The sequence below is a fragment of the Urocitellus parryii genome, chromosome 8, assembly GCF_045843805.1.
Source record: "Urocitellus parryii isolate mUroPar1 chromosome 8, mUroPar1.hap1, whole genome shotgun sequence".
Lineage (NCBI taxonomy): Eukaryota > Metazoa > Chordata > Mammalia > Rodentia > Sciuridae > Urocitellus > Urocitellus parryii.
The window spans coordinates 116,556,900-116,670,517 of record NC_135538.1 but is presented as its reverse complement, the minus strand read 5'-3'; the positions used below and the strand labels follow the sequence as shown (position 1 = coordinate 116,670,517).

At 46.7% G+C, this 113,618-nt stretch overlaps 6 protein-coding genes across 12 annotated transcripts; 4 read left to right on the top strand and 2 right to left on the bottom strand.

Annotated features, from left to right (window-relative positions):
• Nucleotides 1-2,472: 2,472 nt before the first annotated feature.
• Kifc1 (kinesin family member C1) lies at nucleotides 2,473-18,178 on the top strand. Its single transcript, XM_026383644.2, has 11 exons — nucleotides 2,473-2,566; nucleotides 9,545-9,682; nucleotides 9,847-9,946; nucleotides 10,458-10,511; nucleotides 10,627-10,677; nucleotides 10,884-11,284; nucleotides 12,344-13,123; nucleotides 13,860-14,150; nucleotides 14,263-14,336; nucleotides 14,475-14,550; nucleotides 18,068-18,178. The coding sequence occupies exons 1-11, from the start codon at nucleotides 2,555-2,557 to the stop codon at nucleotides 18,110-18,112; spliced, it is 2,022 nt and encodes a 673-aa protein (XP_026239429.2). The 5' UTR covers nucleotides 2,473-2,554; the 3' UTR covers nucleotides 18,113-18,178.
• A 1,460-nt stretch (nucleotides 18,179-19,638) lies between these two features.
• On the top strand, nucleotides 19,639-24,716 carry Phf1 (PHD finger protein 1). Of its 2 annotated transcripts, XM_026383485.2 has the most exons (15): nucleotides 19,639-19,864; nucleotides 20,560-20,734; nucleotides 20,821-20,902; nucleotides 21,004-21,099; nucleotides 21,491-21,591; nucleotides 21,703-21,851; nucleotides 22,030-22,125; nucleotides 22,327-22,395; nucleotides 22,540-22,663; nucleotides 22,758-22,825; nucleotides 22,993-23,097; nucleotides 23,222-23,411; nucleotides 23,502-23,596; nucleotides 23,856-23,936; nucleotides 24,100-24,716. In XM_026383485.2, exons 2-15 carry the CDS (start codon nucleotides 20,576-20,578, stop codon nucleotides 24,386-24,388), a joined length of 1,704 nt encoding a protein of 567 aa, XP_026239270.1. In that variant the 5' UTR covers nucleotides 19,639-19,864; nucleotides 20,560-20,575; the 3' UTR covers nucleotides 24,389-24,716. The 2 variants fall into 2 exon arrangements, with proteins under 2 accessions (XP_026239270.1, XP_077657910.1); XM_077801784.1 differs by lacking the exon at nucleotides 23,502-23,596 and having other exon boundaries at nucleotides 23,233-23,411; nucleotides 24,100-24,260.
• Nucleotides 24,717-24,825: 109 nt separating this feature from the next.
• Nucleotides 24,826-26,468, bottom strand: Cuta (cutA divalent cation tolerance homolog). Of its 3 annotated transcripts, none has more exons than XM_026383586.2 (7): nucleotides 26,400-26,468; nucleotides 26,266-26,317; nucleotides 25,805-26,013; nucleotides 25,580-25,639; nucleotides 25,420-25,465; nucleotides 25,285-25,334; nucleotides 24,826-25,149 (listed from the first exon to the last, which is right to left on the bottom strand). In XM_026383586.2, exons 2-7 carry the CDS (start codon nucleotides 26,305-26,307, stop codon nucleotides 25,023-25,025), a joined length of 534 nt encoding a protein of 177 aa, XP_026239371.2. In that variant the 5' UTR covers nucleotides 26,308-26,317; nucleotides 26,400-26,468; the 3' UTR covers nucleotides 24,826-25,022. The 3 variants fall into 3 exon arrangements, with proteins under 3 accessions (XP_026239371.2, XP_026239372.2, XP_026239373.2); XM_026383587.2 differs by having other exon boundaries at nucleotides 26,266-26,312; nucleotides 26,400-26,457; XM_026383588.2 differs by lacking the exons at nucleotides 26,266-26,317; nucleotides 26,400-26,468 and adding an exon at nucleotides 26,179-26,261.
• A 2,071-nt stretch (nucleotides 26,469-28,539) lies between these two features.
• On the top strand, nucleotides 28,540-58,191 carry Syngap1 (synaptic Ras GTPase activating protein 1). Of its 4 annotated transcripts, none has more exons than XM_077801848.1 (19): nucleotides 28,540-28,606; nucleotides 31,857-31,978; nucleotides 34,141-34,246; nucleotides 40,389-40,480; nucleotides 40,909-41,030; nucleotides 42,874-43,027; nucleotides 43,243-43,341; nucleotides 45,270-45,893; nucleotides 46,021-46,165; nucleotides 46,366-46,510; nucleotides 47,996-48,232; nucleotides 48,367-48,568; nucleotides 48,765-48,943; nucleotides 49,633-49,674; nucleotides 50,058-51,129; nucleotides 51,494-51,667; nucleotides 53,005-53,210; nucleotides 54,353-54,443; nucleotides 58,045-58,191. In XM_077801848.1, exons 1-19 carry the CDS (start codon nucleotides 28,540-28,542, stop codon nucleotides 58,189-58,191), a joined length of 4,026 nt encoding a protein of 1,341 aa, XP_077657974.1. The 4 variants fall into 4 exon arrangements, with proteins under 4 accessions (XP_077657974.1, XP_026239407.1, XP_026239410.1 ...); XM_026383622.2 differs by having other exon boundaries at nucleotides 52,999-53,210; XM_026383625.1 differs by lacking the exon at nucleotides 49,633-49,674 and having other exon boundaries at nucleotides 54,353-54,457; nucleotides 58,045-58,087.
• Nucleotides 58,192-60,829: 2,638 nt separating this feature from the next.
• Nucleotides 60,830-63,813, top strand: Zbtb9 (zinc finger and BTB domain containing 9). Its single transcript, XM_026383611.2, has 2 exons — nucleotides 60,830-61,079; nucleotides 61,254-63,813. Exon 2 carries the CDS (start codon nucleotides 61,315-61,317, stop codon nucleotides 62,752-62,754), a length of 1,440 nt encoding a protein of 479 aa, XP_026239396.2. The 5' UTR covers nucleotides 60,830-61,079; nucleotides 61,254-61,314; the 3' UTR covers nucleotides 62,755-63,813.
• Nucleotides 63,814-64,621: 808 nt separating this feature from the next.
• On the bottom strand, nucleotides 64,622-65,743 carry LOC144256564 (histone H2A.V). The gene has a single exon (XM_077801756.1). The coding sequence runs from the start codon at nucleotides 65,710-65,712 to the stop codon at nucleotides 65,326-65,328; it is 387 nt and encodes a 128-aa protein (XP_077657882.1). The 5' UTR covers nucleotides 65,713-65,743; the 3' UTR covers nucleotides 64,622-65,325.
• Nucleotides 65,744-113,618: the final 47,875 nt, after the last annotated feature.

Here is a 113,618-nt window from a genome sequence, read left to right as displayed (position 1 = left end):
ACAAGCTAGTGTTATCTGTAGACAGGTGCTTTTTGCACCTACATCAGGACAGTTACTCCCTGGGATGCTGGTCTTATAAACAAACCAAGCAAGTTAATGCTGATGATGGCACTACTTCTGCAGCTTAACATATACAACCCCTCTCTCAGTGGCGACTGGAATGGAACTGAAAAGGATACATGTTATTTATGCAGCAGGCTACCACTGGACGAAAGGAAGAGAAGGCACTGCTTAGCAGAGAATAGTGACAGAGATGCTATCGGTTCAGCCTGTTGCCACTGAACCTTTTCTGTAAGCATTTCTCCACAAAGCATAAAGCCTAATGCCCCATATACTATTTCTGAGTATTTTCTTTGGCCTCTCCACAATCTATCCACCACCCTGGTACAACTGAGTGGTGGACACACATGGCCTTTTGACGCAATCAAGAGATGCAGTTAAATACAAGATATATGAGGCTGCTGCTGTCATAACACAGAATACTATTTTGCAACTTTCATGTGTGTGTGTGTGTGTGTGTGTGAGAGAGACAGAGAGAGACAGAGAGATACATACTTGGGATTGAGCCCAGGGACACTTACCACTGAACTACATCCCTAGCCCTCTCTTTTTATTTTTGAGACAGGGTCTCACTAAGTTGCTACACACACACACACACACACACACACACAAGACTCAAGAATAGAATATTCTATCCTTGTTCCTCATTTTAAGAGATATGCTTTCAAACATTTACCATTATTGGGATGTATGCTGTAGGAATTTTTTTTTTTCTTGTCATCGCTGCTGAGAATCAAACCTAGGGTCTCACACATGCTATGCAAGGCTCTTTGTGTGTGTGTGTGTGTGTGTGTGTGTGTGTGTGTCTGTGTGTGTGTGTGTATCAGGGATTGAACCCAGGGGCACTTAACCACTGAGCTACACCCCTAGCTCCTTTTTATTTTTTAAGTTTTGAGATTGGGTCATGCTAAATTGCTTAGGGCCTTGCGAAATTGTTGAGGCTGGCTTTGAACTTGCAATCCTTCTGCCTCAGCCTTGTGAGTTGCTGGGATTACAGGCCTGGGCCACCATGACTGACCCTATGCAAGACTTCATCACTGAGCTATACTCGCAGCTCAAGTCCCCTGGCTTTCAGTCTCATAAATAAAACCCCTGTCCTGCCTACCCTCAGGATTGGATGAAAACTCAAACGAATAAATTTGGTAGAACCACTTGGCAAAGTAGTGCATTATTCACACATTAAAGGGGTTGTTGTTTATTGCTACTAAGATTGGTAGAGGCAATGTGGGATGACGGAAATTGTTAGTAATTTGAAGATAATGGAATTTAGATCCACTCCCAGCCATCGGCAACACCTTGTACTTGTTACTCTAATCTTCAAGTAAGACAGGCAAAGTACTTGGCATATACGGAGAGCTCAGAAAAATTTTGCCATTACTAAAAGAGATGTGGTTTGAAAAGCATTAATTACTCCGTAAAAGGAAGCGGTAAATCTCCCTTGGGTTCGAGACTTCGAGGTTCCCAAAGCAGCATACTACCCAAGTTCGCACAGGTGGGTAAGAAAGGGGGCTGCATAGAAACAATCCTTGAGGGGCTGGGGATGTGGCTTAAGCGGTAGCGCGCTCGCCTGGCATGCATGCGGCCAGGTTAGATCCTCAGCACCACATACAAACAAAGATGTTGTGTCTGCCGAAAACTAAAAAATGAATATTAAAAAAAAAAAATCTGTCTTGTCTCTCTCTCTCCTCTCTCTTAAAAAGAATGAAACAATCCTTGAATTAGCACCGTCAGGCTTCCATGGAGCGCCAAGGTGCACCCAACATCCTTAAAGTTGGTAAGAAATGGCAAAATGACTGGGAATGGGCAGACCTGGCCATTAACATTCTCTTGAGGGCTCCAGCTCCCGAACCCGACCGGGAGAATCGGTGCTGGAGCTCCCGTCTCATCGACCTGGTTGGGGGTAACGTGTGCGTTCCCCGCTGCAGTCGCGAGGAGGCGCTTGTTCCACTTCTTGCCCTGCACGAGTCCAGTTTCGCGCACGCGCGATTCCTTTTCTTTAGTCCCTCCCGCTCCCTCCCAGCCAGTTACGTTTGACCAGTTACGTTTGTGCGGCGTTCTCCACGCATTCTCTGACGTAGGGAGCGGCGGTGGGGAGCGGAGAGGAAGTCTAGCACGCTTAGTGTTGGAGGAGGGAGGGGTGAGAGGAAAAACCGGGGCCGGAAGTGGAATCATTTCGCTTAACTCCTGGGCGCCCGTGATACGCAAAGGAGAAGGCGCCGGTCTGGCGGGTGTGGCCTCTGGAGGCGGAGGGCCCTGTGATTGGTCCTGGGCTGTGGCGACGGCGACGATTGGCCCCTGAGTGTGGAGCTAGGTGAGAATGGATGGTTGCCGTTAAAATTCAAAAGTGGCGGGCGTGGCGCGGGGCTGCTAGCCGCCGAGATCCGTGGCGCGCGTGCTCTGTGTGTCGAGCTGGCGCGAGAACGCGGGTCCCGGGAATCCCGGCGCCCTGTCCTCTTCCATTGTACTCAGTGGAGTGCGTGAGGCCGAGGTGGACATGGAGTCGCAGGTTAGTAGAGTGGCGCGCTTCTCCGGCTGGGATGAAAAATAACTGCCGGCCACCTGATGCTGCCGAGTCCGCGGCACCCGGCCGGCCTGGGTCATGCCTGCCTGGAGGGCGGAGATCCGTGTGGCCCTGCGACCGTGGAACGGGCCAAGGGGGCTGTGGAGACCGCAGGGAGCAGTTCCAGGAAATCGGAGGCGACGGCTGTCTAGCGGTCTCCAGCTTCAAGTCTTGGCGGCCGGGACTCCCATTCATACCTCCAGGATTTCCCATTTCGAATTCTCAGTCTGGTCTGGTGCGTTTCGCCTCTCGATTCTTAGGATTGTAGTGTGTGAGAAGGGAGAGTTCTGAGATGACCTCTGCCTCTGGGGAAATGGTGTCTGAGGCCCACATCCCTGTCGTTGAACTTTTGTGTTGTCTTTCTGCTTCGAGGTGTTTAGAAAGGAGAGAGAAGGAATGGGGTAATATGGACTGAAGGATTCCATCTTCCCTCTTTACCTAAATTTTGTCGAGATTTCAGCCCAGTGGGGCTGGTTAACTTTAACTCTTTCTCTTATCAATGCTACAACCTCTCAGTGGCAATATGTGTATGTATATGACAGTGTGTACTGACCTCTGGTGCCAGGAAATGTCTCCTGCCTGAATCCTTTGTTTACTATACTTTCACGTTTGTATTTACCCAAAGTCAGGATTCACCCTGAAGAGGTTCTTTGTACTCTGACAACCAAAGAGCAGTACAGTGTAATGTGATTGAAAAATAGTAACAACTCCTCAGTTCTGTTCTCCAAATACTTACTGAGCACCTAGTATATGCTGGACACAGTTGTTGGGACTTAGGATGTAGCAGTGAATAGGACACATCAGTCTTCTTGCCATGCAAGAGGCCCTGAGTTCAGTCTGCAGCAGCAACAGAAAAGAGATTCCAGCATCATGGAGCTGCCATTCTGTGAGAAGACATACAGAAACTGTAATAGAGTATTAAATAGAGTGGTCTCAGTAAGTCCCACTGAAAGTTTAAGAGTTGATTGAAGGCCTGAAGAAAATAAAGGAGTTAAACAAGTTGATATTGAGAGAATCCATCAGAGCAGAGTCCCTAAAGAGTTGCACAGCAAGTGAGCAAGTGGGAAAGTTGTGGGCCTGTGAGATAATGAGGATTAGGGTTGCTGATCAAGTTTGTTTCTGCAGGAACTAATGTAAGGACTTTGGGTTTTGCTCTTAGTAAGATGGAGATTCATTGGATGTAAGTTTTAGGCAAAGAGAGATAAGGTATTAGATTTAAGAGGATCCCACTGCTGCATGGAGATTATACTGTAAAGGGGACAAGGAAGGAAACAAGGAGATCTGTTAGGACATCGCCTTGTAACAGAGTCTCTCAGCCTTGATTTATTGTAGGTTTACTGTGTGTGGGGGGGGGCTGTCCTGTTCATTTTTGATGCTTAGCACCCTTGGACTCTACCCACTAGCTGCTAATAGCAACTCCTGCCTAGTCATAATAGTCTAAATGTCTTCAGATATTGTTAAATGTCATCTGGGGGGTAAAACTACCCCCAGTTGAGAACCACTGGAGTATGATAATCCAGAGTGTTAGCCGTGGAAAAAGTAATAACAAGTGGTTGGGTTCTGGGTGTGTGTAAAAATTTTATTTTGGTGGCAGGGTACCAGGGATTGAACCTAGGGGCACTTAACCACTGAGCCATATCCCCAGCAGTTCTTATTTTTTATTTTGAGACAGGGTCTCGCTAAGTTGCTTAGGGCCTAGCTAAGTTGTTGATGCTGGCATTAAACTTGCAATCCTTCAGACTCCTGAGCCACTGGGGTTACAGGCATGCACCACTACACCTGGCTCATAAAATATATGTATGTATGTATGTGTGTATGTATTTAAAACAATTTTTTTTAATTGTAGATGGACACAATACCTTTATTTATTTATTTTTTATGTGATACTGAGGATTGAACTCAGTGCCTCACATATGTGGGGAAAGTGTTCCACCACTGAGCTATAACCCCAGCCCCTAGGTATATTTTGAGGACGTAAGACAATGAAAGGACTCTGGGCTTTTTGGCTTGATCAACTTAATGATGGAGTTATGTCAACTGATATGGAGAAAATTGCAAGAGGAACAAGTTTGAATGGGTGATGTATAGCTAAAGGTTAGGTATGAACTTTTTTTTTTTTTTTCCTATTTGGTACTTGGGATTGAATCAGGGGGCACCTTACCACTGAGCTACAGCCCTTTTTGTTTTTTGAGTCAGGGTCTCTCTAAGTTGCTAAGGCTGGCCTCAAACTGCCCTAGCCTCCTGAGTCATTGGAATTATAGGTGTGTGCCTCCACACCTGGCTAGTTATTAGACATCTAAGTGAAGTTGAAGAGTCAGTTTGATGTTAAGTTCAGAAGTGAGGTCTGGGTTAAAGATATAAATTTGGGAACTCTCAGCATATCAGTGGTATTTGAAGCTATGGGAGTGGATTATAATGAGAGACAGAGCATAGACGATTATTAATGTTTAGAAAGTTACTGGTGTATTTGCGGACAACAGTTTTGGTGGAATGGTAGGAATGAGAACCTGATTGAAATGGATTTAGAACAGAACTTGGACACAGTGACTTTTTTTTTTTCTTTTTTAGTTGTAGATGTACATAATACCTTTATTTTATTTATTTATTTTTATGTAGTGCTGAGGATCAAACCCAGTGCCTCACACATGCCAGGCAAGCGCTCTACCACTAAGCTATAACCCCAGCCCCAACAGTGAATACTTTAAACAGTACTTTTTAGTTTTTGTAGTTATAGATGGACAGCATGCCTTTATTTGTTTATTTTTATGTGGTGCTAGGATTCAAACCCAGTGCCACATATGTGCTAGACAAGTGTTCTACCACTGAGCTACAGCCTCAGCCCTAGACAATACTTTTGAGGAATTTTACAGCAAAGAGCAGCAAGGAAAAGGGTAGTAGCTGGCTAGGAAAGCATGGTCAAGAGACTTTTTTAGGTTGGAAAGCATGTTTGTGTTTTATACGACTGGATTGCTCTATTAGAGTGTGAGAAGCTGATGATGTAGAGGGGAGAAGGGAGGGTTGCTGGAGCCACGTTCCTGAGCTGGCAAGGAGGGTGGGATCTGCATGGGGAAAAGGGGTTGCCTTAGGAGCAGTCATCCATCTGTGATCTTGTGGCAAAGTGGATTTAAGAGGGGTTGGATGAATATCTGTTCTTATCCTTCTCATTCTGGAAAGTTGAGGATCGTAGCTTTTTTTTTTTTTTTAATACTCTTATTTGTTTATTTTTATGTGGTGCTGAGGATTAAACCCTGTGCCTCACATATGCGAGGCAAGCACTCCGCCACTGAGCCACAATCCCAGCCCAGAGGATCATAGCTTTATAGATGGGAGAAAAATAAAAAACTGAATTATGAATAAACAAATCTTTAAACATCTTTCCTTTCTTCATCCACCTTCCCTTCTTTCTTCCTTTTGGTTCTGGGGATCAAACCCAGCGCCTCACACCTGCTAGACTAGTGCTGTACTACTCTTCAGCTCCAGAATACGTTTTCTGCATCCAAGGGCATAGTTCTGCAGGAGATCTAAAATAGTAGTATATAGAGGAAGAAGGGCACACATAGTGCTTGATGTTGAAATATTTAAAAAGAAAAATTGGTTTTCATACTATATTTGGTTACACTAAATTAAAATAAGCATTTGTGGGCTGGGGTTGTGGCTCAGTGGCAGAGCACTTGCCTTGCACATGTGAAGCACTGGGTTTGATCCTCAGCATCACATAAAAATAAACAAAATAAAGATATTGTGTCCATCTATAACCAAAAAAAAAACTTTTTTAAAATAAGCATTTTTTTGTGCATGAATGGGAAAAAAATCCACCTCCTTTTTATTTGTATGGTTTGGCTGTTTCACCGTTTAAATATTCCTTCACTGGTAGACATTTAGTTCCTTCAAAAATCATAGAGTATTGGCTGGGGTTGTGGCTCAGCCGTAGAGCACTTGCCTCGCACATGCGAGACCCTGGGTTAAATCCTCAGCACCAAATAAAAATAAATGAATAAAATAAAGGTATTGTGTCCAAGTATAACTAAAAAATAAATATTTTTTAAAAATCATAGAGTCTTAACCATGTAGCAGACATTGTAGTAGAGCCTGTGGTTAGTTATGAACAAAATAGACAAGTTCTTATGGTGCTCATAATCTAATGTAGGGAAAGACAATAAATAAACTACAACTAAAACAAAACCAAGATATCAGGTTGTTTCAAATTTTATAGTGATACTCAATGACTTTTTTTCCTCTTTCTCTTATGATACTGGGAATTGAACCCAGGGTGCTCTACCACTCAGCTACATCTCCAGCCCTTTTAAGTTTTATATTTTAGACAGGGTCTCACTAAAGTTCCTGAGGTTGACCTTGAGCTTGGAATCCTCCTACCTCTGCCTCAGCTGGAATTACAGGTATGCTACCACCATGACCAGCTTGAACATTCTTGAATATACCTCGCTGTATCACATGTAGCTCAAGCTCCCTTTCCCAAAACTGAATGTAGCATCTTTTAAAACACAACCCTATCACCAGAGGTGGTGGTGTGCATGCCTGTGGTCCTAGTGATACAGAAGACAAAAGGAAAGAGAATCGGAAGTTCAAGGTCAGCCTTGGCAACTTAGTGAGACCCTGTCTCAAAATAAAAAATGAAAAGGACTGGGGATGTAGCTCAGTGGTAGAGTTCCCTTGGGCTTAATCTCCAGTACCACAAAAATGGAAAGGGGAAAAAATAAATAAGTAAACCCAGCCCTTCTGGTACTCTTGGATTTCTCTGTATCCAAATGTAATTGTACATTACAATAGTATATGAATCTACAATGATCTTTTTTTTTCCAGCGTTGGGAATATAACACATGCTAGACAAGTGCTTTGCCACTGAGTTATATCCCAACCCTACAATGACTTTAGAATTTAAAAACAACATAACCAGCCCTTTCTCCTGTGATATGGATAATGGAACTGTAGTAGACCCCTGGGAGTCAGCCTGAACTCCTCACCTTCCTCCCTGCCTGTGTTCTTTTCCAAGTCAGTTCCTAGTTAGATCAGTAATTCATTTCTCGTGTTTTGGCCCCTATTCTTCATCCCCACTGCCCAACTTTACATCTGGTACGTTAAATTCTCTCATGTGTCCAGAATGTAAGAATCATCTATGTCCTTGGGAGAATTGAGAAAATAGTATTCTGTAATTTTAATTCTTGTTGAGCCCCAGTTGGGAACGTCTGCCTGAGAGAGTAAGCTCTGGAAAGGCAGAGACTTGCTGTTCATTACTCCATCCAGCACCTAGAGCAACATCTGGACATCAGCAATGCAGATGTCCAGCAGATCTGTGGATGAATGATATAGTTTCTAATATTATACCCTTCTTCACATTGCTCACAGTTCACTTTTGTTGTTATTGTTGCAGATGGGACAGAATACCTTTATTTATTTTTATGTGGTGCTGAGGATTGAACCCAGTAGCTCATACATGCTAGGCAAGCACTCCACCACTGAGCCACAACCCCAGCCCCACAGTTCACTTTTTTAATACCAATGTCGTCATTCTCTTCTAACTAAAAATCATCAGGCTCCCTCCTGCCTTCAGGGTCCAGATCCTTTACATGCCAGATTGACCAGCACAATTCCCTTCTGTTGTTATCTGCTCACTCTCTATGTACAGCCTATGCGTTCAACTGAGTAGAAGAGATTGTCATTTATTACATACACCCTCCTCACTCTCTACCTGGAATGTTTGTCCTTGACTTAAACTCATTAGGCCAACTCTTCCTTATCCTTAAGACTACCTAAAGATACTCTTCTCTATCCAAATGGGATGCCCACCCCTTTCTCTGGTCTGGTTTTAGTACTGAAATTTCTCTGTCCCAAGAACCCCTTAGTTCCCAGGAAACCAAAATGATTGGTTACTCTGGATGTGAGCAGCCATGGAGTGAGCATAACCCCCAGGTACTGAATTAAGCTACTTTAAGGAGAGGATCTCTCTTTTCCCATGCCAACGTTATGACTCTAAATTGGTCTTTCTACTTACTTGACTTCCCCATGCAACTCAGTATATTTACAACTGAAACATTTAATTATTTATTTGGTACCAGGAATTGAACCCAGCAGTACTTATCCACTGAGCCACACCCCCAACACTTTTTTTTTTTTTTAATTTTTAGGCAGAGTCTCACTAAGTTGCTGAGGTTGGCTTTTAAAAACTAGCTGGCTTTTCACAGTATGCAGAGATAAAGTTTAAACTTCTTAGACTGGTATCACAGTCTTATAGGGCAGCATGGTCCAACCAGGCTGGATTCTAAATCTGTTTTACCTCTCAGTGCCTTCCTTCCATCATCTGTAAAACTAATAATTGGCACTAATAACTAATTAGTGTTATTAACTAATAATATTCCCTCAGTGGGCTGCTATGAAGATAAAGTGAGTTGATGCAGATAAAGCATTTAAAACATTGCTCAATAAATTCTGCCTGCTCATTTCAACCAGTCTTCAGTCTTCTCTGTCTTCCATTTTCTGTCCAACATCTGTCTAGCTTTTCTCTTAGGTTGCTCCCACTTTTATGTCATGCCCCTCTTCTGTCCATTGCTATTTTGCTGGCACAAAATCTGAGTCTAGCATTTGGGACAGGTGGTACTCAGTTAGTGCTTACTAATGGTGACACTGGGAATTAAGGTTGGGGGGTTAAAATGGGGAGTTCACAGGGAATTTGTGCTCCTGGATATTATCTTTTGGGGGGAAGTACCAGGGATTGAACTCAGGGGCAACCACTCAGCCATACCCCCAGCCCTATTTTGGGTCTTACTGAGTTACTTAGTGTCCTGCTTTTGCTGAGGCTGGCTTTGAACTCACAATCTTCCTGCCTCAGCCTTCTGACCTGGTGGGATTACAGGCGTGTGCCACCATGCCTGGCCTGGATATTATCTTAAAGGTCACTTTTCCCAGCAGAGGTGCCCCTTATTGGAAGTGAAAAAGAATATAGAGTTGAAGACACCGCTGGTCAAGGGTCCTTCCCAACTGCCTCTCTCAAGAAGTAGGCTCAAGAGGGGGCCTAACCAGATGGAAGATGCATTGGAGCCTGCAAAGGTGAGCTGGGTGTGGAGAGCTGTGCATGTATATATGTGTGAGTGAGGTGTGTGTGTGTGTGTGTGTGTGTGTGTGTGTGTGAGAGAGAGAGAGAGAGAGAGAGAGAGAGAGAGAGAGAACCAATAAGGGAAGTGACTGTGGACCCTGTCTTTACCTTTCTCCAGAAACGGACACGAGGTGTGGGCGCAGCAACCAAAATCAACACGTCCCGCTCCAGAGTACCACCCCTCACCACAGTACCACAGACACAAGGCCATACTGCAGGTGGGTTCTAGGGGTGGACAGGAACCACGGGCATGGGTGTGCAGTGCTTGTCTACTCATGCTTTTCTTTTTCAATTTCAATCTGTTTTGAATAGGTAATAACATTTTACTTGGTTCAGAATTCCAAAGGCAGGAAGAGGTTATACAGTAAAGCTTCTTTCACACCTTTGTCCTCTAGGTACCAAGTTTACTTTCCCTGGGGCAACTCCATGTCCTAGGGATATTCTTTGGGTATATAAGCAAATATGGACATCATCTCCCACTTTTTTTCACATGAATAATAGTATACTTTACATATGGTTTTATCACTCTATTCTTTTTCACTTGTCTCACTCCACCTTGCTTCTTGGCATGGTGAGTAATTTCTGTCCTAGGAGGGGTGCCATCAGGAGCTGGTCATATGTAAGGGATGAGAGAAATTATCTCTGATCTTTAGGAAAAAGTGTGCTCCGTGCTTCTGGCTCAGACAGTACATGATTGTTACGCATTTCCTCTCTCCCTTCTCTGGATAGTTCAAAAAGTTCCCAAGAAGACAGCACCCCGTTGTTCCACAGCTATTACTGCAGGTAATTGTGCTTAAGAGCTGGGGCTGAGAGGGAATTGGGGTATGTGTTAAGGGAAAATGGTGGAGGTAGAAGGACGTTGGTTCTACAATTCTTTTGTCAACTTCCAATTCTCTAGTGTTGAAGAACCAGAAGCCAGTCCCTGCTGTTCCTGCCCAGAAACCTGGCCGTAGGTGACAAACATAATCATTGGGTGAAAGGCTGGGATAGGGAAGAGAAGGTGGTGAGTGCCCAGAAAAATCCATTGGTCTCTCCCCTATTTAGAGGGGAAAGAGATAGGTATGGCATCGGGTGTGGAGGCCCTGAAGGCCAGAAGGGAGGAAGGATAGAGAGCCAAGATTCCATTGACTTTTGTCTTTTTTGTGTCCATGTTAGCAACAGCTGTTCCTCCCATAGCGGGAGTAAAGAAACCCAGCAAACGTCCTGCCTGGGATTTAAAGGGTCAGTTATGTGACCTAAATGCAGAGTTGAAACGCTGCCGTGAAAAGACTCAAACATTGGACCAAGAGAACCAGCAGCTACGGGAACAACTTAAAGAGGCCCAACAGCAGGCCAAGGACTTGGGGACAGAACGCAGTACCCTAGAAGGGGAGTTGGCCAGGGTACGCACCCAGGCTGAGCAGGGCCAACAGCAGCTTGGGAATCTGAGTGCCCGTGTCCTAGAGCTGGAAGAAAGGCTGGGCACACAGGAAGGTTTAGTGCAAGTCCTCCAGAAAGAACAGTTGGAATTACAGGAGGAACGGAGGGGGCTGAAAACCCGATTGGAGGAGCAAGAGGTAAAGGCAGGATTCTCCAAGTGCAAGCCCCCTTTCCTTGCAGAGGTCATGCCCTCTTTCCTTTCCAGCCTCCCTTGAAGTCTCTTTGGGCCAAGAACTCCTGAACCCACCTATCTTTAGCACTATGCTTCTCTCCTCTACCCCAGTCCTTTATTTTTTTAATTTTATTTATTTTTTAGATTAGATGGACAGCATGCCTTTATTTATTTATTTTTAATGTGGTGCTAAGGATCAAATCCAGTGTCTTGCACATGCTAGGCAGGTGCTCTATCACTGAGCTACAGCCCCAGCCTCCCAGTTCACTTCTGACTATTGCTTTCTGCCCCAACTTCTCCCTATGCCTCCTGTGTATCTCTCACATGGATCTGGGTCTTGCCCTAGTCATCTACTTTCCTATTTTTTTTCAGTTCTCCAGCTTGAATACAAATCTCTGTAGAAATCTTCCCTTGTGCTTTGAACTCCTTGGTGAACTCCAACTAGACTGAATTACTCGCAGTTTCCCAAATGACTCATTCTCACTTCTGGCACTTTGCATGTACACTTTTCTCTCTTTTATTTATTTATTTATTTATTTAATATGGGGGATTGAACCCAGGGACACTTAATTTCTGGGTTACATCCCCACCCTAACACTTTCACTTTCCTCTTTCTGGAAAATTCTTTCTGTATTCCATCTTTCCCTTGGTTCACTCCTATAGTTTTGGGTATCAGCCTAGATATCTTCCTCATGCCCCTCCTTGATATTCCCATAGCACTTTCTATCCTAGTACTATGATTCCTTCTTTTTCTCTTCTTTCCTTGTACTATAATTTCCCTCTTTTCTTTTCCCATTTTCTTTTCTTCTTTTCATCCTTCTCACATGGTAGAAAATCATTCTATCACAGAGCTACATCCCCAACCCCTGATTCCCTATTTTCTTATCTCTTTCTCTACCAGACTAACACCTCGGGGGCCAAGGAGCCCACCTCCACACCTCTCCCCACCATTTCATTTTTGTTACATGACTTTTTTTTATTTTTGGTTGCATATCACCCTGTGTGTGTGTTCTGTTTTGGGCAGAGGAGGCTACAGGCATCAGAAGCAGCTCTGTCAAGCAGCCAAGCAAAGGTGGCATCTCTGCAGCAGGAGGCTGCAACCCAGGCAGCCTTACTGGCTGAGCGAGGAGACCGTCTCCATGGGCTAGAGATGGAGCGCCGGCGACTGCATAACCAGCTGCAGGAATTGAAGGGCAATATCCGGGTATTCTGCCGGGTTCGTCCTGTCCTTGAAGGGGAATCCACCCCATCCCCTGGCTTCCTCTTGTTTCCTCCTGGCCCCAGTGGGCCCACTGATCCTCCAACTCGCCTTAGCCTGGCCCGATCTGATGATCGGCGTGCAACCCTGAGTGGGGCACCAGCCCCCACTACCCGCCACGATTTTTCCTTCGACCGGGTATTCCCACCAGGAAGTAGGCAGGATGAAGTATTTGAGGAGATCTCCATGCTTGTCCAGTCCGCCCTGGATGGCTACCCAGTATGCATCTTTGCCTATGGTCAGACAGGCAGTGGCAAGACCTTCACAATGGAGGGTGGGCCTGGGGGAGATCCCCAGTTGGAGGGACTGATCCCTCGGGCCCTGCGGCACCTCTTCTCTGTGGCCCAGGAGCTGAATGGCCAGGGCTGGACTTACAGCTTTGTGGCAAGCTACGTAGAGATCTATAATGAGACTGTTCGAGACTTGCTAGCCACTGGGACCCGAAAGGGCCCAGGGGGCGAATGTGAGATTCGTCGTGCAGGACCAGGAAGTGAAGAGCTTACTATCACCAATGCCAGATATGTCCCTGTCTCCTGTGAGAAAGAGGTGTGTACCTATGGGGACTGGAACAGGAGAATGGGGAAGAGAGGGCAGGGAGTTACAGATGGAGCAGGAAAAAATTGAAAGATAAAAGATGAGTTATGGGGGCTGGGGATGTGGCTCAAGCGGTAGTGCACTCGCCTAGCGTGCGTGTGGCCCGGGTTTGATCCTCAGCACCACATACAAACGAAGATGTTGTGTCCCCTGAGAACTAAGAAAAAATAAATAAATGTTAAAAAAAAAAAAGATGAGTTATGGGGTGGGTTATCACATCAGTTCTGACTAGTCAGCTGTAAGGTGACAGACCTGCCTTAGCAATCAGGGAGTAGAGAGGAAGGGATAAGAGTCACTCAGCTCCTGCTGGTTGCATCATAGGTCTCTTCCTGCTGTGTGTCTTGTTAAGTTCACTGTAGCCAAGCTGGCCTTTTGGCTGTTCTTCAAACCACGTCATAATCTTGGTTCAGAATCTTTTCTTGAACACTCCTCCCCTGGAGATCTCAAGGCAGTAGGCCATCTGCACTCTCCTCTCTAAACTGCACACTCTACCCACCTTCACAAAACTTGTTCTCTGGTTTCGCTCCTTAGCATTCTCAGACATATGGTATATTTTATTTATTTTGTCCTTTCATTGATTAAAAAAGAAAGCTTCAGGGTATTAGGGGCTGGCATTCATTGCCACACCTGACAGTATCCTCTCTGACTTCATGAATGCCTTTGCCTCTTGGCTGTTCCCCATTCCCAGGTGGAGACACTGCTTCATCTGGCCCGCCAGAATCGGGCTGTGGCCCGAACAGCCCAGAATGAGCGATCATCACGCAGCCACAGTGTGTTCCAGCTGCAGATCTCTGGAGAGCATGCTGCCCGAGGTTTACAGTGTATAGCCCCCCTTAATCTTGTGGACTTGGCTGGAAGTGAGCGGCTAGACCCTGGCTTAGCCCTTGGCCCAGGGGAACGGGATCGTCTTCGGGAAACACAGGCCATTAACAGTAGCCTGTCCACACTGGGGCTGGTCATCATGGCCCTGAGCAATAAGGTGGGAATGGGAACAAGGGCAAGTGAGACTTGGGGAGCCACTGGGGATGGCGCATGCAGAATACTGCTCTATCCTAACAGCCAGTCCCTTCTTTCCACTACCAACCCTCTAGGAGTCTTATGTGCCTTACCGGAATAGCAAGCTCACCTATCTGCTACAGAATTCTCTGGGTGGCAGCGCTAAGATGTGAGTGAAAAGGGCAGCTGGAAGGGATCTGGTAGGAACTATGATGATATTGAGGTGACGGGTAGGAAGGGGGAACAGTGGTGGCCTGTCAGCCTCTGCTTACCACTAATGCTGGTTGGACCTTTTATCTTTCCACAGGCTCATGTTTGTGAATATTTCCCCTCTAGAAGAGAATGTCTCGGAGTCCCTCAACTCTCTCCGCTTTGCCTCCAAGGTGCGATTACTACCAAGCCCAGTCCTTATCAGAACCCCTGGCTAGATGTAAGGCATCTCCATCCCAACCTCCTCTTCTCTCTGCTTGAGAGGTAGAGGCATTTATAAAAAAAAGGATTTACTTTTTTTTTGGTACTGTGGATTGAACCCAGGGGTGCTTAATCATTGAGCCACATCCCAGCCCTTTTTATTTATTTTGAGATAGGGTCTCACTAGTTGTTTAGGGCCTCCCTAAGTTGCTGAGGCTGTCTGAACTTGCAGATCTCCTGCCTCAGCCTCCTGAGTCGCTGGGATTACAGGCATGTGCCACCCTGCCCTGTTTGCATTAAGTTTTTAAAAATAGGTGACTAGGGGCTGGGGGTGTGGCTTAGTGGTAGAGTGCTTGCTTGGTATATGTGAAGCCTGGGTTCAATCCTTGTCACTGCAGAAAACAAAAACCAAATAGGTGACTAAATGGTCAAAACTATATGTTTCAAAAAGAAGCTATATGCATATGCATTTCTTATTGCCTTATGTGTGTATATAGTTTTGTGCCTTGTTTGTAATATTATTCCTCATCAGCACTCAGGGATCATAGAATTATTTTTAGGTCTGCCTAGCATTCCACTGTGAGGATAATACCAAAATTTATCCACCAGTTCCCTCTACTGGACACTTGGATTGTTTCCACTCACTTTCTATTATGAACAAAGCCACATTGACTAACCTTGAAAACATGTCACTTTGTCTTCTTTTAGTTACATCTGACTAGGGAAATATTGTTTGAAATGGAATTGCTAGAACAAAAAAGATAGGCTGGTTTTTCAAAGCATTCCAAATAGTGTGAAGTCAGCCTCCAAATCCCACAAGGGTCAATCAGCCTAGTGGCCATGAACTCTCAAGGACACTTAGTGTTCCTATTAGAGTTACACAAGTCAAGGGAGTTTCTGTTTCAGGGAATAAAAATATATATATATATTTTTCCCCTGAACCTAGAGCCTTTCAGTGAGTTTCTGGCATTATTTGTGGTCTGATTGTGTCTGCCCTTCTGGTGTGCTTAAGCTTCTGCCATGCAGTACTGGCTTGCTACCATGGAAGCTGTCTCAGCACCTGCATTGGCTGTGCTCAGGTTTACCCCTGATATTTGGCAAGTTCAATTAAAAGGGCATTGGCGTTTGTTTCCAACTATTTATATATGTATTTTTTAAAATATTTATTTTTTAGTTGTAGATGGACACAATACATTTATTTATTTTTATGTGGTGCTAAGGATTGAACCTAGGGCCTCAAATGTACTAGGCAAGCGCTCTACTGCTGAGCCACAACCCCCAGCCCTTATGTATGTGTTTTTATTTTGGCATTGGAGATTGAAGCTAGGGCCTCCTGCATACTAAACACATGCTCTACCACTGAGTTATATGCCCAGTCTTTTAATTATATCAACATGCAGCCATATGAACCTTTTTTTTTTTTTTTTTTTTTTTTTGGATAAGAGAGATTGAACCCATGGGCACTTAACCATCAAGCCACAACCCCAGACCTTTTTGTTTTCTATTTTGAGATGTAGTGTCTTGCCTAGTTGCTTAGGACCTAGCTAAGTTCCCGAGGCTGGCTTTGAACTTGCCATCTTCCTGCCTCAGCCTCCTGAGTCACTGGGATTATAGGCATGCACCATTATGCCTGGCCAACCTGAATTTCTTTTTTCTTTTTTCTTTTTCTTTTTCTTTTTTTTTTTTTGAGAGAAATTTTTTGGTATTTATTTTTTAGTTTTCGGTGGACACATCATCTTTTTTTTATTTTTATGTGGTGCTGAGGATCGAACCCAGCGCCCCGCGCATGCCAGGCGAGCACACTACTGCTTGAGCCACATCCCCAGCCCCTGAATTTCTTAATATCCCCTAATAACCAGTTAAGTTCATCTAGTTGCCTTAGTTAAGTTTTACTTAATTAAATTAAGTTTGTTAAATCAGGATCCAAGCAAGGGTTGCTCATTTCATTTGGTGGAATATTATTATAGTCTGCATCAAGCCCTCTACTCCCTTTTATGCCATTTGTTAAAGAAGTAGAACAATTTGTTCTACTTAATGTGCCATATTCTGGATTTGGGCTGGTTGCTTCCCTTGCCATCTACAGGCATTACTTCAGATATTGTAGGTTTGGCTCCAAAATACTAAAAATACAAAATATTAAAATAAATCAAATGTTGCAATAATGTAAGTCATGTGAAATTTTTGTTTCCTAGTGTATATAAAAGGTATGTTTACTTTATACTATAGTTTATTAAGTCTGTAATAGCATTAGGTCTTAAAAGTACATACCTTGGGGCTGGGGTTGTGGCTCAGTGGTAGAGCGCTTGCTTGGCACTGGGTTTGATCCTTAACACCACATAAAATAAATAAAGGTATTGTGTCCATCTACAGCTAAAATATATATATATTTTAAAGTGTACGTACCTTAACTGAAAAATGGTAAACAGTACTAATGATCATCTGAACTGTTAGGAAAAATGGCAGCAATAGAATTGCTCAATGCAGAGTTGCCACAAAACTTCAATTTGTTTGGAAAAAAAAACAAAAAAACCCATTATCTGCAAAAGTGCAATAAACTGAAGTGCAATCAAATGAGATATTCCTGTATTTGGCTGCTCAGGAAATCAGTTCTTAATAGAAAAAAAAGATGCTGAATTCTGATTGATTTCTCAGTATTTAATTGATATCTAGCAACTCCAAAGATGGTTGTTAAGGTTTTTATTGGGGTGGGAGGCAGACAGTAATTTTCTACGTACTTATGTATTTGAAGTCTGTTCTTTGTAGTTATTATTCTTTCTGATGCTCAAATTACCCCATCTTTGGCAATATGAGCCCCTGCAAGTGGGCTCCTGTGTTCTTTATTTTAGGGGCAGTGCTGGGGATGGAACCCAGAGCCTTGCACATGTGGGGCAAATGCTCTACCGCTGAGTTATATCCCTTAGTCCTCCTGTCCTTTAAAAGGAATCGCAGCAATCTTTTTATTTTATTTTATTTTTTTAGTTGTAGATGGACAAATGCCTTTATTTTATGTGGTGCTGAGGATTGAACCCAGTGCCTCACATGTGCTAGGCAAGCGCTCTACCACTGAGCCACAACCCCAGCCCAGTTATCTTTGTTTCAGATTCACCTTGTATATTTCCTCCTCCCGTGTTAGGATGATCCATTTTCTAAGGAACCCTAGTTCTTAAGTGTTTTTAATATTTTGTCTAGGTTGTTTTATAGTAGAAGGATTAGGATGTCTCTAGTCCAGGGTGTTGCTGGAAATGAAAGTATTCTGTCTGCTCCTATGTCTTCATGTGAAACTTCCATCACTTCTTTGGCCTTTTCACCTTCAAACCTCAGTGGTAATAGAAGGAACCTTAAGTGGGACCAGCATGAACCTGTCTTCAGAGCCCTTTATTTCAGTATTCCCTAAGGGCAGCCTTAGCATGGGGTGGGGGGTAGTAGAAGAAATTGTTCTTCTGGTTGCTCTGTAATTTGTTTTTATCCTGTCTAACCTTTCATCTCCAGGTGAACCAGTGTGTGATTGGTACTGCTCAGGCCAACAAGAAATGAAGATGGATCCAGATCTTATTTGTGTATGCGCACTCATATGTTTTTGTGTGTATGTGTTGGGGAGTGGGGAATGCCTTATTGGGTGGAGGGCACTATGTACCCCAGCTTATCAAATAAAGAACAGTTCTTGATTTTTATTTTTTTAAATTATTTATTTATATGTGGTGCTGAGGATCGAACCCAGGGCCTTGCACGTGCGAGGCAAGCCCTCTACAGCCGTGCCATAACCCCAGTCCCCAGTTCTTGCTTTTTAAATAAACGTTTTAGCGGTTGGCAGAGGAAGCAATTTTTCACATCTGTAAAGATAGAGCTGTGAATTGTCCACTCTGCTGTTTGTGTGTTGGTTTTGTTGTGCAGTACTAGAGACTGTACATAGGGCTCCTTCATTGGTAGGCAAGCTCTACCACTGAGCTATATCCTCATCCCTTTTTATTTTGACAGTGTCTCACTAAATTGCCCAGGCTGGCCTCAAACTTGCAATCTCCTGCCTCAGCTTTTCAAATATGCTCTTGTGCTCTTACGCCCAGCGCGATTGTGTTTTGCAGAGCCATGACTGGCTTTTCTCCCATTTCTTTCCTGGTCTGGAACATTCTCCACTCTGTAATACCCCCTCCGTGTCGTTCGCAACTGGAGGCTGTGCCCATAGCTACCACCCTTACCTTCTAAGTTTCCCCTTCTCGCAGGTCATCCCACCCCCAAGCAGGAACGCTCTGTGGGTAGGTGTGGAAAGGTGGGGATCTGAGGCTAGAGGCGTGGCCGGAGTGTGCTACCACAAACTGCTGGCTTTTTCCTCCCGCCCTTTTCCTTCTTCGTGTTCGAACGTCCCGGGCCCTGCCCGCCCGCTGCCCATTGGCTGGCTCTAGTGGGCGTCACCACCTTGGGTACTATATCTCTACGTCCTTGCACCGCCCTGAAACCGCGGGTTGGGCCGAGCATGCGAAGAGGGCGCACACACCCGCCTACTGCCTCGCGCCAACCGCGATGGGCCGCCGCCCCATAAAGGAGGGGCTCAGTCTTCCCAGGTGCCGTACGCGGGAGGAGCCACGCGTGCGCACGAGAGCAGCGGAGGGGGGGGAAACTTGCCACGGAGAGGGCGGGGCCAGGGCAAAGGCGGGAGGAGGGCGGGGCGCTAGGGAGGAGGGCGTGGCAGGGGCAATGGGAAGGGTGAATGGAGGGCGGGATTGTGAACTGGGGCTGGGGGCGGGACTTGGAATGACCATGGGGGTGGGGCAGTTAACGGATGTGGCATGGGGCGGGGGGCCAATCTGGAGGCAGGCGGCCGAGGAGGGGGATTCCCTCTTGCCCCAAGGGCGCGTCTCCCATTGGAGGAAGGGGCTGCGGGGATTCCCTCTCCCTCTGGATCCGGCTATCCGCGCCCCCCTCCGCGGAGGGGCAGCCTCTTGCTCGGCGCCCTCCAGGCCGGTTGGAGGTGAGGGAGGTGGGGTGAGGTGGTACCCGCCCCCCACTTCGGCTCCTCCTTCCCCCACCTCGTCCTCCCCTCCCATCACCCTCCCCCCCAGTCGGTCCGTCCCTCCCCTCTCTCCCCCCGCCGCCTCCTCCTGCCGCTGCCGCTGCTTTGGCTGCTGCGTCATACGCCCCAGAGCTGCCGGGACCAAGGGGCTGGGCCTGGGGACCCCCCGGCCTCCACCTGCACGCCCCCTGACGCCAGGACTTGCCCTCCCCGCGCGGGGGGCTAGCCCAGGTCTTCTGCGTCGGCCCCTGCCCAGCTCTCGGCGGCCCCAGCTGTCACTGGTAAGAAGGCGGCATGAGGCGCCAGTGGGGGGGCAGGGAACCGGGGGTCGGCGCGCAGGGCGCGGGCGGGAGAGCCCCGCCACCCTGGCCTCGGGTCCGGGCTGGGCCGACTCAAGTCCCTTCTTGGACTTGCGGTCGTGGGGAGTAGAGACCGGGACTGGGACACGCCCCCCTCCCGGGGCACTCAGGGAAGTTATCTAACCCAGGGGCGGGGAGCCCCGAATTTGAGGGTGACCTGACATAACCTGGCACAAGGATGATTGTTCTGAATGAGACATGCAGGCCTAGGGGGAAAGTGGTGTTTCTACTCTGAAAAGCGTCTCTGAGCAACCGAGTAGCCCAATTATCATACCTCTAAACAGCTGGGGAAGGTGAAACTGAGTGGTAACCTCTGGTTCTGCAGCCGTCATTTCTCCTAGGAGCTCAAGGCTAGGAGCTAAATATCCCAGGAGAGCTCTGGAGGCTGGGAAACTAGAGAACTGGGTTGGGGGGTTGGGGTTAGGAAGAGGAGAGCCAGCCACTAGAGTTGGAAGAGCTAGTGAGTGGTGCCCAGTGGTGTCCTATTCAAGTATGTGAGGGATCCGGTGACTGGCTTGAAGATGCTTGCTTGGTCCGTGGTAGGAGAAAAAGGCAAGGAAAATGGGGAAGCTTTCTCAGCATTTATAACCTTTTTTCCATCTCTTGTTTCGGTTTAGGTCACCCCAGGATGCAATGGCGCAGCCCCCCCGGCTGAGCCGCTCTGGTGCCCCCTCTCTCTGGGACCCAGCTTCCCCTGCTCCCACCTCAGGCCCCAGGCCTCGACTTTGGGAGGGTCAAGATGTGCTGGCTAGATGGACTGATGGGCTGCTATACTTGGGCACTATCAAGAAGGTAAGACCTTTAATCTCTGACCTCTCACCTTTTCTCTATTCCCTTTATGTGTTTCCTATTTCATCTTTTGTGCTCACCCATTCCAGGTGGACAGTGCTCGAGAGGTGTGTCTGGTCCAGTTTGAGGATGATTCCCAGTTTCTGGTTCTTTGGAAAGACATTAGCCCTGGTGAGACCCTAAAGACCTGCATCCAATGGAAAACAGAAACTTGGCTTGGTGGGCACAACAGGACTTGAGGGCTGGCCTCCTGACATTATGTTCCCTCACAGCTGCTCTCCCTGGGGAGGAACTCCTCTGTTGTGTCTGCCGCTCTGAGACTGTGGTCCCTGGGAACCGGCTGGTCAGCTGTGAGAAGTGTCGCCACGGTGAGAGGACAGACCACCTGAATGGTCTAATTTGCCCTGCACCTTCTAGATTGCCACCAGCCCTTTCCTCTAGCACTGGTGCTTATGTCCCCTGTCCTGGTTTAAGTTCCCAGGCCACCACTCTGGCCAGTCTCAACCCTGTAACCTCATCCCCTTCCAGCACTGGGAGAGGTAGCTAGAGAGAGGATGCTATGAAGTTCTATAGGCAGAGGGTAGCTCACATCCTTTTTTTTAGTCATATGACTTTGGGCAAGACCCCAAACATCTAGGAGCATTAGTTGACTCATTTATAAAATCAGAATAATATACCCACCCCAGATTATTCTGTCTCCGTATCAACCACACACAGGCATTTAATATAATAACAACAATAAACGTTGTCGTTTTTCAGCTTATCACCAGGACTGCCACATTCCCAGGGCCCCAGCCCCTGGAGAAGGAGAGGGCGCTTCCTGGGTCTGCCGCCAGTGTGTCTTTGCAATTGCCACCAAGGTAATGGCATCTCTTTGTTGCCCCTTACTGTGGGAGCTTCCCACCTACAGCCTCTCCTAAGCCATTCATCTCCTACCCTTCTGAGGCCTCCTACCTGTTCTTTCTCTACAGCGGGGGGGTGCACTGAAGAAGGGTCCCTATGCCCGGGCCATGCTGGGTATGAAGCTGTCTCTGCCATATGGACTAAAGGGGCTGGACTGGGACGCTGGACATCTGAGCAACCGACAGCAAAGCTACTGTTACTGTGGTGGCCCTGGGGAGTGAGTAATGAGGGGTGACAAGTTATGGAATGATTGATATGGTTGGTAGATTGTGAGAAATGAAAGAACAGGGTGAAGGAAACACTGCAGGGGAGGGGAAGTAGGTGACAAGGAGAGTTTGGGGGCAGTTAAACAGGTACAGGAAGTATTTGGAGGCCACAGTTCTGTTCCCCAACAGGTGGAATCTGAAAATGCTGCAGTGCCGGAGCTGCCTACAGTGGTTCCATGAGGCCTGCACCCAGTGTCTGAGCAAACCCCTCCTCTATGGGGACAGGTGAGGCCAGCACAGACTCTCCAAGAGCCTAGGACCCCCTCTGGCTCTGCTCCACCCTGTTCCCCCACACCCTCTGCATTCCAGGCTTTTCTATTGCAACCTTTCCTCACCTGCTTACCTCTCTCTTGCCTGGGAGTTTTGCATTGTCTGTATGAAATTTACCCAAATAAGGTGTGTGTTCTCCCTTTTGCTGACATCCAGGTTCTATGAGTTTGAATGCTGTGTGTGCAGGGGGGGCCCTGAGAAGGTCCGGAGGCTACAGCTTCGCTGGTAAGCTGGACTGGGCATGTCCTCAGCATAACTCCTTCCTCAACACCCCCAGTTCTTCACCCTACATGCCCTCAACCACTTACCTCAGAACTCCCCTAACTTGTGTAATTATTTCATGGCCTTAACAACTGGATGTTTCTCTAGGGTGGATGTGGCCCATCTTGTTCTCTATCACCTCAGTGTTTGCTGTAAGAAGAAATACTTTGATTTTGACCGTGAGATCCTCCCTTTCACCTCTGAGAACTGGGACAGTCTGCTCCTGGGGGAGGTAGGAAATAGTGGAATTTGGGGGATTGGGGTGGGACAGAGAATAAAGAGAAAGGGGGAATCACTGCTCTCCTAACCTTTTTCTCTTCCCCCAGCTTTCAGATACCCCCAAAGGAGAACGTTCTTCCAAGCTTCTCTCTGCTCTTAACAGCCACAAGGACCGGTGAGTTGGAAGGAGCAGGGAGGCAAGAGGGAGGCCCAGAGAGATGAAGATCTGGATGTCTGGGAGGGGAAAGGCTGCAAGCACCTGGGGACCATCTCTGAAAGGGACTAAAGAATAGTATGGGGGAGTCTTGCAGCACAACTCATACCATTTCTCTCCTCGCCCAGTTTCATTTCAGGAAGGGAGATTAAGAAGAGGAAATGTTTGTTTGGTCTCCATGCTCGGACTCCTCCTCCTGTGGAGCCCCCTGCTGGAGATGGAGCCCCCACCAGGTCACTGGTCCAGGGAGGATGGGGGAAATTCTCAGGAATTAGTCTAGGGGGGTACATGTATAAAGTTGGGGAGGTCTTTGGGGTGTCCGGGAGGGGGCTGGGGGGATAAGGAGGCCTCTTACAGCTTCCCTTCAGGGCAGGGCCCTGGGGGAGGGGTCTCACGTCCCCTGGGGAAGCGCCGGAGGCCGGAGCCAGAGCCCCTGAGGAGGAGGCAGAAGGGAAAAGTGGAGGAGCTGGGGCCACCCTCAACAGTGCACAATCAGCCCGAGTCCCAGGAGCAGAGGGAGCGGGCTCGTCTGCAGAGGGCACTGCAGGTACAGGGGCATGGGGAACCCCATGGGTCAAAAGATGGGGTGTGGGAAGGAATCAAAGATTCTCTCTCAGTCCTCTGCCCCTTCTTGTAGGCCTCAGTGTCTCCACCACCCCCCAGCCCTAACCAGAGTTACCAGGGCAGCAGCGGCTACAACTTCCGGCCCACCGATGCCCGCTGCTTGCCCAGGTTAGTGCTCCTCTGCCCCCCAACCAGATATATGCTCCCAGTTCTTTACATCCTCCAGACTTGTCACTTAGAATTCTTTCCCTTCTCCCTTGGTTACTCACTACTTGTCCTAGTGAGATGTCTAGAACCAATGTCTGGTACCCAATATTATTCTGGGGATGGGGATATTCTGGGAGTAGTGTTTAAAGTCTATTTCCCTGGGGGGAGAAGATCTTGTTTCCTTGCTTCAGGTCTTGACTTTCTTCCTCTCCAACCCCAGCAGCCCCATCCGGATGTTCGCTTCCTTTCACCCTTCTGCCAGCACCGCAGGGACCTCTGGGGACAGTGAACCCCCAGACAGGTGAGATTCTATCCCTTATTACCAGCAATACCTCTTCCCCTCTGTGGTCACAGGTCTTTTATTCTCAAACCATTTCTTTGCTCCTCTGATCCACAAGTGGCCCCCATTTCTGGTGAGTCTTTGTCTACACCTGTCTCAACTTAGAATTACATTCTCTCCCTAGGTCACCCCTGGAACTTCATATTGGCTTCCCCACAGACATCCCTAAAAGTGCTCCCCACTCAATGACTGCCTCATCTTCCTCAGTCTCATCCCCCTCCCCAGGTCTTCCTAGACGCTCAGCACCCCCTTCTCCCCTGTGCCGTAGTTTGTCTCCTGGGACTGGGGGAGGAGTCCGAGGTGGGGTTGGCTACCTGTCTCGAGGGGACCCTGTCCGGGTCCTTGCTCGGAGAGTACGGCCTGATGGCTCTGTGCAGTACCTGGTTGAGTGGGGAGGGGGGGGCATCTTCTGAACAGACTGCCTCTGCCCATCTCCCCATTCACACACACGGCACTTTCGTACCCTGACCTCTGACCTCACCTACAGCTGGGATGTACCTGGAGAGATAGGGGGTAGTTCTCCCTATTGGCCAGGCTGGAATCCAGGAGATGGGTGGGGAAGAGGCTCTCTCTTCTCTACCCCCTTCAAGATTCCTGACCCCTCATCCTCTTCCCATTTCCTTTGATGTTATTTTGTTACAGCTTTTTAAATATTTTTTAAAATTATTTAACCCCTGGGTGCAGAGACTGAAGAGGGAGGGATAAGGGATTCCGGACTCTGTATGATTGAAATAAAGAGAAATAAACAAACCTAGTGGTTATGTCTGAAACATGGACAGAATACAGAGACCTACACTTCTGACCTTCCCTAACCAAATGTGCATATGTGACAAGAAATTAAGGCAAAAGGCAATAAGAACCAGACAGGATTTATTAGGGGCCCAGTCGTCATCATCACGTGGAAGTCAAGAGTTTTTTTTTTTTTTTAATTAAAGAATCATGGCAGACCCCAATGATACAAATGTATGAATTGCCAAGATCATTGTAATGTCATGTGTAGATAATTAAAAAAAAAAAAAAAAAGAATCATGGCAGGAACAGGGCTCATCATGGTTGGACTGTGCTGGAGTCAGAAACTGACTCTGTGACCTGGCGTACCCAGTGAAGGTAGGGGGAGTTCCCCTGTTCCACAGGCAAGGCAATCACCTCAGCCACTTCATAAGGATGCACAGAACTGCAAAAATAATAGGGAAGGAGGAAGATTACTCAAATATTTACCCTAAGAAGCCCACCCCTCAGACAACTGCAGACTGCTCAGCAATTCCCAATCCACAATACCACATCCTCTCCCCTATCTAAAAGTTCTTACCGAACAAAATCTGTCAAGGCTGGGACCAAGGAACTTTGGGTTTTAATCATCTAAGGGGTAAAGTAAAACACTGTTGAATCAAGACATCAGAGGTCAAGGGAACTGGAGCAATTTGGGGTGGGGGATGTTTCTCACCATCAGCACTTCACTGTCTTCTTCCATCTCTCCCTTCCACTCATAGCTGAAGAAGTCAGAGAAAGGGAGAGAAAGTCTTGGGAATTAAAAACTTTCCCCTAGGAAAAGGCTCCCTGTCAGCCTCTAAAGTTAGATTAACCTTCCAATTCTTATGACTCACATGGATGTAATCTGAGGGATGAGGTTGACGCAGGCTGCTAGGCGCTTCTCCACCAAAGCTCTGAAGGTGAAGAGAAAGCCCCATTCAGAGTGCCCCGGGAAAAGGACTTTTGTTCTGGCAGCCCAGAGATGGCTTCCAAAGATGGAGAGCAGGAAGAACCACCCTTCTCCGCCCCCAATTCTCCCTTCATGACAATACTTTCTAGCCCTACATCAAGGTCCCCACCTGGCAATTTCCTTGGCGACCTTTTCGTTGGGGCAAGTGACAAAGGCTGCAGAAACCGATCCTGGAACATAGCTAGAGCCAGATGCCGTAGTGGGCTGGGACGGGGGGCTTCCAGAGGCCATGGTCAGCAGTGCTCGGGGTAGCAACAGAAGGCGGGAGGCCACAGGCAGCAACGCAGGCATCCAAAGACAAGACAGGAACAGAGCGGCCTGAGAACAGGGGGCGAATTCGGTCTCTTCCCCACAAATACCCCCGGAAATGGCACCCCAGAATGCTTTGGCTGGGACAGAGCCTCAGGCTGTGCCCTTCTTATTCTGCACACTGAAGGAAAATGTCCCTGAAAATTAAGCCCAAGACTCAGTTTTCACTCACACCTCAGCGGGCCAACCCCTGGGATTTGGGGTGCGGGGGTGGTCTAAACTTCGAAGACCGGAAGGGGGGAGGCGGGGCCAGGCACTCACCCCTCCGCCGAGTAGAGCTGCGGACGCTGGACCGCCCCGCATGCAGCCTATACTGGTAAAGGAGGATTGATATCAAAGGCCACACATTACACGGAGAAAGGACCCCAAACCCAAGAAGAGGGGCCTCTTCTTACCTGGGTGGCAGCCACGTGATAAGAAAACAGCGCACCCCACGTGACAGTAGAAGCTGGAGGGCCGGGAGTCTCCAGAATCAGCCAATCCTGGCCCTCACGTGGCGCGGATTGCCCCGCCTCCTGATTAGGGAGGAGCGAAGGGGATTTGGCCAATGGACAGCTGGATCCGCAGAAGTGCGCGTAAATGGCACGCCCGTTTCCGTGAAACCCAAACCCGCCAGTGGCTGGCGGAGGAGAGCCTCTGCGGCGTTCCACTGTCACGTGACGGGGCGGGTCCGCTCCAGCGGTCCTACCTCCCGGAATGATGCGAAGATGCCAATCGCGAGCCAGTCCCACAGGCCACGTGATGAGAAAGCTAGAACTAGGGGGGTCGGAGACCCCGCAGACTCTATGCGTCAGGCGGTGAAGTCCTTGTACCCCAGAATGTGCCTAGTAACAGCCCCAGCACTATTTCAGAGGCCTTAAGGAGTGGGAGGGTCTGAGAAGACTGAACCTCAGGGGTGAAGAGAGCGCCCCCTGTTCAATTAGGATTGAGCTGTGCCTGGGTTGAGGAATGAACAACTATGATCTGAGGAGATGCCAGCTGTCCCTGGGTAGGGGGCAGTGATTAGGCAGGCGAAGGCATGGCATGACAGTGGCTAGGTGAGGAGAAATGCATTTTAATCGGACAGGAGTGAGACCCTGTCAGTGGGATACAGGATGATGGGAAGAGCTTAAGGGCACTCTTAACTGAAAACCCAAAGCTTGAGGTAGACTGGTGATTCAGAGTTGAGGGTTGCAGGTTAGGGAGAGTAGCCATGGTCCTTCTGTCCCCTCTCCTCTGCAGGATTGGTCCACCTCTGAGCCTTGGGTCTCCTTTCCTTAACCCATCCCCCAAGGAGCCAGGACCTGCCCTACATAACCTCCCTGGGGCCCAAGCACATTCAGTGACCCAAAAATAGAGGGGCCAATAAGAGGCCAGAGAAGTGGGAGGAGACAACAGACAAAAAGATTCTGCTACCCAATAGTCCCCATCCCTTGAAGATCTGGGGTCACTGATATGGTGGGCGTGACTGTGACTGGGAGTTTCCCAAGCTGAGGTCAGAGTTCTCTCATATTTACCTCCCTGGAGTTGGGGGTCTCCTGTGATCTCTGGATTTGGGGCTTATCTCAGATCTCTGAGGGGTTTTCCAATATTTGTGTTGGAATATTTCTCAGGACTGAGTTTCTTTTATGTTCTTTAGGGAGCTTCTGTGTTTCAGGATCCAGTGGTCACTCTCCCTGAGGTTTTTCAAATTATTGTGAGTTTTCAGTCTCTAAATTCGGGGTCTGGGCTAGCTAAGTGTCTCTTTCTCTGTCTCCCACTAAAACTGGAATTTCTCTCAGAGTTCACCAGTCTCTGAGTCTGGTCCCCCCCCCCCCTTGGGATCTGAGTTTGGGGTCTCAGATCTCTCCCTGGGCCTGAGTTCTGAGACCTAATTCTAGGTCTGGGTCTTTCTAATCTGGGTTTCATCTTTTTTTTGGGTCTAGGTCTCAGGTTTTAGTCTCTAAAATCTAAGATTTCTGTGGCTGTGAAGAACCTTTTGAGAGTGGATCCTTAAGATCTTGATCTTTGACTCCCCTCTGATGGGTCTGGGGTCTTTTTTTTTCCCCTCCTATATCAGGGATCTCCTTCCCTTTAGATTTGGGGTCTGTGTCTCAAATTAACCTGCCTGGGGTTGGGAATGAATTTTCTCTCTCTGAGTCTGGGGTCTGTCAATCTCAGGGTCTGGGGTCTTCATCTTCATGACTGTTTGCTCTCATGTGTGTTTGAGGCAGGGGTCTTTTTCACTCTCTTTAGCTCCCTGGGTCTCCCTGGGTAGGGATGGGGGCTGCAGTCTCTCCCTCCTCCTCCTCCTCCTCCTCCTGCTCTCTTCTCTCGCTCGCTTCCCCCGCCCCCCTCTCTCTCTCTCTCCCTCTCTCTCTCTCTGCTGCCGCTGCTGCCGTTGGCTCTTATTCTCCTCCTCCTCCTCCTCTCTCCTCCTCTCTGCTCCTCTCTGCTCCTCTCTCCTCCTCTCTCCTCCTCCTCCTCCTCCACCTCCTCCTCCTTCTCCCCCTCTCTCTCCCCCTCTTTCTCTCTTCTCTTTCTCCCCCGTCCCCCCGCCCCCTCCCCCCAGGCCTGATGAGCAGGTCTCGCGCCTCCATCCATCGGGGGAGCATCCCCGCGATGTCCTATGCCCCCTTCAGAGGTACGGTGGTGGGGGAGGGGGAGGGCCAGATGGGGGGGCAAGAGGGGGAGGGGCAGGGGGCGGGGGAGAGCCGGGGCCAGGGAAGGGAGGGAGCGGCTGAAATGGAGGGAGAGGAGGACCGGGAAGGCTGGGGTGGGAGCCATGGGGAAGGAGAGACTGGAAGCTAGAGGGATAGGGGTAGGTAAGGAACGGAGGGGCTAGGAAACAGGCCTTGCAGGGTGCTTAGAGAAAAACGAAGGGGAAAGAGAGCGCCAGAAAGGGGTGGAAAGGTAGGAGGATAGGGTTGGGGGAAGAGCTACAGAAATAATTTGGCGGTGGGAGCTGAGGGATGGGGAAAACATCAAGGAAATAGAGGCACAGAGTCTTAGGAGAGAAGATGAGAAGGAGAAATGAAAACATAAGGGTGAAAAGAGAAGCCAAGATTATGAGGGGAGAATACCGTGGGGGGCTTAGAATGGTAGGGGTTATAAAATGAAGAGGATGAAAGGAAAGAAGAGGCCAGATGGAGAGAGAGGGAGGCAGTGGGGGGGGATGGAGGGTCCAGATGGAGGGAAGAGAGGAGAGAGGGAAAGGATTGGGGGAGGGGAGGCCAGGGTACGGGGAGGGCCAAATTATGTGTATATTTTTGGGGGGCAGATACAAGGAAGATTGAGTGATGCAAGTTAGGGACTAGGTTAGGATCCTGCTCCCACTTTGACCCTCATTAAGTTCCTTAACAAGTAAAATGCAACCCTAGGGGTCTTATCTGTGCTCTTCATCTCACCACTTTTACCCCCCTCCCCCACCCCATATCCTTATTTCCATTCCTCCTCCCTTCTTATGCTGTCCATCACTTATATCTTTCCCCCCCTATGATGTCCGTTCCTTATATGAGTCCCCTTTCTGTCCTTCCCCCATATCAGTTCCCACTCTGATGTCCATTCTCTCTTGCATTTGTATCTGGTAGCCGCCTTATATCTATACCATGTCTCTTGAACTCCTTCTTGACCTCCATGTCTTAATCTCCCTATTAGGTCTTCCTTGTTTCTTCTGCCCCATGTGTGTTTGAGCCTTTTTGGTGTATTCCCCTGTCCCTAGGCATTTATCATCATCTTTTCCTCCTTATCTTTTAGATACTTCCTGTTATTTGTCCCTGGCCCATCTTCTTATTTCCAATCCCACTCCCCATCTTGTCACCACAGTCTGTGCCTACTGACTTTCCCTTTGTACCCCAAGTTTTTATCAGCATTCCTCTTTTCTTGTCTTCTCTACTTTCTTGGGTATTGGATATTTGAGGTGCAAAGATAGAGGGTTTTGATGCTTATAACAGGGACTGTAAAGGATCCTTATCTGAATTCTTACAGGATTTCTCATTCTGGTAAAATTTCCCTCTTTCTCAGCCATGTTCCTTTGCCTCCCAGATCATTTTCATTCTTGCTTAAGTTCCAGAGTCTGTATGCATGTTTGTCTGTTTCCAGAGTTGCGTCTAAGATAAATTCCCTTTGTTTTTCCCTGCTTCCAGGACAAAGATACCCCCTGAAGTCAAACTTGCTTTCCTAAACTGCAGCTCAAACCACCCCTTCCCATTAGTTACATGTATCAACAGATTTTTCCTCTGGGTGAACCAAGTGCCTGAGTGCAGTGGGCATGTTACCTGCAATGTTTGTGGTCTCAGATTGGGTATCAGTGATCATTGTATCTAGAGACTGTTGAGTCTCTGAGATGGCCTTGAGACAGTAAAAGTTTCAGAGCATTGCGGTTTATAGACATTTATGTTCTGGGGGGTTCATCTGATCTGCAGGTTGAGTAAATTTGACTGGTATATTTGTGGACAGACAGGGGCTGGACTTTTTCAAAACTCCTACTCAGGGCATTCTGTTGGAATGAAACTAAAAGATCAGTTCTGCTGCAATATGCCCATGTTAATTATCCCATAAATGGGACAGAATTTTATTTTTTCTGCTTCTAAACCCTTTCTTACTCTTGATACCTTAAGCCTAATTTCTGTTACTTTGCTGACACCAATTTGACTTCTTATGTTCCCATAGGTCCTGTTCCCTTGTCCCCCTGTGATGGTGTGTGACAATGGAATTTGAAGAAGAGGAATTTTGAAGGGGGGGGGGCATGGCAAGGATAGCAAAAATGGGGAAGAGAGACCCTGGGGCATGTCTGAGCATGGGCCACCCCTGATTTGCTGTTACTCTCTTCTGGTAGGTTTGTTCTCATCTCCAGCTCTTAACTTGGAGATTTCCATCCCCCCCCCCCATATACTCTTTTTGTTCTTTAAACTCCTCATTATGCCTCAGGAAGGCTCCTAACTTGTGGAGTTGGCTTTCATTTCATCCATGGGCAGTAGATGGGGAGGAGGAGATTGGTATTGAATCTTTAATGCCTGGACATGGACTGGGGAAAGACATCAATTTGGTCTATTCATTCAAAGGACATATTTCCCACCTTCTCCCACCCTGGCTCTTCCATAGCCAGATGATGACAAAAGCCATGTTCTCTCTTCCACCAGAAGAACCAGAACCTTCCCAAAGGATGAATAGGGTAGGACTAGGCGAAGGGGAAGGAAGAAGTGATGGGGGAGGAGGTCTTCTCGGGTCTCTCCATCAATAGGAAAGCCCTCCACTTCCTCTTTTCCAAATGTTTAGCTCTCAAAAGCTCATGACCCAAATGTTCTTATGCACATACCCTATCCTTCTTCCCCACAGCTGTGTAGTTTTCTCCTTACTCTCTTACATACAAGTGCTTCTGTTCCCAGAGTTGCTCCTAAATTCCCTATGTTCTTCCCTGCTTCCAGGAGAAAGATACCCCCTGAAGTCAAACTTACTTCCCAATACATTCATTCCACCTTCTAAGTCCATCTGATGAGTGCCCTCCCTTTTCTCAGACTCCTGTCACCAACCTGTTTTTCTTCTACCAGTTGCACTGCACCTCCACCTTTATATTTTTCCCAAGTGGATGAATAGTTCCTTTACCTTTCCCTGCCCACAATTGTGTTCCTCTGTGTCATAATATATTCCCCTCCCTGAAATCTTTCTGCAAGTCTTCATAGCCTCCTGTGATGTGATTCCTCTTTTTTTCCTCTAGATGTAAAAGCTTATTTTTTGTTCCTTTAAAGTTGCTAAATACTACCCTCAACTATGATCTCCTCAAGGCGGGTGGGGTTCCTTTCTTCCACTTTGTGGAATTGCTTCTTGCCATTTAGGCCTGTGCTCCCAAATGCATAGAACATCCCTTACTGTTTCTGTGTGTCTCCATCCCCCAGATGTACGGGGACCCCCTATGCACCGAACCCAATACGTTCATTCCCCGTATGATCGTCCTGGTTGGAACCCTCGGTTCTGCATCATCTCGGGGAACCAGCTGCTCATGCTGGATGAGGACGAGGTGAGCAGGGTGAGGAGGTTGGGAAGAGACCACACTGGGTAACTTGGGAGAATGTGGACAGAACAATGGGAAGAGTCCTTTTAGTGAAGGGTAGACAAAAAGAAGGTAATGAGAAACATTTGCAGGCAGTAGCAAGAGGGTAGCATTGAGATTTGGGTTGGGGTATGATAAAAAGGACATTCTCTCTTCTTGGCCTGGGGGTCTTTTGAAAGTCATAGGCAGTTTTGGAGAGGAAATATAGCTCTAAATATATGGGGATGCCTTCTGTTTTTATCCTGTCCATATTGTGGGATAGGTTTGAATAGGGAGGAAAAACTGAAGGGCTTGGAGAAGGGGTGAAGAAATGGGAAGTCTCCCCTTCAAAGTAATCCCGAGGACCCCTTTCCTCTTCTCCAATGATCAAGACTCATCACTCACCAGTCCTTTCTCCTGAGCATAGTGTAGGAAGGGGAAATGAGGGATTCAGAAAAAAGGCAGAGGACAGTGGAAGGAACAGGAGGGTACTGGGAAAGATACAGATGTTACTAGTTCTTGGCTTGAATGGGGTGAGGACTGCAGGTGCCTGAGATTAGAGTTTAGAGAAATACTGAGGTTTGTTGGGACTGATTGAATATCAAGAAGGAATATAGTGGAGGAGATGTCTGTGGAGGAGGGGAACTGAGAGCATAGGAGTTGCCTAAAGGTGTAGAGGCAAGGACTGGCCAGAGTGAAGGAGATGAAATGGACAGATGTATCTTATGGGAGGTGGTGGCCATGTAAGATTTGAGAGCCAGGGTCATGTGGATTCCGATTTGGGAGAAGCAGCATTAGCAGCAGAGGGTCCCTCAGAGGAAGCAGGATACAAATATGAAGGGTGGATGCCCCATAGGTGTGATTTCAGCAGTTGAGGGTGTTTGGGGGACAAGCTTTAGAGTGATAGGGTAGGTAGCCTGGAAGGCTAAGAAGTGGTGAGAGATGTACCTGAAAGCTACTGGGGATGGTGTTGTGAGGCAAGGCTAGAATTGCAGTTAGTGCTAATCAGGGTGTGAAGGGTCCTGGGAGGCAGATGAGTGTGTGGAGATAGCTGTGTAGAGATTTTCCAGACCACAGAGTAAAGAATAGGTGTCTAGGAGAGGACATGGTGACTCTCTGGAGGAGTCTTAGGTTTTAGACATTGCAAGGCATTTGAGTGATTCACTAGTGGTCATCAGCCTTGACCAGGGATTTGGAGACTTTAGGAAAACTAGAACCAATAGGAATAGGGACTGGTGAAAGGATGAAGAGGGAGGACAGTGGGTGGAGCAATGAGGGAAGGACAGAAATGGGGACTGACTGAGAGGACCAGTGACCAGGCAGCTGAGGGGCAACAGGAATGGCTAGAGTTTGGGGTAGGAAGGTGATGGGAGGAGAAGCTGGGAAGAAGTAGATAGAACTAGGATAATGAACAGTTCGACTTGGAACTGGATGGGTTGTGGGATTGACGCTGGGGTTGGTGGGGGTGGGCTCTGGATCTTGTGAGTCCTGGTAGGACTGGAGGGTTGGACATATTTGCCCAGGGGATCTGGAGGTGAGGCTTAGGGAAAGGTAATGACTAAGGGAACAAGAGAACTAAGAGATGGGGGGGGGGGTTGGAGGTGGAAGTAGATGAAAGGTGGGGGGAGGTGACCAGGCCCTCTGGGGGGAGGGGAGGTTGGGTCCCAGTCTGGCCGCAAGCCTGGCCGTGGGAGGGAGACAAGCTGTGGATCCTGATTATAAATGCAGCTTCTGCTACCCCCGTGACAGGCTCGGAGGGAGAGAAGGGGTAAGGGAGGTGGGAGGTTGGGAAAAAAGGAGGGAGAATGGACGAACTGAAGGTCAAGGGGAAACTGGGTTCAGGAGGTAGCTAACTCCTGAGGAGTTGAAGGAAGATCTGAGAAGGGCTTGGGAGAATTCTCTGAGGGGTGCTGCGAGATAAATGCAGGGAGCAAAGAAAAGGGTGAAAACGGGAAGATATAAGAGGGAGAGAAAGGGACCGGGGAGATGGGAAAGAAATCCCCTCACCCCAAGCCACCTGGCGAGAGTGGGCAGGGGCAGGGGCGGAAGGTGGCAGGCGGAATGGAAAGGGGCCCAGCCTTCCGTGGAGGAGGCGGGAGAGGAGGAACGGCGCGGGCCAGTGAGGTCTGACACACCCCCGCATCCCCTAGATACACCCCCTCCTGATCCGGGACCGGAGGAGCGAGTCCAGCCGCAACAAACTGCTGAGACGCACAGTCTCCGTGCCGGTGGAGGGGCGGCCCCACGGCGAGCATGGTACGGCGGCCGAGCAGGCTCGCGTGCCCCGGACAGTCGCGGGGACAGGGCTGGAGGTGGTCGGGCTGGCGGCGCGGGGGCGTCGGGCACAGGGGGCGCTGGCAAGGGGCGGGAGGAGGCGGAGACCGAGTCTCGCAACTCTAGAGGAGACGGCGCCCTCGTCTGGGCTGTGGAGCGGGACAGAGGCTGTGGGTGAGAAACCCCAGCGCGTCCTTGCTCTGCTTCGCTCCCTTTTTCCTCTCCAGCAGCGAAGTTTGACTATTTTCCCGGTGCTTTTAAAAATAGTCTCTTTAGATCTTTAGCTTCCTGTCCGAGTGTTCCTGTCCCTGCCCCTCCCAGCCCTTGGTCTGGGATCTTGGAGAGATTGACCTAGTTCCCGCCCTCCCCCCAGACCTCTGTCCCACCCCCTGCTCCGGATTCTTCTTCTAGATCTGCAGGTCTGTGGCCCATTCCCTCTTTCTTGCCCCCTTTTTTCTCTTTTCATCAACTGCTCTATTTTCTGCAACTGTATCGCCCCCTTTTTCCTCCCCATTTCTCTTTATTTTCTGTACCCCTCTTGACTCCCCAGTCTCTCCCCTCTGCTCCCAGTGGAAATCCATTAGACCCTCCTTTCTCATCTCTTTCTGTCTGTAGAGATATCTGCTCAGTCTGTCTCTCCAATTCTCTCCCTCTCTCCATCTGTCTCTTCCCCTCCCTCCCCCTTTCTGCCCCCCCACCCCCCCTTTAGTCATTTAAAAAAAGATTTTTGTCTTCCTGAGAAGTTCGCTTAAAAGGTTTCCATGGGAACAGTGAGGGGATATGAAGGCAGAGAACAGAGATCTGCAGCCAAGGTGCAGAGAGACGCCCTCAGTCCCCGGAAACCCCCTCGCCACTGCCCCCTTCCTCTGTATTTCCCTCCCAGGACTTGGGATCCAGATCCCCCATCCCTCCAACCTTCAGATCATCTATTTCTCCTACCAAATCCCCCACCCCTCAGACACCCAGGGTTTCAGTTTCTTCTTTAGAGAGCCAGTGGCCTTTCCACATCCTTTGGCTCCCTCCAGCCACCTTGTGATAGGTCCAGACCTCTCTACCCTTGGGGGCCTGTTCTGGGACCCTGAGTGGATGGTCAGGGACGTGTGTCATTGTTATGGAAACCTCCGACCAGGGGTCTGTGTAGGTAGCTCATCTCTGAGGCAAATCCAGGTGGTGGTTGTGAAATGTGTACAGAGAATATGTGTGATGTTTTTCATATCTGTGTCTATGTGTATGTAATGTCCATATCTGGTGCATGTGTTTCTCTGCATGTGTGTGTGTATACCTTTGTGCCCAGGCCAGAATGGTCACATGCTAACAGAGCATGTTTATCAAATGTCCTGTGGTTGGCTGCTCTGCCCACATATTCTCCATCTTTCTCCTTCCCCTGAGTCCTCAGAATCTGGGGGTCTCTGGCATGGGTCTTGGGTGGAGGCAACATGTGTGTTTGAAGTTGGGGTAGTATGTGGAGGTTGCTGTATGGGACTGGGAGGGGCTCCAGGGCTATAAATATATTTGGGGAAAGGGTTTAGTCAAAGTTTGATAGCTGGTGACTGGGGTCTTCAGAGGGACATGGAATGTGTAGAGAACATGGAGAATGTGTAGGAGACATCAGGGTCGTTGAAGTCTTGAGGGCTTAGATCTGCGAAGGTGTTTGCTGAGGCTGTGGACTCTTCAGCCCGAGAGAGGTCGCCGGACCTTTGAGGGGCATTGGAATCTAGGGCTCCTCCTCTGCTGGGTGGAGCCGCGAGCCCTCCTTTCCTCCGCGATTTTTTTTGGGGGAGGGGGTCCTGCTCAAGAGGGGATGGTAGAAGACCCGGTTGGTTTGGGGGGTCCCCTTACCCCCCTCCCCCGTCTCTCTCGCGCTGTCTCCGGGCGACGGGGCTCGTGACAGAGGCGGCCACGGCAGCAGCGGTCGCCTAGCAACGGCGGCGGGGCCCGGGCAACGGCGGCAGCGGCGGGAGCGGCGGCGGAGGGAGCCGTTCCCGCGGCCGTCACCGCGCGGCCGCCCGGGCCGTCCCGGGCCCCGCCGCCGCCCCCACCGCGCCGGGCGGCGCAAGCCGGGCCGCACCGCCCCCTCTCCCCCCTCCGCACCCCACCCCTCCCCCGCGCAGGGGCGGGGCCCTTCCCCCACCGGGGACACCCCCGAGCCCCCCCGGGGGGCGGTGCGAGGTAAGGGCGGGGCCGGGCGGACGAGGAACGCGCGTGGGGGGGCCGCGCGCGCGTGGGGCGGGGGCGCGCGTGTGCGTGGGCGCAGGGAGGGGGGTGGGGAAGCCGCGGCGGCGGCGGCGGCGGCAGCTGCTCCCTCCGCATGTTCTCGCTGCATCTTCCGAGTGGGGGGAGTTATGGTAACTGGAGGGGGGGTGCAGTGGAGGTCGGGTGGTCGGGACGGCCTCTTGGGGACAGGGTTACAAGCTCGCGGGGGCGGCTGGTCAGGGGGGTCTTGAAGCCCCTGCTAGAGGGGCAGCCTGTGGGTTTGCGTGTGTGTGTTCATGTCTTTGCTCATGTCCCCTGTGTGTCGGTGCCATGTGCACAAGGGGCCCAGTTCCTCGTGCACACATGTGCAGCCAGCCATGTGCAAAGCGTGTCCTGTCTTATGCTGCCTCTTCCTGCCTAGGGGTCTGTTGGGCCAGCCACTATCTTAGTGGGGCAATCCATGGCCATACTGATTCATGTCACCCCTGACCCTGAGCTTGCATGTCTGTGGTTGGGGCTCACTTCTCATCAGTCTCCTGTGTGTAGGAATGTGTGACTGGATGCATGAACAGAATTTTCTGTGTCCCTGGTGGCAAGTGTATGTCTTTGCATGTGTGTTCTAGCTTTGGCCTGAGTATCTGTGTCAATCCCAGCACTGGTGTCCAGGGCGTGTCTGGATGTGGGTGATGTGTGAGTGGTGAGGGGAGAAAGTGTGTGTGTGCTCCTTGGAATCCTACTGTGTATGAAACATCTTTGGACTAGGCAGGTGTGAGCCCCTGCCTGGTCCGGAGTGGGAATAGAAAGGCTCAAAAGGGAAGGAGTGAGATAAAGAGGAAAAGTGGGGAGAAAAAGGGAGAGGAGCAATGAGAAAGGTTTCTAGAGAGGGGAGAGTATGCCAGGGAGAAAAGAGAGCTGGAGAATGGGAACATGGAAGAGAACTCGCCAGACTTCAAAAAGGGAAGAGTGGTAGGCTTAAGATGGGGAACTGGATGGAGATGGTGGGAGAAGGGACCTCAGAGATGGGGAGCAGGGAGAGGAGAGAGGCCTTTTGATAAAGTAATCTGTGAAAGAAGGGAGGGGAGATTGGAGAGGGCACTGGATTCAGGCAGGCCCTGTAGGATCAGATTTGGTTGGATCAGGTGAGGCCACATAAGTATAGAGGGTGGCTCACAGAGAGGCCTGTCATGGCAGGGACTGTTTTTAGAGGTTCATGTTCCCAGTGCAGAGCACTGTCCTCTATTTCTCTGCTCTCTATCCAACGCTGTTCCTCATCCTTCTGTGGCAACGTTTCTGCCCAGGCTCCCCTTGAAAGCTGCCAGCTGAGTGTGGAGAAAAAGGCCAAAGGGAAAGTTAGGGTTTTGGGGGATTAGAGGGCAGGGACAAATTCTGTGGGTGGTGGCAAGATTAGAGACATTGGAGAAGCAGGAATCTAAGCCCTTGTTCTGTGTGTGTGCAATTGTGTGTATACAGGGTGTGTACATGTGTGGGTGTGTGCACAATGCCTGTGTTACGGGTCTGTGTAGGTGGCTGTGATGTGTGTGCATGCGTGTATACATCGTGCAGGGGATGGGACGTGGAGACCCAGCAACTCAGTGTATGCTTTTCAGGTTTGCTCTGTGAATGTGTAAGACTATGTTCTGTGTTCTCTGTACATGTTGCTGCATACAGCACTAATAACAGGATGTCCTGTGTTTCTGTCACTCTGCCTGCCTTTCCTCTGTGTTTCTCTTATTCTTTTCTTTGCAGTAATGAGAGTGTTTGTAAGCATGTGTCTATGTGGCCTTCATGCACCTGTGACTTAAGTGTGAGTTCATAGGTTTTAGCTCCTGGTGATATGTATAAGGTTATATTATCTCCAAGAATCAAGCAAACCAGGTACCAAATTCTTTTTTCTTCTGGTAGTGCTTTAGTTCCAAAGCAGAATTTTAGTGGATTCAAAGTTAGACTTTATGCCTTTATTAGAGGAGCTCGTATGTAAAAATAATGGCTGAGCTAGGTTCTCTGAAATGAAAATGGGGCAGCTCTACCTTGAAAAGCAGAGAAATGTGACTAGGAGGAAGATATTTGGCCCTGGGATGCACTGTGTAGTGTATAACAGAAAGATAATGCATTTGCTCCTTGGTAGCAATCATGGATGCCGGTGTTGAAGGCAGGGAAGAACTGGGGAAAGAGAAGGAGGTTGTCCTGAGACAGAGTGGATGTGATTGCGCTTTTCATGTGAATGAAGGATTTTGTCTTTTGGGAATATGGGGGAAACCTTTATGTGGTTGGGATCATAGTGTATGTATTGTACAGGGATGGAATATAGTGTATTCAAGTATGTGTCCCAGGGGTTAAACTGGTATTCTCCTATGTGGGGGACACGTGTATGTCTTCAGGTTACATGTCCATTTCTGTAATGTGCGCTTGCATGATTGCCCAGAAGACTCAGGCCACAAAACCCACATTAGTGGCTCACATGTGGGTGTTTTGGTTCAAGTATGTACACCACTGTTGCAGTGTTCACACATGTGTAAGCGTGTAGGGTGTGTGGGCCTCAAAGTCTGAGAATATGGACCTGTGCTCACAGCTGTCTGTATGTCTCATAAGCACATAGATTCTTATTTATTTTTGTATTGTGGTTCTGATATACACATACCCCCACAGCTCAGTGTATGTTTCTTGTGTTCTACACGTGTTCCTGAGGGACTGATAGGGTCCTTGTATGATGGGATCCAGATTTTGTGTGCAAACCTCTAATGCTTGGGTTTTACAGGTAAAGGGAAGCTAGGGACTGATTCTAGGGCAACTTGGGGGCAATTTGCACTTCTGGAAGCAGACAGTGGAAATGTAGTATGGCCCTCTCTTGTTTTGTTCCGGAATCTTGAGGGTTAACAGGCAGCTCTTCCGGTCCACCTCCCCTCCAGCCTGTAGCTTCGTGTTGCCGTGGAGATGGTGGCCCCGCCCCTGATGCAGCACCTGCCCCCCCATTGGCTGCAGTGGTGACTGTGGGGCTGAGGGGGGAGCCCAGGCCTGGGCAGCCATTCTGGAGCTGAAGCCGGAGCTTGGCATCCCCCCCACTTTCATTCTCCTCCAGCCCCTTGGCCCCTCTAAATTCCCTGGCAGCAGAGCCTCAGCTTCCCTCTTTGGATCTGCCATCCCTCTAGGCTCTTGGCAGGCTGAGCTTCATCCGCATTCACCTCCCCTCCTCCTCCTCTCCTAAACCTTAGTTGGGAGTCCCCAGCACCCCTCAATCCTCCCCACTCCCTGCCCACTCCCCTGCATTCTTTTCTTTTCTTCTTCCCCCTTCCCTTCTAAGTCCCTGCCACTGCAGTGCACGTGGAACCGGCTCCTTCTCCCCACCCCCCAATCTGCCTCTTAGATTTTCTCTCCAGCTTCTCCCCCAGCCACTCCTCACAGGTCCCTTCTAAGACTTCCCCCTCCGTCCAGGGAGGGGGTCATGGGAGGCAGCCCTGGCCCTCCAGACAAACAGGGGTCTAGGAGGTGCAGGGCAGGTAGAAGATGTCCCCAGAGAGGAGGGGAAAGCCAGCCTATGGGCAATGACCTTTAACCCATCTTTCCCCCCCAGCTAGCCCCTTCTGGGGGGTGGGTGGGCACCGGGACCTAGCCTCCCTGGATCTTTTATGTCCTTCATTACTGGGGTTTTACTGACCCCCTTGGCCATGCGCCCCTGCTGACTGCCAACACTAGTCATGGGCTTAAGGCCTCCCACTCCGTCCCCCTCTGGGGGCTCTGGCTCGGGTTCCTTGCCCCCTCCTTCCCACCGCCAGCCTCTCCGCCGCCGCTGCTCTTCCTGCTGTTTTCCGGGGGGTAGGTGAGGCCGGAGCTGAGGGGCAGAGGGAGGTGGGAGAATGCAGTGGGGTCAGGGGTGGAAACCTGGGTTAACAAGCCCCTTCCCCAACTTCCCTTGGGGTCCTTTCCTCTCCTCCAGAATACCACTTGGGTCGCTCGAGGAGGAAGAGTGTCCCAGGGGGGAAGCAGTACAGCATGGAGGCCGCCCCCGCTGCGCCCTTCCGGCCCTCGGTGAGTGAATGGAAGCCAGCGCTTGCCAGATGTGGCTCAGCTGGGTCCCTCCCCTCCAGCCCCAGCTGGAGCCCTAGGATTCTGAGAAAGGGGACTGGAGGGAGAAAGATTTTGTGTGTATGTGTGTCCCCACCTCTTTGGTCTCCCTCTTTTTGGCTCTGCCCCCTGCTTCTTGGACTAGCCCTCCCACCTATTCCAAGCTAGTGTGTGTGTGTGTGTGTGTGTGTGTGTGTGTGTGTGTGTATTTCCTTCACTGTGCCCAAGGGAGCAAGGAAGACAAGCTGGTATCAGGGCTCCTGTTCCCTTTCCCACCTCTAGGGACTTTTCTCCCATCCCACCTTATTTTAGGGACTCTATACCAGCTGAGGGGTAAGTAGGTAGGACTGACCCTGCCCCAACCCACCCCTATCCCCATTTCCTCCCCCCAGCAAGGCTTCCTGAGCCGGAGGCTTAAAAGCTCCATCAAGCGTACGAAGTCACAGCCCAAACTTGACCGGACCAGCAGCTTTCGCCAGATCCTGCCTCGCTTCCGAAGTGCTGACCATGACCGGTACAGGGGAAGGAGCATGCGGGTTGAGATATGTGCAATATAGGGGACCTCTAGCGGTATGGGAAGGGAGGGGGTTATCTGAGGGCAAAGGTTGAAGGGCTCATGTTGATTGAGGGGTGTTATGGTGCAAGGAGAAAACAGAGAAGAGCTAGGACATGGCTGCAGGCGGCAGGAGAAGGGTGGGACATAGGGAGAGGACAGGCAGGCAAGGAGGTGAAGGTAATGCCAAGGAGGGCATCTTTAGCCTGATGGAGGGTGGGCTCAGCCCAGGATCAGAGGAGCTGTACAGAAGGACAGAGAAGAGCCACACAGCCTGCCCATAAGGAACTCTGAATCCTAGGAAGTGGGCTCACTGGTTGGTGGAGGGGCAGCAGTGAGAGCTAGGTGGAACTGCCTGAGGGAAGGGCAGGAGGGGCAGGAGCAGCAGGTTGGAGTAGTGCTGGGGGTGACTGATGTTAATGGGTACAAGGTGGAGCTCATCATGAGGGAAGGAACAGCATAGAGTATTACAGAAAAAGCCAAGACCGGCACCAGTGTGCAGGGTGACATAATGGGGACCAGGGGCTGCAGGGTTAATCCATGGACTGAACCATGAAGAAGAAGCCCTCAGAGAAGTCCAGAGGGCACTGTCCTGAGGCAGGACTGAAGGAGACCTTTTGGTGGTTGTCTCTGTTGTTTGCTTCTTGGGGTCCCTCTCTGGGTATCCCTTTTACCCAGTCATCCCTGCAGAACCCTGTCCTCCCTTTCCCCTCTGTCTGGCCACCCCCGGAATTGGGCAGGTAGGGAGGTTGGGATAAGGTGAGTCAAACCTTTCCCTGCCCCCTTCCCATGTCACCAGAGCTGGATTTGGGGCCGGCAGGGGGTGAGGGCATGGTATTCCTGGCCGCGGGGGCGGGGGCCGGGGGAGCGTGGCGCGCTGACGGCAGCCAGAGCCTGTGATGACGGGGCTGCTATAAATAACTTCATGGAGGCTCCCACACCCGAGCTCCCCCTCCCGCTTCCCTACTGCTCTCTACTCTTTATCCCCTACCCATCTCCATGCTGCTCGCCATCCTGTCCCTCTTCATTCCGTGCCCCTAGCCCCCTTTTTCTTTTTCTTCCCCACAGTGATTTTTGCCTTTCAGCATCCATCGCTTTTCCTGCGTCCATCTGTCTAGCTGCCCCTTCTCAGCCTCTGGCATCCTCTTTCTGCACATGCTTTTCCTCCTGCTTTCTACTTCTTGCCTTGCCTCCTTCCCCTCACTCCCATCTCCAGTGTCTAACCTTCATTCTGCTCCTTTCTCTTGTTTCTTACACTCTTCTTCACTCTTTCCTCTGATTCTACTGTAACTTTGTCTCTTATTCATTCATTCATACTTTGAATCTTGAAATGTTATTGGGCACTAACTAGCTGTGTGCCAGGTCCAGGCCAGACAAGGATCTTCTGTGTGATTCTCCAGTTCTTATGTTGTGATCTTCTGTGTGACTCCCAGCTTTGCCCTTATGTTGAGACTTTGGTTTCTAGGGTCACCTAGAGGTCCTTCCTCCAAGGGGCCCTGGGCCCACCTTGGTTTTTTTCTCTTTCTTCTGCCAGGTCCATTCCTGCATTTAGGTATTTCTAGGTGTTCCCATTCCTCACAGCCCCTTAGATGTGAATAGAATGACTGGTTTCTCTCCTATCCCTCATGTCCTTCCTGAGGGGAGGCTGGGTTTCATTCTGTGAATTTGTGTCTATGTGCAGAGTGGTTCAGGAGGCCTTTTCACCAAGTCTCCATTCTAAAATCACACTGATGAGTCAGGACCCCTGAGTCTTTAAGAAGAGTTTGGGGTCCTGACCCTCTCTCTTGAACCTTCTGCCTGCCAGGGCCCGGCTGATGCAAAGCTTTAAGGAGTCTCACTCCCATGAGTCCTTGCTGAGTCCTAGCAGTGCAGCTGAGGCCTTGGAGCTCAACTTGGATGAAGATTCCATTATCAAGCCAGTGCACAGCTCTATCCTGGGCCAGGAGTTCTGTTTTGAGGTATTGGGTCTAGTGGGCTTAGGACCAAAGGGCAGGGATGCTGGAGGGTAGAGACAGAAAGTCCTAGAGGAATTGGCACAGGGGTTGATGACAAGAGGATGTCAGAAACCTCTTGGGGCTAGGATAGGCCAGGGAGGAAGAAGTTGTGGGGAATCTTCAGTTCTTAGGAGTAGGCTTCCTCTGGAGTCCCATTCTCAACTCCACACCCTTTCTAGGTAACAACATCATCAGGAACAAAATGTTTTGCCTGTCGGTCTGCAGCCGAACGGGACAAATGGATCGAGAATCTCCAGCGGGCAGTGAAACCCAACAAGGTATTGGGGAGTAAAGGGGACCTGCATGGCATGTCTGGGGCAAAGAATGAGCCACAGGGGGCCTAGTGAGTAAAGGAGTGGGAGGCTTGGGGGAGGAGGAGACAACCTTGTAGGGGCCCTGAATGAGTGGGGGTGTCCACCCCCATTATTCTTAACCCCCTGTTTCTTTCCCCTTTTTTTTTCATACTGTTACCCTACTTTGTGATCTATATCCCTACTATAGAAATCACAGACTTAAAAGAGAGTTGATGGGACTCTAGAAGTCCTCTAGTGCAGCTTCCTGTCAGGCAGGAATGCCTCACTGACATCCCAGCAGGTGGCCACTCAGCTCCTACTTACAGCATTTTTGCAGAACATACAAAATTCAATTAACCAGATCTCTGTGCCTCTATGAAATTAGTGAGAATGGAGTGGACTAGATAATCTCTAAGGTCCTTCTGGAGCAGAGGTTCTACAAGTCTGTGTTTTTCCCAAAACTTCTACTTCCCAGGAGAAGTGCTCCCAGTTCTGTCATCTAGGCTGTGTATCCCACTTTCTAGCAAGATCACAGTTCTGGTCACTCTCATCTGGGGAAACTTGTTTTTCACTGTCCTTCTTAAGAATTCTGACCCGGAGCTGAGGTTGTGGCTCATTGGTAGCGCATGTATGACACACTGGGTTCAATTCTCAGCACCATATACAAATAAATAAAATAAAGGTCCATCAAAAACTAAAAAATATTTTTTAAAAAATTCTCTTTTTTTTTTTGAGTGAGAGTGAGAGAGAGAGAGAGAATTTTCAATATTTATTTTTTAGTTATCGGTGGACACAACACCTTTGTTTGTATGTGGTGCTGAGGATCGAACCCGGGCCGCACGCATGCCAGGCGAGCGCGCCACCGCTTGAGCCACATCCCCAGCCCCTAAAAAAAATTCTGACCCATGCAGAGTCCAAACACTTTGCTTTTTTTCAGCACATTAGTGCTGATTAGTGTTGAAAAATGTCACCTAAACCTCACTGTGAGCTTGTGCTCAGTTATATCCCCAGGACATTCTCACACCAGCTATCAAGCCTCACTCATCCTGTATTTATGCAATTAACTTATTTTTTTCAGTTTCTGATGATCTCTATAGAACTTTTCCATTTTCCTCTTCAGAATCTGTCTTAATATTTTTGTTTTATTATTCTTTTCCCCAGTACTGATTAGCGTCTAAAGAACTACCCTTCTATGTTAGTTTCTTAAGCTGCTGTAAAAAATTACCACAAACTAAGCCTGGTGTGGTAGCATATGCCTGTAATCCTAGTAACTCTGGAGGCTGAAGCAGGAGGACTGCAAGTTCAAGGCCAGTTTGGGGAACTTAGTGAGACCTTATTTCAAAATAAAAAATATGGAAGAACTGGGGATATAGTTCAGTGGTAGGATGTACAGGGACAGAGGGGGATTACCACAAACTGGGTCACTTAGAGCAACAGAAATGTATTCTTTGACAATTCAGGAGGTCAGAAGTCCAAAATAAAAATTAGCAGGGCCACATTTCCTCTGAAGCACAAAGAACAGTCCTTTCTTGCTTCCTCATAGCTCCTTGGAGGTTGCTGGCAGGCCACGGTTTCTAGCTGCATCCATCTAGCTTTTGCCTTCATCTTCACATGGCGAGCTCCTTCTGCATGTCTCATGTCTCCAAATCTCTCCTTGTAATAGAAACACCAATTATTGTTTTAAGGGTCCACCCTATCCAGTATGTCCTTAATTTGACTATATCTGTAAGGACCATATTTCCAAATAGGATCATATTAACAAGATCTAGATAGACGGTGAATGTGGGAGAGACTCTCTTCAATCCAGTACAGCTTCTCAGCTGTACAATTGTTGTCTGGATCCCACTTTCTCATTGTCTCCTCTTTTGGTGTCCCCTCCCTTTTATCTACCCTACCCACCACCCCCACACCAGGACAACAGCCGCCGGGTGGATAATGTGCTGAAGCTGTGGATCATAGAGGCACGGGAACTGCCCCCTAAGAAGCGGTACTACTGCGAGCTCTGCCTAGATGACATGCTGTATGCACGTACCACGTCCAAGCCCCGCTCAGCCTCTGGGGACACCGTCTTCTGGGGCGAGCACTTCGAGTTTAACAACCTGCCGGCTGTCCGCGCCCTGCGGCTGCATCTGTACCGTGACTCAGACAAAAAGCGCAAGAAGGACAAGGCAGGCTATGTAGGCCTGGTGACTGTGCCCGTGGCCACCCTGGCTGGGCGCCACTTCACAGAGCAGTGGTACCCTGTGACCCTGCCAACAGGCAGTGGAGGGTCTGGGGGCATGGGTTCGGGAGGGGGAGGAGGCTCGGGGGGTGGCTCAGGGGGCAAGGGCAAAGGAGGTTGCCCGGCTGTGCGGCTGAAGGCACGTTATCAGACAATGAGTATCTTGCCCATGGAGCTGTACAAAGAGTTTGCAGAATATGTCACCAACCATTATCGGATGCTGTGTGCAGTATTGGAACCTGCCTTGAATGTCAAGGGCAAGGAAGAGGTTGCCAGCGCACTAGTTCACATCTTGCAGAGTACAGGAAAGGCCAAGGTAAGTGCCGTGCCCTCAGGGAAAAGTGGCTTGGGAAGGGGCACTGATGTGGAGGGCAGAGAGGACAGGGCACACTTGCAAAATTGGGTTGTGCAGAGGCTGATCCTTGAATTTTCTTGGGTCCCAGGACTTCCTTTCAGACATGGCCATGTCAGAGGTAGACCGGTTCATGGAACGGGAGCACCTCATATTCCGCGAGAACACGCTCGCCACTAAAGCCATAGAAGAGTATATGAGATTGATTGGTCAGAAATACCTCAAGGATGCCATTGGTATGGTTCACCTTCAGGCCCTCTTCCCAAATCTGCCAGATGCCTACCCCAGCCCTAAACCTGGCTACCCCAGATCTCAAGTCCAGAGCCCAGGACCCCAGCCTCCAACCACCTGGTTCTGAGATTCCTCCAACCCAGGCAGCTCCCTGCCCCCGCCCTTGGAAAGAATGACGACTTTCTCTTGTGCCCCTATTCCTCAGGGGAGTTCATTCGTGCTCTGTATGAATCTGAGGAGAACTGTGAGGTAGACCCCATCAAGTGCACGGCATCCAGTCTGGCAGAGCACCAGGCCAACCTGCGGATGTGCTGTGAGTTGGCCCTGTGCAAGGTGGTCAACTCCCATTGGTGAGACTGGGAACGCTGGGCTGGGGGGCCAGGGTTGGGGCAGTTGTGTGTTCATCTGTTCATCCATCTGTCCATCCTCAAAGAGGACTGAGCACCAGTTATGGGCAAAGCATTCTGGGTGCTGTAGAACAGAGGTGAATGTGCCTGGTCCCTGCCCTCAGAGGGCCTCTACCAGAATGAGTAGAAATCAAATGAGATGCACAGAAAACCACAGAGCCATTGTAGTACTTGTGAAGCGCTGAGTAAGAGCCCCACCCCCACCCCCCATGTAACATCAGGATGGAGAAGGTAGAGCTTTGATTGAGATAAGCAAAAAGAACTGCCTGGTGCTGGGCTTTGAAGATTGGGTTAGGTGCTGATGTTTGCACATGGTGGGAAAGAGACATTTCAGAAGGCTGTGGGACAGGCATGTGTGGGAAGGTGAGAAGGCCCAGGAGCTTTCGAGGGACAGTAACTAGAACAGGTTTAATAATGGAAATAGTAGGAAAAATATGTGGATGTGGGATTAGAGTTGGAATCTAGAAGGCCTCAAGTTAAGGAGTTTGAGTTCATCAGTAGATCATAGGATGCCATTAAAGGTGTAGGCACCAGGAATTTTCATGATTGAGAAGATGAATCCATAAGTAGAGTGGAGTGTGGGGGTTGACCAGAGTAGGGAGAATGAAGTTCAGGCTATTGGGGACTGCTGTTAATGGGTTAGGAATGAAAATCAGATCTTAAATCAGGACAGTGATAGGAAACTTAGCAAGAGGCCACTGTTAAGGGCCCTGTGAGGGAAAGATCAGCAAGAGTTGTTAACTGATTGCAAAGGAGGGGGCCTGTCTGTGGGGAGTCAAGGATGACTCAAGAGGCCATGAGGCTGTAGCTGGGAGACTGGTGGCCTCATTGACAGAACCAGAAAAGTCAGGAGGAGGAGTCAGTTGAGGTGTGGGGGCGATGGTGAGCTCCGTTTTACACTAGTCAAGTTTAAGGTGTCAGTAGGACATTGAAATGGAACTGGGAGGTGGGGAGAGTGAGCTCTGAGCCATTCCAGGGACTGGGGATCATGCCTGGGGCACGTCCATCCCCATTTCCCTGGAATCCAGAAGAGTTGGGGGGTCCGAGCTCCCTGTACCTCAAGTGACCCTCCATCTCTCTCCCATCTCTGTCTCTCCCTGGTGTCTGTTTTTCTTCTCCTCCTCTCCTTGTCTCTCTCACACATCCCTCCATCTCTCTCCCATGTGTCTCTCTGCCCTCGCCTTCTCTCCCCTTCCATTTCTCTCTCCCAAATCTGTCTGTTCCCTCTACCGTGGCCCTCTTCTTCCAGCAGCCTCCTGTCTTCCTCCTGCAGTCCCTCCTTCCCTGTCTCTCTTACCTCTGTTTCCACACCCTCACCTCCTACCACCCCCCTCAGCATGTTCCCTGGAAGCTGAGGGTCTCTGGGGCTCAGTCCCGGTCTCTCTCTTTCTTTCTCTCTCTCTCTGTCTCCCCACCCCTTCCCCCCAGCGTGTTCCCGAGGGAGCTGAAGGAGGTGTTTGCATCTTGGCGGCTGCGCTGCGCAGAGCGGGGCAGGGAGGACATCGCCGACAGGCTGATCAGCGCCTCGCTCTTCCTGCGCTTCCTCTGCCCAGCCATTATGTCGCCCAGTCTTTTTGGGCTCATGCAGGAGTACCCAGATGAGCAGACCTCACGAACCCTCACCCTCATCGCCAAGGTCATCCAGAACCTGGCCAACTTTTCCAAGTGAGGGAAGCTTCAGGCATGGGTGGAGCATGGGTGGGCAGGAAGGGTCTCCTGAGTCCCCAGAGACCCTGAGATGGGTAGATGTAAGGCCTTCTGTACAAGTGTGACCTCTCCCTTCTGGACCCCTTGGCCAGGTTTACCTCAAAGGAGGACTTTCTGGGTTTCATGAATGAGTTTTTGGAGCTGGAGTGGGGTTCCATGCAGCAGTTCCTGTACGAGATCTCCAACCTGGACACGCTGACCAACAGCAGTAGCTTTGAGGGCTACATCGACTTGGGCCGAGAGCTCTCCACATTGCATGCCCTACTCTGGGAGGTGCTGCCCCAGCTCAGCAAGGTCAGCAAGTGCTCCCTGTGCCCCATTGCTAGATGTTGCCAGAGGCACTTGGGGCCTGAGAAACTACTCCCCTGCACAGATTTTTCTCCCCTGCCTGTTCCCTGAGATGTCATACCACTACTCCTACCCAGACATCCTCCACCTGCACCCTCCAAGGCCCTCTTAGAGCCCACCAGTAATAGCCTTGCCCTTCCAGGAAGCCCTTCTGAAGCTGGGCCCACTACCCCGGCTCCTCAACGACATCAGCACAGCCCTAAGAAACCCCAACATCCAAAGGCAGCCAAGCCGCCAGAGTGAGCGGCCCCGGCCGCAGCCCGTGGTGCTGCGGGGGCCATCAGCTGAGATGCAGGGCTACATGATGCGGGACCTCAACAGGTGAGCCCTCAGGGGGTCCCTGCCCTTATGTCCTAGGAACCCCATCTCTTCTATTCTGGATATTCTCACTGGGCCCCGTGTGCATCTCTAGGGCTTGAAAGGAAGGGATAAAGCAGCAAGTTCTCAGGGGAAAATGTTAAGGAGATAGGTACAGGCAGTGGGAGCCCTTCAGAGCCAGAGGGAACAAGGAACACAGCCCCAGAAGTACCAAGGCTCCTCCAGCTCCCAGCTTAGTTGTAAGCCAAGGGGATCCCCATTACAGGCTCGTATTTGCTTTGTTCCTCTGCCCACCCGTGCTTATCTCCAGGCTGAGGTTGAGCCAGTGTACATTGGCTCAGCCATGGGGTGTCAAAATAATCAAACATCTCTGTATGACTCAGAAAATAAGGATCCCCCCCTCCGGCCTACCACCAGAACCCCGCAGACCTCCCCAAGATCCAGCACTTAGAGAAGCAGCAGCTGGAAGCCTAGCAGCCCCCAGATCCTGTTCTGGAACCTCAGCATTTGTTCTGAAAACTTCAGCATTTGTTCTGATGGGGCAGGCCCTCGGCCTTATTTGATGATCACCCTGCTGTTCTCTTTCCCTCCGTGATGCCATACCCATTCACCATTCCCACTGCTCCTGCCATCCATCCATGCCTTGCTCCTTCTCTCTGTCTGTGCTCGCCCCTCTTTCCATCTCTCTCCAGCTCCATCGACCTTCAGTCCTTCATGGCTCGAGGCCTCAACAGGTGAGGGGCTCTCCCCTCCCCAGCCCTCCTCTCCTCTCCTGTCAGCTCCCTCTCCCCCTCCTGACCTTCACCCTCCTCCTCTCCTCTCCTCAGTGCACCTCATCTCCTTCATATTTTCCCAGACTGCCCTCATCCCTCCTCTTGCTGCCCCCATTTCCCTTCCTCTAGGCCTCACCCTTTCCCAGAGGGGCCTTGTCCTTTCCCTTTTTCCACCTTTTCCGTCCCATCCTCCCTGCCTACCTCTTTAGGGCTGTCACCACTGGCTCTCAGCCCTTCCCTGTGGGTCCCAATTTTCACCTAAGGTCCATACCAGCCCCAGGAGGCTCAGTTGCCTGTAGCCTAGCTTTACCCTGCTTGTGTGTCTGTCCCCTTTCCTTTGACAGCTCTATGGACATGGCTCGTCTCCCCTCCCCAACCAAGGAAAAGCCACCCCCACCACCCCCTGGTGGGGGTAAAGATCTGTTCTACGTGAGCCGACCACCGCTGGCCCGGTCCTCCCCAGCATACTGCACAAGCAGCTCGGACATCACAGAGCCAGAACAGAAGATGCTGAGTGTCAACAAGAGTGTGTCCATGCTGGACCTGCAGGGCGATGGGCCCGGTGGTCGCCTCAACAGCAGTAGTGTTTCCAACCTGGCAGCTGTCGGGGACCTGCTGCATTCAAGCCAGGCCTCACTCACAGCGGCCTTAGGGCTGCGGCCTGCTCCTGCTGGACGCCTCTCCCAGGGGAGTGGGTCGTCCATCACAGCGGCGGGCATGCGCCTCAGCCAGATGGGTGTCACCACGGACGGTGTCCCTGCCCAGCAACTGCGCATCCCCCTCTCCTTCCAGAACCCTCTCTTCCACATGGCTGCTGATGGGCCAGGGCCCCCAGCGGGCCATGGAGGGAGTGGTGGCCATGGCCCACCCTCTTCCCATCACCACCACCACCACCATCACCACCACCGAGGTGGAGAGCCCCCAGGGGACACCTTTGCCCCATTCCATGGCTATAGCAAGAGCGAGGACCTCTCTTCAGGGGTCCCCAAGCCCCCTGCAGCCTCCATCCTTCATAGCCACAGCTACAGTGATGAGTTTGGACCCTCTGGCACTGACTTCACCCGACGGCAGCTCTCACTCCAGGACAACCTTCAGCACATGCTGTCCCCTCCCCAGATCACCATTGGTCCCCAGAGGCCAGCCCCCTCAGGGCCCGGAGGTGGGAGTGGTGGGGGCAGTGGTGGGGGTGGTGGGGGGCAGCCACCTCCGTTGCAGAGGGGAAAGTCTCAGCAGTTGACAGTCAGTGCTGCCCAGAAACCCCGGCCATCCAGCGGGAACCTTTTACAGTCTCCAGAGCCGAGTTATGGCCCTGCCCGTCCACGACAACAGAGCCTCAGCAAGGAGGGCAGCATTGGGGGCAGCGGTGGCAGTGGTGGCGGAGGGGGTGGGGGGCTGAAGCCCTCCATCACCAAGCAGGTAGGTGAAGGGAAGAGGAAGCAGGGTGGGTGAAGGCAACAGTGGAGGTGGAGCAGTCTGTGCCCTAAGGTTTTGATTTTCTCATCACCTTTCATAAATTAAAACAATGTGTGTTCAGGGGCCGCAGTGTGACATGTGCTGTTGGGGCACCAAGGAGATGATGGTGAACAGACATAAATGCTTGCTCTGATAACACTCATTCCAGAGAGGAGACGTGATCAATCGCTTCTCTAGCCCCTGGGTTTAGGGTGGGGACCCAGGATACCCCCTAAAGCAGGGGAACAGGCCTGGGACTGTCCTGTCTTTTGGCTGTGTTCTCTCCCTCTGAATGTGCCCTGCCTTTTCCCACCTTGCCTTGTCCCAGCATTCTCAGACACCATCCACGCTGAACCCCACAATGCCAGCCTCTGAGCGGACTGTGGCCTGGGTCTCCAATATGCCTCACCTGTCGGCTGACATCGAGAGTGCCCACATTGAGCGGGAAGAGTACAAGCTCAAGGAGTACTCAAAATCGATGGATGAGAGCCGGCTAGATAGGGTATGCTGGTACCTGCCATCCAAAGTCTCAGTTTTTCCTTTCACCCGTAGGGGAGACCTGTAGGTCATTCCAAGGGAAACATCTAGGCTTAGGCAGTTATAATAGAAAGAAAAGACAAAAACTGATCCCCTCTTGAGAAGCCTTCAGTCCATTAGGAGAACCCGACATAATCAGTCTGCTTAAAAGCCAATTCAGCTACACTATAGACTATCCAGGGAGAAACACGTTCTATTCTAGGCTTGCCACGATGTTCTTCCCCAGGGAAGCCAAAGCTCTACTCCTGTTACTGCTCAGGAAAGGAAGTAACTTCCCTAGCAGTGGGAGCTACTTAGTAGGGCTGAGGCAGAGGGGATTATGGTTGTACTACAGGTGATGTCTGGGTTATCCACTTACTGTCCCTTAGGATTAGGTGGCAAAGGCTTGAAGGGCAGGGGTCTTTCAAATTGCTCCTGTTCTGGGCTTCAGATGCAGAATCCTTGAGAAAGGCTCCAGACTAGCACTTTCTAGAACATTCTGGAGTGATGAAAATGTTCTGTAATATGCACTATTTGGTATGGTAGCTACATGTGGCTAGTGGCTACTCTATTAGACATTGGTTTTTTGTGATTCAGAACTAAATTTTTAGTGTTAGTTTTAAATAGCTATGTATGGGCTAATGAGGTAACTGAGTGATAGTTTGTGTTTAGTCTGTGTGAGGCCCTAGGTTTGATCCCCAGCACTACAAAAATAAAAGTAAAATAAATAGCTACACGTGGCTTAGGTCTATCATATTAGCATAGCTCTAAGCTCTAGAGCCAGTAGAGCAGATAAAATGATTCTTCTGAGCTCTCTTGTTCCCAGAATTCCAGGGTCAGATTAGCAGAAAGGCATTCCTAAATTCTCAGCCTGAGATTCCCTTAAGATCACCTATCCCCAGGACGGAGCTAAGGAAGGAGTATAAGATAGTACTCACCCCTCCCGCATCCAATGTCTTGCCCTCTTTCTTTCATGTGCTCATTCCTAGCTTGGGGCTGGAAAGTCACTTTTTAATTTCTGGGTATATTTAAGGTGTGCCTGCGGGTAGGTTGCTCTGTGGGTCCTCATGTGTTCCAGTGGACACACTTCTCAGGGCATAGGTCAATGACCTTGCTCCATCTTGAAGGAGCCTTAGCATCATGGCAGGGCATTCTCAAAAGCAGGCCTGAGTGAGTGTAATCCACAGGCAGAGAAAGGGTTGATGTCCTTCCCCATGCGATGGCTGTGCTGGGCAGACAGGGATGGGGGCTGGGTGCTGGGTGGCTGAATGGGGCAGGGCACCTCTCACAGTGCGGGGTCTTGTGCCCGGCGGGCAGGTAAAGGAGTACGAGGAAGAGATCCATTCACTGAAGGAACGGCTGCACATGTCCAACCGGAAGCTGGAAGAGTATGAGCGGAGGCTGCTGTCCCAGGAAGAACAGACCAGCAAAATCTTGATGCAGTATCAGGCCCGACTAGAACAGAGTGAGAAGAGGCTGAGGCAGCAGCAGGTGGAGAAGGATTCTCAGATCAAGAGCATCATTGGCAGGTGAGGGGCGGCCTGGGGAGGGGTAGCAAGGGAGAGCCTGAAGCTGAAGGGAGTGAGAGAGTGAGCTAGTCCTCAGACCCCTGTGCCCATCTCAGGAGACCACCAGGAGAGCCTGCCACTCTCTCCCAGGGAGACAACCCACTTATCTCCTGCTTAGGGCATTAAATGTTTCTTTGCTAAACCCTGACATTTCTTCTGGTAGAGTAACTTTTGAAGCCCTTGGAAAATACGGCAGGTACTGTCCAACCATCACTGTATCTGCACAGAGCCTGGGTCAGAAAACTTTGGTTGATTATTCTCAATGCAGTCTTTGAAGTTCACCCCAAAGCTGAGCAGGGATCCCTAGCCAGAGGAGCCCCTGAGCATCACCATCTTGGGCACAGCCTCCCTTTCTAGCCTTGGTAAGGGATGCCATCAGAATGGGCCATTTACCCTGCACATGTTTCTAACTCCTTCACCAAGCCCTGGATTCCAAAGGAGGTATCTTAGCAAGGGGATCAGTTATCTTAAAAACAGGGAACTCCCAACCCTGTTCCAACCAGAACCAGTTCCATTTTGATCCATTAAAAATGTATTTCTGCATAAGACTTAGAATACATTGGAATAAAAGGGCTTCTTGACCTGAAACATTGTTTTGAAACCACTGTTGTAACTGATACCATTTATGAGAGAGAACCTTGAGAGTCTTCACCAAAGTTAGGAAGATGCTGGGAATGATAAGGCTTGTAAGAGGGACTCCTCCTGGGCTGGGAGGTACCCCAAGTTCTGCCACTGGAGGTGGCCTAAGTTCACTGAGGTGGTATAAAAGCCTGATCTTTAGCCTCAAAAGTTCTAAAGGAGGGGTATTGCTGTCTCTGTTGGGAAGGGGGCTGAGGGTGTCTGGGTGGTAGAAGTCTTTGAGGCATAGAAAGCTACCCTAACCAGAGAGATACCTGAGGGTCCGGACCCTGAGAGGAAGGCAGAGAGTAGCACCCTGAGTGACAGGGAGTCTTTTGAGTCATGACAGTGGAGGGATTTTTAAAAAGGGAGAAGGATTCCTGAGGCTTTTCCAGAGAGCTGCAGGGGTTTCCAGGAACAGGAGTTCCATGAACAGGCTCCAAGCCCGTGCCCGCCACTAACCCCACTGAAGCCCGTCCCTTCAGGCTGATGCTGGTGGAGGAGGAGCTGCGCCGGGACCACCCCGCCATGGCTGAGCCGCTGCCTGAACCCAAGAAGAGGCTGCTCGACGCTCAGGTGGAAATTACAATGTCATTTATCTTCTCCGTGTCCCATCCCCATCCATCCCACTGTCCTTTGTGCTCTCACTGCACCAGCCACCCCAGCTCCATTGCCATCTGTCTCTCATTGTCCTCTGTTTGTCTACTTGCCACTCCACTCAGCCCCCCAGTGACCCATCTTCATTCCATCGTCTGTGCCTTTGTCACTCCTGGCAGTGTCAGCCCCACCCCGTGCCTTCCTGCCCCATCCTCCCACTCCTTTCTGCGGCTCAGGACCTTCTCCCAGATCCTCACCCTTTCTGTCCCTAGACCCCTCCCAGTTCCTAGAAGCCCTGCCTGTTTGCCCTGTTGAAGGCAGGAGTTCACTTTCCTCTGAGCTCTTTGCTGGAATGGAGCCCAGGGCAGTCTGAGTGGCAGTTTCCCCAGGCCCTGGAGATCTGGGATCCCTATACCTTTGTTCTCCTGGCTCCCCATTCTGACTCCTTGGCAGCTTCTGTAGAGCCGCCTCTTGGCTCTTCAGACCTTGAAGGCCTCCCTGGAACTTCCCACCCCATCCCAATCCCTCAGTGTTTCAAGTCTAGCTTCCCTTTGGCCTTCCTCCCACTCAGGCCTCACACCTGACTGACCCTCCAGCTCCCTGCCACCACTCTCTGCTCACCTCAGTCATGGTGAGCCTGAGGTTCCACATCTTACCCTTTGCTTTCCCAAAATTTTGGTCTTTCCTACCCATATTCCTCCTTCCTCTCTCTGACCACCAGGCCTCTCCACCCCCACCACCAAGCCTCCTGACCCCATCACCCCACTCTCTCCCCCTGCAGCTCCTCATCAGGTAATTCTCCTGGTTCCGCTTTGACCACTGGCGGAGGACACAGGGGGAGGTGACTCCGGACCACTGCAGGTTGGTCGTGAAGCCTACCCCCTCCACTCTCCAGTGCCTTTCCCCCATCACTGCTGCCCTCTGCCCCCAGAGAACCTCCACAGTCTCCACCTCCTGACACCTCCAGCACAGACCCATCTCCCGAGGTATACTACTCAGAGACCACTTGCTGATCCCTCCCTGCAACTGCCCCTGGAGGCCTTAGCAATAATTTGACCCTACAGAGACCCAGCACATTCACAAGTCACACCCCTTCCCTCCAGGCACACCTCTCCCATCCTCCTCCTAACTCGGCACCCTCCTCTTCCTCTACCTCTCCAGTGTATGTCTGTCACCCCCCATTTCACCAGAGCGTCCTTGGGGGTCGGGCTTTATTAATGGGGTGGAGGTGATGCTGGGTTGGGGGACCTTGGCTATAGGGGCTGTGCCGATTGCATCAGGTAGGTTGGGGTTTCCTCCTCCTTCCCTAATCCTGGTTCTCTACCCTCTCCTTCTTCCCATTCCTCTCCTCTCACTCTTTCTCCCTTATACCTGTGAGGTAGAAGGCATTTGGGGTTCATGTTAGTCCCCAACTGGGTGGGAATTGGGAGTGGGCAGTTAATTCAAGGGGACTTTGAGGGGCCCTGGAAAAGTCTGTTGAGGTATCCTGATAGTAGGCAGGGTGGGTGGAACAAGAAGGAGCAAGGAACCTTGGACAGTGTTAGGACATGAACTGCCCTTGTGGCCTGGGAGTTACATCATGGGCTCAGTGGCCATGTTCTTTCCCAGGCAGAACTGATAGGAAAAGCATATCAAATAACCTCTATTCCTGTAAGAGCTCACATCCTGGGTTGCTAATGCCACTCACTACCCCCACCCCTCCTGCCACCCAGTGGTCTTACTGGACACACAATCCTACCTAAAAAGCCAGTAAATGGGAACCTGTCAGCCACAGACATCATTTCTGAGATGCTTTGTTTTTGTGGGATTGATCTGCAGTGGGCAGTGGCTCCTCACACTGTAATTTTAACTCTCTGCCTGCCCAGCCTCTCTGTCAAAGTAGTTAGTGATCTGTAAACAGATGCTAAAAGGCACCAGGGGACCTTGCCATTTAAAAGACTCCTGCAGTGAATTCTTTTGTAAATGAATAATGGCACCCTAATTTATCTTCTTTCTAAATTTGGGTCCATGGGGGTGTAGGGGGCTTGCCCATGTGCTGTCACCAGCAGACAAGTGGAGGGAAGGAAATTTGAGGATTCCTTTCCCTGCTCTCCCGCCACACTCAGGCTACCCTACCACATGCAATTTCCTCCCCCTCTGACTGGCAATGTGAGATACCAGTGCACTAAGAGGGAAGCTTTGCCTAAGACTGGGGTTTGGGTGACCTGAGAGGTGAGTCCTGGATCCTAGGATGGAAGGGAAAGCTGATCTGGAACTGTACTTGTATCCTTTGGAGATTTGGTCAGACATAGCTATGTTGCCAGGCCTAAATGCCCTATGGCCCAGAAAGTAATATGGATAATTTTTCTAAACCATTTTAGGTATTGGTCCCTTTGCAAATCAGCCATTAATTTAAAAGCCAGTTTTGAGCACAAATTTTTAAAAGCCAAGTGAATGACCCAGAGGTGTGGGGGAATTCAGGTGGCTTTTCTCTTCTCTCCCAGCAGAGGAACAGAAGGTCGGGCTGAGGGCAGGAACCAGGAGTTGGTCCAGGAGCAATAGGAGGTGATGAGAACAGATCCTGGGTGGGAGTAGGGTCAGGCACCCCTCACCCTCTAACTGGCATCCCAGGGAGAAGAACTGTAAGGAAAGAGGGGGTGGAAAGGAATGGAGCCAGTTACTGCTTCCTGGGGATGCAGAGATTGGGGCACGCTGTGTCTCAGCAGAAGCTCCTAGTCATTTCCGCCAAGTGTGTGAGAGAGGCAGCCCTCCCACAAGATTTTCCCTTCCCACATCACTTCCCTGAATCCCCTTCCTTTCCCCCCAGTACAGTTAAACCTCTCTAATTTGGGATGTTATATTTGAGAAGATGGCCACTCTGAATAAGTGACAAATCTGAATGACAGTGTCTATTTAATGAAATGCATGTCTTCAAAATATATACAGTAAGTAGAACTCGGTGAATAAGGCCCTCAGGGAGCATGCCCTAATGAATAGATAGGAATGAAAAGTCTGTTTGCTGGTATAGGTTAAATACCCCCTCCCACAGACACTTTCCACCACTAATTTGCTTAGCCCACCCTTTCTGCATAGATAAAGGAAAACTCAAGCCCAGTTTTTGTTCAAATTATGAAAAAAAATTCCAAAACCACAGGGGTTTGGATTAATGAGGTTTTGCTGTACTGCCTCCCTTGGTTCCTCAATACAAAGTTCCTACCTGAGATTGGGGGGTGGGCTGGGAGGGTGTTCCAAGAAGTGGAGGGTGGGCTAGGAGGGGAAATATATAGGTGAAGCTAGTGGGGTTAGGTTGGGGGTGAGGTGGGAGCTTGCTGCTTTTGAGCTGGTTTCCTGGTGCGACACTCTGGGTTGAAGGTTTGAAGGCCCCTGATAGGAGTCTGGGAAATGAGTCTCTACCTGATCCCAGAGGATCCTACAGGTGAGAAACAAAACAGGAGGCTGGTGGGGATTGTCCTGGGAGGAGCGGGTGGACATGGCTCATGGAGTGGGTTGGCTAGTGGGGAGGTCACTGATAGGGGTCTGGCATCCAGGCCCCTGCGAAGCGTCTCAATAAGTCCGCGCTCTCCTCTTTGGTATCTTGCAGGAGAGGCAGCTTCCCCCCTTGGGTCCAACAAACCCGCGTGTGACGCTGGCCCCACCTTGGAACGGCCTGGCCCCCCCAGCCCCGCCCCCCCCACCCCGGCTGCAGATCACGGAGAACGGCGAGTTCCGAAACACCGCAGACCACTAGCCCACCCAGCATCACAGACCTTCTTCTCCTTCCCCGTGCACTCCACCCCGGAACAGCACCAACCACCAGGACTGGACGTCACCGAGGGACAGTGGGATTGCCTCCCTGAATGCCTCCTTGGGGGTCACCAATCCCCCACCCCCATTGCACCATTTCTAGGAGGGAGAGCGGGAACCCTCAGCCACCCTCTCTTCCTTCCTGTCGGGGTGCTGCCCCCTCTCTGACCCCCAGGGACCCTTGCCCCAGGACACCTCCTAACCCACACAGACCCCCTTCACTCCGGGGTGCTATCCCCATCCTCTGCCTCATCGTTCCCCTGAGCACTGGGGGACAGACCCTCACCCCCCACCCTGGGGGTGTGGCACCTCCAAACTTTCAACTTCAGGGTGATTTTTTTAGCAGTAACCAGAGCTGACAATCTAACTCCTCTCCACCGCCCCATTTTTGGCCTCCCCTGCCCCCCTTGTAATGGGGAGGGGACCCCGGGTGAGGGGGCCCTATTACCCCTTGATTTCTCAGGAGCGTCTGGGGGGGCTCAGCACGCACAAACTCCTACTCCTCTTACCACTCTTAAATTTATTCCCTCCCCACCCAGAACCCAGATGGGGTGGAGGGGGCCGCCGGGGCAGGGAGGGGGCGGCAAGGGGGGAATGGGAGCTGTCTCCCCTTCTTCCCACACCTGATCTGCTCTCGGCTGGTCCCAGAGCGGGGTGAGGGGGCTTATGCCCCCCCCTCCCCCAGTGTGTTGGGGTGGGGTGGAATTGAGGTTAGGGTGAGGGGTTAGGGTTAGGAGGGTGTGTGTGTCAGGGAGGACAGACTGATTATCTGCCCTGCCCTGACACACACAGTCCCCTGCCCCTCCCCTCTCTCTTGGTCTCTACTCCCAGGGGGAGGGGGGAACTTACTCTAGGAAAAGCCATGTCTCTCTCCCCCAGGGTGGGGGGACCTGTGTTGGAGGAGGGGTGTTGGGGGCCCCCTTCCATGACTCTGTCCCCCTGGGGAGGTAGGACAGGGCTGGGCTTCCCTCTCATCCTCCCCCCCCAATCTCCTTTCACCTCCCTCCCTCCCGCCAGCTCCACAATTTTTCGGTGTTTCTCTGTACATAGCTCTCTGGCGGGATAGGGGAGGAAGGATGGATGGGGTTTGGGGTGGGTAGGCCGTGGGAGGGGAGAAGTCCCTCCCTGGCACCCCCTCCTCCCTGACTGCTGTCCCCTACTCAGCCTTGCCCCCTCATCCCTTCTTGCGTTTGGTATTGAGATTCTTCCCAGATTCCACCCTTCTTTCTTTTGTATGGACAGTTCCCCTTCAGTCCCATCCTTCTACACACATACACCCAGCCGGGGCCAAATTTATACTTATATAAAAGTTGTAAATATGTGAAATTTTATCCCTGTGCCCTTTCCTCTGCTTTCCCCACTTCAGGCCCTACCCCTGGCCCTTTTCCTCTCTTCTTTGGCTGTTGTAATTATCTGGGGTTTGTACTGTACATATCGGGGTGTGTGTGTGTGGGCTGGGGGCGACCCCCCTCTGTACAGAGCTTCCTGGCCCCCTCCCCCCCGACCCTCCCCTTCCCTCCCCCCACCCCCTTCAGGGTAGGGAGATGCTCTTTCTACCCGTTTTATTTTGTTTTCTCGTTCTCCCCGCCCCAGTCCCAGCCTTCTCTATCCCCCACCACTGTCCCCTTTTCTCCACTCCCAGCCCCATTTCCTTTTTTTCTGGAGTGTGTGGTGAAACAGAAAAATCATGTTTAATAAACGGAGATTGTTCTTTTATCGCTGCACTGACTTTATTAGCCTGGGCTCTCCAGATTGACCAGCAGGTGATGAGAACTGCTTTTTAGTTGCAATGCTGTGTATTAAACCTGGAACCTTCCACGTGCCCTGGAACCAAGCCGTATATCTCTGCCTTGATGCTATGATCTCATTGTCTGCGATCACCCTCCCATTCAGCGAGATTTATTCTGTTTTAGAGCAGGGGTTCAGCTCTCCTCTCACCCACTGCTTCACATAGCTCTAAGGAGCAGGGATGGTATTTGATGAGAGTTCCAGTATAAATCTACGTTTATTCTTTAAAAGAAATTACCTATAAATAAGGCTTATTTAAATTGTTGGTTAAAATTCTTACGTGCGAGTAGTGAAAAATAAAACCAAACTGATTCCTTAGTAAATCCGGGATCCACGCCCTCTACTTGCCAGCCCAATGATTCTTGCCAGCCTCCGATTCCCCGCATGGAAACAGGACGGGAACACCTACCTCTCATGGTTGGTGGTAGAACACGAAATAATGGGGGTAAGTGCCCATCCCACACAATAGGTACCCAATTAATTTTGCCCCTTTCCGCACCTGCTGGGGCGGGCGCTACTCTTAATTACCAGGAAACGTAGCTTTCCCGGGCGACCGAAGGGCTGCGCTCTACTGAGAACCAGCTCCGGAGCCTCCGCGGCTGCCGGGACTCTGCAGCACCTGACAAGGCCAACCGCCGACGTCTGGGGATCAGCGGCCTCCTACCAGCCCCGCCTTTCTCGCCAGCATAACCAATCATCACGAGGTTTGTAGGACGCCGCTCTCCTATTGGCTTCAGTCCTAGCTCCGCCCTGCGCACGCGGCGGCGGTGACCGACGGAGAGGCCGTGGCTTCCGGCCCGGAACGACGCTGTAGCTGAAAGGGTCCAGAGAAGTCTGATCCGGTTGTGTAACGGTGGGGGCGTGTCGGAGGGGAAGGCTACCGGGTCCAGATTCGTGGTGTCGGAGGCTTGCCGCGAGCCTGCTTCTGTGTGCACCCTGAAACGGATCGGAGCGGCGGGGCAGGAGCCGCCCGCGGCTGGCGAGGTCAGGCTTCGCTGAAGGATTACCTCCTCATCTCCCTCGGGGCCTGGAAGTTAAACCCCGGTTGGTGTTTTGTTGTTGTTGTTGTTGTTTTTTTTTTTTCCCAGGGTGAGCGGGACTGATCTGCAGAAAGTGTCACTTACTGAAATTTCCAATTGTTAGTTGGGGGCAGTTGTTTGAGAAGACAAGGGGAACTTTGTCCAGGGTTTCTGTGACTCCTGTTTCTTTTTTCCACAGCTTTTGTCTACCCCCAAATTCCCATTTCTTCCCGATCCTCTGGGATTTTTCCGAGGAGCCCATGGATACCTCGACACCTTTACCTCCTGCACCCACCTCCCCAATCTGCAATCCAGCCCCTCGGACAATCCAGATCGAGTTCCCTCAACATAGCTCGTCTTTGCTGGAATCCCTGAACCGCCATAGGCTAGAGGGAAAGTTCTGTGATGTGTCGCTTCTGGTGCAGGGCCGGGAACTTAGAGCTCATAAAGCAGTGTTGGCTGCTGCTTCTCCCTACTTCCATGACAAGCTGCTTCTTGGGGATGCACCTCGTCTCACCTTGCCAAGTGTCATTGAAGCTGATGCCTTTGAAGGGCTACTTCAGCTCATTTATTCAGGGCGCCTTCGACTTCCCCTGGATGCTCTCCCTGCCCATCTCCTGGTAGCCAGTGGCCTTCAGATGTGGCAAGTAGTAGATCAGTGTTCAGAGATTCTTAGAGAACTAGAAAGTTCAGGTGGTGGAATTTCAGCTCGTGGAGCAACCTCCTACCATGCACTTCTTTCCACCACGTCCTCATCTGGAGGCTGGTGTATTCGCTCTTCCCCTTTTCAGACCCCAGTGCAGTCCTCTGCTTCTACTGAGAGTCCTGCATCCACTGAAAGCCCGGTGGGAGGGGAGGAGAGTGAACTAGGAGAGGTGTTACAAATTCAGGTGGAGGAGGAGGAGGAGGAGGAGGAGGAAGAAGAGGAGGAGGAGGAAGAGGAAGACCAGGGATCAGCAGCTACACTCTCTCAAACTCCTCAACCACAGAGAGTGTCAGGAGGTTTTCCCCGGGCTCGTGGATCCCACCCAGTACCCATATCTGCTACTCCCCGCAGGCTTCCAGAGAGTGAGAGCGCATCACTTGAACCTCCTGCCCCACCTACTGCACTACCCCCCAAAATTTTCTATATCAAGCAGGAACCCTTTGAGCCTAAGGAAGAGATATCAGGAAGTGGAACTCAGTCTGGAGGAGCAAAGGAGGAAACCAAAGTGTTTCCTGGGGGAGACACTGAAGGGAATGGGGAGCTGAGATTCTTATTGCCCTCAGGAGCAGGGGCAACATCTGGGGGAGGGAGTCCATCCTGGAAGCCAGTGGATCTTCATGGAAATGAAATCTTGTCAGGGGGTGGAGGACCTGGGGGAGCAGGGCAGGCTGTACATGGGCCTGTGAAGCTAGGGGGAGCACCCCCTGCAGATGGAAAACGCTTTGGTTGCTTGTGTGGGAAGCGCTTTGCAGTCAAGCCAAAGCGTGACAGGCACATCATGCTGACCTTCAGCCTTCGGCCTTTTGGCTGTGGCATCTGCAACAAGCGCTTCAAGTTGAAGCACCATCTGACCGAGCACATGAAGACCCATGCTGGAGCCCTGCATGCCTGTCCTCATTGTGGCCGTCGGTTCCGTGTCCATGCCTGTTTCCTTCGCCACCGAGACTTGTGCAAGGGTCAGGGCTGGGCCACTGCCCACTGGACTTACAAGTGATTGCTGAGGCCATACACTAAATTGTAGAACAAGATAGCCACTGCTGCTGATGCTTACTTACCCTTCCCTACCCTAGTCTTGGATCTTGTAATCATGTCAAGAGATTAGATATATTATGGACCCCTTATTCTTGAGTATAGACCTCAAACTGGCAGGTTGGGAAGCTCAGATTTCTCACCTCAGATTTTTACTAATCACTCTATAGAAAAGTGTTTTATAGGCCATACTTAAATTGATCACTTGGCCATCTTGGACTTTCTTTTTGTAGCGTTGATATCATTGAGGAAACTAGATTTCAGATTAGAAGGCTATTTAGTGAAAGAAGAGTTAGAGCAAAATGAAATGATGATAAAGGTTTTTTTTTATTTAGTTTCCACAAGAAGTTAAAGGAGCTGGTCTCCAACTAGGGATATGTTTAATTTGGAATGCTAGTAATTCAGTAACTAAGCTCTAAGTTTTCCTTTCCCTTGTCATTGCTGGAATGATGTGAGCAGAGTTCTTTTTATGTTTAAAAAAAAAAAAAAAGTTCTCCCCTCCCTCACCCCCTACCTCCCAGTACAGGGGATGAAACCTAGGTCCTTTCCCACTAGAGCAGTGCTCTACCACTGAGCTACACCCCCAGCTCCTATGTACTTTTTTATTGAACCCTTCCAAAATCCCTTCAGAGTGAACGTTCCTTTCTCACCAGTGGACACCTTCCCAACATCTTGTTTTTAATGTAGGTGAGCACTTTAACAGGTTGAGCATTCCAGGTGTCATTTCTAGAACCTTCTTTATTAGAGGATAATCCCCCTGCAGCCTGTGCCTCTCGTTTACCTTTGACCACTGATAATTTGTATATTGATCACAGGTGATTGTGAACTCAGGAGATGGCAACTGACCTAAAATGCTGTCAGAGTAGCACTGCTCTGAACAATTGCCATGGTCAGAGGGACTCAGGGCTAAGACTGCATATGCTGAAGGCTAAGGAGTAACTGTGCAAGGGGAGCACGCCACCTTTTCATTCCACCCACATTTGAGACAGCCCCTCTGTTGAGAGGTGGAGGCATAAATATTGGAATCGGGGTGGAGGGAAATTTTACAGTTACTTAATTTCTTCTAATAAACTTTGCCCTGAAATCTAAAGTGACAGTGGACTGGATTGAGTCATTTGTGTGGAAGAGATGAGAACAGAGCTTCAGAGACAAGTGTTTTGCAGCTTGGCAGTGGTGGGAGAACGGGATGTTTTCACAGGTAATTCATAGAGAACACTGTCCTGGACTTAACCTTGAGTAACCTTACCTTTCAGACTTTATACCCCAGGTGTCTTCTTTTTTTTTTTTGAAGGGGTGGACCCACTTTCATTATTTATTTATTTATTACAATACTGGGAATTGAATCCAGGGGCATTTTATCAGTAAGCTCCATCCCCAGCCCTTTGTATTTTTTTTTTTTTTTTTTTTTTTTTTTTTTTTGGGCTTAATCATACTGTTCTCTTTATTTTTGTGTATTTGTGAGAATTTCCATAATAAAATATTTTTAAAATTGAGTTTTGTTTTGATAGTGTTATACTATAAAACATCAAAAATTTCCTTCTTTATGAAGATTTCCAGACAGAAAAATAGAATTTTCTGATGGACCATTAATTAGTACATTAACTTAAATCTTCTAACAGTTATTTAGAAACTGACAACAAAAAAATAATTTTTAAAAGATTGTACAAATTACTGTTACTATATCAATAAAAGACCACCAAAAGTTGGAATTTTAAGCCAAAAGCAGAAAGGTTTGATAAATCTAACATTAAATCTAGGTAAGGGTGTGGGCTCTAGAGTCATTAAGATCTAGGTGTATAATCTGTTAGTCCTAAATATTTTTTGGCAGATCATTTAATTTCTGTGAACCTCAGGAACCATGTCTATAATGTGAGGATAAGATTTCTTGATTAGTAAAGCACTGACCACAGGGCCTGGCACGTGGTAAGTACTCAATAAAGGATTCCAGTAAATCTACTACCCCATTTCGGTATAAAATGCATATTTTTCCATATTCTAACATCTCTGAAATTGAGATGTATCCTATAATTGATGGCATTAATTCAAGGAGTTTTCCTTTCTTAGTGGTATATAATAAGATAATGGAGCATTATAACAAATTGATAGCGTCTAACATTCAATATAACATGGAATATCAAACATGATAAAGCTATATTCCCAATTTCTACTTTAAGACTATTCTGAATAATGATTATGATTTAAAAAAATTTCAAAAGCTGAGCAAAATATTTTCAATACATCATGAACAGAACAATTTTGAGACAATAATTTTGTAAAAAATGGTTTATCAATTCCATTTTTGTATAAAACATATGGGAGAAACCTAGCCAATCAACACACACTGTCACCACATGAAAAGGTACTTTATCAAACTTTGAGTCTAAGAACATACAAATGTTTCTTTTAGCATGTCTACAGTAATTGTCTATGCCTTTCCATTTAACTGTTTTTAAAAATTCCACATATCCCCACTGTTATCTTCTGTCCCAGTTACAGTACAATGACGGGGAGGAAGAGGATTGGTTAAAACAACCCTCTAAGCAGTTTTCTGCTGTCCCTTCTTTCCAATCAGAGATTTGTGGATATGAGGGATCACACCACCCCCAGCTATGGTAGCCTTGATAAGAGAATCCAATTCTTCATCACCACGGATTGCAAGCTGCAAGTGACGTGGAGTAATACGCTTTACTTTGAGATCCTTGGAAGCATTACCTGCCAGCTCCAGCACCTCAGCAGTGAGGTACTCCAGAATCGCAGCACTATATACGGCAGCAGTGGCACCCACCCGTCCATGGCTTGTGGTACGAGTCTTCAAGTGTCTGTGGATGCGGCCCACAGGAAACTGTAGTCCAGCTCTTTGTGAGCGAGACACTGCCTTGGCCTTGGCCTTCCCACTATCCTTTCCAGCTTTGCCTCCAGCCATGGTCTCGGCCGCCTCTGCCTTCGCTGGGCCGCGCGACCACCCGCTGCCGCCCCGCGCCGCCGCAGCCGCTCTCGCCCCAGCCCTTTGTATTTTTTACTTTAACTTGTCCTCATGCCTCAGCCTCCCTAGTCACTGGGATTACAAGTGTCTGCCACTAAGCCTGACTTACGTGATTTTTACCCATGAGATCCCTCAATTTTCTGTATTATGTATAACATTTGGTTTATTCTACAAACAGTGCAAAGCATTGTGCTAGACTGTGATTAATACTGTGCCCTCAAAGAGTTTACAACTACTAAGCTAGATAAGTAATTGCTTGTTGCGGGCCACCATGAACAGGAACTGAACATGTAGGAGCTGAGCAAGTACCCTTAGCCTTGAACAATAAAGGTGTGGAACTGGCTTGTTAGCAGCACGGAAGCAAGTGGACCTCAGCTTCGCTCAGCCAGCAATTACAGCTCATTTGGGTGGAACCTGCTTGAGTGTCTTCCTCCCAATAAATAGGGCTTCAGGCTCTCTCTTTTGCCTGCCTCTCTTGCCACACTTGGAGCTGGGGCAGAGGAGCCTACACAGAACCACAAGAAAAAGGTACTTTCTCTATCTGCGTGGTTATTTAGTTCTAGCCCAATTCACCTGGAGTGACCCTGACTGATTTAGACTTGTGTTGTGGCAATTACTATGTAGTGTAAGTCCATGATAGTGGGCTGAGTGTGGTGGTACATGCCTATGATCCCAGCAGCTCAGGGGGCTGAGACAGGAGGATCACAAGTTCAAGATCAGCCTCAGCAATTTAGCAAGGCCCTAAGAAACTTTGTGAGACCCTATCTCAAAATAAATAATAGCTCAGTGGTAAAGAACCCCTGATTTTATCTCCAGTACCAAAAAATATAAATAAATAAAATTATTAGGTATGAGGTATGGTACTGAAGGAAATGCAAGGCTCAATGGGCAAGGTAGCACACACCTGTAATCCCAACAAGTTGGCAGGTTGAGTTAGGAGAACAGAGCTGGGTTCAATTCCCAGTCTCACAAGAAAGAAAGCAGGGAATGAAAAATGAGACTTGGTGACCGAGACAGTGAATTTTCCCAAATTTGTCAGACTAAAAAGAGTCAGGCCATTGTCCCATTCCTATGGTAAGGACTGTGAACAAACCGGGAAAGGGGGCAGGGAAAGATTTGGGTCAACTACAGTCCCACCTGCCTGCCATTCTTGACACATATTCTCTAAGTGGCTATATGTGGCCATCAGGGTCCTTTGGTTGTAGGCATGGACACAGGCTCTGACTAACCTTATCAAATTGGGAATTTGTGGAAAACGTGGGGTGGCTCCTGGAATGGAAGGAAGGACCTAAGCATCAGCTTTCAGAAGGACAAGACCTGAAAAAAATTAAAAAATAAGGACAAGAACTGGGTCAGGCGCAGGGGTTGTGGCTCAGAGGTAGAGCGCTTGCCTAGCATGTGCAAAGCCCTGGGTTCGATCCTCAGCACCACATAAAAATAACAATAAAAATAAAGATATTGTGTCCAACTACAACTAAAAAAAAAGAAAACAATAAAATATATTTTAAAAAGAACTGGGTCAGTCCCAGAGATCCATGGAGCAGGAATTCATGGGCATATATTTTGAGGTGGTGACCCATTCCTGTTTTTTGTTTTGTTTTGTTTTGGACTGGGGATTGAACTCAGCGGCACTCAACCACTGAGCTACACCCCCAGCCCTATTTTGTATTTTATTTAGAAACAGGGTCTCACTGAGTTGCCTAGCACCTCATTTTTGCTGAGGCTGGCTTTGATCACGATCCTCAGTGGTATGTGCCACTGCGCCCAACTCTATTCTTTCCTTTTTTTGGTTTGTTTTTGGTGCTGAAGATTGAAGCCAAGGCCTTGTACATATTTAAGCATGTGCTCCACCACTGAGTTATACCCACAACCCGGAGTCTTGTTTCTTGTGTCACTCGTCTAAAGATATAACTTCCTAGTAAAGAACTTTAAGCCTCATGTTCTCTCTCTGGCCAGAGCACCCTGATCATATGTCTCATCAATATGACAACAAGTAGGCATGGAATCTTCAAAGGGAAATGAAATTCCTGGGACAGAAGAATGAAGAATGGGTACAGCAATCTCCATTTATTTCCCATATGGAGATCCTGAAAGCCTCAGATAAACCTGGTACTTTGTGTGTGTTCAAGAAATGTTAAGCTTACCCTATGTACTTATATAACTATACCACCGGTGGGATTCTACATCATGTATAACCAGAAGAATGAGAAATTATACGCCATTATATATGATGTATCAAAGTACATTCTACTTTTATGTGTAACTAATTTAAACAAATTTAAAAAGTTGAAAAAAAAATGTTAAGCTGAAAACAGGCACAGAGGCACATTCCTGTAATCCCAGCAGCTGGGGGTTCAGGCTAAGGCAAGAGGCTCCCATGTTCAAAGCCAGCCTCAGCAATTTACTGAGGCCTCAAGCAATTTAGGGAGAACTTTAAAAAAAAATGTTTGAAAAGAGCTGGGGATGTGGGGCTGGGGTTGTGGCTCAGCGGTGGAGCGCTCACCTAGTATGCGCGGGGCCCTGGGTTCGATCCTTGTACCACATAAAAATAAATAAAATAAAGGTAAGGAAATAAACATTTAAAAGGGAGGGGGGCTGGGGATGTTCTCCATGGCTAAGCACCTCCTGGTACCAAAAGAAAAAAATATGTTAAACCTACCCAACTTCCTCCTACCTCTGCCTGCTGAACTTAAGACAGAACTACTCCCTTCCTCTCTTTAATTCCTATAACACTTTGTTATTAACTTTTTTAAAAATCATTTTTAGTTGTCAATGGATTATTTTTTATTTATTCATTTATTCATTCATTCATCCATTTATTTATTTATTTATATGTGGTGCTGAGCATTTACCCCAGGACCTCACACACGCCAGGCAAGTGCTCTGCCACTGAGCCACAACCCCAGCCCTGTTATTAACTTTCATCAAACCAATTAAAATACCTTGCTAGCATATTTTAAGTTTTTAGATATTCAGAAAACAAATTCCATAATATATTTTGCTTTAATATACCCGTGTTCTCTCTGCCTCTGTTCTTTTCTCCTGATAGTGAAAGAGATGCCCTCTGTCCAAGGCTAGCATCATTCCCCTTCCCCCATTCTTTTAATTATCCACTCTTCTGTGTCTGCACCCTCTCTGTCTCTGTAGTTGCTTATTAGTGTTACCATGCTCATGGGTTTGTGAGAATTGATGAAAATACTTAGAACAGTGCTTACACACTAACCACTCAGTATCTGTTACTAATATGAATAAGAACAGTAGTCACCAGTTCCCCACAACTTAAATCAGTTCTCCCAGGGAGGGATTATATATATGGAAGGAAGTATATGTTCAACTAAGTTGGAAATTGGCATGCAGTACTCAGTAAGGATTTGTTGTGGTTGTTATTACCTGGCTCATCAATGCTGGATTCCAGGACTTTTTATGCTGTCTTCTAACTTAATACTCCTGAGTGGTTTTATCCACTCTTTTTAAGTAGTGATATCTGTATGTCTCCAGTTTTCCTGACCCCCAAACCCACTTGGATTTTTTCCTTCTTCCCTTAACAATAAGTGCAAGCTGTGTACCAGATACTGCTGTGAAGAGCAGAAGGTACTATAGGGACTCGGACCCTGGATGTTTAAACCAGCTACGTAGCTACTTTATAGACATCTCAAGCTGAATGTGTCTAGAATGTTCTGCTACCCATAATCAACTGCTCCTCCACTGTGTCCAGCTTTGGCAATGGTTCCACCATCCACACAAATGCCAGAGATTAACACCTGGGAAGCTCCCTTAACCCCTCTCTTTTACTTCCATATTTGTCCTACTAATTCCTTCTTCTAAATATTCCAATTCCTGGATGCATTTCTTCATCTTCACTACTACCACTGCAGCCTCTGCTGGTTGTCTTTTGTCTTGCTTCCCTTCATATTTCACTGTATGCAATATGGTCAGAGTTAACTTTCTTTTTTTTTTTTTTTTTGGTACTGGGAATTGTACTCAGGGGCACTCGGCCACTGTATTAGTTGTGGAGCAGGCTGAACAAATGTTAGCTGTAGGGTGGGCTGAATACTCCACCCCCCTCTGTCTGGTTCCTTATCACTTGTTTGCCTCAAGTCTGATCACTCAACCCCACTCAAGGCTGAACACTCAGCCCCCACACCTGGCCCCTGCCCAATCTGCCTGAGGGCAGAAGATGACACCCTTAGCAACTACTGTATGATCCAATCACTGTACACCATCAAGGTAGCCTGCAGACCCAGAGACCCCCATTAGATTTTGGCTATAAAAACTGTCTCCTGCAGGCTCGCTCCCCCATCTTCTCTTCCACTCCTGCTCGATCTCTCTTTGCCTGTTCTCTCCCTCTCTCGCTTTTTCTCTTCCTTCCCTGTTAATCAGACACCACCACAATAAAGATCTCTTGGTCACTCCAAGTGTTGTGGTCACTTTCCTTTCACACTGAGCCACATTCCAGCCCTATTTTGTATATATATATTTTTTATTTAGAGACAAGATCTCACTGAGTTGCTTAGCACCTTGCCGTTGCTAAGGCTGGCTTTGAACAACTCCCCATCCTCCTGTCTCAGCCTCCAGAGCTGTTGGGATTACAGGTATGGTCCACTGCTCCCACCCAGAGTGAACTTTCTAAAGCAAAGGATACTGTTGCACCAGGCCAGAGTGAACTTTCTAAAGCAAAAGACACTGTTGTGCTGTGAGAAGCCATCTGTGAATTACATGAGGGTCTTCTCTGTAAGATCAGTCGAGGCCAACAGCGACCAAAGGAGGCAGATTTAAAAAGGCCACCCAATGAGGCTTTATTTGAGATATCACTCCTGGGCGGAACTCGATCAGACTGACAGAGTGGACTAGAGAAGGGTCTGAGGAGAAACCACATGGAAACTGACTGGACTGGACTTTTATGGGGCTTAGGCAGGAAAGGAAGGGCTTGGGACAGGAAAAGGTGTTTTTAGAGTCCCTTGTCCCATTGGAGTTGGTCGGAGGAGCTGGCTGAACTCCAGGACTGGCCAAGGGGTCCTGATGATTGACAGGCGTTAGTTAGGAGATTCCGCTGATTGACAGGCATTTCTGTTGGTGCCTGATTGATGTTTCTTTCCCCGTACGGGCTGCTTTGTCCTAAGTCACTGCCACGGACTCTCTGTGGCTCTCCCACAGCAATAGATTGGCCAATGCATGTGACCTTTATCTCCACTCTGCTAGGAAGATCCCTCATAGTATCTCCAGAGATGGGCGTAACCCTTTGGAAAGTGGACAGCACAAGTTTGACCTTTTTTGGAGAAGAACATTCTATGGAAGGCCTTTGATGTTTCCTGGTAGAAATAAAGCAGGCATGGGCTTCATTTTGCCATAGTATAAAGCTCAATCCCTCTGATCGGCTTGCCAGTCCTTCCCCCACTTTTGAAACTACTGTCTGCTTCCTGTGATTTTTTTCACTGTTCTATTTTTCTTAGCTTTTATTTCTCCATCAGCCCATTCCACCGAGGGGAACCCCATTCCACTGCCTGCAGGACGCAGGTGGAATTGCACCACTCTCCAGGTTAACCCTTTCACGAAGCCCAAGGGATCTGGTCCCATTACTGCCATCTCATTGCTCATTATGTCTCTCCTAGGCCTCTGCCTCTGCTTCTTGTGCACATCTCTCACGAAAATAATCCCAACTTATTGGATATCAGTTTAAACATTATTTCATCTAGAAATCTCCCTGACCAGGGTAGGGCCTCTGCTGTGTGGCTCTCGTATAGCTTGCAATTTCCTTTATTCAATAATTATTTGCCAGTTTCCCAGGGTCTGGTGCAGTGGACAGCTTATCTCACAAGCTTATCTTTCAGTGCAATAAAGGAAATAAAACAGGTTAGGTGGAGAGTAACCCAAGGAAAAGGAGGCCATTCCATAAGCATTGACCTAATAGACAAAGGAGGGGGAAGATGGTTCTGGCAAAATATTAGCAGATGCAAAGGCCTGGAAAGAATGTGTTGGCTTATTCAACAGGGAGACCAGTGGAACAGGAGCTACAGGGGGAAAGGAATGAGATATGATGGGACAGGTAGGCTGGGGCTGGGTCATACAGAACCTTTCAGATCATGAAAAGAAATTTTGCCACATTACTTGCAACTAAAACACTCAGGGTCACTCCAGGGGAACTGGGTTTCGCGAAATAATCACACAAGAGACAGAAATACCTTTTTCTTTGGAGATGCTGTGACCTAAGGGTCCAGAGAAAGAGAGAGACAAAGAAAGAGAGAGAGAGCGCACCTACATATGCTGACCTCTTTTAGTGAGGAGAAGCCATTCAAATGAGGCAAGGGGTCAGGTTTCAGGGGGCTGAGTCTAGCTTCTGATGTCCACTGTCAGCAGGTTGACTGACACCTGGGTAGGCCACACCCAAGGGCAGAGTAAGAGAAGGGGACACACAAAGGGCATTTTCATGGATCATTCTATCCCAAACAGGGCCAAGGGGTAATATCATAAAGGAACAGGTGAGCGTAGCTCCACCCACGGGGCTGCAGGAAGGCAAGCCTGCGCATGAAGACACATTTGGCTGCATTATTTCTACCCTCAAGGTTGGGGCTATTGTCTTCAGCAACTTAAGAAAAGCCACATCAGAGGGGATGACCAACAGTGCGGCAACCCATCAGGAGGGGGAAAATGCTGGTCACATGACGTGACGGCCTCCCACAAAATTTGGATTTGGAAGTATAATGGGAATGCTGTAAAGAGTTTTAATTAGGGGGTAATGATCTCTCTCTCTCTCTCTCTCTCTCTCTCTCTCTCTCTCTCTCTCTCAATATTTTTTAGTTGTAGGTGAACAACATTTTTTTAAAAAAATTTATTTTTATGTGGTGCTGAGGATTAAACCCAGTGCCTCAAAGGTGCTAGGCAAGTGCTCCATCACTGAGCTACAGGTCCAACCCCAGAAATGATCACTTAACCATTTAAAAATATTCCTCTACAGAGTGAATAGGGAGCTACAGTAGAAAGAAGCAGGGAGACCAAGTAGACTATTTCATTAGTGCAGATGAGTTGGGTAGAGGTAGCAGAAATGCAGAAAAGTAGATGAATTAAAGTTACTACATATGGAGGAAATTCTGACAGGACCTTCTAATGAATTAATAGATGGTGGGAAAGTCAAAATAACAAGGAAGATCTCTAGAGTTCTGGCTTGAGCCCTAAGAGGTCATTTGATGAGGGGAAGATTGGAATACAAGGACTTGGAATTGGATCATAAGCTTTCCTTAGCTAGGTCTGGTGGCACATACCTATAGGCCCAGTGATTACAGAGGCCAAGTCAGGGGGATTCCAAGTTTGAGGCCAACCTCAACAATTTAGCAAGACTAAAAACAAAGAGTTGGGGATGTAGCTCAGTGATACAACATTTGCCTAGCATGCCCACAGTTCAATCCCTCATATCTTAAACAAACAAACAAATAAATAAATAAATAGCTTTATTTCACTCACCTTAAACTATTCCAAGTTGTCCAGTGTTGTTTTAGAGCAGAATTGACAAATTTTTTCTAGAAAGTACATACTTGGGGTTTTGCCTGCCAAGAAGCAAAACCAAGCTGGGCATGATGGCCCATACCTATAATCCAGCAGCTCAGGAGGCTGAGACAGGAAGATTGAAAATTCAAAGTCAGTCTCAGCAACTTAGTGCCTGAGCAATTTAGTGAGACCTTGTCTCAAAATAAAAAATAAGAAAAACTGGGGATGTGGCTCAGTGGGAAAATGCCCCTGAGTTAATCCCTAATTTTAAAAAAACAAAGATATTATACATGCACTTAAATAACAAAATTTCCATAAATATTTTAAAATTCAATAATTGAAGCCAGGCATGGTGGCACACGCTTGTAATCCTAGCAGCTCAGGAGGCTGAGGTAGGAGGACAGCGAGTTCAAAGCCAGTCTCAGCAATTTAGTGAGGGCCTGAGCAACTCAGTGAGACCCTGCCTCTAAATAAAATACAAAAATAAGGCTGTGGATGTGGCTCAGTGGCTGAATGCCCCTGAGTTCAATCCCTAGTTCCAAAAAATAAAAATAAAAAAATCATTGAGTACAATTTTTTATAATTCTGCTCCTTATCAGGGATTCAAACTTAGTGTGGTATGTCATTAAAGTCAATCGCAAATGTCCATTTGTTAATGCTAATCTATAATGAGATTTTACATCTTTCATTTTTGAAAATGTCTGCACAGATAGGTACTACCAAATGTTAATACCAATCCAAGAGTATATTTATTTATTTATTGGTACTGGGATTAAACCCAGAAGTGCTTTGCCACTGAGCCACATCCCTAGCCGCAGCATCCCCTGCCTGTTTCTTATTTTGTTTTGTTTTGTTTTTTGTTTTTTTGAGATGGTCTCAATAAGCTGCTCAGGGCCTTGCTATATTGGTGAGGCTGGCCTCAAAATTTCAATCCTCCTGCACCACCTGAAATACAAGCATGTGACACCATGCCCAGCTATTTTTTTTTAATATTACAACTATTCAATCTTCATTACAGGCATGGAGTATAAACAAGGCAAGTAAAGCACATATCACACTCCTCCCATTTTGACATTTTATGGTATGCAGGTTGAATTCATTTACTTGAGTTGAAAGCTGGCAACAACAAATTTTTGTAATTTAGTTCTTCCTCCATAGGTACTCCAAGTATCTCAGTTCTTAAACTACACTAAGAGGGCTGAGTATGTAGCTCAGTTGGTAGTGTGCTTGCCTTGCATGCCCAAGGCCCTGGGTTCAAACCTCAGCACCACACAACAACAACAACAACAACAAAAACCCAACACTATGAACCCTGAAAAGGTGCGCTGCAATATTCATGTCTTAATCTGACACTTCTTGTTTAGTTCAGGAACAGCTGTCTTGCTCTTAACTACCCAGACCAGACCACCAGCAATCTTATCTGTTAGTTATTATATAAAAATGAAACTGTGCTTCTAAGTATGGATTGAAACTGTTGTGCCCAGAGCTCTTTTCAGAGCATTAGCTCCCTGAGGGAAAAAATAAATCCTAACCAACTGCTTTCATGAACAGTGACCCCTGACAGTGTATCTCAGGTCCTTTTCGGGGTCAGACAACCCTGATCATCCTGACTAGTTTATCATTATTAACATACAAGATATACTTAAAACTGATCTCAGAACAACTATTGCAACCATTTCCCAAGAAATGTTCACTTTTAACACCTTTAGTTCCTGCAAGATACCAGAGCAAGTGAGTAATCATCTCCAAACAGCGTTGCCTCATCATTTACAAGTGAGAGGAAAATATACAGAATCGTTCCCTCCTAAAATTCTCATCATACCCAACGGCTACTTATAACCTTAGCTGAAAAAATCTCAGAGTCCTCAATTTCCTGATTTGAGGAATCAATTTTCAAGATGACAGTCAGGATTTAGAAGAGCTTTCAGGGTTTTCTTTACCATGGTCCATGAACTCATTAATGAGAATCTCCTTTTCTGGGGCTGGGGTTGTGGCTCAGTGGTAGAGCACTTCCCTAGCATGTGTGGGTTCAATTCTCAGCACCACATATAAATAAATAAAATAAAGGTCCATTGACAACTAAAAAAAAAAATCTCTTTTTCCTTTGTCACTTTCTTCCCCCACCCCCCACTCCCGCCCCGTACTGGGGGTTGAACTCAGGACCTCACACTCCTTTATTGATTTCTGAACACACTGCTGATATTGCTTGAAGAGCTCAGTGCCTATGTTCCTAGAACTGTGTTCTTTGAAGAATGTCTTGGAAAACCATTGATTGAAGAAACACTGATACCACACTTCCTGTCCAATGTGTCTTCCCAACATTCATGACTGTAGTGTGGTGCTGGACCCAAGAATGTAGCATTTTAATTGAGCATATTTATTGCTTGTAAAGTACTTACATAATCTTATTATGTTCTTCCCAAAACTTACCTTTTAGTATGTCATTACATTGTAGATTAATCACCTCCATTTGAAGGTTAGGTGGTAGAAGGAAGCTCCTCAATTGCACAGTTAAATGAAATATGGAAACTTTCTTTCTTTCATTCTTCTTCTTTTTTTTTTCTTGTTCTGGGGATTGAATTTAGGGGTATTTTACCACCGAGCACATTCCCAGTCCTTTATTTATTTATTTCTAAAATTTTTTTGTAGCTGTAGATGGACAGAGTGCCTTTATTTTATTGGTTTATTTTTATGTGGATCATAGCCAGTGCCTCACGAATGCTAGGCAAATGCTCTGCCTCTAAGCTACAGCCCCAGCCCCCAGTCCTTTTTATTTTTTATTTTGGGATGTTTTCACTAAATTGCTAAGGCTGGCCTTGAACTTCTGATCCTCCTGCCTCAGCCTCTCAAATCTCAGTGATTACAGTTAAACACCACCATGCCCAGAGAAATATGGAAATTTTCTTTATACTTGCAAGGAGGTCACAAAAGCTTGCTGAAACTGTACTTCAAGCTTCAAAAATGTATCTGCTCCAAATTTGTAAGGAAATGGAGTTCTTGTCTCTTTTATCTCCCCGCCTCCATTACTGAAGATGGAACCCAAAGGTGGTCTACCACTAAGCTACATCTCCAGCCACACCCCCACATTTTTGGGACAGGGTCTCATTAAGTTGATGAGACTGGCCTCCAACTTGGTATCCTCCTGCCTTAGCCTCCGGAGTAGCTGAGATTATAAGCATTTGCTGCTGTGCCCAGCCTTGTTTTAGCTTTTGATAGACCAGGAAGTATATAAATAACTTAAACAACTTTATCACAGTTTGTTTCCCATATAAGCACTCTCTTGCCTTGTAATTTTAGGTTAAATTCATCAAGAAATATTACCACATCTGCAGCAAAAGCTAATTTTAAAGTCATTTAGTGTTTGATAATAATGGTTGTATCAAGGTTCTCCAGAGAAACAGAACCCATAGGCTATATATATGTGCACAAATATTAAGAGATTTATTTTGAGGAACTGACTCTCGAAGGTTGGCAAGTCTAAAATTTATAGGGTAGGGCCAGCAGGCTGGAAACCCAAGCAAGAGTTCTCTGTTTTGAGGCAGAATTCCTTCATTTCCAGGAAATCTCAGTCTCTGCTCTTAAGAACTTTGACTTGGGCTGGGATTGTGGCTTACGGTAGATTGCTTACCTAGCACGTTCGAGGCCCTGGGTTTGATCCTCAGCACCACATAAAAATAAAATAAAGATATTGTGTCCATCTACAACTAAAAATTAAATATTAAAGAAAAGAACTTTAACTTATTGGATGAGGTTAACCCACATCACTGAGAGTAATCTTAAAGTCAACTGATTGTGGATATTAACCATATCTACGAGATTCCTTTAAAGAAATATCTAGACTGGTGTTTGACCAAACAACTGGGTTTGATAGCCCATTCAAGTCGACACGAGAAGTTCAACCATTACAAGTGGATTGGGGGGGGGGGGTGAGGGCCCATTGATTGCCAGGGTTTATTCAGCTGCTGGCTGACTGAATGGGTGTCCCCTTCCTCTTTGACCACTCCAAGTGTGTCCCTCCTGAAGCTGCCCACATGGTTGAAGAGGTCAACCTTCCCTGATAGAGGAAGAGCATTCTTGGGTCAAGGTTACACAGGTAGCTGCACTCTCCTACTAGAATCTCCAAACAAGTTCTCAAGGGAATGAGTGCATGTTCAGAAAAATCTTAGTTTCCATTCTGAGCTCAAGAAAATCTCAATAGGGCTGGGCATGTGGCTCAAGCAGTAGCGCGCTCGCCTGGCATGGGTGCAGCCTGGGTTCGATCCTCAGCACCACATACCAACGAGGATGTTGTGTCCGCCGAGAACTAAAAAATAAATATTAAAAAAATTTAAAAAAAAAAGAAAATCTCAATAAACTTACTACCACTGAGCCATCGAACATTGGTAGGATAAGTCAGGATGTTCTGCTTCTATTTCTGTCAAAAACTAATTGTTTTCCTTCAGGTTGCTATCACGAGTTGCCATAGTCAGAGTGGTTTAAACAACAAATATTTATTTCTCACAGTTCCAGAGGCCAGGAAGTCCCAGATCAAGGTGCAGGCAAATCTACTATCTCACTTCACATGGTGGAGAGCAGAGAAGCAAGATTTCTCATGTCTCTTCTAAGGACAATAATCTCATTCTCCCCACCCATCAGTACTGGGGATTGAACCCAGTGACACTCTATCCTCAAGCTACATCCCCAGCACCCCCCACACCTTTTTGTATATTTTTTTAGTTGTTGATGGACCTTTACTCATTTATTTATATGCGGTGCTGAAAATCGAACCTAGTGCCTCACACATGCTAGGCAAGCGCTCTACCACTGAGCCCCAGCCCCAGCCCCCCAGCCTATTTCTTGTTTTGACACAGGGTCTTGCTAAATTGCTGAGGCTGGTTTAGAACTTGTCATCCTCCTGCCTCAGCCTCCTGAGTAGCTGAAATTACAAGTGTGCCCTGCCACACCCAGAATACTAATCTTATTCCTGAGAGCTCCAACCTCATGACCTAATTACCTGCCAAAGACCCCACCTCCAAATACCACCACACTGGGGATTAGGTGTCAGTATACACATTTAGAGGGCAACCCCTCTGGGGTCTTCTCTTGCCCTGTCTCTTTTCTTCTCACTTAAATAAATCCTACTTCTTTATGCTGGAAGAAAGAAAGAAAGGAAGGAAGGAAGGAAGGAAGGAAGGAAGGAAGGAAGGGAAGGAGGGAGGGAGGGAGGGAACAAAAAGAAGGAAGGAAGGAAAGAAGAAAGAAAGAAAGAATAAAGAATTGAGAGCCAGTACAGTGAACCATCCCAGCTACCTGGGAAATGGAGGGGTAGGAGGAGAGCTTGAGCTCAGAGGTCAGGACCAGCTGGGGAACAGAGTGATACCTCATACCAAAACATAAAAAACTTTGAGAATATATGTGTTAAATTTTTATCTAATTGGGGCTGGGGTTGTGGCTCAGCGGTAGGGCGTTCACTTATCATGTGTGAGGCCCTGGATTCGATCCTCAGCCCCACATAAAAACAAATAAAAACAAAAGTAAAGGTACTGTGTCCAACTACAATTAAAAAATAAATATTTTTAAAAATTATCTGATTAAAAATTGCATGATAAATAAGAAGATAATACAAATTAAAATAGGTAATTTTTTAAGAGTGATGCTCAGTTCTCAAATGATAGCTTAATTGCATTAGTTATTTTTAATCCATGCATTAAAATCACATTGAATACATGTTTGAAAATTTTACTTGAGGGCTGGGATAGAGTGCATGCCTACCATGTTCAAGGCTGTAGATTCCATTCCTAGCACCAAAAAGAAAAGAAAAAAGAGAGAGAAAGAGAGACCTAAAAGGGATTACTTCTTTTTGTACTTTGTTTTGTTTTTGCAATCCTGGGGACTGAACCCAGGACCCTACACTTACTAGGTGGGAATGTAAAATGGTGCTGCACAGAGGGTCCCCCCAGCTGAACCAGATTACCCTATATCCAGCAATTCCACGTTTGGGTGTATATTCCAGAGAACTGAAACTGGGGCTCCTGTAGATATTCATATACCTGTGTTCATAGCATCATTATTCACAGTAGCAAGATGTGTTTTATCTACACTCTGTGTACCATCATGCATCACTTAGCACTGGGGACGTGTTCTGGGAAATGGGTCCTCTGGCAATTTTGTCACACTGACACAAGTGCAAACCACTACACACCTCAGCTAGATGGTATATGCCCTTGTATCTGCAGTCTGTTGTGGGCTGAAACATTATGTGGCACGTGACTGTGACAAACACACAATAGGATGTTATGCAGCTTCAGATGAGAAGGAGATTTTGACACATGCTGTGACCTCATGGAAGTCATGTGAACTTTGAAGATGTTACGTGAGTGAAATAATTGCACAAGGATGAATGAGTCCACTCTTGTGATTGGTTTAATCACAAATGTGTTTGATTACGTGTGTATGATTCCACTTGTGTGAGGGAGTCACCGTAGTCACATTCATAAAGACATCGTAGAATGGTGGGTGTCAGGAATTGGGGAGGAGAGAGTGGGGAGTTACTGTTTAATGTGTGGAGCTTCAGTTTGGGAAGAGGAAAAAAGTTCTGGAGAGGGAATGTGATGATGGTTGTTCAACAATGTGGATGTTCTTAACACCAGAGAACTGCACACTTAAAATAGTTAAAATGGCAAAGTGCATTTAACTACAATTAAAAAATCAACCATTAATGAAGAAATCGGTCTAGGCCTTGAACATCAGTGGCTGCTCACATCATAGAAGAAGATAACCAGACGTTATTTTCCTCTTATGGAAAATACCACCACCACCATAAATTAGTCTTACCAAAAATATCAAACTTGAATTTGATGAAGTCTCAAGATTTAACTACCAATTTACAGAAAATGCAGAGGGCAGGGAAACATATTAAACCACATAGTGATGCAATCAGCAAAATTGGGAAGGTCAGGAACTCTAAAGGACAAACAACTCATCTTCACAAAAAAAAAAAATTGCAAGGGGAAGAAAATAGATGGATTTAAAGAATTTAAACATATAATAACCAATCATAACGTCTAGACTTATTTGGATCATTGTTTTTATTAAAAAAAAAAGTTTTTAAAGGCATAGCATTTATGAGGCAACTGGAGGCTCAACCACTGACAAAACGTTTGATGATATTAAGAAATTATTGTTAACATTTTTGGTTGTAAAGCAGGGCACAGTGACATGCACCCGTAATCCCAGCAGCTCAGGAGGCTGAGGCAGGAAGCTCCAGAGTTCAAAGTCAGGCTCAGCAACTTAACAAGGCCCTGTCTCTAAATAAAACATTAAAAAGTACTGGGGTGGGGGGAGTGCTGGGATTTTGGCTCAGCGGTAGAGCTCTCGCCTAGCGAGGGCGGAACCCGGGTTCGATCCTCAGCACCATATAAAAATAAAGGCATTGTGTTGTGTCCATCTACACCTAAAAAAATAAATATTTACACAACAACAACCTCAAAAGTACTGGGGGGCTGGGGTTGTGGCTCAGTGGTAGAGCACTTGCCTGGCACAGGGAGGCCCTGGGATCAATCCTCGGCACTAAATAAATAAATAAATATAAAAATACTGTGTCCATCTGCAGCTAAAAAACTATTTAAAACCAAAGTACTTCAATGTGATTCTGCAACCTGTACAGTAATAAAAAATGTGAAATTATACCCCATCTGATTCAAATATATGATATGTCAAGATCACGTACTGTCATGTGTAACTAATTAAAACAAAAAAATTTATGTTAAAAAGAAAAAAAGGGGCTGGGGATGTGGCTCAAGCGGTAGTGCACTCACCTGGCATGCGTGCGGCCCGGGTTCGATCCTCAGCACCACATACCAACAAAGATGTTGTGTCCGCCAAAAACTAAAAAAATAAATAAAAAAAATTCTCTCACTCTCTCTCTCTCCTCTCTCACTCTCTTTAAAAAAAAAAAAAAAAGAAAGAAAAAAAGAAAAAAAGTACTAGAGATGTAGCAGAGTGGTAAAGAGACCCTGGATTCAATCCTCAATACAAAAAAAAAAAAAAAAAAATTCCTCTGTATATAATTTGAGTCATGTAAATTTCATTACCTAATCCAAAAGTAAAATTTTAAAATTCCTAGCTGGATTCTGTAGCATATGCCTTTAATCTCAGCAGCTCAGGAGGCTGAGACAAGAGGATCCCAAGTTAGAGGCGAGGGTCAGCAGTTTAGCGAGACTCTGTCTCAAAATTTAAATAAAATAAATAAAATAAAATTTAAATAAAATAAATAAAATTAAAAGGTCTGGAAAGGTAGCCCAGTGGTAGGAGCACCCAATGAGTTCAATCCTTAGTACCACAAAAAGTTAAAAAAAAAAAAAAAGATCATACTTTAAACTCATATTAAACTCTTGAATCTTAAGCTTTTCTCAGAAGTAATATTGTTTTTAGTATTATCAAAGTTTGAGGCTGGGGTTGTGGCTCAGTAGTGGAGCGCTTGCCTAGCATGAGTGAGGCACTGGGTTCAATTCCTGGCACCACATAAAAAAACAAAATACAATAAAAAAAATTTTAAAAATAAAATAAAGGTATGCAAAAAACATCAAATTTTGAAATATATTACTTCCTATAAATAAAGGATTTCTTTTAAAGTAATTATATTACTATAAAGAATTGACATGTTTAGCATAAGAAAAACAATATGCAATTATTATTTCAAAAGACACTAAGTAAAAACATGATATGTTAGAAATGGAATTGAAAGAGTGGGATGCAGTTCAGTGGAGGGACCTTGCCTATCATGCCTGAGGCCCTGGGTTTCATCCCCAGCACTGCAAGAAAGTAAAACTGAATTAAATTAACAATAAACATCAGCTCATTGCCTTCACATATGTATTTTCTGTCCTGCCACTGAAGTGGACCAGCAGCTATGTGAACCCCTGGTGTGCATGTTGTGACCTCCACTGCCATCCTGGTGTGCATGTTGTGACCTCCACTGCCATCGGCATTACAGCGAAGTGTGGCTGCTTGGAGAGAGTGCTAGCTCGAGATCCAGAGCAGGCCCTTTCCCAGGTAAATCTAGGACTTCTTTTCATGTTAAAATAGAAAGCTTTAGAAGACAATGTCATGTCAGCAGGACCCAGGAGCCCTTACAAAGATGTCCATACTTAGCAAAAGTATGAGCAATTAAAAGAAGAATAAACTGGGTATGGTGGTGCACGCCTGTATTCCCTGTGGTTTGGAAGGCTGAGGCAGGAGGATCACAGCCTCAGCAATGTAGTGAGGCTGTAAGCAACCTAGTAGCAAAATTAAAAAAATAAAAAGGGGTGGGGATGTGGCTCGGTGGTTAAGTGCTTCTGACTTCAATCCCAAAATAAATAATGATTGTATTGAATTAACACATAGAATTGAAGGAAATTCATTAGTTCTTAGTGATACTCAAAATGAGAGAGTAAAGAAGTCTCATTTATTACCACTTGAGGCAACTTCTAAAAGAACTCCTTTGAAAATTAGTAATTAAGTAGCTCAGTGATGGAGCATGTGCTTAGCTCACTCGGGGATCTGAGTTCAGTCTCTAGCATGAAAGAACAAGAAAGGGAAGGAGGTAGTTCAAAGAAAAGGAAGAAAAGAAGAAAGAGGAAAAAAGAAAATTATAAAGAGAAATTAATAAGTATTTACTTTGCCCTTTCAAGAAAAAAGTTAGCTGGTTGTGGTGGCGCACTCCTGTCATCCCAGCAGCTTGAGAGGTGAGGCAGGCGGACCGGAAGTTCAAAGCCAGCCTCAGCAACTTAGTGAGGCCCTAAGCAACTTATCCTCAAAATAAAAAATGAAAAAGTGTTGGGGATGTGGCTCAGTGCATAAGTGCCTGTGGGTCAGTCCTGGTACTACTACTAATAATATTTGAAGAGACTGCGCTCACGGGTGAAGCATTGTGTCCATCTACAACTAAGAATACTAATATTTTTAGAAAGAAAAATGTTATTTTTGGATAAGCAAATAGTCCTAGTGGATGAGCAAAACCTTCACAGAATTCTAGTTCATAAATGTGAATGAAACAGAATTAGGAAAACAATTTCAGAAACTTCAATGAAAATATTGATTTAGGAAAGGATTATTATTTGGTGCTAACCAATAGATGACTGTGTAGCTCAGTGGTAGAGCATATGCCTAGAATTCAAAAGTCCTTGGGCTCAATCCCCAGCACCAAATAATCAACAAAAATCAATAGTTGATTGGTTGTTGTAATGATCATACTTGGCCAAAGCAACATTACATAGAGTACTTTCTAGTCTCAAGAAGGAAGGCATTAATTGTAAATGAAGTAATCAGACTATCACCATCCAAGTCTAGGTGACCATCTTAGCATCACTAATGGTTGGTCCTGTGTGTTCTAAGGGAGGGCCACATTAATTGCCCTTCCATTCGATACCACATGACTCCATCCTTCTCAGTGCTTTGTACCCTAGTTCAGGCATCCCTAGAGAGTTTAATCCACTCCTAAAAACATGTTAAACAGTGAATTTTTAGATAATGTGAGTTCATGTGTTGTTGTTGTTATTGTTATTTGGTACTGGGGATTGAACTCAGGGGTACTCCACCACTGAGCCACATCCCTAGCCCTATTTTGTATTTTATTTAGAGACAGGCTCTCACTGAGTTGCTTAGCATCTTGTGGTTGCTGAGGCTGGCTTTGAACTCGGAATCCTCAGTCTCAGCCTCCTGAGCCACTGGGATTACAGGCGTGGGCTACTGCACCAGCATGTGTCATTATTTTAAATGGAAAGAATAATGATATAGCTGTATGCAGTGGTGGACGCCTGTAATCCCAGCTACTCAGGAGGCTGAGGCAGAAGGATCTAAAGTTTAAGGCCAGCCTCAGCAATTTCGTGAGCCCTGTCTCAAAATAAAAAAAAAAGAAGATGGAGCCAGGGGAGGTGTAATTCCAGAGGCTCAGGAGGCTGAGACAGAAGAATCGCGAGTTCAAAGCCAGCCTCAGCAAAAGCAAGGGGCTAAGTAACTCGGTGAGACCCTGTTGCTAAAAAAAAAATACAAAATAGGGCTGGGGATGTGGCTCAGTGGTGCCCCTGAGTTCAATCCCAAGTACCAAAAAAACAAAAAATAAAAAAAAAAAAAGGAGGAGGAGGAGGAGGAGCACATCTGAGTACAATCCCCAGTACTGAGAAAAATAAAAATAAATTGGAATATAGTGGGGGAGGGGTAAACCTTGGGGAATGAGGTGGGAAGGCAGAGGAGGGGAAACTGAAACAGGGAGAAAGAAGACAAGATGGTAGGACCAAGGAAGAGATTTTTTTTTTTTTTTTGTACTGGGTTTTGGAGCCAGGGGCACTCTACCACTGAGCCACGTCTCTAAATCTTTTGTTATTTTTTATTTTGAGACGGGGTCTCACTTAGTTGCTGAGACTAGTCTTGAACTTGCAATCCTCCTGCCTCAGCCTCCCGAGTTGCTGAGGTCACAGATGTGTGCCATCTAGCCCTAAGAATGCATTTTTTAACATGACTTTTCTGCTTACATCATGAATGCCATCTCTTGCAAGCAAACAGTGATCTTTCAGTCTCTATGATCTGAAATTCTGCCTTAGGACTTATTGTCAAGTATTAGTGGCTAGGGCTACCCATAACAAAATACCACGGACTGAATGCCTTAAACAGCAGATATTTATTTTCTCACAGCTCAAGAGGCTGGAAGTCCAAGACAAAAGTCCCAGCAGGTTTGGTTTCTTCTGAAGTCTCTCTCCTTGGCTTACAGACAACCCAGCAAACTTCTGCGGGCCATCAACCTGCAACCACACCTTCTCCAATAAAATCTGAATCCTGGTCTTGGGAGTACTCTCCCTCTGCTCTAGGATGCCCTCTAGAGTTTCCTCAAATCTCTACATTTACTGTCCATCAGCTGGTTATGGTGGCACACACCTGTCCTCCTAGTGATTGTAGAGGCTGAGACAGGAGGATTGAAGTTTGAGGCCAGTCATGGAAACTTGAATCAAAATAAAAAATAAAACTCTCAGTTCAAGTCATGAAATAAGAACCAGAGAGCTTCCATGATAACCCTGAAATAATCTCCTGTTTCTTGTTGCTCCAGTGCTGATATTGCTGAAAATAAAAAATAAATTTTAATTATGCAGGTTGCTGAATTATAATGATAGTTGAATTCATAGTCTTGTCAAGTTTCTCATATGAGAGATAAGACGTTGATCAGGAAAGAAGGGGACACTGAACTTTGAAATTGAAACATTTGAGCCATGGTAGTGGCACATGCCTGTAATCCCAGCAACTCTGGAGGCTGAGGCAGGAGAATTGTGAGTTCAAAGCCAGCCTCACCAGATTAGTGAGGCACTTAGCAACTCGGTGAGACCTGTCTCTAAAAATATATATAAAAAAATGGCTTGGGATGTTGCCTAGTGGTTAAGCACCCCTGGGTAAAATCCCTGACACCAAAAACAAAAAACAAAGAAACAAACAAAACCCCCAACATTTGAATGAAACAATCTTGAACTCCTAGGTCATTCAGCAGAAGTAGCTTGTCCTATGGAGTCTAAGGATACCAGCGTTCCTCTGCTTTAGAATTTGTGACAACCTCACCTGGGGCAGATGATTTGAAAAGGGATGTTCATTCTCTTCAAGACCCACCATAGCCGTACCCCATTGCCTTTAGGCCCATTAGTACTGTCAAATCTTAAAATGCTACACAGGAAGAGGGGTACACCATGATTCAGGAGGACATAGCTTGGACACCAAAAGAATTGCAGGATTTAGCTGATATTTACCAGTAGCAACAAGGGGAATACATGTGGGAATGGATTCTGAAGTTCTGGGTTAGCTGACTGTCACTGTAACAATTGCCTGGGATAATCAACATAGGAAAAGGAAAGGTTCAATTTGGTTCACAAATTTGGAGGTTTCAGTCCCTTGTCACCTAGCCCTGTTGCTTTTGGGCCTGGGGTCAGGCAGCACATCTTAGCAGGGAGCCTGCTTCTCACCTCATGGCTGCTGGAAAGAAAAGAGAGAAAGAGCAAGACGCTGGTATCCCACAATTCCCTTCCAGGTCATATGCCCAATGACCTAACTTCCTCCCACCAGGACCCACTTCTTAAAGATTTTACCACCTCCTGATAGTGCTGTGGGCTAGGGACTAAGTCTCTATTTAACACATGGATCTGTGTGACACTATCTAAACCATAGAGCAGGTTGATAAATCAAGGAAGTAAAAATACAATACTTTGTGAGGTGAAATTGTTTTTTTTTTTTTTTCTTGCTGTGCTAGGATGAAACCCAGGGCCTTGTGTATACAAGACAAGTGCTCTACCACTGAGCTACATCACTAGCCCTCTTTCCTTTTTAATTTTGAGACAGGGTCTTGCTCAGTTGCCCAGACTGGCTTCAAACTCATGATCCTCCTATCTCAGCCTCCTGCATAGCTGCGAATACCAGTGTGCACCATCACATTTGGCCCGACATTCTTTTATACAAGTGTGCTCACTAAATTCTGAATGTAATGTGTTTGCTTTTTACCTGAAGGTGGGTCTAACTGCTAATTTGATTTGTTGAATGAAACTCGAGCTTAAAATTAGAATGTAATGAGGTCTAACTTAATAAGATTAGAACACCAGAGCTTCCCTGGCATGGAGAGGAGGAAATCCAAAGGTACAGAGAGGGAGGGAGGGAGAGAGAGAGAGAGAGAGAGAGAGAGAGAGAGAGAGAGAGAGAGAGAGAGAGCAAGGCTGGATTGGATTCTGATGATGTTCAGCTTATTCCCTAACCAGATTCTATGCGCAGGCCCAAGACCATACTCCCTTTACTAAGGCATTGGAAAATGCATTTAGGCTAGGAGTGTCACTCAAAGAGCATGCATATGTTGTGCTCGGGTTTAATCTCCAGCACCACCAAAAAGGGGGAAAAAAGGCATTTGTGAAGGGAGGGAGAGCCTGCATCCTTGAGAAGTTCTGGAATGTTCTCTTTTGGAAGCCAGGTAGGGAATCCAACCTTTAAGAGGGACCCCTGACTTCAATGGGAAGGATGGCATTGCATTGTAAAGAGGCCAAGTGAAGCACTTAGCCATTGAAGACCAGGGGACACAGCAACCATAAAGGGCATCAGAGATGTTTCTTCAATCAGAACACCTTGACCTGCAGAGATCTTTAGTGGGAACTAATTGATGGTGGTGTTTCTAGGAACTAAATAGATAATCAGCCTACTAGAATATTGCTTGATCTACATACGTTATAGGTCTGGTTGTCAGAAACTTGAGTTGCGCTGGGGATGTAGCTAATGGTAGAGTGCTTGCCTGGGGTTTGATCCCCAGCACTCCTACAACAAACATACCAAAATCTTGACTTAAGTCACCCCAGTAGAGAATGATGGCCTCCCACCGCTTCCAAGTATAAGTCAGTTCACAGACCCAGAGCCCTTTGATAGAGAAGAAGGTCAGATCCCCCAAGAAAGAATGTTGAACCACCGCAGCAAGAAAACACACCCATCTTCTTCCAGGCGTCCCTAAAGGAACCTGCAGCAAGTTACTAGAGTTTGCAAAGGAAAAGGAGACACCCAGGTCTTTTCAGGGATTGTTAGACACTGGCTCTGGATTGTAAGGAATACCTGTGGAGAAAACCTGTGAAGAGATAACAAAAGGACAGACACAGACCGGGCGGCAGCAGGCAGACAAGGTGGAGAGAGTCGAGAGAAGTGAAGTGAGAAGTGTCCACTCCTCCCTCCTGCTGGGTTTATTAACTCAAAAAAGCTACCTACCACGTTACCATGACTACATTCTAATTAGTATTTCTTTAACCCCGAGTTCTAGCTAATGGAGATAAGGTCCAGGTTAGTACAAACACCCTTCTCACCAAGGACATTGCTAAGGAAACCAGATAGTGCACCTGCATAGTTATCCTAATAGCTTCAAGGAGGGGAGATTGCTGGGCATTCCAAGTCTGGGAAACAGGGTAAACTTGTGGAGAACATTGCTATGGCAGCTGGGCATCCCGTGATTTTGCACAGGAATTTCCCAGTAGCCAGGTATATTCTAACAGCTGGACATTCTGTGTCTTTGCACAGAAACTTCTTAGTTACCAAGCATGTCACAGTCACAAAGTTTGTCAGAGACCCCAATCCCAAACACACAACTCCCTCACTGGGTTGATGCCAATTCCTAGGGATTCCAATGCCACTGTGGTTTGCCATCCAAAGTAAGCATATATGGAAGTCAGGTGACAGATGAAGTTTAACTAAAGCTTGACTCACAGAGGGTCCAGTAGGTCCACTTTTCTCTGGTTCCAGAAAGTATGATTGAACAGATATATTTGACAACTGGAAGAATTCACATATTGGCTCTGATCCACTGCATTATTATGGGGTCATGGTGGTGGGCAGGGTAAGTAGAAGCCTGTGTCATCTTCACCCCCATCAAGATAATAAAACAGAACAGTACTGCATCCTGGGGAAAATACAGGGATCAATGCTTCCATCAAAGACTTGAAAGAACCCGAGGTGGTGATGTTTCTCCCTTCCATCTAATTCATCAGTTTGGTTTGTGTGAAAGCCATGTGGATTTTAGGACATGACTGTGGTTATCATAAACTTAATCTGGTGGTGACTCAGACTGCTGCTGCTGTTCCAGATGTAGTCTCTTTTTACTACAGTATTTTACTAGACTTATGAGTCATCTAAAAACTGCATGTGGTTTTGTTTGTTTGTTTTATTGCAGTGCTGGGGATCAAACCCTAGGTCTTGCACATTCTAGGCCAGCATTCTACCACTGAGCCATACTCTCAGCCCTTTACTAGGGTCTGAGCATCCAGGAGCTCAAACATGCCAAGCACTCTACCATTAAACTACAACCCCAGCCCTTTTCATGTTTTAGGAATACTAAGGTCAGGCTGGTCTTGAACTTGCAATCCTCCTACCTCAGTTTCCTGAGTAGCTAGAATTATAGGTAGTGTGCATTATGCCCAAATCTGTGTGTTTTTTAAGTTTACAGATAGATGAAGCTTTTTTATTTTAAAATTGATCTCTAACAATTGCATTGTGATTCAAGTGTGCTAGTCAGCTTTCCATTACATCGACAAATACCCCAGAAAAACAATTTAAAGAGGGAAAGTTTTATTCTGGCTCACAGTTTCAGAGGTTTCAGTCCATAGTCAACTGAATTCATTGCTTTTAGGTCAGTGACCAATAGCAAGGTAGAGAGGGTGCGGTAGAGCAGAGCTGCTAATCTCATGGCAGCTGAGAAAGAGTGAAGGCTAGGAAGGGGCTGGGGACAAGATATACCTTTTCAGAGACTGGGTGCAGGGGTGCACACCTGTAATCCCAGTGACTTGGAAGGCAAAGACAGGAGGAGAGCAAGTTTGAGGCCAGCCTGAGCAATTTAGCAAGACCTGGTCTCAAAATAAAAAATGACAAGGGCTGGGGATGTGGCTCAGTGGTAAAGTGTCCCTGGGTTTGTCCCCAGTACAAGAAAGAAAGAAAGAAAGAAAGAAAGAAAGAAAGAAAGAAAGAAAGAAAGAAAGAAAGAAAGAAAGAAAGAAAGAAAGAAAGAAAGAAAGAAAGAAAGAAAGAAAGAAAGAAAGAAAGAAAGAAAGGAAAAGAAAGAAAAGAAAAAATAAAGAGAAATTTTTTGAGATATATGTTAAAATATCCCACTATCATTGGGAATTACATAAATTCTTATACTTTGGTCAGTTTTTGCCTCTTATATTAATAGGGTATGTTACTTTGTGCATAAAAACTTAGACTTTCTATAACTAATTAGAATAAAAAAATTTAAAAAGAAACAGACGTTTTAGTTAAATCCTCTTTGTGAATTATATCTCCTATGATTATGTAAAATTTCTCTTCATTCTATTAATGCTTTCTTTTAGTTAGCATTTGTCTGGTGTATCTTTCTCCAAACATTTATTTTCAACTTTCCTGAAAATAACCTCTTTGTTTTCAATGTAGTCAACTAAATAGCCTATAGCTTGCTATTTAAAAATAATCCAGTAGCTCAGCGGTAAAGCACTTGCCTCACATGTGTGAGACACTGGGTTCGATTCTCAGCACCACATAAAAATAAATAAAGATACTGTGTGTTCATCTACAACTAAATAAGTATTAAAATCATCATCATCATCATCATCATCATCATGCAGGAGGCATAGCAACCCAAGTCTGTAACCTCTTCTGCTCAGGAGGCTGAGGCAGGAGGACCACTTGAGCCCAGAAGTCCAGGACCAACCTGGGCAACTCAGTAAAAAAACCCTGCCTCAGAATTTTTTAAATGGTGGGAGTGGGGCCAGATGAGCATGTAGCTCCGTGGTAGAACACCCCTGGGTTCAGTTCCTAGTGATGTGCGCACACGCACAAATTAATTGGAATGATTTTGTTTTCTTTTTCCTCTTATTTCCTTTTTGTGGTTTGAATATAATTTGTATTTCTATTATTCTGTTAATGGATCTTTAATATTTTAACACACACACTTGACTAAGTCTAAAGTTGGTTGACTTTTTTTTTTTTTTTTTTTTTTTTTTGATTTAGGGATTGAAACCACTGAGCAAATTCCCAGTCCTTTTATATATTTTAGTTAGAGACAAGTCTCACTGAGTTGCTGAGGCTGGCTTTGAACTCGTGATCCTCCTGCCTCGGCCTCCTGGGCTAATGGGATTATAGGCTTGCGCCGCCACCCGGCTGAGCTAAAGTTAGCTGACTTTTTACTTTCTTTCAGAGCAAGGAGCCTCTGATTGCTACCAGACTGACCACCCCCCTCCCATCTGGTGTGTTACTATGTCTGGCATTCCATCTTACCTTATTTTATATGCCCCAAATTGATGTTGTTATTATTACTTTATATAGTCAACAGCTGTTTAAATGACCTCAAGTCCTTACCAATTTATCTGATTACTTTTCTCTCTTGAATAGCAGTGTTTTAAGTTTCCTTCACCCTGAAATATAGCCCTTAGGAATCGTCACTGAGGCTGGCTAGGTGATAAACTCCAAGTTTTTCTTTGGGTTAAAAAAAAGAAGAAGAAAAAAAGACTTTATTTTCCCCTTATTTAACACATTTTATGATTTACTTTATATTTTTAAAAAGCCAGATTTTTTTTTTCTTTTTATAGTGCTAGGGATTGAACCCAGGGTCTCATGTGTGTTAGGCAAGTGCACTACAATTAAACTACATCCTCAGTCCCATAAAAATCCAGAATTTAGATGTCTATTTTTTTTTTAACCCAGAGGCACTTGCCCTGAGCTATATCCCCAGCCCTTTTTAAAAAATTTTTTCTTTTTAGTTGTAGATGGACACAATATAGCCCCATGATGGTAGATGGACACATTGTGTATGTGGTGCTGGGGATTGAACCCAGGGCCTCACAGGTGCTAGGCAAGCACTCTACCATTGAGCACAACCCCAGCCCTCCCCAGCCCTTTGTTTTTTTTTTTTTTTTTTTTTTTTTTTTTTTTTTTTTGTTATGAGACAAGGTCTCACTCGGTTGTTTAGGGCCTCACTAAATTACTGAGGCTGGCCTTGAACTTGCAATCCTCCTGTTTCCTTTTTTTTTTTTTTTTTTCCCTCTCCCAGTGGTATTGGGGATTGAACTCAGGGCCTCATGAATGCTAGGCAAGAACTCTACCACTGAAGTATATTCCTAGCCCATTAAAAAAAAAAAAAATTTGTTATATTTTGAGACAGTGCCTTGCTAAATTCTCCCTATTTGCCTTGTACTTGTGATACTCCTGCCTCAGTCTCTGAGTAGCTGGGATTATGGTCATATGCCACCACATTCCAGCCTCAGAATTTTAGGTGTCTTGATACTCCAATTTTAAATATAAATTTTGTATTACATTAAAAGAGAATTTTTCTACAGGGCATGATTGTTCAACACCTGTAATCTCAACAATTTAGGAGACTGAGGCAGGAAGATCATGAGTTCAAGCCTCTTGGATTTAGTGAGATTCTCAGCAAATTAGCAAGACCCTGTCTCAAAATAAAAAATAAAGTGGCCTGGGTGTAGCTAATGGTGAAATGCCCCTGGATTCAAGCTCAGTACTTAGAGGGAGCAGAGAGAAACGTTTCCTTTGCCAAATTAACACTAACACCCCTGGCAAAATGAACATTTTTTTCTTTTTGATACCAGGGATTGAATCTAGGAGTACTTAACCACTGAACCACATCCCCAGCCCCCGCTCCTTTAAAATATTTTTTAAGTTGTAGATGGACACAATATCTTTATTGTTATTTGTTCATTTTTATGTGGTGCTGGGGACCAAACCCAGGACCTCATACATGCAAGGCAAGCGCTCTACCACTGAGGTACATCCCCAGCCCTTCTTATATTTTATTTTGAGACAGGGTCTTGCCAATTTGCTCAGGACCTTGATAAGTTGCTGAGGCTGGCTTTGAACTTGAGATTCTCCTGCCTCAGCCTCCTGAGCCGCTGGGATTACCGTTGTGCACCACCATGCAGGGCCCTTATATGACTTTTAACGTGGAACAGTCCCTTTTTTCATTGCAGTGAAGAATAACTAAAGAGAAGACCTGATGTCCTGTAAAAAAATTCCACCATCGTGGGGCTGGGCATATAGCTCAGTTGGTAGAGTGCATGCCTTGCCCTGGATTCAATCCCCAGCACCACCCACCCCCACCTCCACACACACACACAAAATATTCCACCATCTAGGTCTCTTTGCTCCCTGTGCATTTCCTATAAAATGTAAATTAAATTCAAAGTTTAATTGGAGTCAAATCAAACACTATTGGCTAGATCACATCATGGTCGATGCAATATTCATATCAGAAGACAATACTATACCAATTCCCAACAGCAAAAATAAACAAATAGCCGGGTGCGGTGGCACACGCCTGTAATCCCAGTGGCTTGGGAGGCTGAGACAGGAGGATTGCAAGTTCACAGCCAGCTTCAGCAATTTAGTGAGGCACTGAGCAACTCAGTGAGACCCTAAGCATCTCAGTGAGACCCTGTCTCTAAATAAAATACAAAATACGACTGGGGATGTGATGCAGTAGTTGAGTGCCCCTAGGTTCAATCCCTGGTTTAAAATAATAATAATAATAATTAATTAATTAAATAAATAAGACAATATTGTAATGTCTTATCGATCCATTTGTTAAATAAGCTTTCTTACACAAAGTTCTAGGTAAAATGGTGTCCTTTGTAAATGGTTTATTCCAGATTTTTCCTAGGTCGGGCTTCTTCGTGATGTACACTGGATAGTACAATAAACAAAAGATGAAAAAGTGGTGGGAAAGGACTCTGGGGATATCGGGTCAGAGAGACCCGACCTCTAATTAGCAGGCATCGGGACAAATTGGAACCTGCACATGTGGGAGAGTTTTTCTTGGCTATACGTTTAAAAAGCAGAATTGCTGAGTAGGAAGATAGTGCATTTTCACCTTTACTACTTACTGCCAGGTGCAGTTAGTCAATTTGCACCTCCACCAGCAGCACTGAGGCGTTTCTTTGCCCCAGCACTTGTTATTTTCAGACTTCTTTACTTTAGCCAATGATTACATGAAATAATATCTCATCATGATTTTTTTTTCAGTATTTAGAGATTGAACTCAGGACCTCACACATGATAGACAGGCACTCTACCACTGAGGTATATCCCAGTCCTTTTAAATTTTTTATATTGAGACAGAGTCTCACTAAATTGCTGAGGCTGGCCTTGAACTTGTGATTCTCCTGCCTCAGCCTCCTGAACTGCTGGGATTACAGCTAATTTTTATGTATATTCTAGTTTTGCTAATATAAATAGAATATTTTTGTGTATATGTATATGCATATATATATACACAAATATATATATTATTTTTCTTTTAAATATTTTTTAGTTGTAGATGGACACAACTTCTTTATTTTTATTTGTTTATTTTTTTTATTTGGTGCTCAGGACCGAACCCAGGGCCTCACACATGCAAGGCAAGCACTCTACCACTGAGCTACAACTCCAGCCCATATATATATTCTTGAATACATATAAATATACATATATTTTTTTTCTTTTTTTGTTTTTTGGAGGTACTGGGGATTGAACCTGGGGTTTATATGCTAGGCAAGTGCTCTACTACTGAGGCATATTCTTAGCCCCCAGATCTTTATTTGATTGATTGATTGATTGATTTTTAGTTATAGATGGGCACAATACCTTTATTTTATTTATTTATTTTTATGTAGTGCTAAAGATGAAACCCAGTGCCTCACATGTGCTAGGCAAGTGCTCTATCACTGAGCCACAATCCCAGCCCCCCAGTTCTTTTTTTTTTTTTAGTTGTAGTTGGACATGATATCTTTATTTTTATTTATGTATTTTTATGTGGTGCCGAGGATCGAACCCAGCACCTGGCACATGGTTGGCAAGTGCTCTACCACTAAGCCACAACCCCAACATCCCCCCCTTTTTTTTTAATTGTAATTGTTTTTTGTTGGGTGCTGGGGATTTTTTTTTTTTTTTTTTTTTTTTTTGTAGTTGTAGATGGACTAAGTGCCTTTATTTTATTTGTTTATCTTTTATGTGGTGCTGAGGATCAAACCCAGTGCGGGATTGCAGGAGGGTTTCATGCATGCTAGGCAAGTGCTCTGCCACTGAGCTACAGCCCCAGCCTCCTTACTGTGGCTTTTAAAACAATTATTTCAACATTATGGCATCTTACCAATATTTCTTTTCCTTCCCTCCCTCCCTCCTTCCTTCCTTCCTTCTTTCTCTCTCTCTCTTTCTTATTTTTTCTTTTTAAAGCTGGATTCTTGTTCTATTGTTCAGGTTGTCCTCAAACTGTTCACTTCAAGCCTTTGCCTCCCAAGTAGCTGGGACTTAAGTTGTGTGCCATCACACCTGGCTCTTCCCCACTATTCTTGAGTCTTCCTTTTATAAAATTAAGGACATCTACTTAACCACAATATTATGTTACTAAAAAATAACAATAACTCCTTATACCATGTAATACACAGGTTAAATTCATATTTCCCCAACTAATAGGGATTCAGGTAAATCTAAACGGGAGTTGACTGCATTCTGGTGATGTGTTTATCATCTCCAATCCTGAATGATGAATTAGCTGGGTGTACTAGTCTAGGTTGCCAGATACTTCCTTTAAGAACTGGGAAGGGCTGGGGGTGTAGCTCAGTGGTAGAGCACTTGACTAGCACATTCCAAGCCCTGGATCCCCACTGCAAAAACAAACAAACCCTTGTCTTCTAGTTTCTATAGTTACTGTTGAGAAATTTGCCATCTGTCCAAGCATTGTTGCTCTGTAGGAAACATGTGTTTTCTTTCTGGTTTTTTCTAACCCCCCCTCCCATCTTTGAGTTCTCCAGTTTCTCTCTGATGTGTCAGGGTGAGGATTTAGTCTATCTTGGGACTCATTTCCTGAGACTGAAAATTCTTGTCCCAAATCAGTTCTGGAGGATGATCAGCCATAATCTCTTCTTATTATCTCATTATCTGTTTTAAGAACCTAGAATAGTGCCTGGCACACATTAGGTGCTTATAAATAGTTGTTGAATGAATTTGTAAATGAGCATTTTTTCCACTCCTCATTCTCTCTATCATCTCCTGCTCAGACTGTTTTTTTCAGACATTTGTTGGAACATCTCATTCTATCCACCATCCTTCTTCATCTCTTTTACACATTTTTCCACCCTGTATCTTTCTGTGCTACATTTCAGATAATTTTGTCAGATTTATCTTCCTCTTCCAAATTTTGCCCTCAACTACTTCTCTGGTCTTCAACCCATCCACTGAGTTTACAATAATCATTTATAAAATGATACCTGTTTAATTTTCTCATAGCAATCTGCTTATTTCTCATGAAGATTCCTTGTTTTAGGACTTGAGTAATTTTTGCCATACCTATAGTCTGAATCTTATTCCATTGCCTGAAGGACTTTAGGGTCTTATTTTGCTATTGGTTGCAAAATGGTGGGTTATTTCCCTCTGGAAAAAAATTATATATAAAATCTCTCTATATACATATTTTAAGTTGTCAATGGACCTTTATTTTTATTTATTTGTATGTGATGCTGAGAATTGAACTCTGCCTCACACATGCTAGACAAGCACTCTACCACTGAGCCACAACCCCGGCCCCTGCCACTGAGCTACATACATCACCAGCCCCCCCTTTTTTTTGGGGGGAGGTGGTCAGTACCGGGGGTTGAACTCAGGGGCACTCGACCACTGAACCACATCCCCAGCCCTATTTTGTATTTTACTTAGAGACAGGGTCTCACTGAGTTGCTTAGCGCCTTGCTTTTGGCTGAGGCTGACTTTGAATTCGCCATCCTCCTGTCTCAGCCTCCCCAGCCACTGGGATTACAGGCATGCGCCATCCCGCAGGGCTCACCAGCCTTGTGACTTTTTTTTTTTTTTTTTCTTTTTGAGACAGGTCTCACTAAGTTACTGAGACTGGCCTTGAACTTATTACCCTCCTACCTCAGCCTCCTGAGTCGCTGGAATTGCCAGAGTGTTTCACTGAACCCAGACATACTTTCTAATTTTGGATTGTGAGCTCACGTAAATGACCTTGAGACAGACTTTCATGGGTTGTTGTGAGGACCCAATAAATTAATTCCTATGAATTTATATCTGAAGTCCACGGGGAAATGAAATCACATTGAAAAGAATTTACAGAAGGGCAAGAACAGCCCAACAGGTTATTCCATGTGTAAAAAGAAACATAAATGCCCACACGAGTGTCACTTTTTTTTTTTTTTTTTGAGTGTCATGTTTAATCTGATAAACTCTGGCAAGAACCACCCAGGAAAGTAGGATGTGGTGGCAAATGCCTCTTATTTTAGCTACTTAGGAGTCGAAGGTAGGAGGATTGCAAATTCCAGGCCAACCTCAGCAATTTAGTGGGACACTCTCTCAAACAGAAATGCCTGGTGCGGTGGCTCAAGCCTGTAATCCCAGAGGCTCAGGAGGCTGAGGCAGGAGGATCTCAAGTTCAAAGCCAGCCTCAGCAATTTAACAAAGTCCTGAGCAACTTGGCAAGACCCTGTCTCAAAATAAAATACAAAAAGGGCTGGGGATGTGGTTCAGAGGTTAAGTACCCCTGGATTCAATCTCTGGTATCAAAAATTTAAAAAATGGTCATTTTGTCAGGGGCATTAGTATTAATTTGGCATTGGCAAAGGAAAAGTTCCCCTCCTCTCCCTTCCCTTCCTTCTCCTTCTCCTTCCCCATCTCCTTCTCCCTCTTCTTACTGGGGATTGAATCCAGGTGCTAAGCAACTCAGTGAGACCCTGTTTCTAAATAAAATACAAAATAGGGTTGGGGATGTGGCTCAGTGGTAGAGTACCCCTGGGTTCAATTCAAAACAACAACAACAACAACAACAAACCCATAGGGTATAATATTAATGCCATGTTCTTTACTCATGTCATCTTCTTTTTTCCCCCTTGGGTACTGGGAATTGAACCTAGAGGCACTCTGTCACTGAGCTACATTCACCCCCAGCACTTTTTATGTTTTATTTTAATAAGGGGGGGGGTCTCACCAAATAGTCCAGGCTGACCTTGAATTACTTTTCTTCCTTTCTTTTGTACTGGGGACTGAACTCAGGGGTGCTCTAATACTGAGCTACATCCCAAGTCCAAAATTTTTTTAATTTTAAGACAAGGTCTTGCCAAATTGCCGAGGCTGGCTTTGAATTTATAATTGTCCTGCCTTGGCCTCCCAAATCACTGGGATTACACAGGTGTGTGCCACCACACCCAGCTGCTCATGTTATCTTTAACCATCCTGACAACCACAAGGAAGTGATATTCCCTTTTTACAAAGCAGAAACTGCAAGAAGTTCATTAATTTATAACTAATTGGGATACCCCATTTAAAACCCAGGTCTGAATGATTGTAAAGTCCATACTCTTTCAAACGCATCCCACTAGCCCTCAGAACTATTGGGCGGCGAGGAGGAAGCCATTGTTTGGACCACATACATATTTTTTCCCAGTTTTAATTTTAAATCAGCCAATTACCCCCATGCATCATAAAATGTGTTAAATAGTTAATGGAAAGGGAAAAAAAAAGGATACATAAAACTAGAGAAGGATTTCATTTTAAGTAGAGAAATTTTAGTTCTCTATTTTCCTTCATTTTTCCAATTTGGGATTTTGTTTATGTACAAAAAAGGCAATTAGCAAGCAGTATACTTAGGAGAAACCCCCTAGAGCTTCCAGAATCTAATAAAAATGTATCTGAGCTGAGTATTCCAAATGCAGCAAGGCAAGCCAGTGTAATTTTAATCCCTTAATAAGTAAGGAGTTTGTTAATGTGCCCTCAATATAAACAGTTTTACACCAACAAATCAGAAAACATTAAAGCCAACTGATTTGTGACAATGCACTTCAGCAGGCAATCTCTTTTGTTTTGCAGTTCCAGACAGGCTTCCGGGTGGGCCCACGTGGGGTGTGAGGTTCTGGGCGGGCCCCACTCACCTATGGAGATCTTCTTCCAATGATCATTTTCCAGAGACAAGGCAGAGATGTTCAGGAATTGCAAACTGTTTTACATATTATCAGTATAAATTGCATCTAATATTTGGAGCAAAGGGATCTGATTTTAATAAGATAGATTCAATTCACTATATAAAGTGTAGGTATGAATGTAAAGTATAGTAGTGGTATGGATCTATTGATTTAATCAATTTTGCATTAAAAAGTGAATGCTCATTGGGGCTGGGGATATAGCTTTGCTTGCATGCAAAAGGCCCTGGGTTCAATCCCCAGTATCACAGCAAAAAATAAATAAATAAATAAATAAATAAATAAATAAAATAAAATAAATTAAAAAGGGAGTGCTGTTATTTGATATTAATTTAACATGTGATCTTTGCATCTCAGATTTGGCAATAGGTTACATTTTATTGTAAGGCCTCAAAAAAAAAATTTTTGTTTAAACTAATGATTGAACCCAGGGGGATGTTAGTAATGAATTACATCCCTAACCCTTTTTTATTTTTTAAATTTTGATTCAGGGTTTCACGAAATTGCCAAGACTGGCCTTGCTGTGGTGGCTCACACCTGTAATCCCAGTGACTCAGGAAGCTGAGGCAGGAGGATTGCAAATTCAAGCCTAGTCTTGGCAATTTAGCCAGACTCTGTGTCTCAGGGGGAAAAAAATACATTGCTACAGCTGGCCCGGAACTTGCCGCCCTCCTGCCTCTATTTAGTAATCTGGGATTACATCGGGTGGCCCTTACAAACATTTTAATGCCATTAAGTAAGTAACTAAATAATTAAAGATAAACATTAACTTTGCAAACGTATCCAAACATGGAAAAATTATTGTTAATGTATTTACAAAAATAGATGCTACAAATAATCAGAGTCACTGGGAAATGAACTCACTCCAACTAATTGGTCAGTTTTATATTTTGGCTGTGCATTTACTTTTACCAGACTCTGAGGAGACCTACACCATTGCCAAAAAAAGAAATTATAAAAGCTTTTTATTTTTCTAAAACAGCCATGTCATATAATATGAATTATTTCTTCTATAACAAATATATATGGACTTTAACAAATATATTAAATTATTTTGATGCTTCTAAAAAAATATAAGTAAAATACCTTTTTTTTAGGGGGCGGGGTGGGATTGAAGCCAGAAGCACTGCAACACTGAGCTACCTTCACAGTCCATTTTATGTTTTATTTTGAGAGAGTGTCTTACTAAATTACTGAGACTGGCCTTTTTTTTTTTTTTTAAGCTCACATGTGAGACAATGCAAGAAGGTTCAGAGTAGAGAAATGATTGAGTTGTGAGAGAGAGAGAGAATTTTTATATATATATATATATTTTTTAGTTTTCGGCGGACACAACATCTTTTTGTTTGTATGTGGCGCTGAGGATCGAACCTGGGCCAGGCGAGCACGCTACCGCTTGAGCCACATCCCCAGCCTCCCTGAGACTGGCCTTGAACTTGTGATTCTGCTGCTTAGCCTCCCGAGTTACTGGGATCATAAGCATGTGGCATGTGCCCTGTGCTGTGGCACTGTGCCCAGCTCTCAACTTATTTCTTTAAAACAATGGACCTAGTTATTTTATAGTCCATATCAGATAGTTCCAAATACATAAAATATTTATAGGACTGTCACTAAGCCATAGGATGCCTTTGTGCAAATTAGAAAAAGTGGCCCTTTTGCCGTGCATGGTGCACACCTATAATCCCAGAGACACAGGAGACTGAAGAAAGGTGTCACAAGTTTGAGGCCAGTTTAGGTAACTTTAAAAAAACAGAAAAGGGGGTTGGAGATATAGCTCAGTTGGTAGAGTGCCTCCCTTGCATGCACAAGGCCCTGGGTTCAATCCCCAGCACCATAAGAAAGAAAAGAACAGTACCAAAAGAAAGAAAAGAAAACTTGGGGGCTGCTCAAGCAGTAACTCGCTGGGTTTGATCCTCAGCACCACATAAAATAAAATAAAGATGTTGTGTCCACTGAAAACTGAAAAATAAATATTTTTAAAAAATTCTGTCTCTCTTAAAAAAAAAAAAGAGAAAGAAAGAAAACTTGGCCCCACTTTAAAAATACCTTTTGAAACTTAAAATCTTATTCCAAATTCCGACTAGCTCTGGCAGGGAGGACTTTCAAGCACTCTTGGAGCACACAGGTGTACCCACATTCTCACCCACTCATGCAATCCCTGGATTCTGGGGCACAAAGCTCCTAGTGGCCACACAGTCTTCTGCCCACCCCTGCCCCAGGTGTCAGATTGGACGTCTAGCAGTTACAGAAACTGGGATTACAGGACAGTGGCCAGGGCATCTTTGATTGTATGCTGGTCATTATGTTTGGAAAAAAAATATGTGTATATATATATATATATCTGTTGGAATAATTTGAGGGCCAGGATGAATAATTTCCTTCAGAGAGAATTTGTATTTACATTGACCAGGAGCTTGGGAGCACAGGAGCTGGGGAGCACTATCCAAAGTCAAGGCTTGGGGTTCCCTGGGTTACCCAGGCCTAGAACCTGGCCATAAATCAGGCAGGTGGTCCACTTGTTTCTGCTTAAATTGAGTTTACAGGGGGAATGGGGATGTCCTATCAGACTTCCCAGCTGTGTGCCATGCAGACCATTCACCTCCAGAGACCATCAGAAGGAGGTACAGCTCTCCCTTAGTGGGCAAAGGGCCTTGTTTGTGAGCAGCTCTGGGCTCCTCCCTCCCTTGATTCCAGTTGCTCTTCTACCTTGTCAATTCTGTACAGAGGACATCTTCAACATTCTATTCAGCTTGTTTAGTTGTATTCAGCAGGAGTGTTGCTTTCGACAGTTAATACTGGAGAAAGGAAGTCCTGTTGTTTTAATTTGCATTTCTTTGATTAGTTGTGAGTCAAGCATCTCCTCCTCTGTTGGTAGCCATTCAAGCTCCTCTCCTGGGTAATGCCTGCTCATCCTCCTTGCCCTTCCTCTCCTGGTTTCCTGCCTTTCTCTTGTTCATTTTTCCAGTGTTCCTTAAATACTCCAGATATAAATTGCATTGGTTTTATGTAATATCTCTTCCTAGTTTATTGTCTAGGAATACTTTTAGAGTGTCCTTTACTGAACAGAAATCCGTAATTTAAAAATAATTTAGTTGTAGATGGGCACAATACCTTTATTTTTTAAAATTTATTTTTATGTGATGCTGAGGATTGAATCCAGGGCCTCACACATGCTAGGCAAGTGCTCTACTGCTGAGCCAAAACCCCAGTTCAAGCAATCCTTAATATTGATGCAGGCAAATACTACACACCTCTGTCCTCTAGAAAGTTTGCAAGTTGTTGACATGGTGGTTCAAAGCCAGTTGGTTCTTCCAGGGTCCTTTGACCTGCACTAAAGTAGAGGGACTCTGACTTCTGTCTTTTGTTCACTGAGTATGTATTTTCAGTCTGTCTGCAGTGCCGCTGAGCCTACCACACTTCTGCCTCAGTCACTGGTTTCCAATGAAAACCACAAGGCCCTCACATGTATCGCCATTAAGTCACATACCCCTCACCCTGTGCACAGGGATTTGTTTTAGAATGAAAGGCAGAAAGGATCTCTAACATTTTTCATCTTGGTTCAGCCCACCATTCCAGGCTGCAAAGTTATTTTTGGACCCTGATTCTGTCATCCAGTACTTTGGCTGTCCCAGTTTTCTGCCACCTGAAACTTTGATAAATATGTCATCCATTTCCATGTCCAAGTAACTGGTAAGAATGCTAAACACGAGAGCATGAAGGCAGAGCTGTAGATTGTTCTGGAAGTCCTCTACCAGGCAAATGTTCATCAATTAATGATAACATTCCTCCAACATTTCTTTTGGAGCATCTAAATGACCAACTCTGGGATAAGTGCTGGGAATACAAAGGTGGCAAACAAAATAAGTTCTCTATCCTCAGAGGGGTCACAGTCTAACGGAGGAGACAGATACAGGAACTGCACGATATAAATGATAAATCCCACTTGTGAGGACATTTGTTTACAAAGCACACCCTCATGGATTGTCTCTCTTGAGACCTGTTTGGGATAGGCAGCCAACCAGGGATGAGAGCCCTTAACCACAAGCCTAGCACATTCCCAAGTTGTCCATAGGGCTTGTAATCAGGAAATTAGTTCAGCACTTTGTTGAATTTCAGAGGTGCATGTCACGTGCTAGTAGAAGTATTTCAAACAGGAAAGAAGTCAGTCTGGTGCCAATTGTTCCTTGTGAATGCATGCAGTTCCCTTTTATGGGTGCTTATTAACAGTTTGTTCACAAGTCATTACTAGTTTCACTTGTGGCACTTCCCTGAAGATCTCCAAGACAAATTCTCATCATGCTGAATACTGTTCATCAGGACCAGGAGATTCAGAGTGCTCTGAGAGCCCTTACTGTTATAGGAAGTGACTGTTTGCCCTTCAAGCTCAGCAATTCAGAGGAGTTGGGTAAAGCTCTATGAGTCCACACCCTTGGTCTCCACAGCCAGAGGTGGTAAGCAGAGTATAGTGTGTTTCTGCACCTGTGAGGTCCTGTCCCGGAACTGCGCTCTGAAAAGAACTTAGTGGGTCGTGACCAGCACTTCTTTTTAAATAAAAGAAGGCTGGGTATGGCTGAGTGAAGTGATAAACCTCATGCCTAGTTATGCCAGGCCCTGGGCTTAATCCCCAGGGCACATGAGAGCGTGCACACACACACAATCAGTGAGGTAGTAAGGGTAAATGTTGTCTCATGAAATTTTCCTTTCAGTTGCAAATTTTATACACACGCGCACGCGCGCGCGCACACACACACACACACAAAATGGATTATCTAAATGTATATCTCCGGCTGGGGATGTGGCTCAAGCGGTAGCTCGCTCGCCTGGCATGTGTGCGGCCCGGGTTCGATCCTCAGCACCACATACAAACAAAGATGTTGTGTCCGCCAAAAACTAAAAAAAAAAAAAATATATATTAAAACACACACACAAAAAAAAATTAAAAAAAATAAATGTATATCTTACTGTGGATCTTAGTCAAAAAAGTTTGATGTTGTCAAGTGTGGTGTAATCCCAGTGATTTGGGATGCAAAGGCTAGAGGATCACAAGTTTCAGGCCAGTCTCAGCTACTCAGCAAGGTCCTAAGCAACTTAGGAAGAACTTGTCTCAAAATAAAAAATAAAAAGGGCTGGGGATGTAGCTCAATGGTAATATGCCTCTGTGTTAAATTCCCAGTCTCCCCACCCCCAAGCTTGACGGGCACTGGCCTAGTGATTCATTCCTTAACAACTAGAGCTGGGTTCAGCCAGGTGACTGGACAAGCTGTTACAGAAGCTCAGTCCTTGTCCCCAGTGCCAATCCAATAAAGAGGACTTGGTTTTGAGAAAAAGGAAAAAGGTTTATTGCTTTGCTAGCAACGGAGAAGCACAGGGGACTCCTGTTCCAGAGGTTGTGATACTGCCCATCAGAGAGAGAGTTTTTTTTTTTTGGTTACTCAGGGGCACTCAACCTCTGAGCCACATCCCCAGCCCTATTTTGTTTAGGGTCTCGCTTTTTGCTGAGGCTGGCTTTGAACCCCCCATCCTCCTGCCTCAGCCACCCAAGAGATTGTAGGCGTGTGCCACCGTGCCCAGTATAAGGTCCTTGCTTAGCATCTGGACGGCCATCTTAAGTGATAACCACCATTTTAAGGAAAAGTCTGTTTCTGAGAAAGACTCACCACTCCCTCACAGCAACCCGACCGCCAACGCCTGCTTTAGGACCAGACCCCTCTGATTCCTGAGCCTGCTCCATAAAAGTCCCGGAACCCAAGCCTGTTTTGCCTCTCTCCTATAGAGACATGGTCTTTATTTGTCAGTTCTGACTAATCAACTCTCAAGTGTATCTCTGCGTTCCTCGCTTTCCCTTCACCCAGCTGAACAGGGGGCTTTTAAAGAGGTGATTCAAAGGCTACATTCTACATGTTCTCTGTCAGAATTGTAATTCATTTAATTTGGGAAATAGTTATTTGTTATATCCTTCTTAGATCTTAGATATTTGGTGCCAGCACCAAAGTCTGAATTGCTTCTTTTTTTGTGGTGGGTGTGTGTTCAAGGACAGATAACTCTGCCCTGGATGAGAAAGAAAGGTAATTCTGTTTCCCCTGAGATTAGGGAGGGGGAGAGATTAGGGAGAAGGAAGGAGAGAGGAAGAGAAAGAAACATGTCCTTTTAAAAATAAATTGGATGGGTTGGGATGTAGCTTAGTGGCAAAGGGTCTGCCTTGCATTTGCAAAGCCCTGGGTTCAACCCCCAGTTCCAAAAAAGACAAAAAAAAAAAAAAAAAAAAAAAGAACCCCACCAAAAAAATAAATAAATAAATAAATAAATTGGAGTGGCAGAGCAGCAAGGGTTATATTCAAAGCATAAAGTGGACAGTGTTACAAAGCCATTAAGGGGATTTCTTCAGCTAACAGCGGACAGTGGTGCCCATCCCGAATCCCAGCAGCTCTGAGGCATGAGGATCACAAGTTCCAAGCCAGTCTCAGCAATTTAGTGAGCCCCTGTCTCAAAATCAAAGAAAAAGGGCTGAGGATGTGTCTCAGTGGTAGATAGAGCACCATGCCAGCCCCTCGGTTCAATTTCCAGCACCAGACAAAACGATTCCTCACTAATAAGGCAAGATTGTAATACTGTGTAATACTATAATACCCACCTCTGTAGGTTTTTATGAGCATGAAATGAAATAATAAGTACAAATCGCTTAGTTCAGCACCTGCAGTGTGAGGTGTTCAGATGTGGATCTTATTTTCTAGTTTTGAAGACATGCTCACAGGCCCTATTTCTCTCATCCCCAGCACTATTAATTTCACTCCCTGTTTTCTATTTTCAGCAATTTGGAGAAGCACGTCTATGGCTTTCTAGCAATTCTGGATTTTATGGATATTATCTCTCACACCCCAGCGGGTTTCAAAGCACATCAACCTGCTTCTCCGGAGTCTTGAAGCCTCTGTTGCCTGCAGTTTGCGGGTGGAGGAACCGCTCTGCGCCGTCCAGCCCACCCTCCGCCTTCAGGGATCGCTCCCCAAACCCCCACCCCTAGTCCCCCGGGTCCTCTGGCTATTGGAGGATGTGGGGAGGGTTTTGTTTTTTAAATCGGGCTTCCCAGCCAGGCGCGGTAACACGCACCTGTAATCCCAGCGATGCGGGAGGCTGACAGGAGGATTGAAAGTTCAAAGCCAGCCTCAGCAAAATTAGCAAAGTCCTGGGCAATTTGGTGAGACCCTGTCTCAAAACACAAAAAGGACTGGGGATGTGGCTCGGTGGTGAAGCGCCCCTGGGTTCGATTTCCAGTACAAATCGGAGGCTTCCCTCCTATTTCTTAAGACCTTCCCGCCTGTTCTCCAACGTGAGAAACTTCTTACTTGCTTTCCTTCGCCCCAGCCCGGCCTCTCCTTCCCTTCCTCCCTGAGCTGCTCCTTGACCGTAGCTCATCGGCGGAGGGGTACCGGGGTGCCCGCACCCACCGGGGCATGTCACCCCCAAGATGTCCGGCAGGGGGCGCTCAGACCGTGAGTTCTCCAGTGTTTGAGGTCCCCGGGCTGAGTGCGCCCTCGGGATCACTCCCTGCACCAGGGCGGACCCAAAGGGGCTGCATTATGGCCACGTGCAGACAGCAGACGTCGGTCAGTCGGTCCTCAGCCAATCATTCATTCACAGCCAGCGCAGTCTCCACCAAACTACGCCGTGTCCATTGAAGTCCTGAATCCCAAAATGTCCCTATCAAACCGCAGGAAACCAACAGTGGAAGTTACCTACCTTAACAATACAATTGAAATTCAAATATGTAAGAGTTTAAAAAGTGGGGGATAAAAACAGGATCAAAGAATTTGAAGGAGGGGTGGGGATAGAGCTCAGTTGGTAGAGTGCTTGCTTTGCGCCACAAGGCCCTGGGTTCAACCTCCAGCTCCACAAAAAAAAAGAAAGAAAGAAAGAAACAAAGAAACAAAGTTTTCTTACAGAAAGTCGGTTCTCATTTCAAGAATTTCCCTTCTTTTAAAATGCCTACAAATACAGGGTACCGTTCCTTTTTATTTTCTGGTACATACTTAGTGTCCTGTGTGGAGGGTGACAGGGTACTGAAGCATTAAACTGCCAGGTCCCCAAAAGGTCTCATCACATCGAAGAGGTTGGTCTCTTCACAAACCCGGTCATCTCCAAACTCCACTTCTGGAAACAAGTCCCCAGGTGACTGGCTGTGGGACACACCCTCCCTTCGGAAATAGCAAATACACATCCCTGAGGGAAAAAAACTTTGTGTAACGGGTCACTTGATGCTTTCAGTGCGTTCCTGGTGGCGCTGAAACTTACACTTTTTCTTTTCCCCAAATCTTCTTTTCCCTAAACTTCTCCTTCCTGATCTTTTTCTTTCTAAACTTCCCCCTGATCTTCTTTTCCCTAAGCTTCTTCTGCATCTCTGTTCCCTAATCTCATTTTCTCTGAATCACCTCTTTAAAAGCCCCCCCCACTCCCCCCCCCTTCCTGCGGATGAACAGAATCACAGCTTTTAGGACGGGAGTCCCCCGTGTTTCTCCTTTGCTAACAAAACAATAAACTGTCTTTTTCCTCAAAACCTTGTCCTTGCTTATGGATTGGCATCAGACACAAGGACCAAGTTTTCAGCAACATTTGCAATTGCTACACCCTTGAAAATAAGGCGGAGGGGCTGGGGCTGGGGCTCAGCGGTAGAGTGCTCGCCTAGCATGTACTGGGCACTGGGTTGGATCCTCAGCACCGCATAAAAATAAAACAAAGGTATTGTGTCCAACTAAAACAAAATATTTTTTAAAAAAAAGAAGAAGAAAATAAGGTGGATACTTCTCAAATATTCTCAGGATACATACCCTTTCAGCTTTTCCATCCCAATTAGGTTTTAATTTTTAAAAGCCTACCTGAGGGCCGGTGTGTAGCTCAGTGATTGTTTAGCATGAGCGAGGCCCTCAGTCAATCCCTAGTATCATATAAAAGAAAAAACAAAAAAAGCTGATTAGAAAGAAATTACTTTTCTTTTTTCTTGGTACTAGGAATTGAACCCAGGGACGCTTAGCCACTGAGACACATTCCCAGTTCTTTTTATTTTTTATTTTGAGATAGGGTCTCATTAAGTTATTTAGGGCCTTGCTAAATTGCTGAGGCTGGGGCTGGGGTTGTGGTCCATCGGTAGAGCACTCCCCTAGTGTGTGCGAGGTCCTGGGTTTGATCCTCAGCACCACATAAAAATAAATAAATAAATAAAGGTATTGTGTCCAACTACAACTAAAAAATAAATATTAAAAAAAATTGTTGAGGCTGGCTTCAAATTTGCCATCCTCCTGCCTCAGCCTCCCCAGTCCCCGGGGTTAGGGGTGTGCACATTGTGCCTGGCAAGGAAAAAAGAAAGAAAAATGTTTTAAATCTGTGCTTTACAAAACAATATGGACATCCCTCTACCCTCCACCCCCACCCCCACCCCCGTACTGGGGATTGAACCCAGAAGTGTTTATCATTGAACTGCATCCCTAAAACAGCGGTCCACATTAGGCCCTGAATATAGCCCTTGCTGCTCTACCACTACAACTTATTTTTTAAAAAGACATGTTTCTTTCTCTTCCTCTCTCCCTCCTTCTCCCTAATCTCTCCTGTTCCCTAATCTCTGGGGAAGCAGGATTAATTTTCTTCCTCATCCTGAGTTATCGTCCTTGAGCACACACCCACCACTGGAACAAAGTAATTCAGACTTTGGAGGTGGCACCAGAAAATCTCAGAAATGACTACCTCCCAAATTAACGAGTGAATTGCAACTCCAAACACAACAAACATGTGGAATGCAGCATTTGAATCACCTCTTTTAAAAAAAACACTGCTAAACTGGCTGAGACAGGCAGATCACCAGTTGAAAATCATCCTCCTCAATTTAGCAAGGCCCTAAGGAATTCAGTGAGACCCTGTCTCTAAATAAAATATAAAATAGGGCTGGGGATGTGGCTCGGTGGTTAAGCACCCCTGGGTTCAATCCCTGGTACCATAAATAAATAAATAAATAAATAAATAAAAAGCCCTGCTCCCCTTGATGGGCAGAATCAGAGCCTCTGGGACAGAAATCCCCTGTATTTCTCCTTTGCTAGCAGAGCAATAAAACTTGTTTTTCCTTTTTCTCAAAACCGTGTCCTTGTTATTGGATTAGCAATAACAGGGGCAAGGACCAAGTCTTCAGTAACATCCCCAGTCCTTTTAATTTTTTGTTTTGAGACAGGGTTTCCCTGAATTGCCCAAGTTAGCCTTGAATTTGTGATCTTCCTGCCTCAACCTCCAGAGTGGCTAGGGTTACAGACATGTGCCACCGTGTCTGGCCCATGTGGACTTTTGTTTTTAATGTGTCAAACTCAAATTTCAAAGGAAATAGACCATGGAAAGATCGGCTGAGCAAAACCCTTATCCTGAAAACTCTACTTACAAAAAACACTGCTAACTAATGATTAGTAAACAATGCTCATGACTTTCTTTTTTAAAATTTTTTAGTTGTCAGTGGACCTTTATTTTATTTATTGATATGCAGTGCTGAGAACTGAACCCAGTGCTCACACATGCTAGGCAAGCACTCTACCACTGAGCCACAACCTCAGCCCCTCATGTATTTTTCAATATTTTTTTCCAATTACAAAATGTTTATTTAGAAGGGTCGCTGGGCACTGTGGCACACACCTGTAATCCCTGAGGCGCGAGAATTGAGAGTTCAAAGCCAGCCTCAGCAACCATGAGGAGCTAAGCAACTCAGTGAGACCTTATCTCTAATAAAATACAAAATAGGGCTGGGGATCTGGCTCTGTAGTCAAGCGCCCCTGAGTTCAATCCCCGGTACCCCCCCCAAAAAAAAAAAAGAAAAAAAGAAATGTCAAACTGGAGAGGTAATAACATAGAAAGGGGGCCATCTCCTATTTGGAGATGGATAGTAATCCTATCTCCAACAAAACCTGAGAAACAGCCTGGTCCATCTTATCCACAGAACAATGCATGTGCACAAGCACTTCCCAAGGAACAGCTGGTTACAGGGTGAGTGGAAATGTCTGCTTCCATCAGATGGTTTCAAGTTCTCCTACTGGTGGGAGGACAGAGTGGGAGGGACGGGCTTATGCTGGCGTTGGGCGCCCTGCCAGCCCCTGTAGCTTTTCAGCTAGGGTTTGGCCAAAAGAGGGAAGGAAAAGGGAAGGGGAGGAACTGGGAAGTAGCCAGTGACTGCTGTGTGACAAAAGAGGCCCAGGAGGCAAACCAATGGAGAAATAATCATAGGGAGGAAATTTGGCACTCACTGCCTCCTCTGGGGACTTGAGGTGGGCACTAACTTTTGACAGGGTCCTTTGACGTTGGTGTGAAGCTGGGAACTATGGCTCCGAGGAAGGTTTCTTTAGTGGCACAGACACTAAGGTGACTTCTGACCAGCTACTGACCCCAGGGTCACACGAACATGGGATTGACTTGTAGATGAAGCCCCCCCTAAACAGGACGGCCACCATGACAGTTCCAGAGAGGACCAACTAAGGAAAACCTCAACCGCCCGATGTGAAGGAGGGGTTGAACGCCTGACCGGCAAAGACTACTGAAGGTGGTCCCCAGTTCTCCTGGTAAACATCAACTGGGGACAGCACTGTCTCCTTTTGTCATTCTCTGCCTGGTTATGGCCCGCTTTCTCCCTTGAGAGTGCTATTTGTTTAAGCCTCACTTTTATTTTAGTGTCACCTGACTTTCATTTATAATAAAGTCCTCTGCATGACTTTTGGTGTCTGACTTTGAATCTTTCGTCAGAACACAAGAAATAGGGTCTGGAGTTTCAGCTGTCTGCTTCCTGTGACCCTGTCATGGAGCTGCCCTCTGAGGGTGGTGATAGACACAGTGTGATGGAAAAGTAGGGGGCCCAAGTCATTTGGGGGTCTGTATATCAAGGAGAGCCTTTTTGAAAAAGCCAGGTGTAAATTATTTATTTATTTATTTATTTTGGTGCAGGGGGATTGAAGCCAGGAGCACTTAACCACTGAGCTACATCCCCAGCCTTTTTAGAGACAAGGTCTCACTGAGTTGCTTAGCGCCTCACTAATTGGCTGAGGCTGGTTTTGCACTTGCGATCCTCCTGCTTCAGCCTCCTGAGTTGCTGGGATTCCAAGCATGCGCCATGGCACCAGGCCTAAATTAAGCCTTAAAAGACATTCCCTCGAACATCTCCCCTCAGGTGCTGCTCCTCTTCTGGCATCCAGGTTTGGGCTACATACAGAAAGGGCATATGGAAACCCGGCCTACTCTGGCCAAGGCCTCCTTCCTAAGATCTTCCTTCCATTACTTTTTGTTCAAGGGATGAGATGAACTCAACACTGTTCCCCAAAGCACACCACCTATTTGAGTCCTTGTTTAAGAAATTCTATGCAGACAAGAGCTGGAGTGGGCTTTTGCCATCAGGGATCTGGGCTTGATGCCAAGCCTAATGTGGTGCCCTGCATTCAAAAGGAAGAGCCTCTGCTTTCTCCTGGAAGCCTGGGGATGGTTTGGGTTCAGCTGCCTTTGGACAAGCTTCATGTGGAAAACGGGAGGGTGCTAGAGGGAGGGCTGTAACTAATGTTTTATGGAGGGCTGCCTCCGCAGGGGAAGTAACCCTGCTTCTGTCAAGGCCTCGGGGACAGAAGCTGGCAGTGCAGAGCAGCCAGAAGCTCCTAGGCATGGGAGGGGGCCAAGCAGAGAGCAGCTTGGCATGGCAAGTTTGTTCCCTTCTACCTCCCGCCCACTGGCCTTGGCCATGCCATCCCCATGCTACTGACAACCAAGTTCCTGTAGCCTTTAAATACCTAAAGACCCTGGAGCAACTGCATTTGTGGATTCCAGAAAGATCATTACAAAAGCTATATAAGAGGAGTCTTGTAATACAAGTCCCCACTTCCTCTACCTCTGTCCCTGAGTATGCAGGTGTGAGGGGTGCTGAGGTGGGCAGATGGGATCCTGGCTTTCCTCACAGGCTCAGTCTTTCCCTCTAGCTCTAGACATGTGTGCTGTCCGCACGTCCTCTGTCCCCATTCTCTCCAGAACCCCCTCCACATGCTGCCTCCATGAGTGACCAACTGGAGTGGGATGACTAGTGCCCTGCCAAGGCGTGTCCACCTCCTAACCTCTGCAACCTATGAACATGAACTGACCTGGAGAAAGGGTGTTTGCAGATGTCACTAAGAATCTCAAGATGAGATCATTCTGGATTATCTGAATGAGCCCCAAATCCAACAGTGTCAGACACTCGGAAGAAAAACCCAGAAGGCCACGTGAAGATGGAAGCAGAGCACAGACTTCCACAGCCACAGACCAGGAACACCGGAGCTGCCGAAGCTGGAAAAAGTTCTAAGGACTCTCCTTGAGCCCTTAGAGCGTGGCCTGCCGGCACCCTGATTTTGAACTTCTGGACTCCAGAGCTATTGTTTTCCTGTCTCACAGGCATCTTCACAATCTTCCATGCTAGAATCCTCACTTCTCCCTACTTCTAAAATATTAGCAAATTTTAAAAGCTAATTCTTTTTTTTTGTACCTGGGGATTGAACACAGGGGCATTCGACCCCTGAGCCACATCCCCAGCCCTATTTTGTATTTTATTCAGAGACAGGGTCTTACTGAGTTGCTAAGCACCTTACCATTACTGAAGCTGGCTTTGAACTCTCCATCCTCCTATCTCAGCCTCCAGAGCTACTGGGATTACAGGTCTGTGACACGGTGTCCAGCTTTAAAAGCTCTTTTTTTTTTTTTGTTTGGTACCAAAGATTGAACCCAGGGGTACTTAACCACTGAGCCACATCCCCAGCCCATTTTATTTTTTATTTTTGAGACAGGGTCTTGATAATTTGCTTAGGGCCTTGCTAAACTGCTGAGGCTGGCTTTGAATTTATGATCCTCCTGCTTCAGCCCCAGCTGCTGGGATTACAGGTGTACACCACCACACCTGGCCTTGCCTAATGCTTTTTAAACTTGGAATATTCACTATGGTTAAATAATGTCTTCACAAATGTAAATATTTTGTTAATAAAATTAAATATTTCAAGGATTTGAAATAAATAAATAAAGGGAGACCTCATTCAACTTTCATGAATCCCTTTGGTGAAACCATGTAGTCTCATGACTCTACCCAGAAGTCACAGGCTGACATTCATGAGCTCACCTCTGGCAGGAGGCGGGCCCAGAGCTCAGCAGCAGCTATTGGAAGAAAGTGAATCTTTTCACATAAATCACCATTTGAAATATGCTTACCAAGCGCAAGCCAGTACATTTGCTTGCTCTTTTCATAGAAGCTTATGGCCTTTGAGTAACTGAATTAGTCCTCAGGCTACTTGAAGGCAGAACTTAGGCCTCTGGACCTTCCCCACATCTTCTACTAGACCCTCTGATGAGGCTGGGGAGCCTGGATTTCCGTGTGCAAGTCCAACCTAGTCTGACTCCCCGCCTCAAACCACTAGCACAGGGGTTGGCAAAGGAGGACCCATGGGCCAAATCTGGCTGGCCACCTGCTTTAGTAAGGAAGGCACTACTGGACCACAGCCATGCTCCTTCCTGTCCATGTTGCCTGTGGCTGCTTTTGTATCTCATAGACAGAGTTGAGCAGCTGCAACCAGCTGTATGGCCTACACAGCCTAACGTATTTCTTCCCTGGCCTTGTGCCTAAAGAGTTTGCAATCACTGCTTGGAGTAAATGGAATACAAGGGATGCTTTTCTCACCTTGGTTGAGTTTATTATTTACTTTTTGGGGGGTATTGGGTTGAACTCAGGCACTCTGAGCTAAATCCCAGCCCTTTTTTATTTTTATTCTTTATTTTTGAGGCAGGGTCTCACTAAATTGCTTGAGGCCTCACTAAATTGCCAAGGCTGGTCTTGAATTTGGTATCATCCTGCCTCAGCCTCCCGAGTCGCTGGGATTATAGGTCTGTGCCACTATTCCCGGCCTTTTT

Excerpts from the sequence above, each read along its gene's own strand:
- Kifc1 (XM_026383644.2), top strand. Across the intron at positions 14,151-14,262 it reads TCATGGCCCTGAGCAATAAG|GAGTCTTATGTGCCTTACCG; the intron begins GTGGGAATGGGA and ends CCAACCCTCTAG. Across the intron at positions 14,337-14,474 it reads CTGGGTGGCAGCGCTAAGAT|GCTCATGTTTGTGAATATTT; the intron begins GTGAGTGAAAAG and ends ATCTTTCCACAG.
- Phf1 (XM_026383485.2), top strand. The coding sequence starts at position 20,576 with ATGGCGCAGCCCCCCCGGCTGAGCCGCTCTGGTGCCCCCTCTCTCTGG. Across the intron at positions 20,903-21,003 it reads TTGGAAAGACATTAGCCCTG|CTGCTCTCCCTGGGGAGGAA; the intron begins GTGAGACCCTAA and ends GTTCCCTCACAG. Across the intron at positions 22,126-22,326 it reads CCCCTCCTCTATGGGGACAG|GTTCTATGAGTTTGAATGCT; the intron begins GTGAGGCCAGCA and ends GCTGACATCCAG.
- Cuta (XM_026383586.2), bottom strand. The coding sequence starts at position 26,307 with ATGCGGGGCGGTCCAGCGTCCGCAGCTCTACTCGGCGGAGGG. Across the intron at positions 25,466-25,579 it reads ATCCCTCAGATTACATCCAT|CTATGAGTGGAAGGGAGAGA; the intron begins GTGAGTCATAAG and ends TGACTTCTTCAG. Across the intron at positions 25,150-25,284 it reads GCCTTGACAGATTTTGTTCG|TTCTGTGCATCCTTATGAAG; the intron begins GTAAGAACTTTT and ends TTATTTTTGCAG.
- Syngap1 (XM_026383622.2), top strand. The coding sequence starts at position 28,540 with ATGAGCAGGTCTCGCGCCTCCATCCATCGGGGGAGCATCCCCGCGATG. Across the intron at positions 45,894-46,020 it reads AGAGTACAGGAAAGGCCAAG|GACTTCCTTTCAGACATGGC; the intron begins GTAAGTGCCGTG and ends CTTGGGTCCCAG. Across the intron at positions 53,211-54,352 it reads ATCAAGAGCATCATTGGCAG|GCTGATGCTGGTGGAGGAGG; the intron begins GTGAGGGGCGGC and ends CCGTCCCTTCAG.
- Zbtb9 (XM_026383611.2), top strand. The coding sequence starts at position 61,315 with ATGGATACCTCGACACCTTTACCTCCTGCACCCACCTCCCCAATCTGC.
- LOC144256564 (XM_077801756.1), bottom strand. The coding sequence starts at position 65,712 with ATGGCTGGAGGCAAAGCTGGAAAGGATAGTGGGAAGGCCAAGGCCAAG.